At 35.6% G+C, this 114,312-nt stretch overlaps 2 protein-coding genes across 4 annotated transcripts; one reads left to right on the top strand and one right to left on the bottom strand.

Moving 5' to 3' along the window:
- Nucleotides 1–8,968: 8,968 nt before the first annotated feature.
- Nucleotides 8,969–68,593, bottom strand: LOC149808373 (uncharacterized). Of its 3 annotated transcripts, none has more exons than XM_089976321.1 (13): nt 68,554–68,593; nt 61,489–61,666; nt 58,838–58,957; nt 54,785–54,908; nt 51,672–51,809; nt 49,894–50,109; nt 45,163–45,447; nt 42,597–42,783; nt 39,118–39,499; nt 35,303–36,224; nt 20,993–21,023; nt 16,360–16,495; nt 8,969–12,406 (listed from the first exon to the last, which is right to left on the bottom strand). In XM_089976321.1, the coding sequence occupies exons 2-13, from the start codon at nt 61,647–61,649 to the stop codon at nt 12,274–12,276; spliced, it is 2,835 nt and encodes a 944-aa protein (XP_089832447.1). In that variant the 5' UTR covers nt 61,650–61,666; nt 68,554–68,593; the 3' UTR covers nt 8,969–12,273. The 3 variants fall into 3 exon arrangements, with proteins under 3 accessions (XP_089832447.1, XP_089832455.1, XP_089832465.1); XM_089976329.1 differs by lacking the exon at nt 68,554–68,593 and adding an exon at nt 68,259–68,380; XM_089976339.1 differs by lacking the exon at nt 68,554–68,593 and adding an exon at nt 64,871–64,964.
- Nucleotides 68,594–68,765: 172 nt separating this feature from the next.
- LOC149808372 (protein YIPF4-like) lies at nt 68,766–88,489 on the top strand. Its single transcript, XM_089976312.1, has 6 exons — nt 68,766–68,951; nt 76,400–76,571; nt 78,485–78,656; nt 79,752–79,829; nt 83,002–83,115; nt 88,167–88,489. Exons 1-6 carry the CDS (start codon nt 68,783–68,785, stop codon nt 88,302–88,304), a joined length of 843 nt encoding a protein of 280 aa, XP_089832438.1. The 5' UTR covers nt 68,766–68,782; the 3' UTR covers nt 88,305–88,489.
- Nucleotides 88,490–114,312: the final 25,823 nt, after the last annotated feature.

Raw genomic sequence — 114,312 nt, 5'->3', positions numbered from 1 at the left:
CAAAACAGTCCATGGACAGTATGTCCAAAAACTAGTTCACAAGGACTAAATCCTAATGATTCTTGAACAGATTCCCTGACAGCAAACAACAGTAAATGAACACTTTTGTCCCAGTCCTTTCCTGTATCACAACAATATGACCAAATCATGTTCTTCAAAGTTTGCTGAAATCATTCAAAAGCCCACTGACTTCAGGGTGATAGGCTGATGATTTACATTGTTGCATGCCTAACATGCTGGAAAATCTCAGACATAAAATTTTACTCTTGATCAGACTGAAAAGACCTGGGGAGACCAACAAGTTTTCTTTGTAATAAAGCTTTTATGGTGATTTTAGTTTTAATACTTCTCAATGAAGCTGCCTTCAGAAATCTTGTGGAAGCACACATCATGGTCAACAAGTATTGGTTACTTGACTTGGTGTTAGGCAAGGTACTGACACAGTCTACTACTATTCTGCTAAATGGGATGGGGGCTATATCTGCCAGTTCTAATTCTTTTAATCTATACTGCATTTCATTTCTTCTCTCTGCATCCTCCTCCAACTCCATCTCTCTCTCTCTTGTGCTATCTTTGAATTTCATTTTTTCCTTCTCTCTCTGCATCTGCCCCTACCTCTACATTTGCATTTCCATTGTTTCTTTCTGAAGTTGAAGCATTCTTAATTCCAATTCCATCTCGGGGTTTTATAACTGCAATTCCTTTAATTTCCTATCCAACCTAGACACAGACTAACCAGTCAAACCCAAGGCACTATTATCAAAAATTACCTTTCCCACCAAATACTGAATGAAAGTTTTTTAATCTTTTATTTTTTAAGATGCTTTTGCTTCTGAAAGATAATGATGTCTGGCAAGCTCAAGCCACTCATCCTTGTTCAACAACTCTAATCCCTTCTGGGTAGAACGTGAAAGACAGTTCTCGACATTACATGATATTTGAACATGTATTGACCTCACTAAAGATTTCTCAAATGTGTGAAATTAAAATCATTACTAGAGGAAATGAAAATTCAGAAAACAATGTGAATTTAATTTTTAAAAACAATTTTACTATTTTACTATATCTGAAATGTTTTAAAGAAATTCAGATCCCAGAAGAGCCTCCGATGTCTGTTATGGTTCCAGGTCTTAAAATAAGTAACAGAAAGAAGTGAAACCAATAATTTAATTAAGGTAAACAAGCTATTTATTTCTTTATAATGCAAAGTGAAAATTTAAAAGACACAGCATTGTGAATTAAATTCCAATAATAATTTTTCGTATCACAAGTCCAAAACTATAGAATCTTCTGAAAATATAGAATGTTCCAAATGAATTCCAATAATTCTGAATGTCTTGATAAAACAAAATGATGCAGTCCAGAATGTCTGAATAAATTCAAAATAATCCCATGGTAGTGCATATAAATTTAAAAGTTAATGAGGCTTTAGTAATTCCAATGAATATTTAATATCGGATATAAACAATACAACTGCAAACTCTGGTTATGGTTTCCCACAGACTGGTATAGAACATAAATTGTTTATCAAATCCCTTTTTATACGTTTTCACTTGACATAGAGCGTAATAGAATGTGAAGATCTAAAATCTTGTCTAACCATTAACATTACTGACCTTGAACTCTTGCTGTGTAAACAAATTGTTTACAACTTACTATCATGGATAAAAGTTATGTAAACATATTGTTTACACCATACAGCCATATACAAAAGTTAAGCATACAATATAAATTAATGATACATAAAAGCACCATCTCTATCAAAAAAGTTTTAAAGATTTATAACAATGTTGCCATCAGGTTTTATTTTTTGTGAGTATATCCTTAATTAAACAACCATTCATATTTTAATTTCTCAATTTGAATAATACTAAAGGTTTTAATTTTTGTCCCTGGTAAAATAAACAAGATCACCACCCCCCAGAAGTTGGTTTACTTGGTATATTTTATTGCCATATTTACAGCATGTGGGGTCAGGCTACAAGTTCTCACAACTTAGAGCAGACCTCCCCTAAAAGTTGCAAATAGGTATATGAAAAAGAACAAGGATGAACAGCATGTGTATATACTAATGAGTAGATCAGAAACAGTGTATTACTACAAATAAATTTTAAAAAATTAATCATACAAGAAACGTTAATGAAATACCTTAGAGTAAAATAACTAATTTAAAAAAGAGAAATGAAGAGAGGGGAATAAAGGTATTCCGTTGGAGGGAGATCATGCCAGTAGGTAGGTTGTCTTGAATAATTGAAATCTTTTAGTATCTTTAATACAAGTCTGGAAGATTTCAAAGATGCGGTTATTTAGGCCATTTGAAAGACCATTTGTTTAAATGTACAAAAAATGTTGCATTGTCTGATGGAAAAGAGCTGCTACATGAGTGATATGATGATGATCATGTCTATTGTCTGATAGAAAAGAGTTGCTACACAAGTCATACGATGATGACCATGTCTATTGTCTGATGGAAATGAGTTGCTACACAAGTCATACGATGATGACCATGTCTATTGTCTGATGGAAAAGAGTTGCTACACAAGTCATACGATGATGACCATGTCTTTTGTCTGATGGAAAAGAGTTGCTACACAAGTCATACGATGATGACCATGTCTTTTGTCTGATGGAAAAGAGTTGCTACACAAGTCATACGATGATGACCATGTCTTTTGTCTGATGGAAAAGAGTTGCTACACGAGTCATATGATGATGACTATGTCTACATCCCATGAAAGCATAATTAAGATGAATTTGTATAACCATTTAAATATAATACTAGTCCTAATATGGTACAGGATCATGGAAGAAGCAAAGAACTCTGCTCCATTACATTATCACTCATCAAATACTTGGCACTGTGAAAGACACTCCATGCAGAAATTACTAATGATATTGCATCAATTGCACCCTGATTTACTGAGGAAACTGCTTCATGTTTGTAATCTACTTCGGATTTCAATAAAACCCTTAAGTGGCAGCAGATTCATATCTTGACCCATTGTTCCCATCCACATTAATATAGTTTCTGTCTCTTGGAAATTATTCAGCATACTCAGATTTCCTAATTGAATCATAAACTGGCTTATCCTCAAAACTAATTAAATAAGTAGCTACGATTGTGTGATTTGTTTTTTAAATTCCACTACCAGACATTCATTATTGCTAGCACTAGATCAGAAAGTATTTCTTCTTAGGGCTGTTCCAGTAAAACATACTCCACGGGGGGAAGGCACTTTCAAATTCAACCAACCCACAACAGAAGCAATTAAAAAAAATTATGATCCAGCATTAGATTTTAAAAAATGGATGAAATCAAGGAATCATTTTTCCCCGAGTACTCATAAAATCAATGTCATTGCAGTTAACTGTATTGTCAACAGCATCATCATCATCAGTAACATTCTGCACTTTCAGTCCAGTTGTCACAGGTTCATTCTTCCACTTCTAGGTTTTCTTATAAGATTTGTACCTATGGCCAGAGGGGCTTTCATGGCAGAGTGGTATAAGATGCTTGTCTTGTGATAGAGATCTGAGGGGCTTCCATGGCCGAGTGGTACAAGATGCTTGTCATGTGATTATTTGCCTCCAATATGTAAATGAGAATGTTGTCAGTTACTTGTGGAAGGTCAGTGTTTCTACATAAGTGGTGTTTGGTGTCTCAAAAGTACTTGGATTTTCTGCAGCAGTAAAACTGGCTGCCATATTTAGTCTTCATCTGAAAATGGTGTAAAGGTCATAATGATCTACCGAAACCCCGAGATCTCATGTCTAAATGACTTTGACTGTTTGAGATAAACATCAAATCAACAGAGGCTCCATGTGCCCAAGTGTACTAAGGTGCTTGCTTTTACATCACTTGCACATCTCACAGTGAGTTTTTGTCACAGATTAACCAAATTTGGTTTGGTGGTCTTTCAGGGTTCTTCCACCACCTAATATATTGTTACCCCCCCTGCCAAAAACCCCCCCCAGACCAAACTAAATCAACCAACTAATCCACTGTGGCAACAGCAGCAAAGGTACTAGTCCATCATTTTTGCCACAGCTGTACCAGTTTATAAATTTTGACTTTTGTAGACCTTTGAATATCGTCAATTATGCCTTTTTGATAGCTACCAAAAAGTCATCATCAGTTGGTACAAATGGATATTTCATGGTGAACATATGAGATGAAGAAGTCTTAAGCAATCCTGCATCACACACTGCCGAAAAGTTTACATTTTAGCTCACTTAAAGTTTCTCTAACAATGTCCGTTATTCCAACTAGAACTGTTATAACTTATTCAAGCTATATTCACTGATATGCATCTGTAATAAATATTTGTAACAAAGTATGAGAATACATCAATGATTTTCAATGATGCATTTGAATTGAGCAACAACTAGAATCAACAAACCAAGAAATAAAATTATTCACATCACTCAGGCAGAAGTACAGTACAATCATAATCTGCCAAAAACAATTTCCAACCATACTAATTCAGTGGACATAATCACCAGAATGGACAAAAACAGACCAGAACAGATATAACCAGAAGGTTAAAATCAGTTTGATACATCTTTTAAATAGCAAAATTCACATTGGTTTAGTTAACTATACACCCTTTATTGTATTCCCTTTGATGTAATTTCTTACTTAAGCTGAGAAAATAATGTTGCACACATAAAAAAGGAGGCACACTTCTACTCATTATTGTTTTTATTATACTTCTCCATTCCAGCCTGTTCTTATTATCTTGTCCCCACCCCCCTTATACTGTTTGTCTTGTTTATGATATGTATCTAAATTTGTCACTTACTTTTCCTACTACTATACTAATTGTCCGTGAATATGCATATCAGTGTGAAATGCAACATGGAGACTAAATCCAATATTGAAAACCTCTACATTTCTGGATGTATTCTGCTTGGATTCCATGTTTCTGCACAAAACTCAAGAATTCAGGACTTGCTTTACTAATTCAGTTCCCACTGTAAACCTGTACAAACACCATGATATTAAAATTAAATAACTTAAAATTTTGAGAGCTCATGATCAAATTTGTATGAGGATAGACACATCTATGACGACAGCTTTTGTGAAAAGAAAACCATAACAGCTGCACCATTTTCTGGACCTACACAAATTTGAAATATGTGCTTTCAATACTGTACCAAAGAGTCAGCTGCTGATTTCAGTAACCAGTCTTCCAAACTCAGGTCTGTAAAGGGACAGAAATCATGTTAATAAAACAATGTCCTTCACTTTTTCAGTTACAAGTAGGACAAGCTCTCAAAAGATTCTTTCTACTAAAATCTTACTTTCATTATCAACCAATCAGGGACAGTCAAACCCATACTCTATTTTATCTTCACTGATTTATAGTATGGTTCTTGTTCTTTCATATCTGTAGTGAGTCCTTCAACAACTCAATGGTTGTAATCCTTTTTCGACCATGCTGACTGGACACACTGTAAGATAATGTTCAAGTAACAGAAATACTATGGGATAACCAGAGACCAATAAAATCAAATAAAATAGTCAAGTTATCTCCCCAGTGCAGGGATGCTGCCTGGATTTACTCTAAGTTTTGTGTGTGTGTGTGATCTCCAGTTATGGAGTGGTGACAGGAGGAACAGTCATTGTTAAATATCTCCCTAACACTTAAATATCTGTCACTTTGTTAAAAAGATATGTCATCTCTAGTTGTATAGCGATTATTACTGTCATGTCATTGGGCATGTTCACGTGGTTGTGGTGGGGACTTGGTTGGGATGGCAGAAAGACCATAGGCTTACTCCATATTTGACAGCTAATTACGAATTTGTCAAAAGAATTTTAAAAAATTTCTAACAATTCAGTTGGACTTGGATTATATACTTGATTTATAGTCAATGAACAGGTTCTAAAATTGATGTGTTTATTTTGTAGTCATGTTCTTCCATCAATTCAAGATTTGAATATACCAAAGGTGAAATTAGTACAGTTGCATACTAAATTACTATCATGGCTACTTCAAATGTTATTTAATGTGAGACTTTAATGGCAGAATTCAAAGCTTCAGTGATTTTTGGATTAAAAAATGAATGTCTTCTCAAATAACTCAATTTGGTGCAGATTACATTGTTTTTTTAATGAAACTTTGAGAATTCTTAATGTGTAAAAATTGCACAAGAAACGAACATCAGATCAGAAATTTAATACCACTGGAAAAATACTGATAGGAATATGCAGAAATAATGATATTATTTAAATGGAATATGTGGTGACAATACGAGTGCTGGTTCTACAACTTTGAAAAATACATCTTGTACAACTATTCTGTTGTTTCTAACAACACTGTAATATGGCAGTAATTTCTGCACACATGAAGTTGACTCACATTTTACTTTAGTACCTTGCTAATTAATAGTTTTAGATTTTATAACAAAACTAAGTACATTTTAACTTTTGACAAGGGGCCCCCGTGTGGCCGAGTGGTCTAAAGCACTCACCGTTCTGCATCTCACCTCTGTCTGCGTGGGTTCAAGTCCAAGGCTCGGCTAGTATGGGTACATGGGAAAGCCTGCCAGTAGCTTCTCGTGGGTCGGTGGTTCTTCCCTTGGTTTTCCAGGGTTCTTCCTCCACCAGTTATACTGGCCGCCATGTATAGCCTATAGACTTGGCCAGGGTTCGAGCCTGTCGATCTCCCGCATCCAATCTAACCACTTAGGCCACCAGAGTCGTCTAAGATGGATATAACACGATCGTGATATGTCTCCCAAAGTTTTGTATGCATGTACATTTCTCGTACATGAAAAAAAAATTCTTAAAAGTACGAAAAATAACGTAAAAAGTTTACTATCATTTTGGGGAAGAGATTGTGCACGACTTCTAATACAAGACGATCGTGTCTCCAGCTGATCAAAATCTAGACCAGATTAATTACATGTGCATGTAGTATGTAAACAATAGCCACATGCTACTAGTGACAATATAATTTTGAAGTGCATTTCAGACTAGTTTTGTTTAATTTTAATCAAAAGCACATTTTTGTGCTGTTTTTATTATGCACCCCATTCCCTGCCATTCTTTGTTTGGTGCATGCATCATTTTCTTCAGCTGACTTGGTTGGTTACATCATGGTTCGGTTTATAACATGGTTGAATTCTATGGACCCAAACCACCATGTTATAGCGATGTCCAATGTACTTTCTAGATTCTGTCGATAAACGTACAATATTCTTTTGAGGGTCATCCATATTTGATTTAATTTATATTTGATTTGATTTGTATGTTTGTGAGTTTTGGAATCTTTTTATTTTCTTTACATGTCAATGTAATATAATTTTATTTACTAAACAATTGATATTTTCCAGAAAATTAAGTTTGACCTGAATCTTTCCATAAATGCCTAATAATAGAAACACTGTTTCTATTTCTGACTTAGTTCCTGGCCTTGAATTAGGGTCAAGTAAACAAGTTTTTCTCAGAGTAAAATGATTGGTTCTTATCAGGGGCTACGCAATTTTTATATGTAAACACGATCACGTGATCCTCTATTTTGCAATTAGGCATTTCCAAAATACTTAGTGTTAATATTGATGTTTAGAGAGAGAGATCTGAGTTTTGGGCCTTTTAATCACTTGATGTCAAGTTGCTTTTTTTCTGTTGTGACCAATATTGAATTTTTGAGTTTTATTTTAATTTTTTGGATTTGTTTCTCTGGAATATTTTGTGTTCATACAGAATTCTTGAAAAAAGACATCTCTTATAAAAAAAAAATTATTTGGATTTCCAAGCCCGGAGGATTAATTTTTGTGTTTCTACAAGGAACTGTAGACTTCAACACAGTACAGGTTACAGCATACATCATCGCCTTCCATCTTGGATTCATCGTTGGGACTCGAACTTGAAATCATTAGAACATTTCATTTTTCGGACTTCTAAAATTTTATTCGTGGATTATTCTTGGATTTGATTCTGGAAACCTTAAATTATTTTTATTTTTTTACATTATTTTTTCAGGGAAATAAACTATTTTTATATTTTTTCAAAGCTTGTCGTTTTTTACTTTCTTGTGTTACTGTTTATTCAAGCCTAAACAGATAACATAAGATGAGTGTGCGTGATATTGTACAATAACCAAATTTTAATAATATGCTGGAATTAGCAAGGAAAATCTGTAATGGTACATATTCATTTTCTTCATCAATATCATCTGATTTTAAATTCTGTTTTTGATTGATAGCATAAACAAACATTTTCCTGCCATTATAATGCCTCTTAGAAAGGATTCTATTTATTAAAGATTACATGAAAATCATTGTAATAAATTTAGAGAGGCTTGGGGATTATAAATTTTATTTGAAATTTAACATTATCTAATTTACTCAATGTATTATTAATATTAATAATTTACCTTCCTTTTCTCTCTGAAAATAGCAATAGTTTATGACTACTTGCTACATACAGAGTGATTGATTGACTTCAATCAGGGATATTGAATTTTAACTCTGCTAAAGTGTTTTTTTTTTTATAAAATGAACATTAGAATTTATCTCATTAGCAACCAGTAGATCACAATATCCTGACTATAATTTGACTTTCATAAACCATAAGAAGAATAGTTTAGAACAGGGTTCCCACGCTTTTCTGACGACAAATTTCCAGGTCATTTCCTGGGTTTTTCCAGGATAAAATTACTTTTTTTCAAGGTTCACATATGACCATTACTGAATGGAACTAAAGAACATTTTAGATTATAAAACATGCATTTTCTAAATCTAAAAATGTTTCACTTTCAAGGCTCTCCAAAAACATCAAAGTCAGAAAAGATGATCATGTTAAAAAAACACAAAATGTGTCACATGAAACAAGTTTGATTATATTCCTATAAATTGGCATGTAAAGTCATTTCAATGTACAGAATAAAAATTCTAACTTTATTTTGCTGCATTATGTTGCTAAGTGGGAAAAACATAATGAACATAAATTATGTTTTGTTTCCTTTCAAACCTTTAATTCTAAAGAATTCTATAGCAATATATAAATGCATCTCATAGAAAGTAACATTTTCTATTACAGTATTAAAAAAAACAATAAATGCAAATAATTAGAATCTTGTCTTGTAACGAAGAGTTTAACACTGAATTTATATCTGCCAATAAAATTCCAAACAAGATTTTTCAAACAACCTAATCTCCTAAAGACGATCTGGTCAAATATCCATCATTTAAAAAACATTTTCAAAAGGGTTGATTTAAATTTTGGCAAAAACCTTCAAAATGATTCCTGTTGTATAAACAAGGACTGAATGTTCTGTAAAATCAACATCTTGTACTTCGCTAAACCAGTTCATAAACCTGTATTGATATAAGGGCTCATATCGTTTTTTAATATATACCACCATGTTGGCCAATTCTGCACGTCGGGTCATTCTGCGCAACGATGCCATTTCTGTAAACATTGGATGATGTGTTATTTTGGGTCAAAAATCCATCTTGTATCAAGAAAAAGCGATCGCAATTTAATTATGAAAAGTGATATTCATAAAGTGTACACAAATATCAGGCATTTTGGCTCGAAATGCATATGAAAATGTGAGTTCTATATGTCAACATGAAGACCCACTCCATGACCTTCTTGAGCCGGCAACCCAGAAAATCCAATTTACTATGTATCTTTTAGAATCATTCAAATAAATACATTATATAAAAGATGGAAATATATACCTTAAAACAATACTGCATTTAATCCAAGTTTCCATTTTTGCAAGAAGTTGTCCCACATGTACAAAATCGTCTGCTACCCAACATGTCAACTTGCTGCTAGAATATATTCTCAAGAAATTCACTGGCGTATATTCTGTTTCTAAATTCTTAAGTAATTTTTCCCCATCAGCAAGACGTTGTAAACACGTTACATACTATTCATTGTTGCTCTTATTTTTGTTCTCTTCCACATAATAGATTATTTTTTTATAAAATGTTGAACTTTACCAACTTTTTTACAAGATCAGTTTTGTTTGCTTAATTTATCTTGCCATTTATTGGCATTATTATGTTCAATTTTGTAAAACTAGCTATAAATCTGACCTAATTACTTGACTGAAATGCTGACAGAAACAGTCCAAAGTATTGCATTTCATTTCTATTGACTGATTAATAAATATTACATCTTTTCAACGCTGTGCGCAGAATAGGCTGACAATATCGCGAGTCAGGAAAACACGGGGGTGGTATCCCATGTTCAAAATTAATATTATTTTGAACAGAATATTCTGGTGACAACTGCCTCTTTTCAAATGGTAGGCATTGCTGTATTTATTTTCGTCAATCGGTCAAAATCAGTACGAGTTTTGCTTCAATATTGGAGACGGAAACCTTAAGTGCACAGAAATGCCCAACAGCATTGTAATACAAGGAACGACAATTTCTCATTTCATCTTTGAGATTCAACAATTTGGACTACAAATTTAGCTTAAAACAAATAGCAGTCCATTTTCTAATCCAAGTTTCCTCCGAATACTCCCACCCCATTTTTCATAGCTGAACATTTAGGTTGGGGTATGGGGTCATTGCAACTGCATATCGAAAATTTGGAATTTGCCGCCACCATGCGGTAGCAACATATGGTAGTCGCTTACCAGCGGGAATTGAAAATTTAAACTTGCGTTATATCGACTCATATCTGCAAGAAATCGATAGGAAAATTATTTATTTTTTTCAGAAATGGCAAGTATTATAAACACTGTCTTTAATCCGCTGACAGGCTAGGTGAAAATAAGGCATAGATAAAACCTAACCTTGCACTCACCATTTGCATTGCTAGTCACATGACTTCAAAAATCTCAAACAACGACATTGGAAGTCCAATAGTCATGTGATATCAACAACAAACTCCTTTTTTAATGTTGTTGCACAGAAATTCAATTATTTTAAATAAAAGTCAGATACTTTTGTAAAAACCAGCAATCTGGCCAATCTGATTCATCAAGCAGAGATCAACGTGGTAGTCACGTGATACAAAACTTCATTAGTTCTTCTCGGAATATATAAATATGGAGAATTTTGTGTTCTTTCATTTTTGTATTTTTATTACAACCAGCATATGACTTTCATTTAATATTTTTTTATTTTTTTTCTCTACAACATTTGAAAATGTGGGTTGTTAGATTTGTGTAATCATGCGACTGACAATGCAAATCGCGAGTGCCAAGTAACATTTCAACAATGCCAGTTTTATCTTGTCTTTCAGTAGATTAAAGACATAACGATTTTAATACTCATAATTTCTGAGAAAATAGGTAATTTTCATATCAATTTCATGCATGTATCACTCGATCTAACAATGTTTAAATTTTCTCGGTCTACGATGGACAAACATTTACACTTTTCTTACGCAGCAATCTTTTTGTTTTGAATAGTCTCAAATTTATATGATGTGTATTATTAAAGAGATGAGAGTACAAATGACGCAGAACCTTTTATTGCTTTATTTTATCTTTAATGTACTTCAATCAATTGTCATAAATATGTCAAAGTAGTGATGCAGTAAAGAAAACACTAGTGTGATGTCATGTGAGACAGGATAACAGGTAAATGAGGTAGAATAAGCATTTTCTATACGGATGACCAGCCTTGAAACTTTTTTTAAACTGACAGGGAATGTGAGAAAATATGAGTAAGAGGTGAGTTGACAGGAGACTTTAAAATGTAATCACTCAGTACTTCACATTGTGTTTACCAAGATAACTGTACCAGTGAAAACATGAAAATACCCATTACATTGAATATATTGCTACTAACCTAACTTATTATATCTTTTGCTGATTCATTAATATTTCATTGTGCCAATGTGACAGCTGAAATGATATATTACATTGTCATGTGACGCTTAAAATATTGTAATAGGAACTGCTAGGTGTAGTACAAACTGCCTGAATTATACTAGTATGTAACTGAACTGCACTCAACATCACTCTTCAACTGCACCAGTGTAGCATGATGAAAACTCACTGTGTATACTGTATTCTTTTGAGATTGCTTATGAACCGTTCCAGTACAATATGTCCCTGAATTTTCATGTGACAGAACAATAAAACACTGTTGTATTACATCAGAACCAAGATAAACAATGTATATGTATATAAAAATCATAAAATACCTTTTTGTAAAGGAATCACCATAAAATCCTCATGCACTTTGTAAATAATAATAAAAGTTTATGCTACTGGAAAGCATTTTTAAAATGAAAAAAGAACTAAAACAATAAAATCAAAATTCATAGTTCTATGCAAAGTTTACTGGTCAACTGACCAGCTGCCTTTGAACACCTCCGGTGACTCTTAAAGCACTGTTAGAGATGATAGGAGTCCTTGCATTCATACGGTCATCATCTGTAAAAAGGTCTCTTTCAGTTGATTTCAGGTGAGGAACATCTCTGAAAGGCATAACAAATTAACATCAGCAACCACCTTGCACTAAAGTAGAGTCTTAGAGTTACTATCAAGCATCATAGATACAAAGGAAAAATACCAATGCTCTGTAATCGGAACATTCTTTTCGAGGACCTTAACTATAGAAAGACATCAAAGTATTTTGCGAGATCATTTAATAGTGACTGGTAAGTATTACATAATTGAAATTAGACGGTAGATGCTGAAATCTCAACTGAGCCCTTAAAAGGAAGAAAAAGCTGTTTCCTACACTTTCTTCTCCTCTCTGAAGATGCCAAATAGGTCATAAGTGCCCTAACTGACCAAAGAAATTTATTGTGATAATCTGAGCACAGACACAACTGAAACTGGGGATCTCTACTGGAGATAGCAGGACTGAGGGAAGTTGGTTATTTGCATGACAGCATGGCTGCCAAAAAGAGGTAACAAAGTCATAATTCCCAATGAAATGGAAACATCCTCCTCTATAGAAAGGACATGTAGTTTGCTTCTTCTCTGCATTGAAGATACAGCTAGAAAACATTTTTTTGTGTAAGATAAAGTTGAACATAAAGGTTCATAAGGGGTTTCTGCCACGATTCATAAAACCCAAGATTCCATCTTGTCAAGATACTGGTCTCTGCATCTTTAAGTATTGGATAAGATCTGCTTAGTGAGAAAATGAGCCAATGGCCTCTGGAGAATTTATGTGTGTCTGAAAGACGGCTCTATAACCTATGATTATGGAGCCAAACATGATATCTCCTAAAAAAGAAACAAAAAGCTGCTACTGTCACAAGGGAGGGGCAGCTAAGATTAACACATTTCCTAGAGCACTAATCACAAAAGATGCTCCACTTCATGTCATAAAACTACAGACAGAATGTCTTAAGGCCTGAATGATGCAGTTGGCTATCTTCAAAAACTATGCCTGGCAGATAGCTTGCTTGAAGAGTCAAACATGATGGTGGAAGTGTTGTGAATAAGAGACACCTTTTGTTGTGACAGAAGAGCTTTTCAATGACGTCACACCCTGGGGTCATCTATCAACAGGCTGAGGTCACTTAACAAAGACCTTTGAGGTCAAAGTGGTGCTATCATGATAATCTGAGATGTGATTGTCCTGACTCTCTGAAGTACCCATGGAATAAGACACTGATGAAGACATATACATACCAATAAGTCCCTACTGTAAACTAATAAGATCAGTTATAATACTGGAAACAATTTATGTGTATATCAGCCAAGGAATGAATACTAGAAATGGCCCCTAAAGTATCAAACAAGCAATACAAATTATGCAGCAAGATTTATTGTCTATATTCTAAGTAATAATCATTGAAAGGTTCATATAATTTAATTTTATAATTTAAAAAAATCTTCTCTAATACAAATTCAAATTATATCAAGGATGACACTATTACAACGGTACAGCATTCATGTTTAAAGACAACACGATACTTAAAATAGAGCAAAGTATTACACAACTTTAATTTTGTGAGGTCATACTTGGATTTCCTGTTTAGCTTTATTTACAACACATCCATTACACACAAAAAACTCACAATCAATATGTAGCCACCAAATAATAAGATGTTGGAAATACCGATGGCTTCAAGATTTTTCATGAGATCCCTTAAATCGCACAACTCTTGGGCTCAAATTTGTATTAATTTTTGAGATTTCTGGTTTACTGATGTTTTTGCAGATGTGAAAAAATATTGTTTTCTAAGGACATATGTAAAAAGAGAGAAAGATTAATAATAATAGGGTCTGAGATTAAAATGATTTTGGTCCTAGGTTGGCTAAACCATTGCCACACAAGATCATTCAGTTTGTCAGATTTGCAGAAATTGTTGAAATGACATTTTTTTGCATCACTTTTCAAATTCATTCTTGTAAAATTCATTATTTTTTAGTGCATCTGAAACTAGATTTTCCTATGCCCAATTTTCCCCCTTGTCTCTTCAATGTAAGTTATGACAAATTCATACCCAGAAATTTTATCAAGTGAGGGTAGTTCAATTTTATGATGCTTATCTGGTCATTCTGATTTTCTGACACAAAGAATTCGCATAATATGATCAGGATTTATTTAATATCCAATGCTTAGGATGAGGGATGGCATCATGTACACTTCAAGCATTGGCAATATTATGACAGAGTAGCTTCCCCATATCTTGCGAGTTCTCATGCGATTTCCATCGAGCTCAGCAAGATGTCATCCAGATGTTTAACTTCAATGATTGTTGCACTAGAAAGTGATCTCCAGATTAAAACAGCATGCACTAAGAATCAGTAGCCAAGAAAGTGAAAGAAGCAGAAGGCAAAAGAGTAACTGTGGATTTAATTTTGATGAAAACTGGAGAAAATAATTCCCTTGACTGGAATACGGCACATCTATTGGGATTACCAGTGTGACTTCTGATCATGTGATTGCGAAGACTGCAAAAGCGAATAATCCTTTCATGTGAGGGTTTAAGAATTTTACAGATCTGCCTTGTTCACCATAAGACAACTGGAGAACACATTATCACCCACGGCATTCTTCCATAACAAAGAAATCAGTAAACTTGCAGAGACAAATGCGTTATTTGGATTACAAAGTCAGGGGGTCTTTGCAGATTTTGTTGGTTTTTAACTTTGCTGCAATAAAAAAAAGATTTAAAAGTTCAACTGTAACTTACAAAAAAGAAGATGAATCATTAGCCTCTTTGATTTTTGGATAAATGTGTTCACTGATAGTACACATTTTATGACAGGCATTAAATTAACTGCCATTTGGTTAAAAAGATTTATTTGGGTTTTACCACTGGCTTATACGTAATGTGTTGGTCTATAATATTGCTACAAAAAGATTATAAGGAGACTGTTAAAAGTACAACTTTAAACTAAAAGAAAAATGAACTAATAAAATTATTCTTTGAATGGACAATGCATTTGTTTGTTAATTGTGCATGTTGGTTTATCTGTATTTTTAGAGAGAGAGACAGAGAGAGAGTATGTTGTAAGTTGCAATATCTGATTTCACAATTTTACACCCCTGGGGATACACTGAAGTATGCTTCCCAAGGACATAATATGACAGTCAACCCTGGCAAGCAAAACTGAAAGAAAGCAATGGATAAACTGAATGCATATCTGAAACCAATTATGAGATGACAGATGTGTGTGTGTTGTTTTTGTAACATAGCTTTAACAATTTTTTAGTCATACAGCCATGATGTCTGCATTGTGGCAGGTTATAGTGATGTCGAGCACTGGGGCATCATGCCACTGACATGTAGCATGATGTCCCACCCAGTCACATTATTCTCACAAAAGACCAACCATTCCTTAAACTAACCTGTTAATGCTTAGTGCCAAGTGAAAAAGCTGCTCGTACCATTCTTATAAGTATTTCGTATGACATGGTCGGGGTTCAAACCCACCCCACATCTGGGGTGGATGCTCTAACCACTTTTAGGACCAGGAGAGTTGAAATGTGAATAGAATACAACAGGAAAGTAAACTAAATGCAAACAGAATGCAAATGAAATGCATATTTATTAAAATCAACTACTGCAGAGTATGTACAAAACAAAATGAATGTCTGTATACATTAAAACAAGCAAAAAAAGAAATCATTTAACGTTTTTCATGGACTCTGTTCCACATACATGCACAAAATTATATTCATCAGATTACTGGAAAATCTTTAATTTTAATGCCTTACATAGTTTTATGTTTATGACATTTTTCAGGCACTAAGTGTTACATCTATGCTATGTCACTCTGTGGTAAATGAATACTATGTCACTCTCAAGTACATGACATCAAAGAAATTATGACAATTCAAAACATGAATATTTTGTAATCAAGAGAAAAACTTAAAAAGTGGCACTGTCTCAAAATTACCAAAGGAATAGCAGTTTCTTTTTCAACAGCTAAACAGTTAAATTACAAATATGAAACATACCTTTTTCCTAGGGCAAATTTAGAGAACATATCCTTGATCTTCTGTTGCTTTTCATCCTTCACCATAGGTTTACTCTTGGCTCCCTTGTGGAGCCTTTTGGACAGCCCAGAAACTCTACATCCAGATTTTGTGGCAACTAGCAACACAAGGAGAGTCATGCTGACAATAATCTCGTACACCAGAAGTTAGATGCATGCAAATATAAGGCCTAAAATGTATCATCAGATCATTTCCATTTATATTCTGCATGATGTTACCTCCCTGCATTTTATAAAATGCAATCTAATCAATCAATTGCACGCACGCACGCACGCACGCACGCACGCACGCACGCACGCACACACACACACACACACACACACACACACACACACACACACACACACACACACACACACACACACACACACACACCCACCCCCCTCTGGGGTTCAGATTTCCCACCAAAAGTTCCATATTAGGACTCAACTGTCCCCAGGTTGTCAGTGATGGTTGATATTAATCATGTCAGAGTAATACCATGCCTTATTTCCCAGGATAGTAAAACACATGACCACCAATTATGCTGACTTGGATCTAAAGGCTGCCAATAATGTAGACCTGGATCTAAAGACTGCCAATAATGTAGACCTGGATCTAAAGACTGCCAATAATGTAGACCTGGATCTAAAGACTGCCAATAACATAGACCTGGATCTAAAGACTGCCAATAATGTAGACCTGGATCTAAAGACTGCCAATAATGTAGACCTAGATCTAAAGACTGCCAATAATGTATACTTGGATCTAAAGACTGCCAATAATGTAGACCTGGATCTAAAGACTGCCAATAACATAGACCTGGATCTAAAGACTGCCAATAATGTAGACCTGGATCTAAAGACTGCCAATAATGTAGACCTAGATCTAAAGACTGCCAATAATGTATACTTGGATCTAAAGACTGCCAATAATGTAGACCTGGATCTAAAGACTGCCAATAACATAGACCTGGATCTAAAGACTGCCAATAATGTAGACCTGGATCTAAAGACTGCCAATAACATAGACCTGGATCTAAAGACTGCCAATAACATAGACCTGGATCTAAAGACTGCCAGTAATGTAGACCTGGATCTAAAGGCTGCCAATAATGTAGACCTGGATCTAAAGACTGCCAATAATGTAGACCTGGATCTGTGGACTCGTAGTGTGCAGCTGCTGGTCTGTGATTAAAAAGCCAGGCAAGTGCATTATGCATCACTGGGTATGCTGTTTGTAGCGCAGTAGTATGAGCTGATTATATATAGGAAATACAGTACTAAAATGTGGCTTTCTCCAATATGGAGGGAATGCCAACTGAAGGAGTTACACAGTAGAGTACTGTAGCTAAATATACCGTTATAACAGTCATGTCTGTTCAATACACACCTAGAGGGACATTGGCAACTAAATCACACAGGTAAGCATGATACCTAAAAATATCGCTAACTCCAGTATTTGTTCAAGAATTAGATGGAGTGACATTGTCAACTGTACACAGGTAGTAAATAGAAATCTACATGATAATGGACAAAGCTGGGAAGACTTCTAACTTTTACTGCTAACATATTCATCTTGCTTTTATTTCTGCATCAATAATACACATAATGAAAGCAAGTCATAAGTCATGTCTAATATCTATCTAATCTGCATAATTCATGCAATAATTTTGCACATGGGAACACACACACACACACACACATATATATATATATATATATATATATATATATATATATATATATATATATATATATATATATATATATATATATATAGAGAGAGAGAGAGAGAGACAGAGAGATTTTGAACTTAAAAATTTTGATAACTATACATCTTCTGACTCAAAAACAGAATGGAAAGAAAATAAGGCACAATGCTACTAATTGTGTATGGCTGAGACACTTGCCCATTTCGTGAACTGATCTACCACATTAAATACAGCACTCCCTCACTATAAGACCCCTCATTATAACATATTACCTTTTATAAAGTGGGTATGGTCAAGGATCCAGGGTTTTATCTTAAACTGAAAATTTATAAGGGATCATGGGAATTCCCACCTCAATTTGAGTATGTGAGTGTGTGTCATTTGGATTTGGATTTTTAACATAGCTTTAAAAATGTTTAGTCATATCACTATGAAATCTGCAGTGTGACAGTTTATAGTGATGTCTAGCACTGGGCCATCATACCACAGACATGTAGCATGATGTCCCACCCAGTCACATTACCCTGACACCAGGCCGACCAGTCCTAAGACTAAGCTCTTAATGCTGAGTGCCTAGCGAGGTGGCTGCTGGTACCATTTTTATAAGTCTTTGTATAACTCTGCCAGAGTTTGAACCCATGACCTAATGCATCCTAGACTAATACTCTAACCACTTAGGCCACCGAAGTGGTACCCCACCTCCATTTGAAATAAGAGGTTCATGTGGGCCTCATCTTTCTCACATGCCTTACCTAACCTGAGAAAATCTTTTCACTAAGCGGGCTTATGTGATATTGTAAGTACATACTAAAGGTTATGTAAACTATCTATCAAATTTTGTTTTATTGTACCTATTTTACTATGGTCCAATAAAAATTCTTTTTCAAGATGTAGGCATTATTACTAATCCAAGTCATCCAAGATCTTTCAAGTGAAAGTTAAAGCTTCTGGTGAAAAACACAGTGATGTATTTTTTTTGTATCTTAAAAGGTAAAAATATTTCTTTTTAAAGTGAATAATGTCATTGAATTTATTAAATACCATATAATAATGCAAAGTACATATGATAACAAGTAAATGGCAAGTGTTTCTGGCACTTTAACATGGCGATATAACAGTCAAACTCTAGTTCACCACACATATCAGTATTAGATGGGAAAGAAAACAGCACATGCAATCAGATGTCTATAACTGTGAAAAATATTCTGGTCCTTAATTACAACACTGCTTATAGTTAATGCTAGCCATAAGATGGGAATTTTCTATCATATTTCTATTCATTTTTCTTCAGTCAAAAAATAAAAATTACTGATTTTAATCCTGCCTCGGATGCAGGAGGTTGCGGGTTCGAACTGCGGCTGAGTCATACCAAAAGACTTATAAGAAGGGTACTAACAGGTACTTCGCTTGGAGCTCAGAGGTTAGTGCTAGGATTGGTTGGCCTGGTGTCAGGATAATGTGACTGGGTGGGACATTATGCTACATGTCTGCGGCATGATACCTCAGTGCTAGACATCACTAAAAACTGCCACACTGCAGACAATGTAGCGATATGACTGAAAAATTGTTAAAGATATGTTAAAAATCCAAATCACACATACAATTAAATGAACCTGAGTGGAGTAATATTTTGGTAATTTTACAAATCATTTTGTTTAAATAGATGTGTCTTGCATTGTAAAATTTACTGCTGTACTTTGGTTTGCATCATTATTTGCAAGAGAACAAATATGTGATTCTCAATAGCTAATAAGATGGGTTACTTCCCTTGCTTTCGTTTAGAGAGAAGACGGGAATTTTACAGGAAGAAATGATTATGTTACATGTGATTTGAGATCTATTTCTTGCTGCAGCGTATTTCATAAATATACACAATTCTTAGTCACATCTAAACCCATTACACCTCTTGAAGATTTAAGTCTATTTACCATGTTTACTCAAAATCAAATAAAATAATAGTCTCCAGAGTGCTCAACCAATCAGATCCAAAATAGTCTCTAAAGTGGTAACAAGGTTAACCAATCAAAACAAAAATACAGTCTCCAGAGTAGTAGCAAGCTGAACCAATCAGACCACCTTATTTAAAAGCATATATCTAGCTCATGACTTAACTTGTGCTAAGCCTAGGTTGCAAGTTTGATCAAAATCAAGTGAGAAATAAACCAAATGACTTACAAGTGATTATTCTGGCATGAAAAGTGATTTCATCTGAACTGAGGTTATGCAAAATGTGTTAATTCTGCATTCACATAACCCAGAAACAACCCTTTTGGTACACGTAGTTATCAAACTTTTACAAAATCTAGATGATAGAAGCATATATAGAAAGCATGTAGTTTGATGAAAATCAGATCAGAAATATGGCCTTCAAGTTGTAACAAGCTCAGTCAATCAGATGCAACATAAAACCTAATTAACGTACGTGAATCATGCTCATTATCAAAAGTGGTCAGCCGTCTTGATGATATAAGCAAATATTCCAGATTTTATCAAGGTCAGATAAAAATCATGGCCTCCTGAGTAGTAACAGGTAAATGCTGACAGAGGGACAGTGGAGAATGGATATTGAACACTGCGCCATACAATAAGCTCATTTGGCCTTGTGGCCAGGTAAGCTAAAACATGGGGGATACTTTCAGAATACATAAGGGATTTAATGATGAAATAATGGTACAGTTATAAATATCTGATTTAGGTCCATCCTTTATATTTCATGAATTTAGTCAATTTCTTGGCTTGATTTTGTGGATCCTATTTCATTAGATGAATGATATTTATCATGTACTTCTTTTCAATAAAGTACATTCTATGGCTCCCTTGGACAACATTATGAGTATTTTGTTTACTGCAACTCATTATTCAAATTTGATGCCAATGTGATCCAAAAATAATAATAACTACCTTTTGTCAAAGTAGATCTTGCTGATGTAACCTGTAAAGAAATACAAAACTATTGTTAATTTCATGTACCTGTAAAGAAATACATAACTATTGTTAATTACATGTACCTGTAAATACATAACTATTGTTAATTACATGTACCTGTAAAGAAATACATAACTATTGTTAATTTCATGTACCTGTATGCTATATTTCAAGAAGTAATGTAAAGGCATTAAATATTGCAATACAAGATAGAATTATTATCAAGTCTGCTCTGACTGAACAAGTTCATAGGACAATTTGAAATTATGATGCTTCTTTGGTAGCAATGAAGATTCATTCAACAACTGTCTTAATGAAATCGTTCCCCCCCCCTTAAACATGATCTGTGGCCACAATACACAAAATCCCAATAGGTGTAGTATATTTTTACCAAGGACTGTTCAATACAAACAGTAACCATTAAACTCACAGTTGATAAGGCAGTGGATATTGTTTCCAATCTGAGTCAACTTTTCAGATTAACACTACTGTGCCTTTTTTTCTCAAATCAAACAACATGGCTTGTTCATTTAATGATATAATTTGATTGCACAAATTGTATTTCATGGTTTACCCCACTTGTGAATGCAAAGTGAGCTATTCGGACCTTCCCTTTTGAGAATAAACTGCAGTCAAGAGTAGTTCCATGTACACTGAGAAGAGAATGCTTGCTCCCTCAATCTGCAATCACTAAAACATAACCTGCACATAAAAATTTAAAATCCTGCTTTCAGACTAAATCACAATACTCAATGGAGAAAAAAACACCATACGGTATATGGTGACTGCAAACATTGGATAGCACCCATAATGTTGCTGATACAAATACATATATCTACAATGATATTTATTCGGAGTCAGAAGAAAAAAATGTGTTTCACATGGCATGGAAATATGGTGAAACCATCAGAAATATACTCGAATTCCATGTTAAATAGTTTTCCTGCCCTGCTCAGAAAAAAGACTGATTTTGCTTTAATCACATAATCTTCCTTTTACATATCCCAAATATTCTATTACCAGTCCAGTGAGAAAATATTTGAAGACAAACTGGAAATATATATGTTTGATTTTGGTACATTATGAATACCAAGGTCAGGACACAAAGAATAGATTTCAATATTTCCAGTCTGCATGTGCAATATAAATACCAAGGTCAAGACACAAAGAATATATTTCAATATTTCCAGTCTGTGTGCAATAGCAAATAGGAAGAAAATGTATGGAATGCCACATAAACCAATTAAGATTAATTAGATATGTAATAAAATTTAAGTACAACAGCTATTACTTAATAAAAAGCATGACAGTTAGCAAGAGAAAGCCCCATGTTTAATAGTCCACTACACAGATAATTTAAACTTTCACACAGAAACCTTTCTTCCTCTTTCAGTCAATGTGATCTGGATCTTTGCCCTCCAAATCAATAAGCTTCTTCCTTACCCTAAACATAGACCATCCACAAAGTTTGGGCCAGGTCTGTGATGTCACTGTGCAGAAACATTTATCTTCCTTCAGTCTGTGACCATGTCCTTTTACCCAAAATCATTAGCTTTTTTTTCCCTACCCCATGGGCAGGCAATCCATAATATAATGCACAGATTCTGCCATGATTTATCTAAAGAGTAGTCCATCACCAAATAAGAGGTGGGGGGGGAGTGGTGGTGGTGTGGAAACGACCATTAGCCAAAATTTTACTGTTTACCTAATACTTAAATATATCCCTTATGACATGCCCCACTGTGTTAGGGCTCAACCAAAATCAAAATCGTCAAAAGATGTCACCTCTTGTTGTATAAACATTAATCTGTTGATAATTTCAGAGCTTAATCTGTTCCTTATTTGTGTATGAATATATTGTTATGTGCTGAGAACCCCCCTTTTAGAGTCTGCTGTCAGATGGTGTACACACATAGCTAGCTTTAGCAAGCTTGAACAAGTTGAAAAACTTTTTTATCCTTGTTATGTACAATTTTCCACAGCTCTCTGTCTCTTGGATATCTCTGCTCTAAAATAAACTAACATGAAATCAGCCAGTTTCACTTTCTTGAATCAGTGTATTGCCAACCACTATGCCAGATTTCTTATCTGTTCTATAATGCTGTAACAGAGTTAAGTTCAGCAATACCATAGTCTGATTGTACAGACTGAGGTATTTTCCTTTTTTAATGATCATTTCGATTCTTATTTATTTATTTTACCTTAACCCTAAAAGTTCTTAATAGTTTTGTAGCACATAATCCCTCAGGGCTGAATTGTTTGGGATAAAAAATGAATATTGCACACTACTTTTAAATTGTCTGCATTTTAATCAAGGCTTCATTTTCTCCATTTCTAAATACCCCTGACTTTGGAGCTGACCACCATATTTTCATTTTCTGAAAAATTTCAAAATCATTGTCATCATTGCTAACATCAGCCAGTAAATTAATTGCTGAATGCATGGTTCCCAGATAAATTTCCAGGTCATTTTCAGGATGATATTACTTTTTTTTACTGAATGGAAATAAAGAACCTTTTAACTATAAAACATGCATTTTCTAAATCTAAAGATGTTTCTCTTTCAAGGCTCTCCAAAAACATCGAAGTCAGAAAAGATGATCATGTACAAAACCACAAAATGTATCACACGAAACAAGCTTGATTATATTCCTATAAATTGGCATGTAAAGTCATTTCAATGTACAGAATGAAAATTCTAACTTTATTTTGCTGCATTATGTTGCTAAGTGGGAACAACATAAATTATTGTTTGTTTCCTTTCAAACCTTTAATTCTTAAGAATATATATATATATATATATATATATATATATATATATATATATATATATATATATATATATATATATATATATGTACGTATTTATATATATACATGTGTATATATCTTGACTTTTTACAGTATAAAACAAAACAATAAACGCAAATAATTAGAATCTCATCCTGTAACGAAGAGTTTAACCTGAATTTATATGCCAATAAAATCCCAAACAAGATTTTTCAAACAACCTAATCTCCTTAAGACAATCTGGTTAAAAATCCATCATTTAAAAAACATTTTCAAAAGGGATGATTTAAATTTTGACAAAAGACCTTCAAAACTATATACTTTAGTATAAAGGACTGAATTTTCTGCAAAATCATCTTGTCTTCTTGTAATTTGTTAAACTAGTCCCCAAACCTGTACTGATACAGGGGCTCGTATCGTTTTTAATATATAATACAAGGGACGACAATTTCTCATTTCAGCTCTGAGATTCAACAATTTGGACTACAAATTTGGCTTAAGACAAATAGCAGTCCGTTTTATAATCACAGTTTCCTCCGAATATTCCCACCCCATTTTTCATATTTGGACATTTAGGTTGGGGTGTGTGGATCATTGCATCTGCATATCGCAAATTTGAAATCTGCCACAACCATGCTGTAGCGACATATGGTAGTCACTTACCAGTGGGCCTAGAAAATTTAAACTTATGTTATATTGACTCATACCTGCATGAAATCAATAGGAAAAGGATTTTTTCCTCAGAAATGGTATTATAATCGTTATGTTATTAATCTGCTGACAGACAAGATGAAACTATGGCATAGATGAAACCTGACACAGTACTTGCCATTTGCAAATCTCACCACCATATTGGCCTCTTGTGATGATAGACTGGTTTTCATACCTTCCATGAAAGGAAAGATATGGGTATCGAGCTGACTTTGAAAATAAAAGTCTACTAGATGAATCTAATCCATTGGGTGTTTGGATTGACTCAGCATATATGTCTTTTGCAAGCAACCAAATGATCCATACTGCACCCTCCGAATATTCTGGTTAGAACTCAATAAATTTAACTCAAGATCAATTACGCAATTGTTTCGGGCGTCAAGTGGTGGCGGAAAATTCCAGAGTTTTTCCTGACTTTCATCAATATTTGCGAAATTCAAAGACTTTTCAAGGTCAGAAAAAAATTATCCTTTCTCCCGACTTCTTTCCTATAGCATGGGAACCCTGTGAATGAAATTGTCATCTGATTTCTAGCGAGCCCATTTTTTAAACAAGCATTTGTAAAACTCACCTGATGAATACAAGGTTAAAACAACAGAATATCTGTTCCAGAGTCCACTTTACCAATGAAATTTAATTTAACAATCTGTGTCAAGCTGAAGCACTGTGTAAACAGTAAAAATAATATTTCTTGACAAGTGCCACAAGACCTCTACTGGTGGCCTGACTTTCATCATGAGAACCACTTTAAGTATTCACAGCTAAAAAAAACTTGCATACTGTGCAGAGTACATTTTTATATAGGCAACTTTGAACAAATTTGTGGGAATTCTCACTGCTTTATATGAAAGTGAATTTGTATATATTTTGCACAATTTGTGCACAAGCATGCCCTGGCAGCATCTCTAAAGTTGTACAGAACAAATGTTATTGTGCTGAAACTAATTTTAATCTGTGAACCCACGACCTTGACCTCAGACATTTTGACTCCAAAATCAATGGGTTCTTCCGTATTCTAAGCACAAGCTATCCATGTTTGGTAACTGTAGATTACGGAGAAATGAAGGTATTCTGTAAAAACTATTTTACTACTTTCAGACATTGTGATCTTGATCTTTGACCCTGAATTCAATAATTTTCTTCCTTATCCCAAGTGAAAACTATCTGCAAAGTCTTATTACTGTGCATGATTTGACTTTGTGGGTTTAATCCCATTTCTCAGCACATAATAGACAATACATGGCAGCCTGTTTATCTGGTGGAGGAAGAAACCAGGATAATGCTAAGAAGAACCATCATTCCATAGGAAGCTACTGGCATGCTTTCTCACATGATACCGTTTTTGGCTAAGCCCAATTCTTGAACTCCCACAAACACAGGTTAGATGTCAGCGTTTTGTAAAGGCAAGTGCCTTAGACCACATGGCCATCCAAGGCCTTAGACCACATGGCCATCCAGGGCCTTAGACCACTTGGCCTGGCTATCCGGGTAACCATGGATGATGAGCAACTGGAGATACTGTGCAGAAACTGTATTCCTCTTTGTCAATAACCTTGACATTTGAGCTTTTGAGTCCAAACTTGTATAAGGGTCTTCTTTAAATTAAGTGAAAGCTATTCAAAAAGTATGATTAGAACAGAGTGTGGACAACTAAGTTATTGTAATGGTTGGACAGATGAATTGATGGGCTGTCATCATTTATGGCAGGCATATAAAATGTTAAGCAAGACTTCAGCAAATAAAATCATTAATAAAATTGGTGCTTTGCATGTATAAAACATGGGACATAAAAAATATTTGTTTACAAAGCAGACTTGTTACAAAAGTACAACTTATATGCCTGAATTCCATGAGAACAGCCATCCATAACTGGGACCGTAGACTTTGGTAGATGTTCCTATTTCCTGGAATTTAAATTAAACAAAATGACTGAAATGACAAGTGATGATTAGGCCAATTATTGGCTCAATGATGTGGTCAAATATTCAAAGCTGAATTTATCTAATATTTATGTGCTTTCGGATTAACTATAATCTTAATCTTTTCAAAGATTATGTGGAAAAAGTAGGTAACACCGAAAACACATGGGAGGGTTTTCTTTAAAAAAACAATCAGCACTCTGAATCAAAATTTGTAGATATGAGTAAGGCCATATATAAAAATGTATACTGCACTGGCACATTTTCAACAGAACATTTTAAGCTTATCGAAACAAATATCCATCAGATTGATGGCTGTGCCAATATATAATTTTTAAAGAATCATTGCAAAACATCTTTGAAGTTTTATTAAAGATCTTTTCAGTCTTAAAACAGCATATACTGAAAAAGATCACATTTAATTCATAATAAGAACTGTATTACCCAATCATCTAAAATACATGTGACTTTCTGAGTACATGTATAGTTTTGACTTCACTCCTACTTGATGAAACAATCAAAAATTGACAAAAGCTGAAGTACAAAACACCTTTATAAATTATCGACTGATAATAACTCATACACAACTAATATGTTTTCTTTTTATCTAATTATCTTTCAATAGTACATAAAGTGATACAAGACAATTTTGATTTTGATAGGCTTAAAATGTCATGAATTTCAACTGATTTTTTCTACAAGTCTAAAGAAATGAAATCAGACCACTTAGATTTTAATTATGATAAATGGAGGAAAATGACTTAAAGGAGACCAGAAACCAATGAAAATATAGAATAATAATAAAAGTACTATAGCAGAAAACCTTATTCTGAAGTATCATCTGCGACCGTAATGCCAATATTTAAATATTGGCCTATCTTCTAGGAGCTGAATTTCCGTGACCTCTTATGCAAAATTTCCGCGCCTATTCGGTTACTTTCGGGATGTGACGTCATAGTAGCGACTCCAGCAGCCCAAGTGGGAGTTGCCAGAGTAAAAGACAATACCGTTTTGCATTGCTTACGGGTGTAATAGAACATTAAGAAAAGCCTGTTGACATAAAAAAAAAAATCTTTCCCGAAAGATAAAGGCATAATGAAAGAATGGGTACATTATTACAAACGAGTCGATTTCAAAGCAACACCATACAGCACTATGTGCTCGTTACATTTCTCAAAGGAATGTTAAGAGAGGGATCATGAAAAAATAGCAGCTCAAAGATACGCAAATGCTAGGCCTAGACTAAAAGTTGGCACTGTTCCAGACATACCTTTGGACATTTTAGATCCTAGGAAAAGTGTTAAATGTGTGAGTTACGAAAACAGGCAGAAGGACGAGTAAGTGACCACAAAATGCAACAATCAATCCACATCTTTTATCTAAAAACAGCAGTGCTAAAAACAAACCTGATAGCCCGACACCCTGGGCCGCTTCTGGTTTTAGTTCCGGCCCATCCTGTATTCAAAATGAGGTGCCCGTCAGGCTTGTCGAAACAAAAATTGTTTGCCTGAGGAAACTTTGATTGCGCTGGTGAAAGAGTAAATGTATTTTCAAGATGTTGACATACATACCTTAACACGGCACAATCTAAATCAAATTACCACTGTCCTAGGTGAAATTTAGATTTGATTTTAATCAAATGGAAACTTTGCTAAAAATAAGATTCTAAACCGGTTGTGTTTCGAGGAAACACAATTTTCAGTAATCTTATAAAAATTAAAAATATAAAAAAAATGCATTGTATACATATAGTATGCATAAACTGTAATCTGTAAAAACTGTAACTGATATAAAACTATTCCTTGGGCAGTTTAAAAAGCAGCGATTAAAAAAAAAGAGGTCAAAGTTTCACATTAACTATCTGACAATAGAACGGGGGGGGGGGACTATTGACCCCCCCCCCCGCCCCATTGTGTGACCGCCCATTTGACGTGCCTTTTCTTCCTGTGATACACCTTATTATTCCCCCATGACAAGCCCCTTTTGCATATTCTGGTCAGTTCTGGCTAAATTGCAAAATAGCTAAAGTTTTGATTTAAGTACGCAAACGATAAAGCCGGTGTGACTAATGAACATAATCCTTATCCTTGCATTGATCTTGTGAAAAGGACTGCCCTTCGGACATACTTCAAAGAAACCATGTTCGACAGTGTGTTTATGCGTAAGCACCAGCAATTGATTACCAAATAAACGATGCCTATTTTGTTGTTACTTACGATGCCATGGACTTAATTTTAACAGTTCCAATCTGCAGTCACAAGTTACTGTACTTGTGGCAACTGTCACTCATTATCACTGGTTAGTTCTGGTATAGCATGCACGTCAAAGTTATTCTAAATAGTCCCTCCAATTTTCTGACACCACATTTTCAAACTGTTTCAAACTGTTTAATAGTTTTCTGCTGAAAAAAATATTTTCTAACACCAAGTACCTTAATTTAAAGCATTCCAATTGGATCAAATACTAAGGAAAGTTTAACCCATACTCATAAAACTGGTGTTTGAGTAGACGTCCTTCATATCATGAAACTGACTTGATTACCCATATTATTAAATGTATTATTAAGGTGCTGTCAATAGGCAGAAATAAAACTCCATAAATAAGCTACATAAATGGTGATTACAGAGTATTATTTTCCTTGATATTCTTAGTCAAAGATTAGTCTGTGTGTGATACAAAGTTCTAAAGGTTATTATCTTTGTTTTCTATTTTCCAGGAAGCTAACCTGGGTTGACATTTGTGATAAAGTGGTAAGCACACAAGTTTCACAAGTTTTTGTCTTCTCACATTTAACCAGTGACTGATTTTCCTTTCATAACATCCTTTAGGATGCAGCCAGTTTAGTCTTCTAGCTAGTGTATTATTACAACAAAAAATGGTGTTCCATAGTTATATTTTTAATAAGACTAAGTGGTCTGACTCATTTACATATACTGGGCAATCATCTCTTTATTTGTACTGAATGTATCTTTGAGACTTTTGGACAAAAGATAATCTGACAGATGGATATCATTTCAGTGATACATTCGGTTATGAAAGATAATCTGATAGATGTACATGTATATCACTTCAGTGATACATTTGGTTATGAAAGATAATCTGATAGATGTATATCACTTCAGTGATACATTCGGTTATGAAAGATAATCTGATGTATATCACTTCAGTGATACATTCAATTATGAAAGATAATCTGATAGATGTATATCACTTCAGTGATACATTTGGCTATGAAAGATAATCTGAGAGATGTATATCACTTCAGTGATACATTCAGTTATGAAAGATAATCTGATAGATGTATATCACTTCAGTGATACATTCGGTTATGAAAGATAATCTGATAGATGTATATAATTTCAGTGATACATTCGGTTATGAAAGATAATCTGATAGATGTATATCACTTCAGTGATACATTCGGTTATGAAAGATAATCTGACAGATGTATAACATTTCAGTGATACATTCGGTTATGAAAGATAATCTGATAGCTGTATATCACTTCAGTGATACATTCAGATATGAAAGAGAATCTTTACATTGTGAAGCAATATTCACATTATTGCTGGCTCCAATCCTCAATATGTGAACACTAGTATCATCTTAGTCATTTTCATACATAAGTTTCTAGTGACAACTTTCCAGGCTTTAATGAACAGATAAGGCAACATATGAATCATGTACTTTGCCTAGACTTTGGAAAATTTAAGGAGAGATTATGTCATTTAGGGCTGGTTCACACTTATCACCAGCGGCAGCATATGTGCAACATGAACTGACCGATATAGGTTTACAAACAAAAAATGAACACTGATACTTTATCGTGAAAGTTGTTGGTAAGCAAGACTATAAGGCAAATTAGTTTACCAAGACCACATCCAACCAGCAATAACTTGCTAAGTGCACATAAACAATGAATATGGGTGAAACGATTCATCGATATATCAATGCATCAATACTTTTGTTCTTACAATTGATACAAGAGATGGAGAATTGTTACAAAACAATACTTGCCGTATGCAAGTTAATTTAGCCTTCAGCACTCATGAATAATTACTATTAGTTTGCCTTGTTAAAGTTTATATTGGGAATTATCTGAAGCAGCATTTGCAGTCACAGGCACTCGTTTTTATTAGTAAGAACAAAAAAGATTATTAAGAATACTTGCTCGCCAGCAACAAATTAAAACAAACTGACATAGTTTGTAATCTGCCAAATCCATTCTACAGATTCTGCAGATATGGTTTTGATATTCCCCCCAAAAAGCTGAAAATCTGAAAGGGGGGTTTGGGGGTGAGTCCTCCCCCAACAGGGTCTCAAGGGGCAGCACCCCCGATCTGGGGGTCCAGGGGGCTGAAAACCTTGGGCAAAAATGCATTTTACATTCATAAAAAACTGCTCCTGGTGCAACTTATGATCATAATATATAACAAAATGATCATCTGAAAAACTAACAAACTTCCAAATAATTTCATACTGACTTGAAAAATTTCACAATATTTATTGTCACATGAATTTGTTCTCCAATACTATTGGTGCTTAAGTTATTTCATGTGCATGTCAGTGTTCACATCGTAATTAAGTCAAAATAATTTCTCAGTTTTTTCAGCATATATATTATACTTCTCTTTTCATAACAAATCTGTAAAATAAACACCCAAGTACATCAACTATGTACAAATAATCCTATACATTCACTTGTCTTTTTTTCCAATTTACACAACTTGTTGATATTCCAGTTGAGCTCTTTTTGCGCTTTGGCAAAGATTTGTTTAGCTTTCCTTTTTGACTGACTTTTTTGGCTCAATGTGCAATCGTTTCTTTTCCTTCTCAATGACAGCCCTTTTCCTTGCAAGCCTGTGCTTGTATTGGCAACATGCAGTGCACATATTCTGACAGCTGCATCTGTTCTCTCGTGCAAGAAATCTTTCTTCTTATAGTAATTAATTGCACTTTTCCAGATGCCTTCTGAACCTCAATTTTCCCGTATGCAGCTTATTTTGTAGGTGCCATTCCAAAATCTTCCAACCGCAATTGATGTAGAGCAGAGGTCAGAAAATACCAGTCCTCTAGCGTTCAGGTTTCTTATAAACTGACGAACTAAATTTCCGTTGACTTTTCACTCAAGTCATTCCCATTTCCATACATTTTTTTAAAACCTTTATCGAAACTTCTCATGTCATGGTCTCTGTCAACAAATTGGGACACCATTTTTTTGCATCAAGCATGCTTCTTCTTTCCATTGCCATCAGTTTCCAATACAAGACAATTCATTGGATGAATTTAAACTTTTGACCAATCAGAATACTCTTTACGTGAGTCATGGGCTAACTAATATATGAAACGAATACATTACATGGGTCATTGTGGGATGGGACTGAACAGACTGTTTTTGAAAAACCAGATCGAATATGATAAAAAAACGGATTATATCAAGAAAAATCTGATTCAAGTCAGGAGAAAAGCGGAATTCCGCTTTAAAATGGAGAAAAATCATGTCTGATGCTAATTATCTTGAGCTAACAGCATGTTCAGCATATAAGAAGTACTTTACTCATCTTTTAATAACCACTTTTATGTGAAGTTTCTTTGTTGAATCGTTTCTTCCCTACTTCAGTCAGTTTGAAAACTAAACTACCAGTGTGTCACACGGTGAAACATGTTAAATTGAACTCTTATTGATGGCTATTGCTTGTTCCGTTCCAGGTAAACAATAAACACCAATCAGAAATGAATGTTGCTTATTCCCTGTGCGACAAACAGGAACTATTGGCAAAACAACAGCGAAACTTTGTGCAAAAGTCATTAACTGATATGTAAAGCACTTAAACAGAGATGCTGTAAGGGTGTGTGATTGCATGAATTGTGCAAAATTTGTACAAATTTGCACACCTGGAAAACAGTGATGCACAAGAACTCCCACAAATTATTTGAAAGTCATGCAAATGAAAATGTGCTCGGCGACTGATACAATTTTTATTTAACTGTTCTTGTCGCAACACCTGTTTTGGGGGTAGGCAACCATTTACACAAGTGGGTTCTTCAGACATGACATGAATGGTTGTTAAACTAAATCTGATTGGCACATTGTGCCCTGGAATAAGCATTATGGTGTAGTCTGAACCTTCCATCAATGAAGTTTTACAAATGCTTGTTTAAAATATGGGCTACCTTGAAAACTCAAAATGTCTAATTACCGATGTGGTTCATTATATTCAGCAAATACTGGCTGATGATAGTCATGATGACATTAACTTTTAAAGATTATCAAAGCTAGGAAAGTGTTAATGGAGATACCAATGAGTTATTATATTCAGCAAATACTGGCTGATGATAGTCATGATGACATTAACTTTTAAAGATTATCAAAGCTAGGAAAGTGTTAATGGAGATACCAATGAGTGATTTCGAGCCCAAAAATGGTGTTAAATGTGAGTGAGATGTACATTTAATATACACAGCATGACAGTCAATCCCCCTTTCAGCAGTATTTTGAAATTAAATGCATAAAAGGCAGAATGCTGAACCTAATTAAAATACAGACAATTCAAAAGTTTAATGCAATTTCCATTTTTTTATCAACCAATTTAGCCTTGCAGATCATAAAGTACAAAACCATATATCCATATCAGTGTTAAGATATACTAAGAATGAAAAAAAATTAAAATAAGATGAAAAGATATTTATATGAATACCTCTGTCTGCACAAGCAAGCTATGGCACTGATGGACTGAAATTCCTAATACTGATGGAACTGATAAGAAATCAGGCATAATAGTTAGTTAACTATTGATTCAAGAAAGTTTATGTTAGTGAAATATCCAATTTTAGAGCAGATGTATCCAAAGATATCTCTGAGCTCTAGGAAATAGATTTGGTTGGTATTCATCCTCATTCCTATGCCTGGATTTGTTCTTTATGAGATTTTCTTGGCATGAGGAAACTATTATTTCTTCTGTTTTGAAGATAACATTGTAATGTCTTCTTGGTTTAATTGAAACATTAAATTGGTAATAAGATGTTTTCAAAGCATTCATGCATTGCAAAACAAAGGACATGGTGGCTAAAGTGAGTTAAATGGAGCCATCATTAAATGGTCCATAACGCTGAATGAAACTGACAACCAAACAAGTAATCTGTTTGAAAGTATTTTTGTTATCTTGTCATATGTATGATATGATAAATATATATCAATCTGTAATCTACATACTGGAAATACAACCAGTATGTCAACATACATAAAAGGGAACCACCAACCTTCCAAAGACGGAAAGACCATCAAGTTGATATGTGTATCGATATGTATTGTACCGCAGGCTGTGTATCATGAATTGTATTGATATGAGGCACAGTTGTATCATTTCACCCCTAACAATGACTATAAGTACATGAATTTTCTGGACAAAATACTCAGATAAATTGATAATTTTTTAACAAGTACATGAATGATCAGACAGAATTATTATTTCTTTCAATTCCAGATATTGAATTCAATGACAGTATTCTATGAAGTATCAAACAATCGGTTTTGTTGGTTAAGTCAAGAAAAGAAGCGTATTTGCAGAACTCAGAAAATATGCAATATTTCCATGTTGAACAAGGAACGAACAAACAATATACATATCATTATATATTTCTCTTAGAATTTGCACTGATATTGTTCATGGATGGAATAGTTGTCATTATGACAAGTAACTGTTTATAACATCAGCTGTCATAACTCAAATGTGGAATTAACACCAATAACAGCAATAGTGGAATGACTTGTATGTATTGTGTTTGAGTAAGATATTTTTTCAAAAAGTACATTTCTGAAATTGCAGGGTTCTAGTCTAAATTCTGGAGATAACAAAGTACAGATTGGTTTGATAAAATTAATTTTCTTACATATTTCTTGAACAAAAATGTCCCACTAGTCATCAGGTTGATCAAACCCCACTACTCATCATTGTCATGTTTTAAAACAATGATCTGATTGCTGTCAAAAACTGTCATTAAAGGGTGTAACCAATTAGTGTAGTGAATAAGTTTGCAGATGAAAAATCTGATTAGTCAAACTCAACACATTAAACAGTTCATGCTAAGAGTATTCAGCAGAACTTCCCTGTGACAAATTGATGTAGTTGCCATCTTGAGGTTATAGGCATGCAGTAGAGGACGATGTGAATTTTTGTTCGATTTATTCACCATGTTTCTGACAGCTGACACAAATTAGTGTACTTGTCTGTAGGAGTACTCAAAATTCACCCTCTTGCTGCATACACTACCATTATATCCGTTCACACCACTGTGTGGAATAATGAAATCCTATACTATTCCCCATACTATACAGAGTTATGTCCCTTCACACCACTATGTGGAATAATGAGATTGCACGTAGTTCTATCTACAATAGTTGCATCGCTTCACACCATTGTGTGGAATAATGTATGCAAAGAAAATATTTTATGGCATGTTTTTGGAAATTACATGGGACTACATGTATGTATGTATGTATGAACTATTGTTTGCTTGATGGTGGTGTTAATGATGATGACAAAAATATTAATATGATTATGGAAGGTGTTGTTGTTTAATAAATAAGTTTTAAGTAAGGAAATGTGTAACTATCTTTGGTTTAATCAGTCAGTGTCTCTGTTTTGCTTCATCACCATAACTCTGCTAAGGAGGTAAAAACAACATGATTTGAGGGCTGTCTTATTTGTTTTTAAAATTTGGTTGCAAATTGAAGGTGGACCAAAATCTGCCTTAGCATGCGACCCAGGTAGACAAACCATGCATTATAGGCATAATGATACATTTTTTCAAGGCATGTTTTTCTCAAATTCCATTGTGCTTGGTTTCTATTTCTTAACATTCATACCTTTGATTTGTTGAATCCATTATCCTGGCAATCCTGACTGTTATCATGATCACAGTCAACAAGATCAATGATCTCTATGGCCTCAGATTCATCCTCTTTTTCTGGAGAAGACTCCATTCCACTCAGATCACTTGTAGATCCACTGTCTGTGTTAATCTCAGTTTCAACTGCCCCACTGTCCTTGAGAGTGGTCTCATTCTTAACCTTGACCCTAACCTTAACTTCATCATCACTGCCTTCATTCTTAACATTTCCTTTGATACTTTCGTTTGACACAAAGTTATCCCAATTAAGTTCTTCACTCTCTGTTTCCTGAGTCTTGGACATGCAAAAGGAGTCTATACTATACACATCACTATCTTGACTGGCACAAGCATGGGGGCTAAATGAGGGTTGGCTCAGCTGACTGCTACTCTCACTTTGAACTTCAACATCCAGTTTAGAAGGATCTGAGGAAGGTTTCACAAAACGTTCAAGACTGCTCTCAGAAACAACTTTCTTAAATTGTTTATTTACGTTCTGATTCGATCCCAGTTTGGGTAAACTATCTGAACTAGCACTGCGAGAAAACGTAAACTTTGACCAATCAAAAGCTGATTTGCCAGATTCAGATGCTTTCCGACCTGAATTGGAAAACTTGAAAACACCAACTGAGTTTCCAGGAATTTTTACAACTGTGTCCATCTCTGTGTTGTGTGTTTCTTCTTTTGACCCTATAAAGTTATTATCAGGTTTACTAGAAGAAAACAGATTATGAGATTTTTTAATATGTTCCTTTGTCTTAAGAGAATCAGGTCCTTTACAGAAAAATACACTAGGGGAAGAATTCTGTTGTGTTGGAGAAGACTGGCTTGTTTTTAATGAAGATTTCTCTGATTCTGTTTCCTGTGGCTGTACAGCAGGCATTGGGGAGGCAAAGAATCTGCAAAATATACGTTTTATCAAAGACATTTTGTACAGGAATTATACATTTACAAAGGCATTGTTCCTGATTTATACAACTCCTCTCAGTCATAAAAAAATCAAGGAATTCACAAGAAAGAAAGAAAGAAAGAAAAAGTAAACTGTTCTTAATTTCAAACTATTATAGAAAATCAAAATATTTTGTTTTAACTGAGCCTGAATGAAGAGTTTATGACAAGTGCTACAACTTTAAACTAATTTGCAGGAGTTCTTGCGCATCACTGCTCTCCAAGTGCATGAAATCTCATAAATTTTACATGATTAACCTGAACACGTTCCACGACAACATCTCAAGAGTTGGTCTATGAAGGTATCTTTTCAAGGCTGAACACAACAAACTGTTCCAAAATAAAGCCTATGGAGAAGGGGAGTTTTTCCTGAATAATGTCTAACAAGGCTTACAATTTTTAATTTGAACTTTAAACAATATTTAAAGCAGAACTAAACACAATCTATGAATGCCCTCTCTATGGCACATCATGTCACATCATGAAAAATGGCACATCATGTCACTTAATGAAAAATAATTTTAGGCCAATTACAGGGCACAACCATGTCAAATATTGGAACTGAAACGAATACCTGAACAGTGGAATCAAAATAACTTTTTTGGCAAATATTCAAACAGAAAATTTGTATACAAATATTCGTTTGTTTACCTAGTGAGTTTGGCAGCATTTTGTAAAAGAAACAAACAAGGCAAAATGTTTACATCATAATATTGAATTAATTTACAAGGGAACAATTTTAAACATGCTAAATAGACTGAAATTCAAACTCAGATTGACAAATTCTGAACAGCTGTATTGCTCACAACTTAGCCATTTCTATTCCTTATCATTCAGGTGCTCTAAGAAAGATGATGCAAAGGTGTAGAATAGAGGTCGTATAAAAAATGACAAAGCCATATCAACCAGGGTGGAGAAAAAAATAATGCAAACTGTTCCTGGACATTTGTCAGTAGTTAGTCCAGCAAACTATTATCACCACCCACCCACCTATTATCTAACCTTGGAAAGTGAACTCCAATATATTTTGACACTTGGTGTTTTATTTAAGTTGTGAAGTCATTATGTAGCTTTGGAATGACCAAATGTGCTTAGGGCTGTTCTTGTCAAATATAACTGGCATCCAGCAAAGGCACATATAATATGGAGTGTCACCCATAAATATAATTAAAATTCTGTATTGTTTCCATAGTAACTCTATGAGTAATCAAAGTTCCCTCGCATATGTTTTTTTAAGTACCTTCCATTGGTACCATACATGTTTAAATGGACAAGCTCTTGAACTCTGAGACTATCTGTATAATTATTTCCTTCTTAGTAATGCAAAAATCAGCTTTACATCACTATGATGGTTCAGTTGACATGACTTTGGAACAGAACCATTAAAGTTGTAAGGGATAGTAGTTTTCTAGCTCAATAAAGCCTGCTACATTTTTTTAGTGCATTAGTGAAAAGCCAAAGTTATAGGCATATATTTTTATTTGTACTGGGATTATTATACATTTCTTTCCATGCTTTCTTGACAATGACTGAATTGTTTGTTCAGTAGCCCTTTTTATACATGAAACTGAATGGTCTACTCCCAAAATTGACTGGGCAGGGAATCAGTTTCCTGTAACATTGCCCTAGAGAGGTTACATTATACTGTTTACAGAACCACATGGAAATTTCACACCTCTTGGAATGTACATGTTACATCTAAGATGAGGCCAACACCCGTGTAAGGGTTTCTATTCAAAGAATTGTTATATAAGTCTCAATAATATTTTGTATAGCTAAGCAGAAAATCCCAATGCCCAAATTGTGCATTTTAGAGTCCGTCAAAAGTCAGTCCCATCCATAATGTCTGCTACATAAAGCAAATTCTCGAGACCAGCTGGATCTATGTAACCAATTTAAATTAAATTTGCCACATGTCCATGCAATTTTGATTGCGAACAAATTACTTTTCCAATACCTTTATGAGATGGCCTATGCAATTGTGTATCTGGCCTTCTTTGCCATCCACGTTCCCCATTCAAGGTTTACTTATGGTCAAATTGAGCTTTGAAAATAAACAGAAAATAACCTTTTTTTTAAAAATCAGAATCACAAAAATTTACTCAATCTAATTTAATTAGATTTAAATGACTGAGGTGACTGGTTTTTAATGTGGCTAGGCAGGGAGTGGGGGTTTATCAATAAACATGAAGTAAGCGAAAGATGACAGATTTGACTATTTTATTAACAATGACAAATATCCTACTAATTTGGTATTCATATCCAGTTCTATTGAAAACAAATGCTCCAATCAGTATACAGTCATCACTGACATAATTCTGAGTTCAAAAATTAATTTTGATCTAAGCCCTCTTTCCATAAACACTGTATTAACAAGGATATAAGCCATAAATATAAATATAGGGATAGTTATATAGTTGTAAAACTGTTTCAGCATTGTGAAAACCTCATTAACTTAATGTATTCAGGATATTCTGACACGATTTTCTAAATGCATTGACAGGCAATATTAATAAATATGTACCAAGCTGCATCATACATCTTAACAAGAACAAAACATTTATGAATATTTTTCCCCCCTCTAAACTAGGTCTGATTACTAGTTGTAAACATTTTGTTGCAACATTTCACAACCAATCAAGTATAAATAATAATTTTGTGACTTTTGAATTTTTAGACCGGATCCTAAAAAAAGATATAAAGTTAAAGAATCTTTGTTTTGCCATCCATGAAGGTATAATAAATTGGGATGACCATAATTAACAGAACTGAAATAAACACATTCATTGATTTTGTCACCCCATATTTTATAAATCAAACCTTTTATAAGAAATGCATAGTTACCTGCTCCTGACCTCCACTTTTGGAGCATTCAAATTAAATCTTGGTTTCTTTGTTGGCGATTTCACTGCAAATATGTTTCTATTTGGAGATCTCAAACCATTTTCTTGATCCTCTGTTACACACTCACTTGTTTCCTCTTCTACACAGGGTCCTTCAACTTTCACATCTGGTAAGGACTCAAAAAGTCTTTTATGAGATTTGACAGGTGATTTGGATGGTCTTTCCTCCTCATACTTCTCTACTTCCTCTTCACTGAAGAGATGTAAAGAATTGTTTCTGGATGCATGTGATATTCTCATTTTTCGTCTCTTGCTTTCTGGAGTTGTGTAGCCATACATACTAGACAGCTCTGTGTCTGACTTCACATCCTTACATTCTTCAGCTTCAACAAAGAAAAGAACATGCATCATTAGCAAGGATTATACTGAGTTATGTCTTTAATCAAAACAGTCATATGATTTATACATCTTAACTTTTGACCTGAAAACTGGTCTGGAACTTGAAGTCTTGTCAGTTATTAAATCTATATATATAAAAAATTCCTTTCCAAAAAGCTAAATGAAAGGTTCGTTTCAAATACGAAATATGATTACTTTCTTTCTCCATTATGATTAGAGATGGAAATAGGTTTAAATTTAGGATTGATTATATGTTCATCAGAACCAATTGACCATTGCTTTTAATCAGTTGTAGATATATTTTTCATGGAAAAGGTAACTTTCACAACTTGGAATGTTTTTCTAAATTCCTGAAATTATCACTTTCACCAGGTTATCTTACACAAACTCTCATAGCTGATATTGGTGACTGACCAAAAAGAGCGAATGCTTGAAATGGTCTACCTTTGATCTAATAAGCATGTTGGGTTGCAAGGCAATGAAAACATTAAAATTCAACGCAAAGTATACGCAAAATTATTGCCTCATAAGAGTTTAGGATTAATACTTCAGGTAGACCTGTCATATCTGAACTTCAGGTAGCATGGTATTTTTCAAACTAAAAATAATATAGTAGTTAATGAAATGTTGGAAGCATTTTTACATAAAATAATAAAATATAATTCAGAAGGAATAAAGGAATTCAGCTGCAAAGGAAATTTTTACCATAAATTTTGTTTCTCTGAGAATACTTAACATTAACATCAGGAATTAACTTCCACTTCCTCCTGAAATCCAACTCTTCCAAGACAATGAAAAAATTTGTCTTTCCCATCTATATCAAATATAGACTACAGGTGACACTCACTATATGCGAATTCAATTTATGTGCTTTCATTTTAACTCCATTTATAATGCATAAATAACACTCAATCTGTTCCACTGTGTTCGTTTTTAAGTCATTGCTGGTGCTGTCTGCTGCAACTAGTGTGCAGCTCATGTATATATTATATGTATTAAATTGTTTGAAAATTATGCATAAATAATCAATACTTGAAAAATTGTAGGTATAATTTGCCCAAGAACTTCCTTAATTTACAAGAAGCCTATGTGAAAATTACTTCTGATTTATGCCATAACCTCAAGAATGCATCTATGGTGTAAATCAAGCATCACATGTATACAAAAAATAATAGTATCTATGGAAAGTAACTCTTCCATAATATCATTCTGATTACCTTCCCATGTCACTGCTAGATGGCCACCTGTATATCAGATATTTGTCAGTTTGGGCATCAGCAATCAAGCAACAAGGATGCTTGCATAGCACGGAGGTGTAAGAGGACCTAACTAATGTTGGCGGGTAAGAATTCTTGAAGAACATAATTTGCATAAACATGTTCTTTCTCTATTGAATTCAGTATGCAATCATCCTGACATTAGTAGAATAGGTAAATGGGGAGGAGAGGCATGAAAATTCAACCTCTAACATGGGCACCCTTTGGAAGATAAGATTGTATAGGTCCTTGTGTGAAGGATAATGAGTACCTTCATGAGACTGATGCTCTACCAACAGCAAAATTTGCAGGAATCAAAGATAAGACTGTTTCTTCTTTCTAACTGTCAAATGTTGAAAAAAATCTCTGATATTCTTCAAAGATAATAATACTTTCAAGATGACCGCTATTTTCATTTAGGACCAATTAGACAACATAAGAAGACTTTTGGTGAAACTCCATCTTCATATGACCATCCATTCAGGACAAGTCATAACTAGATACCCAGCATGGTAGCCATATTAGATGTAAGATCAATACCAGTTTCATTAAGGACAAATTAATGTCGTAAGAAGCCTTTGGTAAAAAAAAAACCATGTTGATATGAACATCCATTCACAAAATGTGACAAGATTTTTTTATATGAAGGATCAACTAGACATCATAAACAGACTTCTTGCGAAAACCTCAAGCCTATAAGAGTTTATATCAGGAGGTCTAGTGATAATAAGAGTTTCAAGCTGGCAGCCATGGCAGCTATATTGGATGTCAGAGAGGCAAGATTTTTATTCTGGACTGACCAGACAGTATAGCAAGTCTATCTGAAAACTCCAATTAATCATCACTTAAAGAGGAATAGCAGTAACGAGATTTTCAAGCACTGTTGTGGCCATATTGGATATCATGGCAGCACCATTTTAATTTTTTGACCAACTATACCTTGGGGTGAATGTGTGTACAGTCTTATGGCAATCCTCTAAGAAGTTTAGGAGGATCTGCAAGAAAAAACTTCTGATAATGGACAGATGGACAATAGATTACAGATCATCTCATTAGCTCTTCTGGCCTATGACCAGTGGAGCTAATAAAATCCTCCAAAGAAAAAGCAACATAAAAGAGATGATTACCATGGAACCGTATATAATAAATATGGAGAATGTATGATGTTTTCCTTAAGGTGGAAAACTTCAAGGCAAAGCCTATGATGAGGTTGTGCTGGTTTTAACTAGACCTGGCGGATATCTGCTCAACCGCCACTGGGCCTACTAGAGTTGGTTTTCAGATCTGGTGAGAGGTTCAAACTTCGAGGAATTGAGGCATGTAAAAACCCATGAGAAATTTCATTTTGGGAACAATGTGAGTGACTCGAGCCAATTTAGATGAAAGCTGTCAGAGACATTGTTGTTATGGCCAATATGCATTCTCCACTGATGTTGGAAATCATTGTGTGGTGGCCTTTAATGATCAATGGCACAAATATCTTCTCAAAGAGCATATGAAAGTAACTGGCCAGTTATGGAATCAATGCATGCAAAACAGTCACTGGCTTGTCTGATCAGCATTACATGCTGAAAGTGTGTAGTTGTTACCCATTACAAATTTCTGCATGCAAGCCAACTGCAAATGACAGCATAGCTGAATTAGAAAGACTTTGTTTGGTAGGGTAGAAATGATATCAAGTTCATCTGTAGGCAATTGGGTTTGAGAGATAAGCAAAATTCAAATGTTAACCAAAGTGTTGATGTCTAACATATGATTGGATAAACAGAAAGACTGGTACACATTATCAATTCACATGCTAGAGTTGAAATAAACAAAACTATACCTTCTCTGACTCTTTTCTGTGGGCTCCTTTTGAACTTAGCAGCCACAGTGACCTCTTTACCATGAAGATTTGGCCGGTTCTCTATTTGTGCCTCTTTTAATGCGACTTTTGGCCTGACTCTATAACTTGGATCCCAGATGCTCAACATGTTCAACAAATCTGGTTTCTTTTTAAAGCTTTTTGATGGCTGAAAGAAAAATTATTGATAAATTGGAATTCTTGCTTTTATCATTTTTAGAATTCAGTGTTTAAAATGTTGGACTTTCTATACAGTATATTAAATGGCCATCAGAATACAAAGTGAGATTGCAAAATAAGCAATATTCTACAACCTAAAGAGCGCAGTATAATCATCTCGGACATAAAATAGCAAAATATACTGAACAAGAAATGGTGCTGTTAGAAGATGGCAAAGCTTACCAGTATATAAATTAAAGAAAAAAGCTCTACATTTTCAAAAGTCAACGCCATCACTGATGCCAACCATGACAATGGAAGTATAGCATAAGCTCTTCCACAATCAGCACAGACATATCTCAAAGCTAAAGAAACTACATTTTACATCTTTTTAAGACTTAGAGATTTAAATAAGATCAATGTGGTAGTGGAAATATTGACTGTTAATGACCATGTGATCTTCTGTGTGAAAATAATTGGCTAAAACACTAAACATGGGTTCTGTGATAGGAACACAATAGCTTGGATGTTAATAATGCTTTGGTGATCCTCCATTCTCAAAAAATCTTTAAAACATAAAACAGAAATTTTTAACACTGACAAAAGGGCTATCAGAAAATTGATGAATAACTATCTGCCAAAACAGTAATTTGGCTTTCAGTGTTTCCAGTTTCATGCTCACATGAAATAAGGGTCCATTAATCACATTTACAGTTTATTTCACTCTTTTTTTCATCACTAAAGATCTAAGTTATTGGCAGTTAAACCAAGTTGGTTTGACTAACTGTTGATGTCCTTCATCTCTCTTAGAATAGTTATGGGAAATCTTTATCACATGCAAATTGTTCCTTTTTGAGGATTAGAATACAAAATGCCCATGATGCAAATCCCCAAAAGATTATCAAAAAGATTTAAACCGTGTGACATGTACAGCATGATGGGTTTTCAAGTTAGCTCAGTCATAATGGTTTTAAAATCCATTCAGCAAGAGTAAACCCATATTGATGACTTCTGTTTCAATGATCACTGCTGAAATATGTAGTCAGTGATTGGTTTAATTTGATCAATTTAATCATGAACAGTATCTCCTTATTTTACATGATCCAATATTTTCTTACTTAACATGACCCAACTGATTTTTTGATGCCATCTAATCTTTTCTTTACAAGTTCTTGATTAAGTTCATCAACACTGTACTGGAACAGTTGCATACACACCTCCACAAACAATCATCAACACTTTACATAGACAGTTACCAATATATCCATACAGTCTTCAACACTGTACTGAGACAGTTACCTACATATCCCTAGTCATAAACACTGTACTGAGGCAGTTACCAATATATCCATACAGTCTTCAACACTGTACTGAGAGTTACATACATATCCATACTCGTTAACACTGTACTGAGACAGTTACCTACATATCCCTAGTCATAAACATACATATCCACACACATTCTACTGAGATAGAATCCTAGACCCCCCACAGTTATCAACACTGCACTGAGACAGTTACCTATATATCCACATTCATCAACACTGGCCAGAGACAGTTACCATATATCTACACAGTTATATCAACACTGTACTGAGACGATTACCTACATATCCAACCACATTCTTCAACACCGTACGAAGACAGCTGCCTACACATCCCCAGACAGTCATCAACACTGTACTGAGACAGTTGCCTTCACCACCACCCCACAGTCATCAACAACATACTGCGACAGTTGCTTACACACACCCAGTCATCAACACTGTGCTGAGACAGTTGCCTACACCCCCCCCATGCAGTCATCAACAGTGCACTGAGACAGTTACCTACATATCCACAGTCATCAACACTGTACTGGGACAGTTACCTACACACCCACGCACAGTCAGCCAACTAATGTTGGATCCTTTAAGGAAGAACGTGGGAAAGACCCAGTAAAAATCACAACCCACAGGAAGCTAACAAAGCTTTCAGCACATCTACCTTCTCTATACGTTTACAGTAGTAGTTGACTATTGTTAGCATACAGTGTGCCAGGTAGTCATTTTCCTTGGATCATACTATCAAGACTTTGCATAAAAGACTCTTAATGAATGATGCAATGTGTAAAAAAGCAGCTTAGTACCCCATAATTTTAACTAAAGTAATGCTGGAATGATCACAACATTCAGACCACCACCACCCACCCCATTTTAAGTTTTGGCTAAGAAAAGAAAAATACTGCATAGTAGAAAAGTAATATTTGGGGATGGTTGGGAATAATTAAATAAATTTATTTCTCATAATGGAAATAGAATGATTTAAAATTTATTTAAATTGTTCACTGCACTTTAAAGCCAACTTAAGTTTCTGTAAGCATTATGTTGCATTAATTTTTTATATTTACCACAAAAGTTTCTGGGTCAAACTCTGCAAATTTCTGCTGGGTGTATATATTAATATTTCCCAGAGCAATCTGATAAGCCTTCTCTGTTGGCATATAGGACCCAGCATAGCCAAGATCCTTTGGGTCCACATCATCTGTGTAGGGATTGAGAGGGACCAGCTTCCTTTGGAGGGGGTCAAAGCACAGCTGGTACAGGAAAGTGTTGTCAGCCTTTATAAACCCTTCAATATATTCCTGAGTCACAGTCAAGTTCATCTTCAAGTATGTAGGCACCTTCTTCAGCAGCTGAATAAAATAAATCTTGTTGCATTTAACATGTACCCACTCAGGATGGACCTCATTCTCTTAGATGACAAATATGTAGCTAGACTGATTATTTCCAAGGTGGCTACACCAATGTATAAATTGTATCTTCAAGAAACAATAAATTTACTATTTTAACATCCGAGTCTGAATTCAAAATTTGACTTAAACTTGGAAACTGCAAGAATTCATTTCTTATCTGGCACATCTGGAGAGAAAAATGGATTGACAGATTTTAATATTTCCTATAGGTTTAAAAATTTACTACAAATGAAAATGTGTATTCCTCTGACAGGTATAGTTAATGGTATGTAGCTATTAAGTAGATACTTTCATATAATTATGCACTGATTGATACCCTAATGAAACTCTAATCAATACACAGAAAGACCCATGAATGAAAGCATCTCTAGATCCTAGATTTACTTCATGCAATAAAGACTGGGAATGAAAATACACATTCACAGGTAATAAAAAATAGAATTTAATAGTTTACACTACAGATTTCAAAATGAATTATTAGCCAAAAATGTGTAATAATTAAACTGAAAAGTATTCAGTAAGGGGTCTGATGACCACCAATACATACATGTAATTTTAGTTCTGATCTGGCTCAATATACACATTTATTGTATAAATGTAAATTTTCTCTGTGCAGCTAAATATCAGTTTCTCAACCGAGATGCATTCTCCTTTTCAAGGCCTGCATAAATGTGTATACTTTCATGTCTATCTCTTAAAGTTAAAGAGAAGTCTGACAATGCAGTTCCTAGTTACAGCAATGTCACCACTACCTATGTGAAATAGGAGTCAACTTTAAAAAGTCGGAATCTGAACATAAAAATAGGAATACTTCAAATTTTCCCTAACGTTTTTTTAGATATGAAATCTAGTGATTTATAGAGGTTTTTAGTTGAAACATGCTTCCTAAGGTCACCTTTCTCACCATGTCACACAATAAAATCAGTCTAGAAAAACTGCATCGAAGGCATGATATTCATCCAATCTTGCTGCCTTATGTATTCCATTTAAAAGCAGACTAAATATCTTCAAAGTGGTCATTGACTTCTTTGGTACATCATCATTCTTGAACTTTCTCAGGTAAATCAAGGCACTAACCTGATACGATTTCCAATTTGTCAATATTCAACTGCTTTTGTGAACAAGCTTTCAGATACATATTAATGGAAAAATTGGAATTTTTCAGTGCTCAAAGAAATATTTTGGCAGACACAGTCCCAAGACTAGCAACTTTAAGAAGAATCACAACTCAAATTTCTCCTTACTCCAATTCCATGTGCCCATAAGGGCTTATTTCATTTTTAATATTATCTGTCACACAATGCTGAAATTGCTGTACCTTGAATATGAAAAGAAATTAACAAAATCATATTAAATTCACTTGTTTTTAACGTAATCTCCAAGATCTCAAAACATTTCATTGTAACGTAAAGTTTTCCTCTAGGTCCTGATGTCAGCCATTGGCTAATTATTCTTTCAATGTCCTCCTTACTCACTGAGTCAGCAATGTTAATGTTCATTAGCTCTGAAGCATGTCTTGCTTTATTCATATTTCTCTTTGATGTTGTTCATGAGTGCTGCTTAAATCTGTTTAACCAGCATATTACTTACTCAAGTGTTTCTGCCAAATCAGTTTTTGGTCAATCTTTCGGACTTTTCTCACCACAAAGAAAAACCAGTTTTTAATCAAAGACTCAAAGACCACCATGGTCCATGTTTGATCCCTTTATTATGGCACCTAAAAAAAAATTCACATCTGTCCTTAACTCTCCAGATTACAACAATATGGTAATCAATTAACAGCTTTTAGTGTACACATGTCTGCCTTAATCAAATTACTCAACCACATTACTACACCAGTTGCAATGGCTGCTGGAACAGTTCTGGTCCCCTGCAGACTGGTTCTGGCTAGTTTAAGTAATTTATGGATAGAATATGAAAAAAATCCCAAGTTTTTTCTTTCTTTTTTTAAAAATAACAAATAGTAATCAAAAACAGTAGATTTCAGCCAGAAAACAGTATGTGCAGTATACGGCCATAAAAATGGAATTTTTGTCACACTGCTGGTAGAATAATATGCATATTAAAGTCAAGTGAGCACTAATTATAAGTAACTAAAATAATCTGTTCAAAATTAATGGGTCACATACTTCAATTTGTGTACACAGTTAACAACTTTCTGTAGAAGTACATGGACAATCTTCATACATGGGATAAATATTATTAGTTTACTAGTCTTTCAACAACTTGAGGAAAAAAATCCACATTGCATCAATGCAATCCAAGTTTTCTCAGGCAAATTAGATTTTTCTTATTTAAGAAAGCAACATGGGCTGTTGACTTGGAATACTGGAGGGGCCTAATCTGAAATTGAAGGAGCCCTGGAAGTCGGAGCTATCAAATTTTGTGAGCACTGTTTTCATATTAACCAGTTGTGGCAGCCATACTGGATAAAGATCAACATGATTTTCATTAGGAAAAACCTGGTACCATTAGAAGACTTTTGGTGAAAACCCCATGTTGATATGACCATCTATTTATCAGAATTAGAAACAAGTTTCATTATATTCATTCTAGTGGCCATATTTGAGGCACTCTTTTCATCCAGGACCAACTAGATATAATTATTCTGGTAAAAACCCCATGCTGATATGACTATTATTTAGAAGGAGTAGCAATAACAATATCTGAAGATTGCTATAACGTTAGCCATATTGGATGTCAGACTGGCAGCATTTAGTACCATCTAAACACCAGCAGCATTTAGTAAAATCTAAACACCATATGATCTTCTATGCTGATATGACTTTCCACATCAAAGCAATAAGATTTTAAATATGGCTATTTTGGTAGCCATAATGGATATCAGATCTGCACAAATTTTATTCAAGACAATTCAACTGCATAATAAGTCTTTCAATAAAAGTCCCATGCTGATATGACTTCCCATTCAGGAGGTGTAGAAAGAACAAGATTTCCAGAATGGCTGTTGTAGCGGCCATACTGGATGTCAGATAGGCGCTATTTTTATTTATGATCAACTAGACATCATAAGTATCTTAGTGTAAACTCTATGCTGATACGAACTTCCAATCAGGAGGAGTTGAAATAATAAGATATTCAAGATGGCTGGTGTGGCAGCCATGTTGGATTCCAAGCAGGTGGGATAACAATAAAGGTGGTGCTTTACAGTTTCGTAACTTGAATACGGTTAGAATTTTAAAGAAAAATATTTCATCAGTTTTCATCACTGGTTATACTGGCTATTTAAAAATAACCTTGCATATCTTAGATATAATTGAAAGAACCTTTAATTCCCTTTATTTTGGTGTATGATTGATGGGTGTAATATGTGTTATAGAGTATACAGCTTGGCCTTACTCCAGATGTGCACCTTTCAAAAAAGTGCTAGCTCCACTTGGTCATTATCACTTCCTGAGCTTCAGAGGTAAATTGTATAAAAAAGAGCCGATAACTTTTTTTTTATTTTTTTACATTTTTATATATTTGGTAATTCATTCATTGCACTTTCAGAAGCTGGTATTGTCTAGTCTGGCAAAATTAATTTTCCCTATTTTAATAGCTGCTATGGATAGTGTACTTTAGACTAATTCAGGCTGATTTTTTAGCACAAGGGAGCAGTCATTTTAGTTAGCAGTGTGCTTAGATCATGTACAATTTCCAAAAGTACAATATCCATATTACATTAATGTAGCACAGAGGTATGCCAACATTCTCTCCATTGCGCATGTTTTAAATGCAAACAACTTCACCTTACATTCGTCACTCTCTCAAAAGTACATAATAACTGGTGAGCGCCCCCACACAGTTATTTTGCCACTGTCTAAACAAAACACATTGCTATGTGCTGTTGCCTGCGAACAAAGATGCTGCTTTGTAGAGGGCTGATATCTGTACAAACCATTCATTCATGGCTGGTATAATTAATCTTAAGTAAAATGCCTTGCCTTAGGACACACCAAGATACGGCTCTTGCCTTTTATACCACATCTTTTTATTGCACAATTCTATATATTATGCAGTACTAACTCTTGCCCCCGTGACCAAATTCATAGCCAATGAATATCAGGGTTGCATGAAAAGAAGGTGAAACTTGGTCTTAATATCTTCATTACTTTTCAAAACACCGGTTTTCAACAAATTCTGATGATACCCATTATAACATTGTTCTATATATTATACTATTCTCAATATACGCACCCTGACTACCATGTTGCAATGAGGGAGAGCTGTAAACTGGTCAAGACTAACTAGATCGTAAGTATTTAAACTGCAACCTTCCTGGTTTTGTGAATCGCTGCCTAACCACTGAGCCCTTATGGCTCCTAGATCTATAATGGAGCAATTAGTGGACAATATGTGAATTTATTCCACCAGCTAACCAACCTGTTTTAGATCCGACTGTCTTGCTACTTTGAAAACTTTACAAGCTTTAGCAAGACCTATTCCAGGTAGTGAGGGGAGATAATCACAGCCAGATAGGATACACAAGTAGCGAAACTTGTCAAATGTGTAGAAGCCTTCCTGTATCTCGATTACTTCATTAAGCTCACTCCTCTCAATTAGCAGACCATTTCCAAAGTGGTCCATCTTGAAAAGTACCTATAATGATAAAATATCTTACTAAATACAATAAATCAGCTTATGTGGGTGTGTTCAGAAATGGACATGTAGAGGCTATTGGGTTTATATCTACCTGGGGGGGGGGGGGCCACACTTTTTTTCCTGCAAGAGGTGACGGTCTGAAGCAATTTTTAGACATGTGTTAAAACATTTAGGATTATTTGGGATTTAATTCACAATACTATAAGTTCCTCTTAAAGTTTCAATTTGCAATTTAGAGCAATAAATACAGTTCTTGATTCTACTAAAGTCATTGGTTCACTTCTTTCTGTTATATAGCTTAAGACCAGAGTTGTAACTCACATCATACATTAAATAAAAATTATAAGACTCCAAGCACTCATGTTTCCCTTAAACATAAACTTAAAAATGTAGAATACATGGAACAAACTTTAAATACAAACTTTAGCCTTAAACACTTACCCATATATCCTAATAAAGCAAACAATGATGCACAGTTCCTTCTATCATCAAATCGATAATGCAAACTTAAAGAAGCTACCTACATCTACTGATGTTGATGCTAACTACACCTAAATCACTGAGCAAACCCTATTATACTTTGAACATGTAATCTAAAATTAGGAAAATCCCACCATTTGGACATCACAGATAATCATTTGTCACAGGGAATGATTTTTAAAATCTTTGATGACAAACATCCATAAATGAACTTGGAATTATATTTTTGTTATTATTTGCTGCCTTGTAACACTGATGCAGCGAAGGCAACATGTTCAACTAAGAGACCAGTTAAATTTCAGAGAAAGAAGTTCTAAATCAAGCGAAGGTCAATGACTTCCTGATAAATCTCTCAAGCTGACATTAACCTTGTTTTTGTTTTTTTAAGCTTTCATGCAACAGTGGTAATCATCTCTCCTGCGATGAGCAGAACTCAGACTGACCAATGGTGTCCAACATACATATATAAAATAACATCTTCTGCTTTGCTCTAATAATTTTAATGATTCTCTGTAAAGTTCTATGCTTTTTTTTTTTAAAAATTATTTTAAGAGGCTGATTGTTCCTATCACCTTCAATATGTTTTCATTTGTGGGATGTTTCTAGATTATGCTGTTAGCATTTTGCATGAAAACATGGGCAGATTAAAGTGTCTGAGGTACTCTTGTAATGCTGGTCTGGTTCCCTGACCAATTCCACAGAATTGAATATGAAAACCATGCACAGATAAGCCTATATTTTTGTATCTGATGATAATATGTTTTGCTATTATTCTGTGTGCCTTAATTTAAGGTTACTTTTATTTTGACATATGGCCAGATCATAAGGGTTGGCAGGTCTGCTTATAAAGAAAGTACACACTTATGCTATGGATATCAGGGAAAATTAAAGTTGCCCTAAAAGCCTGGTATGTCTCTTTTAATAAATAAACTTCAAAACTCTGGTAGAGATTGCATAACAGCTCAAACACTGCCTGGGATACAATGTAATCTCCCTTAAATTTTCAATATGCAACCACTAGCAGACAGTTGGTGATATATGTAGAACTTTGTCAACTAAGCCCTAGACAAACAACTCACCCTTTCGCAGCCAAACAGAAGTAAATCTGAATCCTCTGTGATGACAATCTGGGCTATCCCACATTTGTTGAGGTAGGCAAGCTGTGCATCTGCCTCATACGGTGCAACAATACAGTCAACACCTATGGCACGAGCTGCCTGCAATACAACATCATCGTTAAAACACAGTTCTGCACATTTAAAACAATTTGCATACAGAAATCTGACTCATCATTTATGCAAATTAATAACCACAAACAGTCGATCTCTCTAACATCAGCTGTTTTTGAAACAGAACAAGGGTTTCCTCATGAATGAACTGATGTTGGCAAATCTGAAATAACTTCTCTGAATACCTGACCCCAGCTGATGCAACCTGAATCAATATCTTTGAAGATCAAAAAATATTTGATAAAATGGTACATACCATTGCAGTTTGTCATTCAGTCTGGGAAGTAACCATTTTGTTATTGGGAGTCATATATCTTTATCAATGAAAAGAAGCTTTAACCTGTAAACTTTGGTCAGAATATTTTGCAAAAATATTATGACTGAACTTTTTGTCTCAGAGTGAAATCACAGCTAATAAGATACATTTTGACATTTAACGTTTTTTATATATTTTTTTTTTTTATTGATAGCCATATTGGATAGGTATCATTCTAAGACTGGACGAGGCATACTTACCCTGGATGCCATAAATGAATTTGAAACAAAGAGACAGAAAAAACCAAGTTGAAAATTTTGCTTAGCGAGTAAAACTTTCTGACACTTGCCTGGATTTTTGTATAAAATATGAAGGGAAAATCCTGATATTTTATATACAAAATCTGATAATTAAATTCTGATCAAGAATATCATTTTATGATTATTCAAGACCCACATACCCTCTTGTAAACAGTCAAACCAGTCTTAAGCAGCCACTATAAATGGGATAATAGCCCAACTGGCCTCTTAATAAGTGACCTTGACATGCAGGTCAAATGTTCAAACTTGGATTACATCATGCACCAATTATTATTATTATTATTGATGTTGCAGTCATTGCAGTTCTTGTTACTATTACTTTATTTAATATTTTATTCTAAAATAAATCTTCAAAAACTATCTATATTCTTAAAATTTTCTAAACTTATTCAAATTCTATTTGAGAGAAATTTGTCAGGCAAGTGATACAATTTACAATTCTGAGAATTTACCATATATCATTAAAAAAAAATACTGGCAAGAAACAATTCATTCATAAATTTTTCAAGTTTTCCCTGTCTCTTTTCATACAGCAGTTTTGCTTATAAAAACAGTAACAGAGGGATCTAGTTAAGATGCTTGCATATTGTTGCAGGAAGCAACAGAACTAAGTCAAAAATAGAAATATCAACCCAATGATTGGTAGGACACCCTTGTTAAAGATGTATGATACGTTGAACAATGATCTCATCATATATTTTACTATAAGTCGTGCATAAATGTTCATTTTTCACTATGTTCTTGTAAAATTTGCATAGCTTTCCAAGAAAATATTCAACAGAAAATCTTAAATGAAACAGTGACTGTAATGATATTTCATTATCCATTCTTGTGTTAAAAAGATTAAACAAATGGTTAAAAGCCATCCAACATTTTCATCTGAAACACGATGGATATTCAATGAAGATTTAGCATGTAAATGCAATGTACCTATCTGATGGAAATGAGCAGTGTCTGAAAGTTGAATTGGATTTTACATATTATAAATAATAGTTAGGAAATGCTTACCAGGATCAAGATTCCCAAACTATAAATACACAGTAAACACTAATAAAACCTTTTGAATAGGTTAAATACTGGCCATCAGCACATACCCCTCAAAAGGTTTGAATTAACGAATTAATAGTTCATTTAGTGAAACGCATGTCTTAAGATTTATATTACAAAATCAATGTATGTAAGTACAATACATATTGGTCTTAAAGCAGATGAAGGCATTTGGCATAAAAAAGCATTTGTGCTGAGACTATATTTATCTTTAACACAACCAATACACCAGACCCAGAAACCTATTTTCCAGGCAATCATCCATGTGATGGTCAAGGTGCAACTGATACTCACTATTGTCTTCATTGTACTCAGACAGTACACTTATCCACTACACTACTTGCACTCATTACTGTCTTCATTATACTCTGACAGTACACTTATCCACTACACTACTTACACTCATTACTGTCTTCATTGTACTCAGACAATAAGTTATCCACTACACTACTTGCACTCATTACTGTCTTCATTATACTCTGACAGTACACTTATCCACTACACTACTTACACTCATTACTGTCTTCATTGTACTCAGACAGTACACTTATCCACTATACTACTTACACTCATTACTGTCTTCATTGTACTCAGACAATAAGTTATCCACTACACTACTTGCACTCATTACTGTCTTCGTTGTACTCAGACAATAAGTTATCCACTACATTACTTGTACTCATTACTGTCTTCGTTGTACTCATACAATAAGTTATCCACTACACTACTTACACTCATTACTGTCTTCACTGTACTCAGACAGTACACTTATCCACAACAATACTTACACTCATACTAAATTCCAAAGGCACCCAAAGCAAGCTTGATACTAAAAATGGGTCCAACATTTGTTCAATTTTCAATAACATTTGTACTAAGTAATCGATTTCAGTGAAAACTCCATTACAAGAGAACTGCTCAAGAGCACTTATCAAAGGGAAGATTCCTGACTGACCAAAAGAACTGAAAGATTATTATGTCATGACCAATTAGCTGTTGTCTCAATATTATATTCTTTATAAACTGAGTACAATGGTATACATTGTTGTAAAGTAGGTGGCATCAGTGGAGATAAAAAAAAAAATCCCACTTCTTTCAAATATGTTAACAACTCTTTGCTCTTGAAAAGTAATTACAATTTGTTTTAAAAAGACATTATCTTAAAATTTAAAACCACTGACTTCATGTCAATGCTGACAATTATGTCCTTGAGGTGGCATGAGAAACATTCATGTACTGTATTTATGTTGTTATGGGTCCAAGTTTTTTCAATCAAAAAATTAATATAAAATAAATGCCTGCATCTCACTGAGTGATCAAGACAAAAAATAAAACTTTACATTCATCAGCTCCAAGGCCATTTCTGGACTGATGTCTATACTTCTCTGCAAGCATTCCCTGGCTTCAGTTCTCTTCCCCTCCCTGAGAAACTGAGCAGCTCTTTTCCTGTTCAAGTCTCTCTTTCTATAATCATACACAAAATGGAATTAAATATTTGTATGAACCTCTAAAATTGATATATCTGCTGAAAAAAGAATTATAATTAGTTAAAACTGCCGTGATTCATAAATATATGTTAATTAAGCTGACTAGTTGAAATTAGGGGACTGGTGAGCAATGCTCATGTGTGAATGTTTTTTATAAATAATTTTTAGTATAGCTTTAACAATTTCAGTCATATTGCTACAATGTCTGCACTGTGACAGTTTATAGTGATGTCTAGCACTGTGGCATCATGCAAAAGACATGTTCCATCATGTCCCACACAGTCCCATTATCCTGAAACCAGGGTGGCCAGTGCTAACACTAACCTCTTAATGCTGAGTGCCAAGCAAGACAACTGCTAGTATCATTTTTGGAAGTTTTTGGTATGACTTAGCCTGGGTTTGAACCTGTGACCTCCCACATGTGAGACAGATGCTCTTACCATTTAGGCCACAGAGCAATACTAGTTGATGGAAATATACCCATGCCCCTACTGAAAAAGTATCATGATTTGTCAACATGTATATGATGATCATAAGGTGTACAAAGTAGGAGGATTCACAAAATTACATCATATATTGCATCAAGCTGCAAGACAACATCAAACTATAAGAAACAAAACTGCAAGACAAGCACAAATTCACAAGACTCTGTCATACATTACATTCATCTGCAGGACAAAAAGGGCAGTTACTTTTTAAAAAAAGCTTACAATTATCAGTTATACTCCATATCCAGTGTCCAAAATAGCGATAACACTAAGGAGAACTGCAGAAGCACTGTGTTTGTCAACATGCACATCTCCAGATGATGACCACATTTACCAAATTTCAAAGCAATACATCAAACAGTGCAGGATTAATTGTATTTACAAGGTTTGTCATGCAATGCATTCAGCTGCAATCCAAAAAGGGAAATAACTCTGATAAAAAAAACATTGAAAGACAGCAATTTGTTTAAATTTGCACCTTGAAATAACTACTATTACGTGTACAAAGTTTCATGGCAGTATGCTGCAAATTGAGACATGCTGCATTCACAAGGTTGTCATTCACTACATTTAGCTCTAAATAAAAGGGCAATAACTAAGAAAACTTGTAGAAGCGCAATGATTTGTTGTAATGTACATATTTAGATGATGATCATAGTACAGTAGTCCCCCTCTTATAAGGCCACCCCTAATGCAGCAGGAAAGTGGCCTTATAATGCGGGTGGCCTTTCTAGAGGGGGATGACAAATGCGAATAGTAAATACATATGAAAAAAGTCACAAGTACATTTAATTTTAAATATTTAATATTTTAATTAAAAAATCACATGCATGATGTGAAATAAATGTAAAACAAACTTTGTCATCATTTGCAAAAGAATGCTATGAATAACCATTGATACAGTTATAAAACTGTCTTTATAATTATGTTACAGTTCACATCACGTCACTTTGTTGGTAACAGTCTAAAAAAACAAACCAGTCTCATCACATTAAAAATATCCTTGCTGTCATATCCCCTGCATATATCGTTTAGTCTTTTGTTCCAATCTTCGACAACTTCATTATTAACATCAGCTGATTCGCCGCTAATGACAGAATACTTGATATTGTGTCGCACTTGAAATCTGTGCAACCATCCGTTACTTGCGGTAAAGTCGTCATATCCCAGTTCAACTGACAAAATTTTTGCTTTTTCTTGTGTTTCAAATCAGGATACAAACGTCTCCTGGCTCAAACAATCTTCCTTTCTCCGTCCATTTCACCTTTCCACTTCTGCAGAATTGTTTCATTATCTTTCACGATATTGTTTATCTGAGTCTTCCCGACGTTAGTTTTCTGCAAGGATCCTCGACGATCACCCCCCCCCGGTCAGTTGAATTACTTTCACGTTCTCCTCTAAACTGAGAATTTTTATTTTCCTCGATGACATGTTGATCTTTTTGCAGTAAGTTATTCATGTTGCCAACTACAATACTAATAAAACAATTTTGTATGCATCTGAACAAATTGCCGTGTTTTCAAAGGAAGTGATCTTGTCACGTGATTCGTTAGTCGCAGTCTGGTACCCTAATGTTTTTATATATTTCTTGAACTAAGTGAGAGAAGCCAAAACGGCTTCGATATGTACCATTAACATCACGCAGATTTGACCTCGCGGCCGCTAGGATTCGTAATTTTGACAATTATTGTCAGGGGTAATAGCCACTGATTACCAAAGTGAACAAGCTCAACATCTTACTAAGGGAAGCCATAAAGGCCATTAAACCATTTTCCTGCTGACTTGGGTATTGCACATCGATACTGCCACTTCTCAGCTGTTTCTACTGTTCGATAATTGTTTTCTTAACAATTATCAGAGTGACTAAACCGGACATCTTATGATAACACAGTAGTAAGGCTAATTGGATTACATGTACGTACCCTTTTGTATGGATTAAAATTTGAGTCTTTCTCGGTTTTTATGGAATAAATTTGGCTTCTCGTGAGGCGTAAATGATATAATATTAACCTTAGTGATAAATGTACTTTACTCAACACTTCTTTCAGTAACGAAAACCTGACATCGGGAAACAGAAATCGGATTACTTAACACACGTTATGAATACAATACTGGTTCTGGATACATATTCAAATAAAATGCGGCCGCTTGTGATGGGTAAATTTTATGATTTTGCACTAATAAGCTGGCCGCTGGACGCGTTAGCCGGGTGGCCTTTCGCGAGGGGTACTTTTGAACACAAACTCGTCGGTGCCAACGGATTCTGGCCGTAAGGAGCGGGTGGCCGCTGGTCAGGGGGGCCGTTCAAGAGGGGGACTACTGTATGTATCAAGTTTCAGTGATCCATCTAAAACCTTGATAGTAGTTGCCTTCACAAGATTTTGTCATATAGCAGTGATGCTGCCAGGAATTGGCAGGAAACAAGGAAAACCTTCATTGACTTCTGAATATATGAACAGTCTGAAAAACTGCATAGTAGTATAAAACTTACCTTAACACCTGAAGACATCTTTTACTGTTGAAATGGAAATATCACACCTGCCAAAACATGACACATCACAAAACATGATTCTGACTCCCAAAACCTGACATAGTTTTAGTAATCTTAGCCAAAAAATTTAGTGAGATAGAGACCTTTGTTTACCACTATGACACATCTGTAACCTGAAGCCTGAATAGACAGTAAACAGTCCTGCTTAATGCTCCTGTACAGATATCCAAGAGGCAGTTCATACAATTGATTGTAAATGAGGCAATTAAACTGCAAGGCAGTCAAAAACAACCACCATTCACAGATTATTTGTATGGCTGACAATAGCAAAGTGTTATATCTCTTGAATAATGGTGTGGGAGAGTCTTTTAGCCTATTCTGCATAGGTAATATACCCTAGTATAACAACCCAATTTATTTAAAGTCAGGTCAATCAAATGGATGCATGTTGAAGAAAAAGTAATCGTACATTATTGTTTTGAATGAGAATGTTTAAGCCATCATTATTAAAGACTGTTTGCAAGTTGTGATTAGTTCAATAGTTCTTTGAAGTTAGATTTAAAAATGCAACAACTCTTTTAAATAATTCAGAACCAAAGTGCTTTTCTTAGTTGTACATTTTAAAGTAGATGACCATAATAAATACATGTACTAAGTTTCAGGGCAATCTATCACAAAGTCAAATACTAGATGTGTTCTCATGGATCGACAGACATGAGGACTTCGATAAACGAAGATAAAGGAATAAAACTAAGTAGAAGTGAATGCTTTCTAGAGGAAAAAATACAATTGAGCAATGCAAATGGCTTAAAATGTTTACAAAGATACATTTCTCCAGTTTTTTTAATAGATAATTTTGATATTTTTGAAAGTTCATGTGACATAAAATGTCAACATATATACACTCAACTGGCAATAAGAACTTACTCTCTTCTGGTCTTTTCTACATGCTTCTTGGAAGGCAAATGGCAGCCATCAAAGACTAAAATGGGTTTTAAGTTTTTGTGGATGAGGTAATTCACAAACTTTAGGCAATACTTGACATATCTGAAACAAAAAAGAATCATTGGGTAAAATCACTGTCCATCAAAATAAATTCCTTCTTTAATTTTTTTGTGTGTGAAAAGAATAAATATCAATGCATAAGATCAATTCTTAAAAGTCAAGTTCAAAAGTAAACTACACAGACCAAAATCTGCATAGTGCACCAGAGGAATTTGGCCATGTTCTAGTGAATATTCCTAACAAACTGAGAGCTGATGCAGTTTGTTAGGAGTATTCACTAGAACATGGCCACGATCCTCTGGTGCACTATGCATAATCTGAGCAAGATTCAAGTGACAATTTCCCAAACTAGAAATTTTTACACACCTCTCCTTTGATAATCTGCATGTCATTAGTGAGGGTGTGAGATATGAACACAGATCATGTCATATTTGAGGTTGTAAGACAGCAGACCATAGATCAGTGCTGTCCAACCTTTTTGACACCATGGGTAACTCATAAATGTTTTTCTTGAAGCCGAGGACCACAGCAGAAAACTGAAAAGCAACGACTATATAGCTGCTCGAGCTCTGGCGGGCCCTTTAAAATCAGCCCATGGACCCTGGGTTGGAAGCACTGCCATAGATGATGTCAAAGGGGAGTGAGTGAGATAGCATTAACAGATCATGTCACAGGTGAGGGTGTGAGACAGCATAAACACATCTTATCATAGGTAGAGTGTGAGATAGCATGAATATAGATGTCATAGAGGAGGGTGTGAGATAACAAAGGAGATTTAAATACTGGCTAACAGTTGAGGGGAAATATGGTGGGATGCTAGCAACTTTCATTCATACATGAAAATTATAATCTCCATTGTCAAAAACAAATATCCACTGGATTGTAATATTTATGAATAGCAGATCATTTCATATCAATATACTGATGACAAATTTTTAATATAAACTCAAGCTCACCTGCAATACCAACGAATTCATATATAAGCAAACTGCTTACCACTGAAGGTCATAATATGTATGTGCATCATAAGCAAACACAAACGAACTAAAGCATTTTAACTAGAAATATACTTATAAACTAGTTAAGCCCAATCCATAAATTTGCATTGGTTATTATTCATGATGGCAATTTTATATATCAACATCTCCTGTAGTTATGTCTCTGCTTCTTATTCTTCAAAATTTGCTGACATATTTGGAAAAAAATCTTTCAAGTTCTAACAAAACACACATTTTTGTCTTTTATTTTTTTAAGTTTTCCCCTTATCCAGTATTCTGGGAAAGTGCAACTGCCATGGGACCCCTGTGTTTATTAGTGCATATATCATGGAACTGTACTCTGTCATTGCTATATGCTATTAATTAAGATGTGTATGTCTATGTTGTATGATTTTCACAAGAAATCAGACTGATCCTAAAACAGAATGTTACTCTGATCCAGTACCTTTCATCTGTTGTAATTTGCTGAAGCAATCTTTTAGCATATTGTCAAAGGACTTTTCAGTCTCAAATACTTGGTTGGCTGCTGAGAAAGAGTTATCACTGATTTTTATCCTTAAATAATTCAGTTATGATTCAAACATTGAGTCTAAAGCTACCAATCTTCCAAATCCTCGATTCCTCATATGACAGAAAGTAATTCAAGAAATTGTGTTGATGTATATATCACCTCCCATTCACTTTATAGTTTCCATTCAGTACATTCAGATTGTTTCATCATTACAGAAAGTGTCATAATATAAATACCAACTTCTTAACTATGTTAATAATTTGCTTAAAAGCCACCTAGACAACTGACATATCCAGATACAGGCAAACCTCTGAATGCTATCTCTGTCAAACACATTTACCATATAAAATTATCTTGCAACTATTTTCAAAACAAAAGATTGGAGTTACATTATTACAAAATTGCTTTAGCCATATCTAATATTCAGTAAGATATACACAATCATGAGCATCTTAAAAGATTGCTTACCATTTATTCTTCATAATGAAATGTTTGTTTCATCCCGTTCTTTTCATGTTTCAATTTGTCACTACTTTCTGGTTTGGGTACAAATGATGGAAGGATGAAGCAGCATGATGGCATAGTTTGTTGTTAACTCAATTATTTCTAAATATCAATAAATTCACTGTCTGTGACAAATGTATGTGACTGAAACTGTACCACTATTCTGGGCATGCTTTAATTAACTGATAATTGCCTATGTTAGAGAAAATAAGTAGGGGTGTTTTGTGCACTTTTTAAAACCCATTATGGTGTAGTTTAGGCAAGCACCTGAAGAGCATTAGCAGTCATGCGTCTTGGAAAACATGTATATGCCCAATAATATATAAAGATAATTGGGTATTTTAACCTTTAAATTGTTTGACTATTCAATTTTCAGTATGATTGGCTTTTTGTAAAAAAGAGTAAATTTGTCATCATCCACTTCTTCATTTATGTTACTAACTTTTAAAAACTGAGATCCATAGTTCCTATTTGGTCATAAGTGAGTTTCCACTTAGGACATGGATTATTGAAGGGTGTGTGGGCGTCTATATGCAAAGTCACCAAGGCAATATCCTTACAGATCAGTCTTTTCTCCAAGAGCAAGTTTATCAGCACAGGAGAATGCACCCTTGTGAAGCCAGCAGTATGCATCTATTGCCACTGTGCAGCCTTCAAACTGGGCAATGTTCACAGGACGGTGGATCTTCTTCAAGAAGGGCAGCAAGCCTTGTATCCCCATTGTGGTACAGCTTTAAGCTAAAAAAGAACATCAATATATAGGATCGAAAGGGTCAGTAAGAAAACATGCAATACTCATTTAAAGTGATTTTTCAAGGGTTTTCACCCAGTGGGGAAATTCCCTCATGGCATTTTGTAATGGAGGAATTTTATTTTGGAAAGGGGTGAGGAGGGTGTGGGGCACTTTGTTTATATGAGACCTGTGTGTCTGTAGAGACCTACTAAAGGATGGTTCAACAAAATAATTTTTAATGAATAATGATAAAACTGATGGCTATTTATCCTCATTACCAACACAGTGGTACTGATCATGTGTTATGATGATCTACTACTTTACTGCATGCATGCATTATATCTGCAAGTAACAGCTGAGACCACCAGACACCAAAAACTGCAGTTCTGCCATTGTGCAACTTTAACAAGTGTGGTTACTTTTAATATCTAGATAATAAATCTGACTGCTCAGTTGCAAAAAGTCACTTAGTAAGTGCCAGATCAAGAAGTCAAGTGCTTATATGATCAGATAAATTAATATTAATCAAACTTACAGGTTACACTACGCTCATGGTAAACTAAATATTTTACACACTCACTCAATTTTAAAGTGGGGGGGGGGGAATTCATAAAATGAAAAGGGATTTACAATCACTTGTTATGGAGAAAATGCTGCATATATTATCTACTTTAGGAATGTGCACAATGTGTATCATGTGACAGCTAAAATATTGTAGTTTTGCTACCTCATTTTTTAATTGTTTAAGTGATTTAGCAGTTTATCAGCTAATAGTGCAGACCTCAGTTTTTCCTCTCTTTTTTAAAAACAAAGATCATGGAGACATGGATTGAAAAATAAAGATTATCTGCAATGCAGAATAAGTTTACAGTTTTACTTAGGAAGATATATTCATCATTGCTTGAAAAGAACTTGATAATAAATATCAAGGAAAAATCTAAATCTTGGTTCATTATCAATAAAATCTTATTCTGGTTAAGAAAGCTATTTTAGTACTTTTCCAAGATGAATTACAGTACATATTTGCATATAAGCCTGTGCGCATATAAGCCAACCCCCAAACTGAACAGGTATAAACACTAAAAGGTGCATGACCTGCATATAAGCCAACCCACAACTCCAAGACATCTCAAGATACACGAGGTAAGTTCTAAATGTATTTATTTAGGTAAACTAATACATTTTTTTAAAAATATTCTTCGTGAACATGTAAATTATGCTGGTTATGTGCCTTGTACAATTAAATGTATGTACCTTTTTACAAATATTACCTGAATTTGCAGGATTGCTTATATCATTGAAAATGAGTAACTCATGAGCATGTTATTCAGCATAAATGAAACAGCTATTAAGAACTAGCTGAAATGTCTGGAAGAATGCAATTTGGTCGAAACGATGAAATAACCCAAATCTGCACCTGCATCTATGTTTGGGAATAAGTAAGGATTTAAGTGACGCTATGCATGCTTTGCACTGTGTAAGTATTGTACATTATAATTCTCATACAGATCAACTAAGATCAAGATCAGTCAATTTTAGTTTTGTGTTTTAGCTGAACAAACAACTTTCCACACAATGGAAAGCTTGATGTTTCAGTGTCTCCTATGTTGATAGTTGGCAAATTTGTCTTTTCATTTTGCGACAGCAGTACAGGCCAGTTAATCATTAAACCCTGAAACTGGCTTGTGATAAGAGGGAATTTTGACCAGTAACTATACCAGTTTAACATTGGTATATATGGTATAAAAATGCCAGGTTTCACTCGTGTTAGTTTCTTTTGTGGAAACGTAGCTATAGCATATGGAGTTACAGCATTTGTAGTCATCATTGAAATTAAATGTGGACGATTTTATTGTTGTAGTTTGTTTTTGTGTTCTGGTTTGTTAATTTTTTTTATTATTATTGTAGTGGTAAAAAAATCATTAATTTACGTGAATAATGTTTAAACTTAACATTCATTTCGTGAAGAAGCAAATTCTTTATAGTAAAGTAATTATTTCATCACAACAATAATTAACAGGTGATACAACAGAACATGTAGAACTTTTCTTATTAAAGAAATGAAAATCGAAGACACAATGTAATAATCAGGAGTTCTCTGCAAAAATCGGAAGATATTATAAAATAGGGAGGTAGGCATGGAGCGACCCCAAAAATTGGGAGTTTTTTCCCTCCTGGCATGAAAGTAGACAGGTATGGTGTAAGGTCGCTTACATCAAAGCAAACTACAACCCATCTTTTACGGAATTAGCATAATTTTTGAAGCATTATTTTCTGAAACTTTATAAGAAAACAGAAAATAAAATAAATTACTTTTCAAACAAGCTTATACCATTTCTTTTTAATAATCATGCACACCAACCAAAAGTATGCATGTAATTTTTTAAATACAAGTTTGCCTAAATAAATGCAGTTAGAACTTACCTCGTGCATCTTGAGATGTCTCGTAGTTGTAAGTCGGCTTATACGTGGGTCATGCACTTTTTAGTGTTTATACCTGTTCAGTTTGGGGTTCAGCTTATACGGGAGCAAATACGGTAATAAAAAAAAAACAGCTTTAGTTTTTATTATTGTGTTCATTTCCAAGTGTAGCAGGATAAGCAGTGCATGTGACCTTAGAATCAATACATGTTGAAACTTTGACAAAATGCAATTTGAAAATTTGGATATGTATTTTGGGGTTAAATGGCAAACTGACAAAGACTGTAATGAGATTCAGAAGCGTGCTCAAGTTGCTAGAACTGATAGTTAAGATGGGACAGTAGCCAAGTGTAAGAAAGTGTGTGATGCCTAGTTTGGTGGTTGGAATAAGACCTTCCTTGGATTGACAAAATTCAGTCTCACTCTGATGGACAAACAAGAGCTATGTCAGTGTAATAAAGAATGTTGAAATTAAACTCAGTGGCAATCAATAGTTCTTCTAATCTGCATAGTTTTCTATGTAGGGACTGCAACTTTTGCTATTGGGACTCCAAGTTTTAAAATCCCAGCAAGATCCCTCTGGTGCAAAAACAGTTTAGTCAATTGTTTAACACTATTACACAAGTCTGATAAAATGTTATTGTTGTTGTAGGGACATGATAGGATATCATTTCAGCACATGATAGGCTATACATGGCGGCCAGTATTAATGGTGGAGGAAGATCCCGGGAAAACCCCGGAAAGAACCACCAACCCACAAAAAGCTACTGGCAAGCTTTCGCACATACCCACATTAGCTGAATCCAAGACTCGAACCCACGCAGACAGAGGTGAGATGGTAGTGATCCGTAATGGAGAGCGCTTTAGACCACTCAAGGCCTCAGTCTAATAAAATGAATGTGTTATAAATGTATCACATATAAAAAATGGTAAAGGGTTTACAAAAAATAATAGCATTAATGAAGAATAAATTTCGTAAAATGTTTAAATTCAATTTTCACATATAAGTTTCAAAACATACTGCTCAAAAGATAGCTTCAAGAACACATGCATTCCTGTATCTACTGCACACAAAATATTGTTGGTATCTTCTCCGTCAATGATAAATGTTATCCTGTAGTGTTTTATTTGTACAGCCTGAGTTCATGTGAAAACCTGACCATGTAAAAAAACTTGCATGTCACTATTTTAAATACCTCATTACCTATTAGATTTGCACACCCTCTGGTTTGTTTGTATCCCCCATACCAAATTTAAAAACAAAGGACAACAAGGATATATATATGTATGTATATATATAAATATATATAAATATAAATATATATAAACCACAAAGTCATTTCATTCATCAATTTATAATATCAAACCTGATTGTCACTGGGAGGGGGGGTTCCAAATCAATGTCAACTTGCTAGCATATCAAATCAAACTGGAGCTTCTTTAGTAAAGCAGTCACTATACTTGCAAGGATGAGTTTTCAAACAAATGATGTGATGTAGTTAACATTTCTTTGATAATTTCAATCATTCTATAAATTCTGCACCTCTTTGAACACGTGTGTATATATATATATATATATATATATATATATATATATATATATATATATATATATATATATGTATGTATGTTAATTCTTTTCATTTCTTCAGTTTTTACTGAAAAAGACTATTCCAGAATTTAACCATAAAAAGACAGTGAGCAGTCAGTCTGCTAGTTTACATCAAGAGCTGATTGGTTTGAAGCTCCAATAAGTTTATAGTGTTAATGGACCCCTAGTGACAACCAGGTTAGAAAGTATAAAGACCACTCTGGTGGCCTAAGTGGTTAGAGTATCTGCCATGAATGTGAGGGGTCACAAGTTCGAACCCTGGCCGAGTCATATCAAAGACTTATAAAAATGATGCTAGCAGCTGCCTAACTTCAGGGTTCTCAATAGATTTCCAAACTGAAGAGTCAGTTGACCATTGACCCCAAAATCTCAGGAGTCTAAACGAAAATCTCAAGAGTCAAAACTAAATTCTTGAGAGGCAATTCTTTTGGACAGTCATGAGCCCATAGCTGTGATTTCTCATTATTGGTGGAAGCAAACAATGTATAAGATGTAATGTCTCATGCTGAATGATGAGAAATACCTGTTCAGTATTTTGTAAGAAATATATAATCTCATTTTTGCAAAAATGTTTCTCTTTCTATGTTACTGCATATATATTTTGTATATGAAGCAGATTATTTTATAGGCTTCATCATCATCAATCCCTTAACCCAGGAGGTCACTGTGGCACCATAGTTGACTTTACAACCAATTCTCTCCATCTTTCTCTGTTCTCTACTGCCCTTTGGGAATCTCTAAATCCCATGCTAATGATGTCCTACTTTATAGGCTGATATTATTATATTTTCAACTTTACAACATATTCTATTATCAACTGCTCAAATTATTTTATATGCAGAAATATAACCATACAACTATGAAGGTTATATATTATTATAATACCAATGATCTACATCACAACTGTCAGTTCACTTTGCCACTCTTCTTTAAATTCTCTAACAAATTTTTGAGACTGACTCTTCTTCTCCTCAGAACAAATTTAAGAGAAATTCTGGTAGCAGTAAATCATCAGCAGATTCAATAATCTGAAATTTTTTATTCTTATCACAAGCTATACTCCTTTGTATATCGGAATACTGCAATTGTGGTTTTTATGTTAATATAGGGATACAAACTGTTTGGAGTCTTAGGGTCAGAAAATTCATCACTGCCAGGTCGTTTCCTAGACAGAAACAGAAAAGAAATACTTCTTTGCACCATTGTAATTTTAAAGATCAGATGTATGCACTGAGTGTTATGTCCATATAATTTTATTCTGAATTATCCAATAATTAAAATGTTCGAGGTTTTAAATGTTTTGTCCATTTAAGCAAATTAATCGCCAATAAAACACAATCTCACGCCAAAGTCTTGATCGACATTAAGACTCTAAGAGTTAGTGTTAGGACTGTTCAGCCTATCAGGATAAAGGGAGATAATGCTACATATCTGCAGCATGATGCCCCAGTGCTAGACATACTATAAACTGCCACACTGCAGACATCATAGCAATATGACTGAAAAATTGCTAAAGCTACATTAAAAATCCAAATCACACACAGAAAGGATAAACTGATGAATAAAATGATCAAGTTTTGTGCCCTTTTCATATCCTTGACGCTTTTTTATTTTAAATTCTATATAGGGGGTTCAGACAAACAGTGTGCTAATACAATAATATTCAGTATTACTGTGCATGTACTATCTTTAAGTAAATACAAAGGTATTTATGGACATATATTCCCCTAAGCCAAGTCCACCATCTCAACAAATGGCATGCAATCAGAATCTCGATCATGCAAGAATATTCTGAATATGTTTCGGACTCAATGTCATTCATTCATCAGTTCCTATGTGAATGGTCTTTGATAGTTTGTACACAGATTAACAGAAACATCAAAATACAATCAAAACTGAAATACACATATTTTGTATCCAAATACACATAAAGACAAATGTAATGATTTGTTTGAATAATAATAAAAAGCAACATAACATTTTATTGTAGTGATTTTTATAGGAATTATTTATATTTTTCTTTTTATGCTTTATTTGTGTAATGAAGTCACTGGGTCATACTTGACTGTAAATTTTATCTCGTTTTGCATGTCTGTTATGTCTCTCTTTGACTTTACTTTAAAACAAATAAGCAATTATTTCCACCGAAAATATGTAAATATATATCTGGAATCTCAATCATAATTTCTCACATTTTAAGTTCTGACCAATTTGCGATTTATCATACTTGTCCAGTCGAGTATAATCATGTACAACCCAGTGACATCATTACGTGGATTGCGCCCGAAATTTGTGAAAAGTAAATAATTCAGATCAAAATCGCTTAAATCAGTTTGTTTTGTTTATTTTTTAAATGTTTTATTATTAAAACAATCGCAAATCATAATATCGGTGTGTACACCAATACATACTCCTAAAAGATGTAAATAATTGTGTATTTCGGTTTTTGAGCGTATTTCGGTGTTTCTAGTAAACTGTTTGTTCACGGCTACCATATCATCGAGGTCATTTTAAAAGAACACGGCCGTTTTGCACTGCAAACTTTGTATAACAGCCTAGCCTACCTTGATCTAAATACTTAAGTCCTGTGATCTTCTAAGTTCCATCCTGTGCACTTCAAAAGGGAACAGATGATAGACCCATATGGCGCTTTTGATCAAAGTTGCAGCAATCAGATGGACGTTAGTCCAGAACTACTTACAAAATAGGAAACAATGGTTTTGCAGCAATTTTTTAAAGTGCTGTGCCTTATGTGTAATTAAATTAGAAAACTGGTAATAATAATATTGATTATCAATATCGTGTAGGACATCTTCCAAGTGCGGGGAGATAAAACAGGGTAAATAAATGAATGTGTACCTTTCTTGTCATTTCATTTTCCCGCTACCAGGGAAAATGCTATGCATGAGTTTCGTATAAAATAATATTCAAAAAATATGTTATAGCACATCATTAGTGTCAGCTAGTTAACGTGACCAGACTTTCTTAAGTATAAAATACCTTTCTTTTTCATTAGGACTATTCTTGAAAGATCAGTAGTTCTACATTAATGAGTACGAGTATTCGGATATATTAATAACGCTTCAAGATGGCTGACAACAGGTACGGGAGTTCCACATCACCAGGGTCCTTCACCCTAGATTTGGGAGATGATGATCAAGCATTTGGAAGCCGATACAAACAGACAACTCCTGGAAGTTCCAATTATATGCCGGTGCAGGAAGATTTTCAGTTCATAAAAGGATCATCAGGGGATGGTAACCAATACAAGCTATTTTAAATGGTGTCATATGTTTTCGAGGCCACTAAAATTTAGATAATTGAATATGTGTGTATAATATTCTATGGCATGTAAATATAAAGGCATTTATTATGTGCTCGTATTCTTCTCCGTTAACTTTATATTGTCAGAATCGTGTAGTGTTTATTCATACTACACAACCATTGTGTCGAATAATAATAGTGTGTCAGGAACTACTTTTTTATGTCAACAAACCATGTACATCAGAGCTTTTGATTTATCAGATTTGTTTGTGTGTGAACTTAACAAGCTGTTTGATCGATTTGAAATTAGAGATGATAAAATTGACGCTTTGGATGAGTTCACCGAGCCACAAAAGAAACTTGCAGTAGCTATCCTCAAGCCTTGGTGGGGGCTAGTAGGGCACTCTAACTTCTAAGCAGCTTTAGAAAAATTACATTGGATCCGGAGTCCAAAACAGGTCTACTTTTGCACCATACTTTATACTCATGTGATAACTTCTTGAATTATTAGTATTTATGTTAAGTAAAAACACCCAAATCTTGCATATCTGACCTAATTATAATTTTGTGATCATGTTATGTTGAGTAAATGCACAGGGAATTGTGCCAATTGTGTTTGATCCTGGACAGATACATTTTTAGAAAATAGCAACATTTTGAACCTTTTTAAAAATATTTTTGAAAATTTCAATTGATGTACCTTGCCTAAAATTGAGTTTCTAATTAAGTGGTCCATGTTTGTAATCCAAACCACAAGATGCATTGCCATCAAGGCAGAAGAAGTACTTATGGTTAGTGATGTCATTCCTAAGGCTTGAGAATTTTACTCTGCAAAAGTATGTCAGCACTTCTACCGAACACAGTACATAAAAAAATAATTTCATAAGTTTTTAATCATGAAACATTTGTTCTTAATAGGTCTGATTTCCAGCTTAAGAGGTATAAACTTCTGGGCTGCTCCTTTGGCAATTATTAGCACCAACCTTTAAACTTATAAACAGTTTGTATTCTTGAGAAGTATTGTTAAGTACTGTCTCGAATGCATGTAGTTGAAACAGTGAATAGTAACACACATTTTAATTTTTTTATTCACCTGGATTGTGGGTTTTTTCTTCTTCAGAGTAAACTACAGCAAAGTGAATTCTAATGTACATTCAGGGACAATTTATCTCAAATTATCATCGATCAGAAAAAGCATGGGGATACATGTTTTTGCTGTATTTTTTTTTTTCATTTGAAGAAATGTAGGAATATTCCAACATTTATTTAGTTTAAGGGACATTTAACAAATGTTTAGATATTTTTATTACATGTTTGCAGTTTCCCTTTTGTTGGTGAGAAAACTGCTGGTTTTCAAATGTTGGAAATATTGACTTTGTGCTATTCTTAAATTTCAACTTTTGGTCAGCTCCTACCATAATACCATGGGGTTTATGGGAGGGTAAATATAAATATGTGATAATGAGACCCTGGTAAATTAAAAAAGGTAATATTACTCTTTGAAAATGCATATTTCAAAATATCTTGAGCATGCCTACTTTCAGTGACTGAAAATGATATCTGCAAATTTCTAGCAATAGCTTCATGACAACAAACATGTAGTATTGAAAATGCTATTATGATCATAAATTTAACACTTATTTAGGACAAATGTTTGTAATAAGTAGAAAATCAAATGGTTCGGACTATGAGCCATGCTCTCCAAAGTCCATAAAAGGGCATATTAAGGCCCAAGATGTCCCATTTTACAAGTACAGTAGTCCTTCTCTTATAAGGCCACCCCTATTGCAACAGGGAAGTGGCCTTATAATGAGGGTTGCCTTTCTAGAGGGGATGACAAATGCGAATAGTAAATACATATGAAGAAAGTCACAAGTACATTTAATTCTAAAACATTTAATAATTTCATTAAAAAATCACATGCATGTTGTTAAATAAATGTAAAACAAACTGTTTCATGATTTTCAAAAGAATGTTATGAATAACCATTGATATAGTTTTAAAACTGTCTTTATAATTATGTTACAGATCACATCATCTGTCACATTGTTTGTAACAGTCTAAAAAAACAAACCAGTCTCACCACAATTAAAAATATCCTTGCTGTCATATCCCCTGCATATATCGTTTTAGTCTTTTGTTCCAATCTTCGACAACTTCATTATTAACATCAGCTGATTTCCCACTAAGGACAGAACACTTAATATTGTGTTGCACTTGAAATCTGTGCAACCATCCGTTACTTGTGGTAAAGTCGTCATATCCCAATTCAACTGACAAAATTGTTGCTTTTTCTTGTCATTCAAATCAAGATACAAACATCTTCTGGCTCAAACAATCTTCCTTTGTCCATCCATTTCGCCTTCCCATTTCTGCAGAATTGTTTCCTTATCTTTCACAATATTGTTTATCTGAGTCTTTCCGACTTTAGTTTTCTGCAAGGATCCTCGCCCCCCCCCCGGTCAGTTGAATTACTTTCACTTTCTCTTCTAAACTGAGAAATTTTCTTTTCCTCGATGACATGTTGATCTTTTTGCAGTAAGTTATTCATGTTGCCAACTACAATATTGATAAAACAATTTTTTATGCATGTAAACAAATTACCATGTGTTTTTAAAGGAAGTGATCTTGTCACGTGATTTGTTAGTCTCAGTCTGGTACCCTATTGTTTTTATACATTTCTTTACACTAAGTGAGATAAGCCAAAACGGCTTCAATATGTACCATTAACATCACGCAGATCTGACCTGGCGGCCGTTAGGATTTGTAATTTTGCCAATTATTGTCAGTAGTAATAGCCACTAATTATCAAAGTGAACAAGCTCAACATCTTACTGAGGGAAGCCATAAAGGCTATCAAACCATTTTCCTGCTGACTTGTGTATTGTACATCGATGCTGCCACTTCTCAGCTGTTACTACTGTTCAATAATTGTAATCTTAAAAGTTATCAGAGTGACTAAACCGGACATCTTATGATAACAGGGCTGAGCAAATTTTTTAAAAACCACTAGTCCAGGACAAGTGGTTTCAGAAAATTCACTAGTCCCACCTTTCTCTTCACTAGTCCCACCTTACTCGTCACTAGTCCCACCTTATTTTTCACTGGTCCCAAAATGGTAATCACTTGCCGAGATTTGATGAGACGCATGTGTTTAATCCATAGAAAAAAACAAACAAAATGATATACAACATAATTATTTCTTAAAAGAATTTAATTTTTCATAAACATTGGTTGTTATACATTTGGCTTCTTCAGGTTCATGTATATATGTTTTAGGTGATGGATTTGAAAATATGTCCATGTATATGTCTGCCACCTGCACCAGCACTAAGCCAGCAGTTGATAGCTGTGTCTGGGTTAAAGTCCTCAAGCTCTGATCCATTTGCAGAAATGTTCATTAGCATTTGTAAACTCTTTTGGTTTAAGGAATTCCTTAAAGAAGTCTTGATTAAGTTCATTGAACTAAATCCTCATTCACACTCAGAAATAGCTACCGCACACTCAGTATCCGTCTTAGTTTTATCCCTCCATTTTCAAACAAATTTACCTTCGCCGAATCGCCATTATTACCTTACTTGCGAAAATAATTTAGCAAACTCATTTCATCCGCAGAGTAACTATCAGCTTGCTTGACAACTACTTCTAAAGTGATCATAACATCAATTTTCTCTTTTAAGTATGAAGTGAAACAGCTCATTAATTAGCGTAATTGTTTTGCTTCAAACACAATATCGCACGTGGAAGTTAATCATCTGTATAATCAATTATAAATTAAAGAATCATTACTGTCATTTAATCAGTTCATAAAGGAAACCAACACTGATGTCGGTAAAGTACCTTTCATTAATTTAATTACACTGACTCGCTGGATTAAAATCATAGTGAGCCGCTCGTTATGATCTAGCTACGATGTCGTAGACTCAACTTTATTTGTCCATGAGGTACGAGTAAGGGTACTAATATTAGTACTAGTTATGATCTAGATTGAGTAAACTCATTGCAACAAAACTGCTTACAGCACTGCTAATTGATCATACTGGCTTTCTTTTGTTTGACGCTGTTTTGATTTGCCGATAATTTGGTCGCTTAGCCCAATATGCAGTCAAGAGGTAAAAGGATGTAAATGTATACATGAAGAGGGGTAGAATCAAGTATTCAGTATGCCCAGAGGGAATGATTGGCCAAATAAAGGCAGATATAGTGGTTAAAGCATGAAAATAAGGACTTGCCCAACCTTTTAAAAAAGTACTTGTCCCGGACTTGCCCGACTTAAAAAATGACTAGTCTGGGACGTCGGGCTATGGGATTTGCTCAGCCCTGGATAACACAGCAGTAAGGCTAATTGGATTACATGTACTTACCTTTTGTATGGATTAGAATTTGAGTCTTTCTCCACTTTATGGAATAAATGTGGCTTCTCGTGAGGCGTAAATGACATAATATTAACCTTAGTGGTACATGTACTTTAGTCAACACATCTTTCAGTAACGAAAACCTGACATTGGGAAACAGAAATCGGATTACTTAACACACATTATGAATAAAATACTGGTTCTGGATACATATTAAATAAAATGCGGCAGCTTGTGAGGGGTAAATTTTATATTATTGCACTAATATGCTGATCGCGTTTGCCGGGTAGCCTTTTGTGAGGGGTACTTTTGAACGCAAACTCGTCTGTGCCAATGGATTCTGGCCATAAGGAGCGGGTGGCCGCTGGTTAGGGGGGCTGTTCAAGACGGGGACTACTTTAGGTGCAAGAACTAAAGTTTTAAAAAACTCAACTGAAGAAGGCAGGTTTTTATAGAAAAGCAAAAGCCTCAGAACCATTAAGCCAAGATGAGAAATAAACCAGTTTTTCTGCTGGCAATATGGTCTGTCACACTGCAGATGCTTTGCATTTTTCCCCATTTACTATTTTGAAAGACTGTTTGGATTTATAGTACAAATCATGCCAGTGGTGTAAATAGCTGAGGTCCCTCCAACAGCGTGCTAGTCATAGGGCATAAAAAGCATGTCATGTTTAGCTGGTACATGTAGTAACAATGACAATAAATATACTTATGTTTCTGTATCTTGAATTTCCTAATAATGTACTTTCTTAGTTATTTATGCTAATCAAATTTTACATGGTTCTCAAAAATTGACCCATAGTGTCAAATTGTACTGCAATTTAGGCTACATTTCTAATACAAATAGTCTTTCAAAGGAAAGTTTACTGCACTCCAAAATGGAATGAATTTGTTGTTTCCTAACAAATAATATTTAATACCACATCCTGAGAGTTTCAGTTAAAGGAATTTAATATTTTTCAACCTATTGATTCCAACTTATCAATGACAGAACAGAAACATACATGCTTGCATCAAGGCCGGTCCCTCCAGTCATATGTTCATCATACTGAATTGACCTAGCTAAGGCCCCAAATAATGTTGTGCATTTCCTATAGCAAAGGTTGTAAAATTAGGGAAGGTAACTAGGTTACCCTGGTGGCAAAGAAATAAATCAGCCTCAACAGGAACAGCCCTGAGAATCACTGGGTCTTACATGTGGCTGATGATTTTATTAGGTGATGGTGGAAAATGCCTGCTTATGAGATACCCAGTCATGAGCGTCTGTATGTAGTTTGTTCCCTGTCCCTTTAGGTAAGAAGCTGAATTTGAAAGAGTTTGGCTAGATTCTAGGGTCAGATATTTGTCCACAGTTATGTCCACTGGGTTGTTGACAATCTAGGATAACATTGTCAGCTGGGCCTGTTTGACTTCACTCAAGCAACTCCCACTGGCAGTGATCCAGCATAGTACTGCCACTGCTAATATTTCTTTGTATTTGTTGTGGTGTATCTAGCAGCCCTCCTGAACCATCTCTATCTTGTTTGTCAGGTCTTTGTTGATGGTGTATCTAGCAGCCCTCCGGAACCATCTGTCTTGTTTGTCAGGTCTTTGTTGATGGTGTATCTAGCAGCCCTCCGGAACCATCTGTCTTGTTTGTCAGGTCTTTGTTGATGGTGTATCTAGCAGCCCTCCGAAACCATCTGTCTTGTTTGTCAGGTCTTTGTATCCTCCAGGTTGAAGTCTCCTAACCGTGGATGCAAACCACATGGGATTCTAGTATGGCATGAAAAAATTGGTCTTAGTAGTTTGTATCGGTTAGGGATGGACATTTGTTGAAGGCACCAATGTTTAGGCCTGTTAACCTTTTAACCTTGATCTTAACTAAACTGTCTTAGAATTATTGTCTGCCTTAGGTTTTTCTGGCTTGCAGCTAGTATACTAGTCAAATACTTGGGCAAATACACACACCCCCATCTGGATGATCTTTGCAGGAAGACTTGAAAACTGACCATCAAACATGTATTAGAAGTTGGAAAAGATTCCATTTTCCATTGTAGTTGCAACAGTTAAAGTACATAAGTTCTTCTGGCTCTTGAATGGCATACATGTAGCAGTGTGGTTGCAAAAGCTGATCTCACTGTCGGCTTGGTTGCATTCACTAAGGCAGTGGTTGCTGTTGCTGGAGTCAAAGAAAAATAGCAAATGTTCCAGTAGAGGAATTTGGCAAGCCACATTGAATACATTCCCAGCTTACATTGGATATGGTTTTGATTATGGCATCTGGCATACCTATACAATTTTGATGATACTCTACATCAGATGAGTCTCAGGATAGACAAGGTGTTGTGCATCTGCAGGCTGTCTTGCAAACCCCACAGGATGGTTGTAGGGCCCGGATTTTGTTTGGGTGCATATGATTCAGCCAAGAATTAGCTACATAGATCAATGAAGAATGAGTTTGTTCCAACAGACTGGTCCTTTTACCTATGACAGTGAAACTTTCTGGATACTGTAGTAATGAGGTGGGTGGAAGGTGGTATTCTTGGTCATCCTTAATCAGTAGCTGTTGTAGGGTTTTACGATCATCTTCGGGTAATGGAGGGGTTTTGTTTTGTATATGATGAGGGAAAGATTGATAAGAAACTGTACAGCAAAGTGTTGGAACATATTTACCTTCTGTGCTGCGATCTTTACAAACTGGAAATACATTGTGGGATATGCAAGTGAGTAACAGGAATTAGATTGCAAAGAATTAAAGTCCAAAACAAATAAAGTTTGGACAAGGATACGTTGATCTTCTTTTTCACCATTTGTTCTCAACACCAAAGAATGATGTTGTTATGGAAAAGCTGGCCTGATATCATGTTTAGTTGAAAAGAATTTAGAGCTAGAATTGGAAATGACAGATGCACCGCCATTTTTACTTGATGTTAGGGAGATGCCCATTTTCACTTGATGTTAGGGAGCAACCAGCAGAACCAGAAACAGAATCATTTAACTGAACATTGGTTATGTTATATTTTTGTTGTTACAACTGTCTTCTTTCTCAAGTATTCCAGTTCATTACTTGGATCTTTTACCTATTCATCTTTTTATATATGTAGGTAGTGAAAAGATTGAAGGCTCAATACCTGTACCACCATCAGATCAGAATGTAAAGGAACCAGCATATGGAGTAAGACAGAGAGGGGCAACATCTCAGTTTTTGGAGAATCGGGGTTTTGGATGGCTGCTGGAAGAAGAAGACCTGGATGAAGAGGACATGAAGCCATTATTGTATGATTTTTACAATTCTATTTGATCTTTTCTCTAATTTCCTATATTTTCTATATATATGCCACCATATAGCTCTCTAATGCACTAAATAATATGGTTATGTGACTGGTCATTCGGATCACAACCTAAGTTACAAAATAACATGGCTTAGCTTGGCATGGATTTAGCGTTGAACAGGGTGTTTTATCATATTTTTATTACAGTTAATGAAATCTCACAATTTTCTAGTAAATGCAAATAAAGTTGCTGAACTTTTTGGGAGACATTTTGGTGCACAGATTTATTTGTATTTTACGTTATATGTATAAGAAAAAAATAATGTACTTGAATAAGACCAGAAATAGTACTTTAAACTGCTGAACACAAAATACAGAAAACAGAGGCAACCTATGCAATATGCAAAGAGGGTGTACTGATAAAGTCCACAGTGAAATTTGTCATTATCCCAATTTTTGTTAAGAAAATGCAGTTTATCCAATTTTTTAAGGAATGAATTGGACTTTGATGGGTCACTTACAAGAGATGTTCGGTGAATACAGAAACTTTTTTGCCAAAGAAGCCATCATTAGGTAAAGGAAGTAGGTGATCCTCCACCGGTTCAGGACATCAGATTTATTTAGTTCCACACATGCACCAGTGGAATCATTGATGGATACCTCTTGCGAATTGTATCTGGCCAGCTTAAACTTTGCACAGTGTTTGTCTTTGATCTTTAATATTACCATGTCAGATAGCCAGTTACATTCTAGATTCAGAATCATTAGTTTTTGCATGTTTAGGGCTAGGAACCTCCTCACTTTTCTCCCAATTGGAACCTCAAGCATAATACTTTGGGATCTGTGACAGCACTAGTAAATGAGGTTGTGGTACCTGGAAAACATCATCAAGCAGAAGAGCTGTGTCAGATATTCCAGGTTCAACAAGCTCAGCTTGATCTTTCTTCTGCTAGATTTTAACAGGATGCTGCAATTTGCTGAATATAAGTGCATCTACAAGTTCCAGACCTTTCTGTATTACTTCTTGTGGAAGAAATTACTTGATATTGAAACTTCCCTCAAGCAGGGTGTCAATGAGCATCAAGTTTATGAACTTCATTCTTTTTGTATCTTGTTTCCAAGTAGGTGTTTATTTTCAGTTTGAAGTTTGTCAATCATAAGGACAGTGAACTTGACCCTCATTTTGCAAGAAGAGACAACACTATTCCAATTGAGGAACATGTTTGTTGGTTTATTGATATGCAAACACCAATGAGGTTCAGAATAGCTGTTTTGATTGCCACTTCTTGTTTAATATAAGGCATGGATGCCTTTATGACCTGTAGAAATAATGCTAATCTGCACTCAAATATTTCTGTCATTACTAAAATAAAAATAGCCTTGAAATGACTTAATAGAATTTCACCAATGTTCATAGAACACTTTTATCTACATTGACACAAAGCTGGTGTAGGACCTTCTAATATTGGAAAAATTATATTGATGCAGTCAAACAGAGATGAAGAAAACTTGAGAAACCTTGAAACAGTTGTTTTATAAGACACTAATGACTGAATAAGAAAAACAAATTCAGCAGAAAACACTTACCCAGATTTCTTGGCCACTGCTCTTGCATCTGGCTATTAGACAGTTTTCAGCCAGGTGAGTGAATTTCAGGCTCACCAGTACCTCTTGTTAAAAATAATAGGCCCAAGATACTTCCCTAAGCTCTGAAAAAGATTTCTGATTCATATTTGTATACAGATGTGAATATAAACAATAAAACAGATACTATGGTGTAAAGGCATCACCTTAAATAATTTTATTAATGAGGTAAAATAGTGTGTACAATATGTGCTATGTTTAACCTGAATGTTTCTTATAAAAAAAAAGATGTTTGCTCATGGGTTCACCAAAATATTTTGTTTCTGCTTTCAGGGAGGAGCTTGATATTGACCTGAAAGATATTTACTACAAGTTGAGATGTGTCTTGTTTCCTCTACCCCAGCTTGGATTCAACAGACATGTAGTCAGAGAAAGTCCTGATTTCTGGGGACCTCTGGTGGTCATTCTTCTTTATTCTTTAGTTTCATTGTATGGGCAGTTTCGGGTAAGTGTACAAGTGAAAATTAGTTTTGGTGACACAAGAAAGCTTAAAACCATTCCTTTAATGATAAACTGATGTTGTACAGGTCAGAAAAGATTATCATAGGGTGTATAATCATGCTATGCAGGTATTTCAAATATGACTAATATTTTTTCATTATAAACAGACTCTGCTTATAACTGAGGGTAGTCCACTTGTGTTAAGTCAGTACTTTCTGTACAAATTGAAATGGCGTGGACATCACATTATGACATCATTAATATGATGTCAGTTTTTACCTTAGGTGCACTGCGAGCTTGGGGGGGGTCTGGAAAAATTAACGCAGTGTGGCTGGAACTTCTGTTTCTTATTAAACAATGGAAAAAAATGTTTTTTTATACAATTTAAATTGTATTGATAAAGTCAACTACAAGTATACAAGACCTTTGGGAATCTTTAGAGATTTAAGACCTTTTTTAAATCAGCCTTGCAATACTGTGTATTTGCTTAACTACACTTGTGTGTTTACTTTGGAATAGATCAGAAATTTAATTATTTTGTTTCTTGTATTCACTTTATTATTCAGCCTTAGGTAGAAAAGCAAAATGATTATATAATAAAAAGGTGACTACAATTGTATAAGAAAGTATGGATTCATTTTTTGTGAGTTGTACTGTAGTCCTAACATTTGCATGATAGCTCAGAAAAACACCTTCATATTTCCCCCAGAGAAATGCAATACCTGTGTAATACTGATAAATTCACTCTCCAACATATACTTTTCTTTGTGTATTTGATAAGACAGGTCTTCAGCCTGTGCAAGTTTGATGAATTTTTAAGTATTATATATGTATAAGTTGAGTCCAAGTGAAAACCATGTTTACCTTAATTCTTAATCTGCCAGTGCATTATGTGACAGCGTGTCTGGGTCTATGCAATTCTCATTTGGACTCTATTTATAAGCAATATATGCGGTACTCGTACAGCTATTAATTTATGAGCAGTATGTGATTGGGTACTTTAAAATTCAGTTTTAATTTTGAAAGCATTGAAATTTGTGATATTTTACTACAAAACCAGATGATCGATCCATTGTTCACCATTTGGTCTTTTTTTTAGGTTGTTTCCTGGATTATCACCATCTGGATAATTGGTTCCTTGATTATTTTCCTATTAGCTCGAGTCCTAGGAGGGGAGGTAAGCAGTAGAGCTGTGAATTGCCTGTTTGGTTGCAATATATGTATATCATGATATTTGGGTAGTGATTCGATACATTCCACAATATGTATCAGACATTTAGCAGGATATAAACACAATACAATAGGAGTGACAATACTATATGTATCATGACACAGATTCAAATGTTTTTTGTATGTATTTGGTGTAAGGTCTGTCTAGCTGTGTTAACATTGAAAGTATATAGAGAGGTTACTAGTCTTACCTATATATATATATATATATATATATATATATATATATATATATATATATATATATATATATTATCATTTTACAGAATCAAATCTGCATATGGTTTGTTATGAACTGTATAATGTCTTTGTAATCATTTGATCCCTGCAGTCTGAAATATTTTCAGACTGCAGCTTCAACATTTAAGTTTTTGTCTGTTGTATTGGTCTCAGCAATGCTTTATGGGATAAGAAGTCACTCTATCATCTTGATATTAAATCTAGAAAAAAAATCATGTATGCATGAAATTGTAATTTAAAAAACAGCAATGTTCAGCATTTTATTCAGTTTTTGTTTTACATAACCATATCCAGCAACAAAAATGGTATTAACCCAAATGCAAACAGCATGTAATCAGTAAAATCCCAGCTTAGTTGGTATATTGTATGATAGCAGATCTGGATCTGTTCTGCTTGTAGTGGTGTGCAGTAGTATATTTTTATTGATTTTATTTGCATTTGAGTGTGATAGTAAGGGGGGGTACTGGATATATGTTGTTTGCAGTTGGATGTGTTATTCATGGATATTGGCTCTTGGTGGTGATAGATTAGGATCTATGCTGTTTGCTGTAAGGTGTGATAGCAGATCTGGGGCTTTACATTTGCAGTTAGAATAGCAGATCTAGTTTTGTGCTGTTAACAGTTGGGTACAATAGCAAAACTGGATTTGTGTTGTTTGCAGTTGGATGCAATAGCTGATCTGGATTTGTGTTTGCAGTTGGAAACAATAGCTGATCTGGATTTGTACTCTTTGCAGCTGGACATTATGTATTGGTGCTGTTTGTGTACAGGGATAAATTTTACACATTCAGAATGAAAGGAAGATAGGGTCATTCCTTATATAAAAAAGTCCTTGAGAAATCCAGTTGGCTTACCTATAATGAAAATATGAACCTTAATGAGAAGTTAATCTTCATGCCAAAAGAGGAAAATGGAAACAAATTGTGACCAAAGCATTCTAGTAAACATTGTACAGTGTATGCATTCATGAATATGTTACATGTATTTCTTAAGATGTTTTGTACATGTATTTACAGATAGCTGTTATAGAACTCATACACTAGCAAGCTTTCTGACTTTACCAAAGAGTTTTTCTCTTCTTTTTTAAAGACACATTTTTGAACTTTATGCATACAAAAAAAACTGTTGGCATAATTAAGGAAAAGCTGCTTAAGGTTATCAAATGAAGTTTGGTAAACATATCTGTATTCATATTTAGATAACTTTATTAGATTTGTATTTCATGTACATGTAATTTAGAAAAATCATAATTTCCTTATTCTGCTTGATCAGAAATTCCTGGATTTGTATTGCCCATGTCATATATGCAGTAGATCACCTCATGTGTACACAGCATTCTCTTAAAAGTAACCCATGGGATTAGCCAAATAAATTTGTCACAAAGTCGGCTGTTGTCTTATAATAAATCAAAGATATATCTTTAGTAAATATCTGCCATATTTCTGTAAACTCTGGGGATGTCATCAGATAGATGTGATATTTTAGTCAGCTGGTTATTGGTTTTATAAATGTAGTATGTTAGTGCTGTTCTGATTAATCACTTTGCTTGAGCAACACTCATTCAGCAGTTTGATTGAGCACAACTTGGCTTAATCGAGTTTCCTAATGGTACTGAAAATTTATTAAATTATTATTTCTATTTAGTTGCAGTAACCCTAGAATATATAAATTTAATAATACAGTTATAGAAATGAAATAATAGTATAGACTATGCTGAATTAATGACAATATTAAAAATATTTTGATTCATACTTTTTATCCTTTGTTTAATTATAATTTAGCATTTACCTTTGTTTTAGGTAATACATTTAGGTACAAAAATTAATCATTTGGAACAAGACTGTACAACTTCATTTTTTTAAGGAGAAACTACATCACATCCACATTTTCTGGTTTGAGCTGAGACTGCTTTTTATTTATAAGATTGCCTGTCAGAAAAAGATCATAAAACCAAAGCAAAAGTGTTTTTGTTTGAGATCATGTACATGTGTCTTTTACTAACCATTCCACTTATTTTCTTTTTTTGCATAACCTGCAAATCACTTTTCAGCATGATGTAGATTCTTCAGTTCAGAGTTGAAAATTCTAGAATTTCTAGTTATAAAAGACTACTCCTAATGTCAGTTAAGCTCATCATCTAATTATAATCATAATTAAGTGGTTCCAGTCATATATCTACTATCTAGTCATTACATCATTTTCATGAGAAGTGATTGTACCTATTCACCTATTCTTTAGTTTTTGTTATAAACACATAAACACAATTTTGATAATTTGTTTTTAATTAACCTGTTCATGTTATAAACAAGTGAACATAGTTTTGATAATTTCTTTTTTTTTAAAGAAATATAACAAACAGCAGTCTGAAATTATTAATTCCTATTACAAAAACTTTGATTATATATCAGTTAGACCCTAGCTAAAATTGATGCACTGTTTTCATCATTTCTGCCATGTGGCAGCCATATTTAATCGATTAATAACTGATCATTGATTGGTTGGTGTAACCAATGATTGATCATGAAATTTCAACTGATTCCCAACACTAATGTTAGTCCATTGGTTATTGGTTTTATCATTGATAAATATGGTAAGTTGGCCCATTGGTTATTCTTTCCATCATTGATAAATATGGCATGTTAGTAATTTGGTTATTCCTATCATTGATATCATTGATAAATATGTTTTATCATTGATAAATATGGTATGTTAGTCCATTGGTTATTCTTTCTCTCAATGATTTTATTTTATACCAGTGAATGAATGGGTCAGTATACGTCTTTTTATAACCATATCCCTGACAAACATCGTGAAAGATTTGTTTATTCGTTTACTGTAAATATATGCATGATTATGAAGTTGTACTATATCTTTTACAGGTTACTTATTCCCAGTGTTTGGGAGTGATAGGTTATTCTGTGTTGCCCCTGGTCATCACAGCTCTCATACTGCCTATCTTCCATGCCTTTCATTATGTCAGCATGCTCTTAAAGGTAAGTCTTAGAATGAAACTCATCCTCTATATTCATGTATACACCAATATGAATAAACTTTCCATAAGGACAGAATTCTCTACTACCTCCAGAGAAAAACCTTTATATCTTTATAATAGCATGTTGTCATATCTTGAGAATAGAATGTAGCCACAACATACTAATGACGTGGCCATGATGATAGCCATGTCATACTTATTGCATTATAGTCACTACAGTGTCACTACATTTGTCCCTAGTGAAACTACCTTGAAACCAGCAAAAACATAAATTATATAAGTCTCCACTAATATTTATTTTGCCAAAAATAAACACAGCTTTCTCCGAAATTTGTAAGTGAACATCATTCAGCTCATTTAGATGTTCATCATAGTAATGACATTGGCATTATTGTATGTTAATGAACTATTCACTTTAATTTGTAATGGCATTATTGTATGTTAATGAACTATTCACTTTAATTTGCAATGGCATTATTGTATGTTAATGAACTATTCACTTTCATTTGCAATTGGGGCGCCGAGTGGTCTAACGCGCTCTCTGTTACGGATCACTGCCATCTCACCTCTGTCTGCGTAGGTTCGAGTCTCGGATTCGGCCAATGTGGGTATGTGAGAAAGCATGCCAATAGCTTCTCGACGGTCAGTGGTTCTTTCCGGGGATTTCCTGGGTTTTTCCTCCACCATTAATACTGGCCGCCATGTATAGCCTATCGTGTGCTGAAAAATGGCATTAAACACTACAACAACAACAACTACAACAACATCATTTGCAATTGCATTATTGTATGTTAATGAACTATTCACTTTAATTTGTAATGGCATTATTGTATGTGAATGAACTATTCACTTTAATTTGAAATGGCATTATTGTATGTTAATGAACTATATTCACTTCAATTTAATTTGCAGTGGCATTATTGTATGTTAATGAACTATTCACTTTCATTTGCAATTGGGGCCCCGAGTGGCCGAGTGGTCTAACGCGCTCTCTGTTACAGATCACTGCCATCTCACCTCTGTCTGCGTAGGTTCGAGTCTCAGATTTGGCCAATGTGGATATGTGAGGAAGCATGCCAATAGCTTCTCGAGGGTCAGTGGTTCTTTCCGGGGATTTCCCGGGTTCTTCCTCCACCATTAATACTGGCCGCCATGTATAGCCTATCATGTGCAGAAAAATGGTGTTAAACACTACAACAACAACAACAACTACAACAACATCATTTGCAATTGCATTATTGTATGTTAATGAACTATTCACTTTAATTTGCAATGGCATTATTGTATGTTAATGAACTATTCACTTTAATTTGCAATGGCATTATTGTATGTTAATGAACTATATTCACTTCAATTTAATTTGCAGTGGCATTATTGTATGTTAATGAACTATTCACTTTCATTTGCAATTGGGGCCCCAAGTCGCCGAGTGGTCTAACGCGCTCTCCATTACAGATCACTGCCATCTCACCTCTGTCTGCGTAGGTTCGAGTCTCGGATTCGGCCAATGTGGGTATGTGAGAAAGCATGGCAGTAGCTTCTCGACGGTCGGTGGTTCTTTCCGGGGAATTCCCGGGTTCTTCCTCCACCATTAATACTGGCTGCCATGTATAGCCTATCATGTGCTGAAAAATGGCGTTAAACACTACAACAACATCAACAACTACAACAACATCATTTGCAATTCCATTATTGTATGTTAATGAACTATTCACTTTAATTTGCAATGGCATTATTGTATGTTAATGAACTATTATCTTCAATTTAATTTTGTTTAAATAGAATATGCAGGGAGTCCCTTAGTTCAGGTAGTCAGAATTGTAAGTCTGTCGCTCTTATCCTTGGATTCCTGGGATTTGGAAACTCCACTTATCTCCATCCATCACCCCTGGCTATTTTCAGGAAGGCAGACTATTGGGTTCATGAATAATTCATTAAACAGTTCTAACAATTTCAATTGACCTACTACTAATAGCTCTGAAAATTTGAATTACCCTGTCACCATTTGGTTACACTAGAAAAGAATCAGAGAAAAGATTCACCAATTCAACTTTTCTTTTAAAGATACTTTGCTTGGAAAATGCCACTTTTGTGGGGGGGGGGGGTCTGGAGGCAATCCCACTTTTTTTATCTAATTGAAGAAAGATTCCTGTACGTTGTATGACTAATCAGTTTTCCATGTCATGTCATGAATGATTGTGTAACTCAAGAATTTGCTGGCCCATGTATTCAGTGATGAAAATTGTGTAAGTCAATTCTGTGCTGAGCCATTTACTTGATGATGAACATTGTGTAAGCCAAGACTTTGCTGACCCATTTATCTGGTGATGAAGATTGTGTAAGTCGAGGCTTTGCTGGCCCATATATCCAGCGATGTACATTGCATAATCCAAGGCTTTGCTGGCTTGTTTAACCAATGATGTAGATTGTGTAACACAAGGCGTCGCTGGCTCATGTACATGGTGATGAAGATTGTGTAAGTCAAGGCTTTACTGACACAAATATCTGGTGACATAGATTGTGTAAGATAAGGCTTTGCTGGCTCATGTATCTAATGATGTTGATTCTGTAACCCAAGGCTTTGCTGACCCATCTATCTGATGATATAGGTTGTGTAACCCAAGGCTTTGCTGACCCATCTATTGTGTAACCCAAAGCTTTGCTGACCCATCTATCTGATGATGTCGATTGTGTAACCCAAGGCTATGCTGACCCATCTATCTGATGATGTTGATTGTGTGACCCAAGGCTTTGCTGACCCATCTATCTGATGATGTTGATTGTGTAACCCAAGGCTTTGCTGACCCACCTATCTGATGATGTTGATTGTGTAACCCAAGTCTTTGCTGACCCATCTATTGTGTAACACAAGGCTTTGCTGACCCATCTATCAGATGATGTAGGTTGTGTAACCCAAGGCTTTGCTGACCCATCTATCTGATGATGTTGATTGTGTAACCCAAGGCTCCAGAGATACCAGAGAAGCAGAGCTTATAAGCCTCAGGCATCTGAGAACAAGCACATCTATAAATCTCCCAAATAACATCCCACACTTCATTATGAAATCTCTGTCTCTTTGATTTAGTGCAGTGTTAAGAAATAATGTACTAGTGGATAATCATGTGTTTGATGTATGAGCAGAGTTACATGATGTCAGTATTTTCTTTGAAACGTTTTGGGACGGAGACACGTTAATCACAGCTTACCTTCATCCAAACTGACCTCTTTGAGGTCTTGTTTTTGGATACTGTGGCACTTTATGATAGGACAATTGACGTCAAAGGGGCAATCACTTACATAAACTTTGTGAACCTTCCCCCGCCCCACCCCACCTCTCCCATCTGGGTGGGTAAAGTTAGGGGTGGGAGTGGTTGTTAATGATTTGATGCCATAGATATTTACATCACCACAATGATTGCACTATTGTGTTTGTAATATTGTATACATTAGCATTATGATTTATCTGTAGAAATTATCAGTGCTTAACACCTCTTTGCAGCGTATGACTGAATTTATTTCATACTATGATAATTTTCTCATTCATCATCTGTTCTACTCCACAACAAGCAGTTTAGCTGACCCATTATTAGATTAGTTAACCCTAAATGTTTATAGTTGCATGACTGATTAGTATTTATAAGAAGAGGAAGAATACTTTATTTATAGAGGGTGACTCATTTAGTCAAGAACTATTCTTCATTGAGGTTCTTGTAAGAAGAAAATATAACACTGTATATCATACAGAAGTTAATAGTAATTGCTATTTAGTTTAACATGTCTTCATGATTATAAACACTTGATTTGTAAAATATATTCTTTTGATATATCTTAAATTTTGTAAGTACTGTAATATTTTCTGCTGATTTTACATGCAGTGGAATTTTTTGGAAGCATTTCTTAATTGCTCTGTTCTTGGTTTTCGTGGATGTAGGTTTTCCTGTGATGTTGATCTCAACTGGTAATGTGTTAAATAAGGCCATTATAAATCCTATAGGCAGTCTGGTGCAATTACATACAGCCATTTATGCCAGTGAACTGCCTTGTGAAAATAATCCTTTCATATATTGTAAGCCATTTTAGTTCTGTAAACATTGCTTTATGGATGGTCTATAGATGCAACTAAATTAATGCATGCTGCCCTTTTCTGAAGTGTATAAATGCTGTCAAGCTGAAATTTGGTACAGTTTGCCCACAAACTTGAACAGTAATCCATAGTTGGAAGAATACATACATTGTAGTGTAGATTTGGTACAGTTTGCCTACAAACTTCAACAGTAATCCATAGTTGGAAGAATACATACATTGTAGTGTAGATTTGGTACAGTTTCCTCACAAACTTGAACAGTAAATCCAGAGTTTGAAGAATACGTGTTTTGTAGTGTAGAATGTGAGTTTCTGTTTATAAATATTTCTTGATTTTACTGAGTAGGGCGATTTTGGGAGGCAGTACTTTACAAGTATGCTCTGTATGGTCATCTCATTGTAAATTATAATCTACATGTACACCTACAAGCTTTTCATCTTTGACATTTTGTAACTGATGATTATTTATTGTGCTAAATAATTCTGGGCTCATTTATTTATGTAGTTTTTGTGATGTCCGCAAAATAATATATTTTGGTTTAACACCATTTATTACCATCTTTTGTTGTGCTCAACTTTGAACTCTGATAAGGTCTGAGTCTAATCTTGTTTGGATAACTTCAGGATCAGCACTAGAGGCCTACAAGTTGCATCATCTGCAGATAAATCTGTATTTGTGAATCCATTACTTATTGGAAGATTATTCACGTAAATAAGAAACAGGAGAACCTAAAACAAAGCATTCATTTACTCCAGAATGAACAGTAAAGGTTTGTGAGCTATTATTGCCAATGGTTACTTGTTGATCCCTTTCATTTGTATATGATATAAACCAGATTAAGGAAGAATTATCACACTTGTAACAGCTTACATTTGCAGTAGAACTCTATGATCAGCTAGATTTAACTGGTGTGTGCTAGGTCTACTTTTTTATTAAACAAATTCTATTAATTTTTTTATTTATTTCAGTTTTTAGGAGTGGTGTGGGCAGCATTCAGTGCCGGTTCACTGCTGTGTGTGCAAGAACTACAACAGAAGAGGCCTTTGTTACTATATCCAGTGTTCCTACTGTACATTTACTTCTTGTCTCTCTACACAGGGGCATAAGACTCTGTTTGTGTGTGTTTGTGTATGTGTGTGTGTGTGTGTGTGTTATACAGACTGCTGTTGTGATAAAAGATGAAATAAATACATGAATATAATTACTTGAATTGAAGAATGGATCAGTAAAATCTCTGAGATCCAAACATGGTATAAAATTGAATAAATTTTAAATCAAATATAATGAATAACCTTGTCTCTTTATTTATTATACCAGTTGTGCAGGGCAGGTAGCTTTTTATCCTCCTTACTGAAGATGTTACTGGGTGTAGTGATAGCCATGTCCATCCGTCCATCCATAGACAACATGGTTTCTGCAGCACACATTTAGTTTGTTGTGGTCTTCTTTTTTTGAAAACTTAATTTGGTATACCCATGCACAGAGGCAAAAGCATATTGGATTTTTGCACTACTTAGTCCAAGGTTAAAGTCACTGGAGCTAAAAATGTGATTTTCCTATTTTGCATGACAAGTTAAGTTTCTTTTGGCCCAAGTTGAACAAGATTTCATAGGTAGACTACGATTGGGTAGAAGTAGCACTTTATCATATCTGAGGCAGAGGTGAAAGGTCAGGGTCATTGGAGCTGACATTGTCATTTTGGGGGCTTTCCTCTTGCTTTGTTAAGTTTCCTGGATCTAATTTTCATCCAGACTTTGTAGGTAGTCTACACTTGGACAGAGGCACCCCCCCCACCCATAGATATTTGAAAGGTCAAGATTACAAGAGATAAAGCTGTCATTTTTGGTTCCACTTAATCATTCTACTTTTCTCAAGTTTCCTGCACCATTTTTTCAATTTCATCGTTTGAATACATTTGAGGAAGGGAAGTTCCATATTGATTCTCATTGACAGAGCAAAGGTCAGGATCACTAGATATGAAATTTCAAAATTATGGTAATTTTACATTTATGATAGCTGTAGTCAGTCAGTGGGATCAGCTAGTCATCTACGTTTAACATTTTACGGTTCTTAGTTATTTGTATCCTCCCACTTTGTAGGTTTTTATTCCATTTCAGAATCATCTGTTGTATTTAGATACATGGAGAACACATCAGCAGTACAATTTCAAAAATATGTGAGCTTATATAGCATAGTGGTATTTCATTTTGGTTGCCTTTTTACTCTTTGACTTCTTCTGATGACTCATTTATTTCTTATGATGTACAGGTATCACTCATTGTTGGTCTGTGCATGATTTTGTCCAGTCTTTCTTTTTACGCTTCTTTTTACAGAGATAGCAGCTCACCAGAGAACTTTTAATAGTTAAGTGTACTTTTGATTTTTTTCCAGCTGGTCAGTTTATTTTGTTTATGTAATTACATGTTTAAATGGAACAGCCCTCACTTTTTAAATTCAGAATTTTCAAAAGTAGATGAGTAAAAAAAATTAAAATTGGAATAAAATTGAGAGTTATCAAATGACACACAACAGATGGAGTAGCATACCTTTGCTGTAGTGGCAAAGTATCTATAAAAAAAATGATTATTTATGCAGTGGTAAAGAAAGTAACATGGAGAGAGTTTTAATTTCTGTAAGAATAAACTTCTGTAAAATTTTAGAAGTTTTTAAAAGCTTCTTGAAAACTCACTCATGTTGTATCCACCATCTTGTAGTAAATCTTTTCTAGATGTATTGGATATACACAAGACATGAAAAAGTAAAGTATAATTATAAGGGCTTGGCAAATTTTATGAAAGTCAGATTGCCCAGGGCAAACTGGCTGGAAAATTCAACTTGCTTTTGAGGTGATTTTTAGCTTGGCAAAAAATATGAAAACAGAATATCACAAATACAGTATAAAAAAATGATATTAAAATAATGTATAGGATGCTTTAAGGAATTGTATTATATTTATTTTACAAATATTGAACCGTTATCATGTTATTTATGTTTGTGCCTTAAAATGACAATAATTAAAGTTACCAAACAAGATAAGTGCAAATAATACATATAGATGAGGAGAGAAAATATGGTCAGAATGCAGATGTAGTTTAGAAGAGCAAAGACAGACATATACATGTAAAAAATATAAGTGGCTAGATAAGGTTTTTGGAAATTGCTAGATTTTCAAGCAAGAATGATGTTCAGGTAGAAGACCTTGGACTAGAAAATTTAAACCGATAAGAACAGAACTGTATTCACTTAATTTAATTGTGTATTATAACATTTTTCTTTATTTTTCCACTTAAAAGTTCAATTGATCATGCAGATTTATGTATCAAATCAAGTAAGAAAACAAGCTAAAACCAAGTCCCTCACTGGAATATTCCAATGCCAATAAATTAAACTTTCTTTTCTTCTGGGGTAGTGTTGTGTCCACTCAATCTGCTTCTGTTTTAGCATCATCCAGTTTTCACTTTATTCACCTTAAAATTGACAACTTGCATCTATACAGTCTTTGACAAGTCAACACCTATGAATGATCTATGTAATTATTTTCCAAAATATAAGTATGTATCAGCCTACAGTAAAAACAGTAATGATAAACACTACTAGATTTTCAAATGGCTAATCATTAGAGACCAGTGCCTTTATTTTCTAAACACACATCAAGAAAATCTGATGGGTTATATTAATAAACGTTATCACAGTCATTTTAATATTGACAAATGTCAAAATGTATTTGACACATCAATTGTCAATCTTGGCACATTAGAATGCACACAAACAGCCCGTGGCTACTTTAAGTCTTGAACATCAGCAAATCTAGTGTACATCCAAATATTAAAATTAAAATATGACTGATGATCTAAAGTATAAATATTTATTTCCTATTTGTCAAAATTATCTTTATATAGTATATTTACATTATTGTGTCAAGATGAGAAATGCAAGAGTGGCTTGGACATTGAAATGCAAGGGTATTATGTTTAATGAAGAATTGATAGATAAAAGGAACTGCTTGTAGCTATGTATCTGAAAATGAAATAGATATAAACATGAACTTTGGAAAGGTTGTGCTGTATAAAATTTGCAGAACATAAAGCATTACAAAATGAACATGACCTCTCTCTCAATCTTTTGGACTTGCTCTCATGGAAATACCTTGCAAACATGAGCTTGCCTGAGCTGAATTTGAGTTTATCCCAAGAGTCAAGCAAGTGGATTTGTAAAACCTTGATTATGAAAGATTTATAAAACTGGGATCTAGAGTGAATAGATGTTTGGGGAAAGTATATAAATGATCTTAGGAAATACTTTGTTAGGAGTAATCAGTAGAATGAACAATATAGACCTTGAGCTACAGGCACAGATGAGTATATACGGTATGTCAAACAACATTACTAATGCAGATAATTATGTTAACAATAAAGATGTGCTCATGTCTTGGAATACTTTTGTCGTTTAATATTCCTTTGTATTTTGTGATTAAGCTACTGTAGATCAAAATATTTGAAGGTAGTTAAATTTTTATGAGTGCAGTTAACATTGTAACAACATAAAATTTTCACCAATAACTGATATATAAGGCAATATTGTCTGTGTGGTTGTGAGCAGTATTTTAGCAAAGGTAGTTTTGACACTCAGTTTGATTAAACTTCATGCTTGCTGAACATTTTGAATTTATAGTTGTTGATTGGTGTGGAATATTTCAAAACAAATTCTTGATATATGTCTTAGTGATATTTTTTAAATACCTTTAAAACATAAGATATGGTTTTCCACCAAGTCTTACAGACTTTTCTATTTCTTTCAAGCATCGTGGTTTTGGGTTAGGTTTTATTTGTTTAAATGTATTAATACAAGATTAAGATTCATTTCCAAAAGTCTTAGTTTTCAATTATTTGTGCCCTGTCTGGGACATTAGCAGCAGGGGGGGCGAATCGGACATTTGTCTGAATCGTCATTTGGCTTAATTAATACTTTCTGCAACTCAACGATCTAGCGTCATCAGCGCCTGGTAAAAAAAAAACGACGTCGTCGTCGGGGGATCGTCCAAACGTCATTTGTTTTAATTATAGTCGATCCCCAGCGTCGTCAGCGTCCGGTAAACACAGCGACGACCGCGTCGATGTCATCGCCCCCCCTGCTGCTAAGTGGTTATTTACAATGATCTTACAATTTAACCGAATATTTGGTCAAGTCCGATACGATATCGTGTCCGAGGATCATGTAAATTTATCGTTATGAATCCATGTGGGGTCGACTGAGCATGACTAAAAAAGTTTCGAAAACCATTAAAGTCCATGTCACCGCCGCACCATGTCTGCCAAATATTTCGTAGCGTGTGTGTATCGACGCCGTTGAATACAGCAAGAATATTACAGTTGTCTCTAATTACTTTTGGAATCTGAGTGTATCGTTGAGTGACATATATCACGTCGGTGTTTTTATGCCTGCCTCTGGAAAATATCCTAGCTGGGTTTTTTTGATTGTCTAACATAACATCATCGTACACGACTAGATTGTTAACATCGCCATCAATATCATCGATACCCGGTGCATCATTGATATCTGTAATAAACTCAATAACATTTTTTTCAGCGATTGCTGATGCATTCTCGTTAAAATCTTTTAACACCTCGTAGCATCGTTGATCATCTACGCTAGGAGCAACCAAATACAACTTGTCCCACTTCATCCATCTCATTATTAAATTAAGTAACAATTGCGTCTTGCCGGATCCAGATGGTCCGATGATAATCATCCGGATCGAGTTTGGTAACGCTGCAACATGCTTAACTGGTTCTCTTGTTTTAGTCGCCGAAAAATCAATTATATTCATATCTCTATACATAAATTATGGATCTATATTGTGTGAAGTGTAGAGTACGTACTGGCACAAATGATATGACAACCGCTACAACAAGAAATAACAGATCGGCGCTTACTGGTAAGTGTGTACAATGCGGTATAAAGAAATTTAGATTTATTTCTATTAGACCCGGAGATGTTTTAAAAAAAAGCGAGGAGGTGATATTGCAGCCAGGTTATCAAAACTCCCCGGAACCCCGTGGGCAAAGTATCCAGGAGAAAAGCACCTCCCAGGATATAGCTACTGTGGCCCCGGAACACGATTAGATATCAGACTCGATGATCAAAATCAGCCCAAACCCGGTGAGTATCCAATAAACGCTATCGATAAGGCGTGTCATGCTCATGATGTTGCTTACAAAAGTAGCGATCTGCAACAGCGTCATATCGCGGATGTAAAATTAATTCACGCGCTAAATGCTATTCCTGATAAATCCTTCAAAGAAAAATTGGCCTCATGGTTGGTAAAATCGGCTATGAAAGGTAAATTAATGATTGGAAGCGGAGCCTCTCGCGCTGGTAATTGAATACGCTAGCGTTTATAATAACAACATGGAATCCATCTATTATTCTCCGAGAGGATACTGGAAGGGGAAGGCCGCAATTGGTAAGCTTGCAAGCGCTGCAAAGGTAACAAAGGCCACTGCGGCTAATTGGTTGTCCAAACAGGCTATATGGCAAATTTATCTACCACCGCCTAAACAAATCAACTTCTCGCGCTTTGATGTCAGCGAACCTAATGAAGTTCATCAGGCTGATATACTATTTCTGCCGCATGACAACGATTACAAATACGCGCTAACCGTAGTTGATGTTGCGAGTCGATACAAACAAGCGGAGCCGTTAAAAACAAAGTCAGCAACTGAAGTAGCCGATGCGTTTGAGCGGATTTATCGAAGAGGTCCTCTGCGCTGGCCAAATCTACTACAAGTTGATCCTGGTAGTGAATTTCGCGGCGCTGTTTTATCAACGCTGAAACATCATAGCGTCGCGATACGACGAGGTCATACTGCGCTACATCGTGATCAGGCAATTGTTGAACGATTCAATCGGACTCTCGCTGAACGGTTATTTGGATATCAGTACGCGAAGGAATTCATCCAAGAAAAACGATCTCGTGAATGGGTCAAAAGGTTGCCAGGCGTAATTGCCACGTTAAATAACGAGATTACCCGAGCAATCAACATGAAGCCCAGCGACGCGATTAAATACGAGTATATACCCGGAAAATCAAAAATAGATAGCGTTTCCAAGCCGATTCTCGGCGATGTTACCGTGAGATATCTGTATGAACCAGGAGAGCTTGAAGGCGGCAGAAAAAGAGCTACTGATCCTATTTGGAGTGTTACCACACATAACATATCAACGATAACACGATCAACTGGTAGACCACCGATCTATAGACTGGATTCAACTGCTCCTCAGCGCGGATTTACACGCGAGCAACTACAAGTGTTACCTGACGATACTCAATTGCCCCCGCGTGGTCTTAACTAGCGCCGTTGCGTCTATTGCACTCAAGACAGGTCAATCTCACATTGGTTTTGACATGACCGAGACTGTTATCGATTCTGTCCACGGTAAATTGGCGAGCGTCTTTATCCGAATAGCGCCAACTCATTATACAATTGCAACTCGCGCAGTGATTATTCTGTTGTTGTCGTAGCGAGATTAATAATTCGGCATCAATATCAAAACGCCGCTGTTTTTTTTTATCCTGTTGGCGGTAACCCGAGAGTTTTCTATCAATGACGCTAGCGTCAATAATGTCATCGTTGTCACTGGCTTCGTCAATAACAATTCTTTGAAGCTGATTTATCCTCCGTACTCTGGACACTGCAAGATAGACTAGATTTGACCATTCGATGCGATTATCAACCATCCAAACAATTGTATCCGTGATAGTCAGTCCCTGCGAGGAATGTATTGTCGTTGCGTATCCTAGCGTCCACGGGGATTTATCAGCACGTAGCGCGTCCTCGACGACGCTGATATCAACGAGCACGATATCATTCAGCACGAGAATTTGTTTTTTTGTCCCTGACGCTGTCGGGCCCGGGATTTCAACTTCAATGTTCTGCCGCCGTGTATCGGCGGGTCTATAGCATAACGGCACTGGACGCGTTGGAAACTTTTCCTTATGCAACGTAAACAACTTTTGCTGAAGTGTGCCTCTGACTATCTTTCTACTCGCTACAATCAAATCGTTTGGTCTCCATGTTTCCCAGAATTCATTTAACGGCGTTTCCGGAATCATCTCGCGGATTATTTCACATTGAATTCTATCCGGCTGTAATCTGATTAATTTCTTAACCTCGCGCAGTTGTTCATCAAGTGCTCGGTAATCAGTATCGGTTTCTTCATAATAGTCCACAAACCCGCTCAACCAATCATGTGGACCCTCGCCGACAAATGGTGGTGGTTGGCCATGGTCGCCACACATGATCACCGCTGTATTCGCGAGCAGCAACCAATCAAGAAATATTTGTAAAACATCTAACGAAACAGTACATATCTCATCCCAGATGATAACCTCAGGAATAAATTTTTCGCCCATTCGATCAGGAGTCCACTCACCACCGCTGTATCGAAAAAAGCTGTGATAAGTAACGGCGTCAACATTTCGTTGTTTTATCTCTCGCGCTAGTCTATGGGTCGGTGTAAGCACGATTATACTTGCCCGCGTTCGAAATAATTCAATTGCCCGAGTCGTCTTTCCCGACCCGCCACAGCCGCTTAAATAAACTGTTTTGTGTTTACAAATTGGATCAGAACACGATGGTGCATTAGACCACTCTGACAATTTATCACCGCGTAAGTGATTGTTCTCAACGGTGACATCTGCTGATGGTGAATAATCGCGTAGTATTTCATTTTTAATTCTCCATGTGCCCCAACTCTCGTCCGGACTAGTAAACTCGGCTATGTTTCCCTTATACTTTACGTCTATATAAAATGAATCAACGGCTACTCTAACCGCGGTGTCGGGAAATCTATTTATCATCGAGAATAAATTTATGCAAGCATAACCCAGCATAGACGCCCTCAAATGCGGGTATGCTGGGCTGTCTCCGTCGCTGTAGGTAACAACTGTACCCAAGCTCGTTCCATTGGACAAGAAAGCTGTTTTGCAGTTCACGTATCTATTTTTCGCCACTGCGTCCTTGATTACGAAATCATATTCTGCGTCATCTATAATCAGCCGTGAGCAATATCGTTTGTAGTCGTGGTTTTTTCCACCTTGTGTGAACTTACCGATTATTTTTCTACCGAGATCTTTTGCCTCGCGGTTTCGTTGGTTGAATATCCTCCTGGACTATTCGATGATATATTCCTCGTCGGCATCAATGTGTTTTCTGGACTCGTCAATTATGCTATCTAGACGCTCCGGTTCTGGTAACCAGACTTCAGTCTGTGCCCGGTATGATATAATCGCGTCACTGACAATCAACGATACAAGCATGCCACAATCAATCATATACCGTAGCAGCGCTATTGGCAGCCACTTCTTTTCAGACATGTGTCTACCGATCCAAATATAGCAACAGCGATGAAGTCCTGCCGCGAACTCAAATGATACTATGCGAGCGAATCCGGTTAAATCAAAATCAGGCAGTGGTCCATTAATAGCAACACGAGTCATTTCATGTCTGGGGTGTCCAAATCGTTTGAAATACTCAGCGGCGGATCCATACCCGAGAAAACTCGCTGGATAACAGGCAACCATATCAACCGAGATCATAGCGTCGCGGTTGTATTCAGTGTTCCATAGTCCACCGTGATAGTATTCCAAACAACTGGATTGTACATCCGGCAGAAATTCCTTGCGTGTTGGACTCCACGCATTTTTCCTTGCTGAAACATGAGCTGCAACCGATGGAATCGTAAAACAATTTGTTAGCAGTTGTTCATCATGCTCTTCAAATTCTATGGCGGTTTTTTTCATCTTGTTGTGAAACGCTTCAGTGCGATATAATTCACCGTTTGGTCTTACAAACTGATCAAAGGTATCCGCATCGTTTTCAGCGCTGCAAAGTAACCACACTGATACAGGGTCGTTTTTACACAAACAAGCAATAGCATCAAATAGTTTCCTCTCCGCGAGAAAACCATCCTCTCCCAAAAATTCCCCCGGGATATACTTTACTGTTCTATCCCGTGGAAATATTGTGACCGCGGGCGTCCATGCGTGTTCGTTATGATCAATAATTTTGATTGGGGCTCCCTTCGATTTGTACTTTGATTCGTGTAATACTTCACCGGTTATCGTTGTGACGGTTATTGGAAATCTCAGCGACGTTTCCAATCTCGCTATGTCGCTGATGGTTGCTCCTCGCTCTTTTACGGTTAGTTCCCACTGGTTGATTTTGCTACATCGTAAACTAGTCAATTTGTTTCCTCGACATGCATTTGTAAAATGCTCTATTACTCGTTCTGCTACACAATTTATCCCCGTTGACTGTCTCATTGGTTTCAGTTTTCCGATATCAGGTTTCTTATTTAACGGGTATATTCCATAAACAACTGCTGTTTCAGGATACGCTCGTTCATAGTATGGTTTGTCAATTCCGGTTAACAGCCCCGGCTTGGAGTCGCGGCTGACAATGACTGTTTTCTTGTCGCTGAGAACTGGTTCAAATTTATCACGTATGATCCAATCACCTGATTCCACCCGGACAATGAATTTTACTCTGAAGAAATACTTGTTGCAGTCAAGTTGTGATATTATCGTTGCTGCGCGGTTGTCGTTCATGGTTGCATCAACAACACCATCAATTCGAAATGTTGACCAACTATGAGATGCACCATCACGCTTGAATTCATTGATACAATCGCGTATTTTATTCAACAGGGTTCTATCGTTTATTGAATCTTTTGGTACGTCCTTGAGGACTCTATCGAGATTGAATTTAATATTTTTCCAGGGCTTAATTGCTGCTAATCTCTCGAACTCCTCCATATAATTAAAACAAGTATTTAAATAAAAGAATATAGTATAATGAATAAATGCAAATGGTTGATGATTGGGTCGACAACCCCGTGCAATAAATCATGTAGAGGTGAATTCTGCGGGTATCATTTACAAAGCGTTCGTAATGGTTCTCTTGGCCCCCTCCCGTGCTTGGTTTGCCACGTTGGTGTAAGAGGAAAATCGCAGTTGTGTATCAATTGTGGCGAAAAGCGATACAGGGAGTTAAAACGCTATTATGACAAACGAATGAAAAACGCCATCATTGACCCCAACAACGACAGGATTATAAAAAACCCTCAAGACTACATTGAAAGGTTTATAATTAAAGCAAATAATGAATTAGACAAGTAGTATTATTATACAAATGGACCAAGAATTTCAGCCGCATCCCTTGCTCGTCAATTACGAGGCATCTCGCGACGGCGTTGTTAGAAACCGTAGACTAAAAAAACCAGTTGGATGGAAAAACAATCACGGGTATTTAATGTTTACTGCTGGAGGGAAAAAATATCTCTGTCACAGAATCATCTATGAATGTTTCCACGGATTGATCAAAGATAGTCTCGTTATTGATCACATTGATTCTAATTATCAAAATAACAGACTGTGTAATCTGCAAGCTATCTCTCAGAGTGAAAACAGTAAAAAAGGCCAAACTGGTAAGTGCTCAAAGCAAGCAAGGGGTGTCAAATCATTTGATACGTCAACGCACGAGGAAAAAATATTTCAGTCGATGAATGAGGCAGGAAAATATTTTGACATTTGTAGCGCCTCAGTACGATTTGTTGCAGAACGAGTATATCAAACAGCTTTCTCAAGTAAAAACGGACATAGAATTCGATTTTCATATCTGAAGGGGGATAACTCGTGAGGGTATGACGAAGTCGCCATGATAGAGTTATGCTGTCACGTGATTGCAAATAGTCGTCTGTTTCAATGTAAATGAGTTACCTATGCGCGTTCACCTGGAACGCACTACGTGCTTATATTTTTTAAAAACTCGTTATTTGTTAGGTGCGTCCGTAGTCCGATGCAAACATGTTTAACTATGAAACTCGAGTGGGGATTTACGGCATTGTACTGTCCATACAAAAAACGGGGGTCAAAAATAACCCCCAATAATTTTATCAAAATTTTTGATATTAGAAATAAGATGTTTTATAAGAATATGAATATCGAAGACATCAATAATATATTAGCCGAGATTTCAAAATTAAAAAATCAAGGAATTGAATTATCTGATGGTCTCGACAGCGAAAAAATATTATCCGATTATGAGATTATTAACGAACAATCGAAACGGGGGCGTTTCACCCTGGCCCGCGAGTACTTTTTTATAAAACGATTACAACATACGATTAATGAGAACCTGTACCACAATGACGCAAATGCATTCATTGGACTATTTACTGCCGTTGAAATAATACGAAAAAAACTTGGACGTGTTTATGAACGACGCCGGGAGATTTCTAGTAAGATCAAAAACATTAGAAGGATTATAGACGGAGCCTCCGATGGCGCACTCGGCGGGAAATTAGAAATTGCGGAGCAATTGCAATAATGGTAGGCGAATCACTTACTACTCGGCTAGCCAGAGAGCGGCTAGCAGCGCTTAAAAAGTTCATACCGTTACGAGACAGGGTCCGAGAACAACTTCAAACGCGGCAACAAATGCAAACTGATTTTGCTGTTGGAAGCGAACAACTCTTTGCCCCGGTAAAAAGCGCAACTGTGCCCGTCCTCGGTGCGCTTGAAAAGATAGCAACTCAGACCGAACAAACAAAAAAGTCTCTGGAAACACTCCCTGCGAAAATAGCATTCGCTACAACACGGAGGCCGCCACCACTCGCTATAACGGACCCACAAGAACCTTATGTTACAATGGCCGACGAGGAAGAACCAGGCGCCACCGCAAGAGAACCAGAAGAAGAAATACCGGAGGAAATACCGGAAGAAATACCGGAAGAAATACGGAAAGAGGGGAATATACCCCGTAATGTTCTTAAAAAGAGCACAATAGATCAAATCAGAGCCTTCAGCGATGAAGAATTAATTGATTTTACTGCCGTAAATTTTGATAAGAATTCACGAGATGAGCATATCAATAGCGGCTACGAGAAAAATATAAAGTCGTTAAAGGATTGGACAAGAATAGTGTATTTGGCAAATAAACATAAAAATGTATTATTACCGCGTGATAATAATTACAAAATATTCCACAATGAAGTAAAAAGTAAAAAAACAAAAAAAGGAAAAGGATACTCTGTTGGTAAAGAATCCTACGGCGTTACCTGTCCTGGTAGTGTTCTCAGTGATATATCACGGCTGGAAATACTAATCGGAGGAAAACGAGCCGGAAATAACTCTACGGAAATAATCAATGAGGCCGCTGATATTTGCAAGCGGTTATTTGCAGGCGGTATCATGGACATTAATACATATCGAACGCTCATAGATGAGTTAGTGGATGATTAATTGGAAAACTGGTGTTTTTATAATAAAGATGATCATACACTACAAACATGATAAACCAGTACTCGTCTACGTGGTAAACTCGCGATTGCCTGTTTACCGCGCGTACTACGGAGATGGTCTCGGTAGCACCATTGCGGGGTTATTTACAAGAATGGCTCCAAAAGTAGCGTCGTTAGCCAAACAATTAGGAATGAAGGCTATTGATGTTATTCGTGATAAGGGAATTGATGTTGCCGGAAAGGCGCTTTCAGCCGCGCGGGACAAACTAATGTCGTTGGTGAAATCCAGGAGATTTTCAAAACGAAAACAGATGCCATCAACGACAGTGATGCCTGCAAATGTCAGTAAAGTAAGAAATAACGCCGTGGAAGAAAAACTAGAGTCGTTGGCGGCGACGACTCCGCCAATGGCGACTTCGCCATCCACCGATGCGGCAACCAACGCGCTCATGAACGCGATAGCGGGAAGTGGTCTACGACGAAAAAATCGCAATTGAAAACACCGACATGAATAATAATAAAATGTTTGCGCGAACCGCTGACCCCGCGTTTGATATGGACGCCCCAGTGCGCAGGGATGATTCTGTCCGTGATTATCAATTTTATTCTTATTATGCAGCGCAACCTGACCTACGATCGCGAATTGAATTTCAAGTCCAAGATACCAGTAAATATTTTTTGCCGTGTGAAGCGTTTATCGAAATCGAGGGAGAACTCGTGACAAATGCTGCCGATAATGCACCATACGCAGATGACGATCGTGTTCGAGTTGGCTTCGTCAACAACGGTATCATGGTGTTATTTGAGAGCGCCATATATCTTATTGATGGGCGAGAAATTGAATCAATAGAACGCGAGGTTGATGTTGCAACAACGATAATTGGGTTAGCGAGATACTCGGATGATTATACAAGATCGGCGGGCCCATCTATGATGTTCGCAAAGGACTCCACTAATAACGCTGATCATCTTCAGTACATCAACGTGCTGGCGGAAAGAGATACCGCAGTTGACCCACAGGCTGAAGCAAATAACCCAGACCGCAGAGCAAGACCAGGCGCTAATTTCAATATTATAAAAAGTCTTAACGATAATTACAATCTAGGATTCGCAGTACGAGTAGGGATGTTGCAAAGACCACGCCGACAGTTTTCATGCGCGATTCCACTCCATCACATATTTGGATTCTGCAGAAATGTCAGGAAGGTTATCTATGGGGCTAAGCATACAATCGCGCTGACGCGAAGGGGCGATGATAACAATGCAATATGGCGTGCTGCTGGCGTCGCTGCCGGTAAAGTCATTTTAACTAAAATGGCATTGTGGATGCCGGTGCTGACTCCATCAGTTACCACGGAAGCACGATTGTTATCATTTATGGAACAGGGAGGGAAATCGTTGTTGAGTTGGCTAGCGGTAACAACTGATGCTAAAGAGGACAACGTCGCCGATACGTTTACATGGCACTTGGCGTCAAAACAGGGCGTTTCAGCCCCGCGTCATATATTCATAGCGCTGCAGAATAGGGAACGATTGGGTAATCAAGAACGCAGCCATATGATATTTGATCAATTAGGAGTCAGGGATGTTTCGCTGAGAATAAACGGACAACAGGAACCATCCGAGGATATACAGCTTAATTACGGCGACAACCATATCGCACGTGTGTATCATCGATTGCTGTCATACATGGGTCGTGATCAAAACGTCGACACTGGTCTGCAAATATCACAACTTGATTTTAAAAACCTGTATCCGATTTATTATTTTTCGTTGGAACATCTTGATTTAACGAGACAATCCGTCGTTGATATACACTTCCGAGCTCGTATAACCCCGGGTAATGTTAATTACAGAGCGGTTGCTGTCATTCTCAGCGATAAATCAATGCTGCTAGAAGGCGTTGGTGGACGAATGAGAATCGTTGATGCGCCAGTAGAAAACATGTAATTGAAAACACAAACGCGTTTACAATAAAATGTCGTATAGTGTTATCAGTGTAGAGTTGACTGATGGTCAAGTCAAGAAATTACGATCAAAGTCGGCTAAACAATGCGGGACTACAATAACGCTGAAGCCGTCACAGATGGCAGGTGGTAATCATAAGATATCGTTGACGGCGCGTCAAATAAAACATTTCAATAATGCGATAGAGAATAAAAAGGGTGTTCAAATAGATTTTTCGGCCGCAGCGATTAAAAACATGGAAAAGACCGGTGGGATATTTCCGCTGTTAGCTGCGATTCCAGCGTTGATTGCCGCGGCCGCACCAGCAGTGGCTAAGGCGGCGGCGTTGGGGGCCGTTGGAACCGCGGCGGGAATGGCATTAAAGAAGGCAACCGGGAAAGGCTATAAAAAAAAAAAGACCCGTAGCCGGAAAGGGTCTAAGACTACCGGGGACTCCGTATTCATGGTACTCGGGAAAGGGTCTAAGACTACCGGGAACCGTTTAATGACTCCAATGTCTAATTTTGATTTAATAGACGCCGCCGACGCGTTAGCGATAAAAAACTTCAGAGGTGTTTTTATGAGGGATCAATTACCGGCGGCACCAAGGAATATTGAAACCGGTATAATTAACCTCGATGGGTCCTCCGGAGCGGGAACTCATTGGGTTGCATACGCGATTGATCCGCGTGCGATCGTCTATTTTGATTCATACGGGTTAGCCCCGCCGAACGAGTTCATGCGGTATATCCGGGCGTGTTCAGCCCGGGCGTGTTCAGCCCGGGTTTTTTATTCCACGCTGCCGACACAGCGATTAAGCGACCCACCGATATGCGGCCGTGAGGTATTAAACGTACTCGCGGCGATTTCATCATCGCGAAAACCACCTCATGTGGTTGTAAACGAATACACTAGTGGGGTCGTAGAGGCCCGGCGGGTTAATTAGAAACACCGTTTTTTTTTACAATAACGATGATTGATATTTGGGGACGAACGGTTTCGGCGCTGAAAGAATCCAAGGAAACGCCCGCCACCGATGACATAAAAAAACTAATCGAGGATGAAATCGCCGATACGTTAAATTTAACCAGTGTTGACCGGACGAAATAGTTGTATTTCAAGACCGCCAGGGTAAACTGAAATCCAGTAATGTGTCGCTGAATGACGTTTTAATGCGACAGCGTGACACCGCCGAGAACAATATCGCGTTGTATACCGGCGACGGACGACTTAAATCAGGTGAATCCATTTTGACGATAAATGGAAAAATAAGTACACTTGGCGACAATTATATAACCATGTCGGATTCGTTAAAAAATTTGCATGATAGACTTAATGCGCAAGCAAATCAGTTCGAGGGGATACAAAAGTCTGTCACCGATATACAACTCACTACTGCTATTTTTTTTTGGAACCCCGACGGTAACCGAACCGAATCTTGTGGGGATAAAAAGCACCATTTCGGAGTTTACAACGCTGTCGGGCCAATTTTACACGTTGCGAAAAAATTTCAACAGGGCTGATAACACCATTGATAAATTCTTTGGTAAAAAAAATACCAGACCGGATGAAATTACAATAACTATAAATGATATCACTGCGTATGGACAGGAAATAGAAACAATCAAAACTGATGTTGCAGCGAACAAAAAGGGTATAGACTCGCATAAACTGATAATAGAAACAATCAAAACTGATGTTGCAGCGAACAAAGGGAATATAGACGCGCATACAGGGGAAATAAGAACAATCAAAACTGATGTTGCAGCGAACAAAAAGGGTATAGACGCGCATAAACTGATAATAGAAACAATCAAAACTGATGTTGCAGCGAACAAAAAGGGTATAGACTCGCATAAACTGATAATAGAAACAATCAAAACTGATGTTGCAGCGAACAAAGGGAATATAGACGCGCATACAGGGGAAATAAGAACAATCAAAACTGATGTTGCAGCGAACAAAAAGGGTATAGACGCGCATAAACTGATAATAGAAAAAATCAAAACTGATGTTACAGCGATTAAAGACATACTACCGGGGGTGACAATAAAAATCCCTTATAAAAACACAGTATACACGATTCATCATGGATCATTCGTTTGGACTCTTACACAGAATACAGTAAAAATCACCGCAACTGTTAAGGGTATTTATCGATTGACACTGGTTTCAATGATGCAGTTTAATATATTATCGTCGAGTTCATCCGGGTTTAACAATACAATATCAACAATTATAGACAAGGACGCAACTGAACAGTTTACAATTTATGCCGTCGATAGACATTTAACCGAGGCAAACATTACATGGTATGTGGAATTTGTAACGGATTTAAGTGAATAATTAAAAAATACTAGCTCTTTTAGAATAGAAATGACCACCAGGGTAATTGAATCAGAGGTATCACCAACGTCACATCAATATCGATTCGATACCGCAAAAGAATTCTCCGCGAATTTGAAAACGCTTTCCGAACAATACCGTGCAAAAATAAAAAAATACCGCCGAAAAATAACCACCATCGACGCGGTCGTGTACTCGGTGTCGGGTATAGTAGCCGGTGCCGGTGTTATTTTATCCACGGTGACCACGATAGCCCCGATCGCTGTTCCAATCGCTGTCTCCGCGATGACAACAATTGCTGGAGTCGCCAACGCAATCACTAAAAAGATATCATCGTGTTTTCAGAAAAAACTCAACGAGTATACAGTAAAACATCAAATAGTATCCGACGCGTACTCGAAATTATCCGGGTTGATCTCGTTGTCGATTGATAATTTGTTCATATCCGATGTTGAATTCTCCACGATGGTCCAGTTGTATAGCTCCGCGATGTCAAAAATCGAGGATTTTCAATTGGAAGCCGGAACCACTTCAATGACCTAAAAACAAGATTCGGTGTCAAAATTAAACACTAGAAACAACGAATAATAATAATGTCGCTGAACCCCGAAGGGTTTCAGTTGCTTCAACGGATCGCGGAGAACACCACTCCGGTACAAACAAATATGATATCGATAACGTCAACGAAACCCGAATTCAGTGTGAACTTCCCATCGCCGGTTCCAGTGAAGGAAATAGCGCTGGCAAAATTGCGAATATATCACAGTTGGCCTAATATTCGAGCGGACGCATTTAACGGACAACAACCTAATAACTCGCTGGTTTTTGCATGGACAAATAAACCCGATGGGACCCCAGACTGGAATGAGGTTACAATATCAACTGGGTCATACCAAGTAGAACAAATCAATAAAGAATTTCAACGCAGGATAAAATCGATCACAGGAAAAGAATCAAAAATCGCTATTACGGTTCATGAACCGACGTTATCATCGACGATTGAAATAAGCACGCCGGGGTATATGGTTGATATTTATAACAGTTCAATAAGAACCATACTAGGTTGGCCCGAGAATCCACCTCATGGAATCCCCGCGGACTTGCACACTAATGCGCAATCGTATCATGAGATTAATCCCGGGTATCGAGATGATTGGTTTATTATAAGGAGCGCGTTATTACCCAGCAGGTTTATATTTCAAGACAGGAATACCATGCAATGGTATTTTCCGTATAAGGAAACTCCTGAATCGTCCGCCGTGGTCACAGTTAATTTAAATGATATCGCTAGTACTTTTATCGAGATTAATCGTAATTACCATTTTCAACTAAAACAACTACGGAAAATAAAAGCACGTAAACACGTTGAGGTGTTAAATCAACTCATATCAGACATGGAATATATTAATGAGCGAATCGTTAAAACAATATCCGCTAACAGCGATGATAATAAACAAAAATTCCTAACCGAGTATAATATCACAGAAGCCGATTTACCTGATTTCAAGTTTCCAGAATACAACGCGCCAGAACTAAGAAAGTATCTTAATGATTTTCTCGGTCCATCAATTATCCTCAAACACGATAACGGAGATGATGGTAGGCATATTGCCCCATACAACGTAAATATCACATCGGTGATAGCAATCAATCTAGTGTGTGATGCTATCGAAGGGAGTTACCAGGTAGATACCAAGCAATCAAATCAGGCTCAACAGGGGTATATCCTTTATTCATTTTCACCAACAGCCCCTCCGGGATTTTTAATCGTTGAGAGTCCGATTAATCCGGTCTATATGCGATGCCATAATCGGTTTTTAACGAGAATTAATTTCAGACTTACCGATCAGTCAAATAACCTAATTGATCTACAAGAGGAGGAGTTAGTGATCACTCTGTTTGTAAGATCATTGTAAATAACCACTTAGCAGCAGGGGGGGCGATGACATCAACGCGGTCGTCGATGTGTTTACCGGACGCTGACGACGCTGGGGATCGACGCGCAGAAAGTATTAATTAAACTAAATGACGATTGGACGATCCCCGATGACGACGTCGTCTTTTTTTTACCGGGCGCTGACGACGCTAGATCGTTGAGTTGCAGAAAGTATTAATTAAGCCAAATGACGATTCAGACAAATGTCCGATTCGCCCCCCCCCTGCTGCTACATTGGTTGGCCAAATGGTCAGAGATGTTTACCCTTGCAGATCACTCACATCTCACTTCTGCCACATGGGTTTGAGTCTCAGGCTCAGCCTTGGTGGGTATGTATGTGAGAAACAGTTGTTGCTTCCTGTGGTGGTTTATTCTGAGTTTCCCCAGGATCTTCCTCCTCCAGATATACCTCCACTATGTTTGCCAGTCATGTGTTGAAAATGGAATTAAGCCCACAACAACAACCCTTGCCTTTTCAATGAAAAGTTGGGACTTAGTATTCACACTTGCATCTATTCCTCTTAATTTCATTTCAAACCATTTGAGTTTGGATTCATTTATATCATCATGAAAGGTGTCTTGCATACTACATTTGGGATCTATCTTCAAGATCAAGAACATGCTTAGATCTTTAATTTCTCCATTACTCTTTTTCTTTCACTCAGTACCATGAGATCAAAGGATGGAAATTGGTATACTTGTTCATCATTGCTAGATGATGTGTTGTGCGCCACATTTCTTAAAAGCCAAGTTATCAGCTCTGTATTTTAAGATTGTCTTCACACTGTCCCTTCCACTGAGAACTTTAAAACCATTTGAGATGAAAGGATGAAACTAGGGTTGTGTGTTTGTAAGCAGTACATCATTACTACTGGATGTGTCAATTGGGAGTATTACACTGGTCAACAGTGAAATCATTACTGACTTGAAAAGGCCCTAATCTGTAGTATTTTGGTGTGCCGAACACGAATATAACCGTGAAAAATTTGTATTGGCTCTCGTTTTGAAGATATTCATATACCTCATTTTCTATGTTTCACTGTGTAAATTTCTCCAGTAGGACTGCAGCAACATCCGGAATAATGATGTAACATTGCATAATACCATCATGCTCACATCATCCACAGTTGATTGCATCATTTTCTGATGCAATGCAATACTAATGCCATGCAGCTGCTGAAGTAAGTTGACGTCAGCAGTGTACTATACATGTGTAGGCCTATTATACTAATGCCAGGCGGCTGCTGAAGCTGACGTAAGCAGTGTACTATATAAAGCCCAATCAGATAGGTTCAGCATTTAAAATATTTTAGACGTTGTACGAGACAGTTCAAGCTACTGTTACATAAAACTTATTATTTTATCCATTTACGTACAATAAAGAACAGTAATGCCTCGAAAGTGTGTTAATACCGCGGACAATTTTTGCTATATTTGTGGGGAAGTGACATTTGCCAACCAGAAGAAAAGTATCAATTCTCAAGTGAAGAAGGCATATCATCTTTACTTCGGATGCAAGGTTGGTGACCAAGACAAGCCTTGGGCTCCGCATATATGCTGTGCTACATGTACAACACAGCTTTCACAGTGGTTGAATTGCAAAAGGTCATCAATGCCGTTTGCAGTCCCAATGGTGTGGAGAGAGCCAAGCAACCACCTAAATGACTGTTACTTCTGCTTGGTTCCTCCTCTTTCCGGCGGAATAACGAAGCGAAAGAAGTCGAGAATAGTCTACCCAAACATTCCGTCTGCATTGAGACCAGTTCCACATGGTGAGAGACTTCCTATTCCAGAACCTCCAGCAGAATATTCTCTTGATTCATCTGACGAAGACAAAGGTGAGTCGACCTCTTCTTCTCCTGGTCCATCAGCATGCAGTGATCCAGATTTTCACTGTGGTGCATCATCAACCCCACACAGAATAACACAGGAAGAACTAAATGACCTGATTCGTGATTTGGACTTATCAAAGAACAAGGCAGAATTGCTAGGATCAAGACTCCAACAATGGAATCTTCTAGAAGAAGATGTCACAATTACTGCATATCGAAAGCACCACCAGCAATTGGAGCCTTTCTTCAGAAAGGAAAGTAATCTGATATTCTGTTCCGATATTGAGGGCCTCATGAATGCTTTAAAAATCACTCATGACCCACAAGAATGGAGACTATTTGTGGACTCTTCGAAACTGAGTCTCAAGGCTGTGCTTTTGCACAATGGAAACATTCTTCCATCTATTCCAGTAGCGTATGCTGTCCACATGAAAGAGACATACGATAACTTAAGGCAGCTACTGAATTCCATTGAGTATAACAAGTACAGCTGGCACCTCTGTGGTGATTTGAAGGTAGTTGCCCTTTTAATGGGACTGCAGCAAGGATATACAAAATACATGTGTTTCTTATGCGAGTGGGATAGCCGAGCAAGGGAAATGCACTACATGAGGAAGGAATGGACTCACAGGCAGAATGTAGCCATTGGAGAGAAGAATATCCAACACCCAGCTCTGGTTGAGGCTCAGAAAATCTTGCTACCACCCCTTCACATCAAACTAGGTTTGATGAAGAACTTCGTGAAAGCCATTGACCGGACTTTGCCAGCATTCCGATACCTGCATGAAAAATTCCCTCGACTCAGCGAAGCAAAGATTAAAGAGGGAGTTTTTGTGGGTCCTCAGATTCGAGAGCTTTTCAAAGATGACCGGTTCAACAACTTGCTGGAAGGTGACGCGAAACAAGCATGGAATGCTTTTCGCCTAGTTTCTACAAACTTCCTCGGAAATGTTAGGGCAGAAAACTATAAGGAACTAGTAGAAGACATGTTGATGAAGTATAAGAAACTTGGCTGCAATATGTCTCTAAAGATTCACTTCCTTCATTCCCATTTGGATTTCTTTCCTAGCAACTGTGGTATTGTTAGTGATGAACACGGCGAACGTTTTCATCAAGATATCGCAACAATGGAACAAAGATACCAGGGAAAATGGTCCACTACAATGCTGGCTGACTACTGCTGGACACTCCTCAGAGATGCTCCCGAACAGCTGTACAAGAGACAGGCGAAGAAATCTAAGATGTAGTCAATGACTTGATTTTTTATAGGTAGGGTATTACAGTTGACCTTTTACTATTGGAATGCATTTCGTTATGTAAACATTAATTTCTTGCAGATTACAAAAAAACTAGAGCCAATTTTGCAATTTGACTGTCATATTCGTGTTCAGCACATAAAAATTGATAAGAATTGACTAATTTTATTTCAGTAACATGACTTTTGTAAAAATTTGTTGTCCAGTGTTATCTTTAAGGGATTTGACGATGTTTTTAACTTTTCAACTACATACACAAACAGTAGAGAAAGCTAACCATAAGCTTTTGTCCTCGTGCTAAGGACTTCATCAGCAGACTGATTTAATCTCAACTGACTGTTAGCATCAATCAATGGAATGGTGAGCACTATTAACAGTCAGTAGAGATTAAATCAATCTCCTGATGAAGTCTTTAGTGTGAGGATGAATGCTTCAGTTAGCTTTCTCATTGTTTGTGTATATAGTTAAAAAGTTAAAACACATTTTCAAATATGAATATTACTACACAGTTAAGTTTTCACCAAAGTATTTTTAAGGTCATGATCAGAGCTCAATATTTTCTATTTTGTATCACAATTTAAACCCATAAATTTAAAGTCATTTAAATTAAGAGATGAAATGTCATGTTCATTGTATATTATCCAAAGAAGACATTGTGTGCACAATCTTTATCAACTTGAGAAAGTGCATTGCTAATGACCTTAGGGTTCTGATTCTGTAGATGACATCTGCAAATTTAGGATTTCCTTCACACATTCTTGAAGATTAATGGATGAATCTTAATATAGTCTACTTTAGTAGGTGTTTTGTGCACACGTTGGGGTCATGTCTTTAAGATCACTGTCATGGTATTATATTTTTAATTTTTGTTTCACCTAGTCATAAGACCAAGTCAGCTTCTGGTATGGTTCCTGCCTCCATTGTGCATCAGGCAACAATTGCTGCTTTAAACTTCTCAAAAACCTCATGGTCAGTTTGTGCCAAATTTTGCACATATCATCTTGGCATGAAGGGCTTTCAGATTTGTATGAATGATGCTTATCTGCCATCAGATTAAAATACTACAAAAATAGTAACTTCAAATGATGTCTTTTCAAAACATGCTCAGCAGAATTTGATCCAATCTGGCTAAAATCATCCTGAAACGAAGGCATTTTAAATTCATATGAATGATGCTGATCCTGCTTTAAATATAGCTGCTGGTGCTTTAAAAAAAAAAAAACAAAGCAAGAAAAGCCACTTACTAAAACTGCTGAATAAAATATGACCAAATTTGACAGAAGGCATCTTGGCATAAAAATCTTTAAGAAGTGATGCCTATCCACAATCAAATTTGACCACCAATACTAAAAATAGAAAAATGTTTGAATGTTTTTTTTTCTTCTCCAAAACTGAAATAGACTTGGATGAAACTTTATAGAAAGCATCCTAGCATGAATACCTTTCAAGTTTGTACATATAATACAAATCCTCACTAAAAGTTGAAGAAAATTTATACAACTTAATTTTTAATTTAAAAAATTGAACTGATTTCGACCAACTTCGAGACAAAGCATTCTGGCATAGGGACTTTTAAGTATTAGTCAAATGGTGCTGATGTGCTATCGGTTATGGATGTAGATATTATACCTAGATCAACCTGGAAACAAATGTTTTCATAACATGCAATCAAAAGCATTGGAAGAATTTTCAGTTGAAAGTATCCTACTGACCCAGATTTCTTGGCCTAATATGGCTATTAGGCAGATGTCAGCAATCTCAAATGCTTTTGGGCCTATTGGTCCATTACACTTCCCTTTCCACTTTATAATTGCCATTTGAGATGAAAGGATAAACCTTGGTATAACTATACATCAATACTAAAAGTTGTGTTTTGTACTATATTTGGGGGTCCATCATCAAGGTAAACGTCACAGGTCCATATTTTAAGTCACAATTGCCATTTTCCATTTTAAATTAAGAGCTGTTTAAGACAACTTGTTACATTTACTGTTATGTCTAGGGGGCTTAAACTTAATTAGCAACAAGACACAGTAAACCCAACAAGCATGCAATCTTCCAGAATATAAATTTATTTAAATATAAAATTAAACAAAGTGAAAAAATTAAAAATACCTTACAGTGTATGAATTCCTAGAATATCCTAAATTGGATTATCAATTTCTCACTAATCTGGAAACTGACCAAAGATATTCCAAATGAAGGTTCTTAAAGTGTTATGTCCCACCAATCTATCACCATTGAAAAATCAGTTCTAAGTCCAAACGCTTTTACTTCCATGTAATCCAGTGAATGTAGAATATCATAGAAAGTTTCACATAATCTGATACAATTAAAGTTCAAGTCCTTGAATAAATTCACATGCTCCAATATATATTGACTGTTTACATTTTAATAATTTTCAATTCTTCTAAATCCAATGTGCAAATATTGTAAATAATTTCACTATTTCTTCTCAGTGACTCGTATAACTGAATATAGCTAATAATGGAATATATGGTGTGTGTATTCTCATTATATAGTTCCTAAAATAAACAGAATCTAAACAGTTTAAAAAAAAATATTTAAATTAATGTTTTCTATGTCCTATGTGTATAATTAATGAATAGATTTTGCCGTGTCTGTATGCATCCTTGTTTCTGCACTATGACTTAATAACATTATGGGATACACATGTCAAGCAAGTTACACAGAGGTAACTACATTCTGCATTCCTTTATATATATATATATATATATATATATATATATATATATATACACACACACACACACACAGTGTGATCCTGCTATAACACGATAGTTGGGAGCCATACCATGTTATAGACCAAACCATGGTATAAGCAATCAGGTCAGTTAGCTGAAGAAAATGATGCTTGTATCCCCAAAAAATGTGCAAGGGGTGTAGATAATAAATGTGGGCAGTAAATTGCGTGCTTCATCGACACAGTTACCATCTTAAATCGATGCATATTAAATGAAAAATACACCTGTAGTGAAAACAGAGAAGGCATGAATAGCATGAATAGAGTATCAACACCGTGTACTCACCTGCAAGTTTCATCATATACATTGAATCCACAATACACAACGCAAGTGATTGCGTCGAAAATATGCACACAAACATTTAAAATATCCAGTATTTTTGTCACAGGTCATATTGGTCTGAATTCAGTGGAAAAACATAGCACAATCATGTAACAAATGACAAAGCACATTTACTTTTCAGTACGTCCCAAGTCAGTAAAGGTTTATTTGAATTTTAAGTCGCCATTGGTAGTGTTGTAAGCATGCACTTTTTCCCTGCAAAAAATGAAACTTTCACGGCACAGTTAACATGATCCAGTCACACTGGAAAATGCAAATATCCATCAGATTCCATTACTTTTATTTAAGTTTGGTACTGACTTCCTTTGAAGAAAAGTTCTTTGTTTTTACTGAAGATTGTAGTCGGCTTTCTTTGATGAAGGGTGCATGCATCAGGACAGCATCGGAGAACCAAACAAATGCCCATTTCTTATTGTGGCAGCAACATCAAATATTTGTATTGCATGATTGAGACTAATTGTTTTCCATTTGCTGAATACATTTTCATAACAATCAGTGCTTTAAAGGTAATCTGTTTCCCTTGAAATTTCAGCAAACTATTTTATCTGGGTACATTTTTAAAAAGGAATTGGCCATCGTTTGGTCTATTCTAGTTACTGTTACTCCCTGCCTATTGAATAAACCAATGAGTAATTTTTATATATTTTTCTTTTACATTTGTGGTAGCAGCATGATGCTGCCTTCCACGCATGCATCAGAAATTTAACAAAGGGTCAACTGACGCAGGTGTTTTGGTCTGATGAATGGGATTATTACAGAAAATGTGAGTGTTCTGAAGGATTTAATTCTGAGTGAAAAGAAGAGGAATTTGATTTACCATCCACATATAAATGTCAGTCTATGTAAATATATTAATTATATTAATTACTAGCAAGCAGCTGAAAATCCGACAAAAGATAGATTACGAAACAATGCATCATCTGGTTGATCTCCATTACCAGAAATGTCAATAACAAAAAAGCAGATGTCTCACAACATACAGTACTCGTTCTAGATGTCAAGATAAGTGGATTATGATATAACAATGCACTGTTTAAATGATTTGTCAATATGGACAAAGAATTTGTTCTTTGTAACAATAGATAAGTTTCAGTGTATTTTATATCCAGTTTGTGGCTTCCTTTCATGGGGCCTTTGAATTTCTCCACTCCAAACCAATGTCTGTATATAGAAGATTAAACAGCCAACAATGTTGCCAATGCAAAAAATCACCAGATGATATATTTTGGTGCCAATAATTAGAATAAAATCCAAGTTTGCAACATTGGTGAAGCCCTACACGCTCCCAGAACTTTTTAGACATTATTTTTCATACTTTTAAGAAGAAAACTATTTTTTCCTGTATGAAAAAAATAATATACAATTTCAGGAGGCACACCACGATTGTG

This window comes from Sinohyriopsis cumingii, chromosome 1 (genome assembly GCF_028554795.1).
Source record: "Sinohyriopsis cumingii isolate HCF-2022 chromosome 1, ASM2855479v2, whole genome shotgun sequence".
Lineage (NCBI taxonomy): Eukaryota > Metazoa > Mollusca > Bivalvia > Unionida > Unionidae > Sinohyriopsis > Sinohyriopsis cumingii.
This window is presented reverse-complemented; position numbering and strand designations above follow the sequence as displayed.

Bases quoted from the DNA above. Each gene is read 5' to 3' on its own strand.
- LOC149808373 (XM_089976321.1), bottom strand. From the start codon at position 61,649: ATGGGGATACAAGGCTTGCTGCCCTTCTTGAAGAAGATCCACCGTCCT. The intron at 54,909-58,837 runs GTAAGTTCTTAT...GTATGATTATAG, and splicing joins GTAGAAAAGACCAGAAGAGA to AAAGAGAGACTTGAACAGGA. The intron at 16,496-20,992 runs GTAGTTATTATT...TTGTGTTGCTAG, and splicing joins AAGATCTACTTTGACAAAAG to TTGCCACAAAATCTGGATGT.
- LOC149808372 (XM_089976312.1), top strand. From the start codon at position 68,783: ATGGCTGACAACAGGTACGGGAGTTCCACATCACCAGGGTCCTTCACC. The intron at 68,952-76,399 runs GTAACCAATACA...TTATATATGTAG, and splicing joins AAAAGGATCATCAGGGGATG to GTAGTGAAAAGATTGAAGGC. The intron at 76,572-78,484 runs GTATGATTTTTA...TTCTGCTTTCAG, and splicing joins GAGGACATGAAGCCATTATT to GGAGGAGCTTGATATTGACC.